Raw genomic sequence first — 144,179 nt, forward strand, 5'->3', positions numbered from 1 at the left:
AGAACGAGAAAAAAGAGAAAGAGAAGGAAAAGGAGTGCGAGTGGGAAAAGCAGAAGCAGAAGGAATGAAAGAAGGAGAGAGAGTCCAAAGAGAAGGAGAAAGGGAAGCATGAAGATAGAAGAAAGAAGGAGGCTGAAGTGATCAAGCAGCTGAAGGCTGAGCTCAAGTAAGAGTTGCTGTTTCTCCCTTTTCTGTGTGAGCACTGCCCAGTCCTGGGGTGTTCATGTGTTCTTGCTTTTATGGGATCAGCATCACTGGAATTTGGAACCAAGAGAGTTTCTTGACACTCTCTGTGTCTGATTATGATGTGGTCAGTGCTGTAGCCTAAAGCATGAATTACCAAAGAAGATACTTCATGGTGTGGGTCAAGTAATGTTGATTTGTTGCTGTCATAACAATAGCATAGAAGTTCACAGCAGCAGGTTATTAATAGAGGACACAGCTGTGTTCCCACTCCTATATGGTTCCCAAAGCAGAGGTGGATAGTTTGTAGCTTATTGTTAGGGTACCTTTCTTCAGCCCACTTCTTGCATTTCAACCTATGTGCCTGAACATGTTTTATTTCCAGCCTGTATTCAGCTGCTGTTTTATGTTACCAGGATAAGATGACCCCAGGATGACTCCATATCCATGTGGGAGATGAGAGAATATTGCCAGGCTGTGGTGCTGGCTGTGTAACAGTGGCTTTGCTGCTGTGTTCTCACTGTGGTCTGTCTCCCTTTCTCCAGGAAGGCTCAGGAGAGTCAGAAGGAGATGAAACTCTTGCTAGATATATACTGCTCTGTCCCCAAAGAGCAGAGAAACAAAGTGCAGCTGATGGCAGCTGAGAAGGCAAAAGCTGAGGTATTCCTAATTTCTCTTCCTCTTTTCTTTTTAACGTGTTACTTAAACTTCTTTTCAGATACTCTGCAGCAGAACTGTGTTGTTTCTCTCCTCAGAACTGAGGATTGTTTGTCTTCTCGGCTTGGTCACTTAGAGATTGGAATGGTCTGGACATAAACGGGGACTAGTTGCTAGTGCAGGCACACACACACACACCAATCTCTAGGTTCATAAGCACAGACCCATTTGCAGATTCCTTCAGTTCCAGCATGTCCCTCTCTTTGGGACCCCTGTGGTTCCAAGCCCCTCTTGCCTTGCTCACAAGCAGGTCTCACCTATAGGCAGCACTTCCTCTGTGCAGCACACACATGTGGGGTAAAGAGTTAGATTACATGGCAATACTTAGTAAAAGATACAAGAAGCTAGGACAGGACAGGCTGTGATGACTGTGGGCAAGGCTGAGCCAGACAACTGTGTACTGACTGCCCATATTTCCCATGAGACTGGCTCCTTTTATACCCTTCTCTGTCTAACCCAAATTTGTTCATCCTTGGTCTCCATTTCCCTGCACATTCCTTCTGGATTTGAGCAGCTCTTGATTGCCACAGCTGTTCCAGTTCAGGAGCCATTCCTGCTTTACAGTGTCATCAAAGTCCCAGCTGATCTTCCTGGAGGTGGTTCCTGTTATTGTATTTGGATTCTTGTTATTGTAGAACAGAACTGCTCTACCTTGCCAAAGCTGAAGTGGCCAAAATGAGTTTAAGGAGCTTGGCAGCCTGTTAGTTGGAAGTGTCAAGCTGTCCACATGTAGAATTTTTGCCCTGGTGTATCTGACAGCTGTTCAGCTTCTGGGAATTGGGTGTTAGTTTCTGCCCAGCTCTGGGAACGACTGTGTCAAACCTGATTCTGCCGGACAAGTGACGGGTGACCATCCTTTCTTTGCACCTTCAAATACAGAGTATCTGCTGTGGTGCAGACTTGTAGGGAATGCATTTTTCTGGTTGTTGGGATAATGTGGAAGTTATCCCAGGGAGGCTGGGACTACAGGATCTTTAAGGTCCCTTCCAATCCAGGGGATGAAACTATGGGTGGTATGACTTAGCCGGCTGCATGTTCTCTTTGGTCCCTGAAGAAGCTGACAGGGAATGTGCTGCTCCTTCTCTTGGTCTCCTGTTTTTGTGCAGGAAGATATTTCTGGGTTGTGCAGGAAGCTGGAGACCACAAAGAAGCCTGACATGGTTCCCAACTGTGATGAGATCCTGATGGAGGAAATCAAGGATTGCAAGGTGAGTATCTGTGTCCCTCAGCTTCCCTTTTTACCTCAGTCAGAAGGTGTGCAGGCACACTTCCAGTATCTGACATCTCTCGTCTGTACTCTGGCACTGGAGAAACCACATTGTCCTTCTGAGGAATGGAAGGACCTTCATGTTGAGACATCTCTGAGCACAGAGGCTGGGCTGCAGCGCCCCTCAAGGCTGTGTGTGTGTGTGGGGGGGGTCTGTGTGTGTGTGTGTGTGTGTCTGTGTGTGTCTGTGTGTCTGCGTGTGTGTCTGTGTGTGTGGGGGGGGTGGTCTGTGTGTGTGTCTGTGTGTATGTGTGTCTGCGTGTGTGCTGTGTGTCTGTGTGTCTGCATATGTCTGTGTGTGTGTCTGTGTGTCTGCATGTGTCTGTGTGTCTGTCTGTGTGTCTGTGTCTGAGTGTTTCTCTGTGTCTGTGTGTGTGTCTGTCTGTGTCTATGTGTCTGTCTGTCTCTGTGTGTGTCTGTCTGTGTCTGTGTGTGTGTTGCAGGCCTGCCTGACGTGCCCGTGCTGCAGCACGCACAAGAAGGATGCGGTGCTCACCAAGTGCTTCCACGTTTTCTGCTTGGAGTACGTGCGGCCGTGCTATGGCCCCTGGCAGTGCAAGTGCCCCAAGTGCAGCGCGGCCTTCGGGGCCAGCGACTCCCACAGGATCGACATCGACTGAGGCGTCCCTCCCTCCGTCCCTCCGTCCCTCCGTCCCAGCTTCTGCTGCCTGGGCTGCAGTGTCTCCTGGGAGCGCCCTTCAGGGTCTGGAAAGAAGCACACTCTGGATCTTGCTTCCTTTCTTGGCCCTGTCCCTTTGGTCTTGCCCTCGCTTTTTGTGAGGAAATTTCCCATCCCTTGCTTCCACACTGCCAAGGTGGGAACGTGCTGCTGCCTTGGTGGGATGGAAGCTGAGCTGCAGCAGAGATCTGTGAGAGCTTCATTTGAGGGCTCTGCTAATTAAATCCCATCAAGGGATGGCACTGCTCCTGGGAGGGAAGAGTTTCCCAATTACCAGGCCCAATAGAGGCCAAGGAAATTAATCTGTGCACTCAGTGGAACAACTCCTTAGGTACCTGTGATCTTCCTGAGCCAGGGCAAGAGCCCCAGAGGGCTGGTGCACTAGGAAACCCTAGCCCCAAACAAACACATCGACATATCCAGAAGAGGAGAAAGGAGAGATCTTGGAGACCCTTAGAAATAGCATTCCACTGACAAGTCCTGATTGATGTGCTCACCTTCCCCTAGGCTGAGGCATTGCTGTCATTGTCCTTCTCAGAAAAGGGCTTTCAGCGTCCCTTTGCTGCAGCTTTACCACAAAGATTAACCTTGTTATGCACAAATTCTTATTAAAGCTGTTGTTTGGTTTATTTTCCTGGTACTCCTACCTCTGGTACTGTCTGTTCTCCCATCCTTCCTTTGTCCAGTTCTTGGAAACATTTCTCACAAGCTTTAAACTGCAGTAGAGATGTGATTTCTTCCTTCCTCTCCTTTCAAAATATGCTCAGCTAGAGCAACTTTTGTCCCTCTGGCTGTATCCCCAGTGGCTTATTCCTGACACAACAGGAGGACCAGGATGCTGCATTATTTCTGCAGTCATTTTGTCATGGCTGCTGGGAATTTTGGTACAGATGTTGTGTGGCTTAGAGTGTCAGTGCTCCCTGTACTTGGAGGCTGCATTTGAAGTCTGCTCCTAAACTCAAAATGGGAAGTTGTTGATTTGTGACATTTCTTCCTAGGGTGTAGTGTTTTCCCTGTAAGCCTAATTTGCATGGAAGGTGCACCTGTCTGAGGTTTGTCTCATGGGTGTCCCTTCCCTGAAGCAGGGAATCTCCTGCCTTCCTCCATCCCCTCCCTGCAGGAAATACCAGATACAAAGTGAAAGGAGTTCATCACAGGCTCTTACACTATTCATTATCTTACTGAAAACATTCAGAATGTATGAGTAAAGCTTGTAAATGATGAGGGATCCTGAAAAGTGAAAAGGAACACGGCATCCTGTCTTTCCAAGGGGAACCTGGGCTGCTGGGAGTTCCTGCCATGGTATAAGAGCTGTTAGAAGCAATGAGAGTAGAACCCACTCCCCTTTCCCTGGAAGTTGCTCCTGGGATTACAGGTTCTGGCAGCAAGTTGGCTAAAGAATGCGGTGGTAATGCTGCTGGTAGATTTTTGGGTACAAATGCTTCTTCAACCAGGACCTGGCTCATGAGCAAACTGTCTGCATCTTCAAACAGCTTTGCTATAGCAGCAAGAGTTCCTTTTACAGCTGAGAACAGCACCCTGAACTGAACAGCCCCAGCAGAGCTGCAAAGCCCCTCTGTCCGTCCCCAGTGTCTCTTGTATCACCTTCCTACTGAAATGAGCTGTGTGTGCACTCTGCCCAGGTTGGCATCCCTCTGCTCCTGGCAGGAAATGGATACTTCAAACAATCTGCATTAGTTTCACAGAGGAGTTTTGGAAACTCCTGTCCTCCTTTAGCAAGAAAAATGTGTTGGTTTTGTTCTAAAGTAATAGCTTATTTCAAGCTAATTTCTGAAATAACTGAGTTTTTCTCTGCTTTTAATTAAACCATTTCCATACATTCTGAGAAACAGAATATGTGGAAATAATTAAAATTTTTCAGGACGAGTAAGTATTGGGGTAAAAAAGAAGCTCCTCAGACAACCACCAGAAATAACACTTGCTTAACAGTAGTTATTAGGTGATTAACATTTTTCCATTTATATTTTTGCTTTTAAATGAAGTCAGATTTGTTGAAGGATTTGGTGTTTAGAGCTTTGAAGCAAAACATTTTTGTTTAAGATATGATTAACATTTTCAGTTGTTTTTTTTTTTTTTTTTTTAATCTGTTTCTGGGCTCATGTGTGTAGAGCTAAGGACATAAAAGCCTTGATAAAAATACTTACAAAATTGGACTGAAATACTTCTTTCCTAGTGTTTAATGAAAAGAACAATATTCATCTGTTCAAAAACCAGTGATGTTGGAGATTGTGAGCTACCAGGTGCTACACAACAAAAAAGCTCTTTCTAGACATCTGATTATCTAAAGGGGAGAGGGAGGGGAAGGGAAGGCAACAAAAGTAATCTGAGTGGGTAAGGATCCATCAAGTTTGTCAGGAATGTGGGGACATCCCAGATCTATTAGACCTACTGAGGTGCAGACCTGTGGATCCCACTTCTCTGTTTTATGTCCTAATTTCTCTTCCCCGTGTTACTGCATTAGAAGGAGCAGACACACAAAAGCAGAGAACAAGCCCTGAGCAGGGAACAGACAATCACCTCTTGAGGCTAATTAGTCTGGGTCTCACTGTGATCAGCTTTTAGTGCTGTTGCAGAGGTTTTCATGTACAAGGGCTCTTCAAAGGTTAGAGATGCAGATAGGTAGAATAATGCCTTCCTCAATCTGCCTGCAGCCTTTGAACTCCACCTAACAAGAACACCCCGGACAACCCCTGCAGGTGACTGGAGATAGAGGGAGAGTAAAAATTACTTTGGTGATTTATCTGGGAGACCGATAGTTAAGAGACATTATTATCAACTCTTTTTCTCTGTAATATGGGATGTGCTGGGAAGTGGAAGTGGCTTTTAAAAATTGGTAGAAACCCTATTTAAAAAACACAATCAGTTGGGTTGATGCAGTGTTTATTCAGATGCTGAACAGCTTACCCTTCCTTCCCCTCATCACCCAGAAGGGAGAGAGCTCCATTCAGTACATTGCCTCTGAAACCACAATTCTCATTCTTCATTCACAGGGTGGTTTTGGTGACTCCTTTTGGTTTTTACTGGACCTTGGCATCTGAATAAATTATGGTCCAGAGCCCCTTTAGTCACCTCATCTGTGAGAAAGGACCTTATTGTCATATTAAGACAGAGAATATTAAGGGAGTAGTTTCACACTGGCAAATATTTCACTTTTTGAGGTAAATACTGATTTACAGTAGTGCCCCCTCTCCCTTCTCATTGTTGTCCTGTGCCACTGTGAATCCATCCCTTCACCTGTCAGTGCAGTGTTTGCACGGCTTCTCCCTGGGAGGGAGTGGAAGCCCAGCCTAGGCTCACAGACAGACAGAAGTGGTGGTTTGGTTTTTGCCAAGTTATTTCAAGCTAGGTGAGTTCCCTCACCACAGCTTCAGAGCAGCCACACCTCCATTTGTGCTGACAGAGCTGAGGGAATGGTGTGTGGTGGGTTTGCCACCAGGAATTTGTCTTGTGAGCCTGTGCCAGGAGGGAAGGGACTGCCAACACAGAACAGCACCTGCCATAAAGAGGCATCCATGAGGAGCCTTCACATGAACAGAGACTAGACCCACACAGAACACAACAAAAATGTACCAACAAAGGGACATACTGCCAATGAACAGTTTAAACCTTTTTTTGGTTTCTTTTTCTTTTTTTTTCCCCTTAATTAATGCACAGAAAGGGCTAAAAAAGTGAAACCTCACTGTACTGTCAAGTGGAGAAACGAGGAACTCTCATTGAGATGCTCCTTGTCTCTCCAGTCCCTTGGGAATGGCTGGTGTTTTCCAGGAGAATAAGAAACTTGCTGTGAAAGGAGAACTCAGGAGGGTGGCAGTGGCTGTGGGCTGCTGCAATTCTGCTCTCCTGAAGAGCTTATTGCCTGGTTTATTTTTGCACCCCTTTCTGGCATTACAAAAGTGTGTTACAAATTTTACAGACGAAGGGGAGAAAGGAAGAAAAGGGGAAGGGCACAGATAAGCTGGCCTAGGGCTCTGCAGTTCTATTTGTCCGTGCATACTCTTCCAGCTCTGATTTCCTGTCCATGGCAAGTTGCAGCTCCTGCTTGATGATTTCGATCTGCTTCTCCAGCTCTGTCAGCTCTTGCAGCACCGAGGTCCTCGCAATGTTGAGGGACTCTGCTTTCCCGTTGGTGGTTAAGGAAGGCGGGGTCTCTCTCCTCCCCTGTGGCAGGGGGATGTCCTGGTGCTGATGGATTGTCACTTCGTTTTGCCCCTCATCAGTGCAGATGTATTTTTTTCGGTGGCAGTTGCCCAGGTTGGCTGTGTTCCACACTGCATGCTGGCTGTTCCCCACATGGGCCCTGAACAGAGAGAAGAGAGTTAACACCACATCAGGGCCTGCTCTTGTCTGTGTGCAGACCTCCACTGTGGGCCATCCTACTGGAAAAATATAAGGCTCCTGTTGCATGTTACATAGAAATATTATTCCTTTATCCCTGAAATTATGTTTTCTTGCAAAGCACAAATCATGAATTTAAATGACCAAATTTTTGTGATTTAACCATAGCAGAGGCTAGAACCCTGAATGTAATCTTCCCAAAACTTTTTTTCAGTTATGAAATTACTCAGCTGCAGCTCAAGAAAATCTGAGTCCTTCAAAGCCTCTGAAAGCTTTTGTGGTTGCAGTGTGCAAGTTTATTACAGTGTTAGTCCTTTGTGTGTTACTAGTCAGTTCTGACTTGGGCATTTGCTCTTATGGAGAAGGAAAGAGACTCCCCAGAGCTGCTGTGGAGAGGTGAAGGGAGAAGCTTTGTCCTTTAGTCTTGAAGTCTTGTTGGGGAGCTGCTTGTGCTCTGGGGGATGATGTTTAAACCAATGATGTTTATCCAAGCCTTGCCAGTTAATTCCTGAGCTTCCTGACACACTACAGAGACTTAAAGGCTGTCAAATTGGAGCACAAATTTCAGTCTGGGAACTTTCTGAAATGCTTCAATTTTTTTTCCTGCAGAAATACTTCCAAAATATTTTGATTCTAGAGAACTTTTTCCTAGTTTTTGGGGAATTCCTTTTGCTGCCCTCCCAGATCAGGCCAATTTCCAGCGCTCCTTCCCAAAGTGAGGTGTAGCCCACGACCTCCACTCTCCAGCTGGAACAGAAGGAAGCACAGAGCTTGCTGTTGTGGGAGAGGAGCTTCTCTTTCCTGCCTGCTTTCCCTTTGGGACAGGCTGGTGTGTGCTCATTTGATAAAGGCAGGTTTAAACTCTGAAGCAGCTGTATTTCAAACTGCTCCCTTCTCAAGCTCTTCTGTGGGTATCCTTGGACAAAAGGCCTCTTGGTGTGAGCTCTATGTGGCAGGTTAAGGAAGGAGATTGATGTTTCAGGGTTGTGACTGCTGAAAGCAGTTGGTTTAAGGGATGGATACTTTTCTCATCTGACTGCAGTAAAGGGACTTGGAAAGTGAAAATTTTGTTCAAGGAGGTGGTGACTGGGGGTGTTTTCCAAGAGATGGGCTGGCAGAGAGAAGAGACTGGAGGGAAGGTGTCAGGCAGGAGCAGCAACCCCTGCCTGGATCATGCTCCAGAGAGCTCAGGGAATCCCAGCAGGGATGTGTATGTAGAGTTGCTTATTTTTGTGCAGATCAGCTATATTCTTATATTTCAAAATAAAAGATGGGAAGACTCCAAGACCGGGCAGTTGATTTTAACAAATGCCAGTCCACAGTTAGCACTCCAGTTTCACCAAGTCAATAAAACCATTTAAAAATTGGTACCGATGCTGAGCAGCTTTTGTAGTTTTGGTGACCTTAAGAAACCCAACAGATTTTCCTCCAGGAGGATACCTGCAGTAGCATGATGCCAATTTTTTTCCACCTCTTTTCTGTATCTTTGGTGCTTTTAAGAGTTCTTCAGGGCCCAGCAGGAATGAAAGCACGTGTGATAATGTCAGTGATTTGAGAGCTCTGTGTTGTGCTGATGGCTCAGGTTTTAGCTTTCATATTTTTCAGATTCTATTCTGCTTTATTGTGTAGTGTTGAGCCTCTTATTAGGGGATTGTAAGCTCTCTTCACAGAATAGGTAGACAAAACAATTCTTTCTCTAGCTGGGGACCAAAGACAGCCAATCCAGATCTCCCGCCCCCGAGCATGAACACTGCTGGACTGAAGAGAGAAAACAAGAAGGATGGGACTTCATGGGCTAAAGCTGTAATTGGACAATTAGCTCCAATATGCTAACGGACCAAAACTTATAAAAGTATGAGACCCCATGACCTGTCGTCCATTTTTCTGGCCATTTTGGGTTGTGCTGCCCAAGGTGGATCTATTTGAGGCCTCTTAATAAATACCTACTTTATTCTTAACTCTGTCTAGTCTCTGATCTAGGTCAGCTTTCACAAGGCATCAGTGCCTTGCCACATGAGTGTTCATGACAATCTGGACATCCCACTCGTGGCTCTAAATTCATCCCAGTTCTGTGCAAACAGCAGCCCTGAGATGCTGAGAAGAGCAAGCACAGTGGGTGGGTGTACATGCACACACCTGAGGGATGACTGCTGTGTGGGCAGAAGGTTTTGGACTGCTGTACATCTTCACTCTCCCAAGTTGGAAGATTATTTGCATGGATCTTTTTCTAAGCTGTTGCCTGGGGGGCTTATGCACCATCTCCTCCTGTTCCACCAAACAAGGAGGGTGCAGCAGAAGGAAACATTTTGCAGCACTCATGGCCTCTCCTGCTGCTCACAGATCAAAAGCCAGGAGTGGCTGTGTGAAAGCAGGTTCCATACATGGTGTTCTTTGATAAGATGAAGGAATGAACAAAGGAGATCAATTGCAGGCATTTTTAGACCCTTGTGTGTATAAAGGCAGGTTAGGAGCTTAGAGATGCTTACTCATTTATATTTGCTGCCTTTAGCAGAGGATTATTAAAGAAACACAACATACATTGACATCTGTAGGTTTCAGTCAGGCCAAACATCCAGTAACATTCTGAAAGACCTTTTGTATTCTATACTCTGTGCATGAACTTCTCTGTAGAAAAGCAGTGCTGCTGTCTGTGTCCTTACAAAGTGCACCAGTAGAGTTGAGTTGCTGAGCACATGCACAGTTCCATGCAATGCCTTGTGTTCCTGGAAGCTGTACATCCCATTGTCTCCTCTGCAGAAGACACAGGCTATGAAAACAAGGCCAAGCTGTTACCTACGTTTTTCTCCAACAACACTTGTTGGATGCAATAATTTTCAAAGGACTGCATTTGCCTCTCCTCAGCTTTCTTATTTAAAGAAGAGAACTGAAGGAGTTTCAGGCAATGAGTGCCTGATCTCTCTTTGCCTCTAAAGGCTCTGCCTCTCGGAGCCCCGGTTACCTGCCGGTGCTTTGGCGTGGGAGTCATTCATTCCCTAAACTCCATTCCCTAAACACAAGTGGACTTCAACTGCAAAGCCTCTCTTTGCAGTGGGAGGTTTTTTATTAGCTGCATTTAAAATCATGAAAGAACAAGATTTCTAGATTTAATACTAGAAAAAATAATTAATTTCTGCCTTCTTCATTTGTCACTTCTATCTTGTTTCCTTTTTTTTTAATGCTATTACCTTTGGGGCATAACTGTATATCCAAACAGAAGGCATTTAATTTCAAAGTAATTTTTATAGTTTGTGTTTTAAGGCATGGATAGCTTCCTACCTCTTTTCTACTCGTTTTTTCTTAGGCTGATGTTTTTCCTCAATAAATGAACTGTTTAGAGCACGATGTAATCTCTAGAGGAACAAGAGGAACATAAATTAGTAGAAGTAAGATTAAAAATGGCTCCACAAATAGGTAAACAATTTGGGCTTTGTATGATGGACCTGAGCATAAATTATTTAGCACATTGAAAGATACAAGCAATTGTCTGTGCTTTGTCATTACAACAGATTTATTTTCCTGTACTTTCCCAAAGAAAGGCAAGCTGAAAAGTTGATTAATAGTTTGGGAACAATCCTTGGTGTTAAATTAGTTTTAAAAGATTTCTTCCTCTGTGCTGCTTTAAAGCAATGGAAGTTCTTCCCTTTTCTGCCTTTTGCTCTAAAGTAACTTCTTTCTTTACAGCAAACACCCAGAACAATTCTGTCCCATTAGTTTCTCTAGAATAATGAGGGAGGTTACCCAGCATTTCCTGCATGCCTCACAGGTTTGGGAACCAATAACAGTGAGGTGGAATGTTCTGGTTTGCCAGTTCAGGATAACAACACTGTTGCTTCCATCATCCAAAAGAGCTGAGCTGTGAGGCTACAAGTGCAAATGGAGGTGTCCCTCCATAAGCTTTGCAACGGAATATTTAAATAATATTTAAATTTCCTCTGTGTTTCCCATTCCATCCTTAGGTCAGCCTCTTCAAACTCCAGAAGCTGCTGACACCATTCAAATTCCAACTGTCAGTGCTCTTACAACATTACATAACTAGTTCTTGTCCAGGCTTTCTTGGTCAGCCACACAACTTCCACAGGGTCCCTTCAGAACACCTGAAGAACATACCTGACTGGTATGGAGCCAGTATTTCATCTTGGATTTTTTCTTGATTCGTGGCAGGACCAGTCTGTACACGATGTGCTCCCCAATGGTGGTGAGAATGGACAAACCAAAGCCAACGCACAACATCACGAAGAGCCCTGAGAAATGCTTTATCCCCATCTGCAGTGTCTGTGAATAAAATCAAAAGGAAAAGTTAAGGCAGGAGGTTGTTAGTGTGCTGGAGCAGATGCTTTGTTTTCTCATGTGGAAATGTGCTCTGACTGAATACAGAGTGGTGAAATAATGCAGAAAAGTATGGATAGAGTTCACAGCAAAGCCTTTCTGTGCTGCTTGGTGTTCAGCCAGAGCAAAGGCTCTGTCATGGGAAGAGAATCAGCCAAACACCAGGGAAACTGAGCCATTCCCCTAATGAGGTGGAGTGTTAAATGCACAAGAATATGATGTTTGCAGTGTCTTTGCATTTGTAAAAGCAAGAGTACTGCTTGATAGAATGTAGTCAATGAGCTGTAAAGCAAGTCCTTCATCAGCAGTGAGCTACTGCTCTATAAGTGTTCATATTTTCAGGGAATTGATTGTGAACTTTCCCTTTTTGTGCTTTGCCCTTGATGGAGGGTCATGGAGAAAATGTGAAGTAAGTAGCACAAACATGGCACCTCTCCACTCCCTACATTAACAGGACTGAAACTGTGTTAGGAACTCTGACTACAGCTATGGAAAACAGGAACACATACACCTTTTTCTGCCAACCCACCCTTTTCATGTAGGATAGAAAGCCTTTAATTAATTTGTCTTATTGGCATTAATCATGTTTGAACACCAAGAAACTGTGTAGAGCAGAAATCTGTACCACAGATACCTGTACTGCAATGTGTGGGTGAGGTATGCATGTCGTACCTCTGTTCTCAGGCCTCCATAACTAAGTTTATAAATAACTAAAATCCCTTGCAAAAAATTACTGCTCACAGATTATTATGGAAATATTTCCAGGAACACAAAGTCCAGTTGTGTCTTTCTATTAAACAATGTTACTCACCAAGTAAATGAATGAAAAAAAAAAAAAAAAAAGAGGAGCACAGTTTGGGAAGGGTTGTGTGTCATCTGTGATGCTGCTACCCTGGACCTGTTGTGTTCCTTGTGTTCATTTGCTCCATGGGTGGGGATTGTGCTTTATTATGAGTATTTCCCTAAGTTAGAAAAAGAAACTGGAATTAGTGAGAAGATGCATCACAGAATATTTGTGAAGTCTTGTTCTAAGGTCATTTTAAGCCACAGAGTTCGTAACTGATGAATCCACTGAAGCTGAGGGCTCGGAAGTCCTTCTGTGTACTTTGGTTGGGTGACTGTGAGCTGTATTTCTCTCTTCTGGTTTGCATTTTGATTTCTGCTCTTTAGAACACAATGGTATGAGATAGCATATCGCAGGTTTTTTACAAGAACAGAGCTTCTGCAATCCAGCAGAGTGAGAACTTTCCCATACTGGGACTGGCAATGGATTCTTGTTTTGGGGATCCCCTGCCAAAATCAGCCTCCTTGTCCCGAAGCACACTGAGCAGAACTTTCGAGATGAGAATTTTTGTACTAGTGAATAAACACTTCTAGGGTGTTGAAGGGTCTAATGGAGGTGTAAAAGCAATTTCTGAAGAAGCTGGAAACCATATGAAAGACATAGCAAAATGGCTCTGGGGTAGAAGCGTGTCAAAATTTTGGCACAAGGGTTTTTTTGTTATGGAAACTGCATCAATTCAACCTCAAGGCAAAACTTGCCTCTCCACATCACAATTTCTTATGACCTGCTGTATAACAGTTTGTCCTTTCAGTTGGGGGCATAGGAGGGTGACACAGAGATTACAGGTGGTAATGCTTTACACTGCTCAAGCACCAAAGTGTTTGACTGTAGGTCTGGCAGTGAAGCCCAACTTTTAGCCCAGGTAGAATAAAATAAGAATGAGGTCCCATGTCTGACCTTTTTCTCAGAAGTCTCAGAGCTAAGGCCTCAGTATGGCTCACCTTTGAATTTGACACATCTCTAAGTATCTGTAAGAAGCAAAAAACCTGCTATCCCAAATAGCGGAACATGCTGGTTAAAGCTGCTTTTGCCAGTTCTCCAGGAAGCTCTAATGCAAATCACTCCCATCCCAGAAAGGGTGTTCAAAAGCAAGTATGCAACAACTTAAGAGATGCAGAGCTAACAGTAAACATGAGAACAAACAGAACAATAATGAAAAGGTTATGTGTTTGCTCAGTCATCTGATGAATACACTTATCTACCAGTGCTCCCAGGCTCCAGCTGTTGGATGTCACAGAGAGTAACAGCCTGTGGGTGGTTCTTGCCATGGGAACTGGGTTTAATGTAACATCATAAAACCCTAGCCATTCAAAACAATAATAAAAAGCCCTATTGCAGTGGGGGTTCCTGAATGCCTGGGGCCGGTGTTTGATGCCACTCCAGCACTGCTACAGAAAGCACACTTGGCTAGCTCCTTATGTGAAAAATAACTCCCTCGTCTTCAGCAAAGCCTCTCGGATTTACGCTGATGAGGGTCTGGCTCCCTGTCCTGTCAGCTCTGCAGAATTGTTTTCTACCTTCCCTGGAAGCAGGTGAAAGAAATTCCAGCACTGTCATCCCAGATGAGTTTTTCACCTGTAATGGATGGCTTTTGAAATTGTCCCAAACAAGACATCTTTTCCTAGCAAAGGAAGTGCCAAAACAAAGCATCAATAATATTTCATCTAGCAATGAAGAAGGTAATACATTGGAAGAGCTGCATGATAAAGGCTGCAGAGTAGAAGGAAATTTTTGAGACTAAATTAAGGGGGAAAACAAGGTAGGGTAGAAATAAGTAATGCAGTGTGGAGTGATTATACATAGCAGTATCAGCATATTCACAAACCATTGTAAATTGGCTGTTTATCAGCTGTCTGTAATTACTGTAGAGACACACGTTAAATAGTAAAGGAAACCATCTAATAGAGGCAGCTCTCATTTTCAGCCTCTAATAGAGGCTTCTCTCATTAGAGGAGCAAGCTCAAATACTTATTTTGTTGCTCTTTTATGTATTTTTAGGTGCATACATAGAATATACATGGAAAGAGCAGGAAAAAAACGGTTTCTCTGCATTACTGCATTCCTCTCTGCTCAAAGGTTAGGGGCCAGGGGAGTGGGTATGTGGGTTGGGGGTGGCAACAGAAAATAAACTGGTGGATTTCTCTACTGCAGTATATTATTTTTATTTCCTTTTATTTTATTTTATTTTTTCCTAAGGAATAAAAGCCCACCATGTGGTGTATTCTGTATCAAGCCAGGATAAAAATGCAGTCCTTGCTCCAAGTTTGTAATCATAAATCCAGGAGGTAGCTTCCTGCATTTTAGGAGAATGAACTCAGTTATGGTCATGTAATTCTTCTGTAGCAATAGGCAGTGTAGTCAATCCTGTGATAATTACTGCTAATGGGTGCTAACCACGACAGTTGCAACAGCCTCCAGGTTGTTTCCCACTGGCAAATTGGGAAATTGGCATTTTCTAGACACCAACAAATACAACAGAAGATATGTGCTTTTTCGTTACAATACATCCTTGAAGACACTTTTCCAATTTATCAACCCATATATGCAGTTGCTATCTGAATACTTCCTGTTTTTTCCACTCTAGTTGTGTGCCTTTTTTTCTTTTTTTAACCCTGAAGAGAAGTAAAGGGATGCAGAGAAGCCAGTCTGACATTTGTGTTCATTTTGGAGCAGGCAGTAGAGACAAAAACGGCACTTAGTGATTTCAGCATTTGTTTTCATGGGAAGAACTCCTGTTTTACTCCCTACTACAGGAGACTGTAAGTGCTTTACTCTCCCTGGCTGCACTGAATAAGTCATCAAATACTCCTGTGGTCCAACTTTGACTAATTAGAAGCTTGTAAAGATTCTTGTGGATAATCTGCAAGTTGGCAGTGCAGAACAGATATTAGTGCTACACACTGCTGAACCCAAATACTAAATATGGGTATCATGTGTGTGTTAAGTATAATAATAAACTGTATTTTCTTGATTGCATTTTCCCTTAAAAAGGTTTGCTGATCTTTGGAAGTTCAGTTTGCAGCACCTGTGCTGATAAGGAATTAGGAGGGATAAATGGATATGAAGGGTAGAATTCTAAACTCATTTACACATCTCAGTAGGCTTGCAAAATCCTACTGATGCTGATACTTTTATTTAGTCAGTTAAGTGTTATTAAAACGTGTCCCCCTCAACATGTTGTGGCATTTTTTGTAGCTGCAGAGAGACTTATTTTTAGACTTGATTTTCATTCTTATGGCTTTCTGTGCTCTCAAAGAAGTAGCAGCTTAAAAATAATACATATTTAATCTCTTCAGGGAGATTATCCCCCCCAAAGACTGATGACCATGGCTTTCGAGTTTCGAGTGACAAATTTTAAGATACTGTAAATACTGTCTCATATTGGCAAGACAAGTTCCTTTCCCTGCTTGTTGTGAGGGTTTTGCACAGAGCTGGAAAAACACTGTTTTGTAATAAATGTTTTATTTTCTACTCATCAATTTTCCAAGCCCTGTCAGCACCTCTTCAGACAGTCACCTTTTTCTTTTGTTTGTTTTCAGTTTCAGTGGATGAATCTAAATCTTTTACTCATTTTCAGGACACATCTTCTCCTGACTCTGTTGACAGAGTCAATACTCATTCACTCCCTTCTGCAGGACTGTTGTGCAAAGTATTTTTTTCCACAGTGCAAGTCCAGAATCCACTGTTTCTTCCCACACTGAGATGACCCCTTTTCAATGCAACATCTGTCACTTTGTGAGACCCTTTCTGGAAACATTTCCAGTTCCTCCTGTGGGCAGGGGCCACCTCTCCCCCCCTAGACGGCATACGTGCAGACTGAGAAAAGTGTGTTGGTACAGCAGAACCTTTTTTCCCTGTTCTTTGTGTTTGTTTTTCATGCTCTCACGACAAGGTGCTGTGAAAGATGACTGATGGGCAGCTGCTATTTATGAGCACATTGCAGTTTGTTTCCTTTTTGGAAGTGTCTGCATGGCCTTTCCTTGACACCTGCAGTGCACCAGGGACAAACATAAACCAGAACTTCAAGGTTGGAAAAGTCACTGTTGAGTTGTCAGGCGATGGGTGTAACAAAAAAGGAAACTATTGGTTGACCTTTAAGGGGACTAGGAAGAAGACAGAGCAGAAAGGCACAATTTTCTGGATGACAACTGGGTGAAATCATGGCAAGATGAATGAGGCACTGTCTGATTGTGCCTCTTGAGTGATGCTGAGGCCAAAGATCATAAATTCAGGCAAAAGACCAGTGAGTTTGAGCAAGTTCCTTCAGAAACTTGAGAGCTAACAACCATCAACGGATCTCACCACTGATGGGAGATGAAAAGAGGATAAGTTACCATTCCTGAAGGGATTTAAAAGACCTACAGATGTAGCACTTAGGGACACAATTTAGTGGTGGACTTGGCAGTGCTGCATTAATGGCTGGATTAATTGATCGTAGAGGTCTTTGCCTACCTAAATTATTCCATGATTCAAAGATGTAAGGATTTTTTTTTTTTTCTGTGTGGCTTCCATCTGGATCAGATGGAAGGCTGTGGTCAAGGACCAATCCCCACTGCTAGCATGGACCTGTCCCTCAGGCACTGGGAGGAGGTTCACAGCACTTTGCCTTCCCCAGCATCACCACTGTCAGGGTCAGTTTGGGCTGCAAGGTCTGTGTGCTTTCACACATTGTTATTTTAAATGTCAGGTTAGATACCATTTGTGTGAGGCATCAGCAAGTTCTTGATATTAATAGCTGGGATAATGGCATGCAGCAATATATAATTTTTTATTCCATGTGTTGGTTGTTATCTGACTGAACTGCCAGTCAACATGGAAATCAGTCTAAGTTCTAGAGTTCTAGCTGTCCTGTGATCATTATGAATATAAAGGAGAAATACAAACCTTTCAAGTGAAAGAGAAGATACAGTTTCAACAGTAACATTTTTAAAAACATAGCTAAAAAGCTGTGAAAGATTGTATACACTTAATTAGCTTCTCCCAAAGCATGGACCAGGTAGGGCTCTTCTTTTTTGAACTGTCTTGATAAACCCTGCCCTGGTCATCACTGCCTGGCCTGAGCAGCCAAACCCACTGGCTGCAGGCACTTTGCCTTTCAGGGATACCCCTGCCCGCTGCCCTGCTGGCTGAGTTCCAGAGCTGCTTTGCTGCCAGCAGAAAATTGCAAAATTTTTGGTTCCCCAAAATCACAGAATCATAGGCTGGTTTGAGTTGAAAGGGATCTTTCAAGGCTACCTTGTCCAACTGCCCCACAGTAAGCAGGGCCATATTCAATTAGAACAGCTTGCCTGGAGCCTTGGATGCCTCCAGGGATGGTTGAACACTTTCACGGAGGGGGCATCCACCACCCCTCTGGGAAACATTCTGCTCACTTTCTGATTTTGCACTTTTTTTGTTAAAACCTTCTCTCTGTAGTCTATTCTGAGCTTGGGTGGAGCTAATGGGATAGAAAGGCAAGTCCCAAGAGCCTGGCTCCTTCTGAAGAGGCATCAGTGAGAATAACAGTAGGGCAGAGGCAGAGCTGAGTGTACTCTATGCAAAAATAAAAACAAATTACATTGATTATGCCCAGATATGATGTGCAAATATAACTCTGTCAATCCCTTATCCCTCCTGCACCATGTTTCACCCTAAGTAGGGGACTCAGCAATTTGGCCACATAGGCATTCCTTCAAAACTAAAACATTACAATTTTAAACCAGGAGTACTCAGGCAATATTGCTAGAGGCTAGCACTCACCAAGAACAGCCACTGCCATGCACAATTACCTGCAGTGGAGAGGGTAAAGTGCAATTCACTGCAGTGTCCTTTCCAAGCCTGAGTTAGCTGCATGCCCCATAAATGATCCAGTGGGTGCTGGTCAGGGTCAGATACCTTGGGTGTTTTTGCTGAAGAGGTTGATACAAAACAGCACAGTCAAGCACTTCTGACCTCTGCAATATCAGAAAATAAACCATCTTTATTGGTTTCCCAGCTTGAAGAGCTGCAAGGTTTTCACTGCAAATCTTCCAGCCCCAGACTGAATAATTTCTTTCCAGGACAACTTTGTTTTGAAATGCAGTTTAGAATAAGCAAAGTGCTCATCCACTGCCAGAGAGAGAGAGAGATGGGAAGAGCTAGCATTGAGTTCTGCCACAGGAAATATAATTTCCCAGTGTAAGATTACTAAAAAATGGTGAGTAGGAAGATGGATCTCAAAACAAATCTATAGAAAAATTAACTTCAGTGGGCAGGAGTGGCAGGTGGATATGAATCAGGCACAGCTAAAGAGGTAATGACCAAAATGGATGATGGATATCCCACCAATTTAAAGGCTATACTGATCAGTATTTCACCTACATATATTCCCATTTTGGCATCATTACTCTTGGTGAACAGGTGCAGCATGTCACAGACCAAATTTATCAAATTGGCATAGAAGAATACAAAGCCTTACTCTTGCTGTCAAAAGGCAATTGCTGGGTCTCACTTTGGTAAATAATCCATGTGAATGACTACCCACTGAGAAGTTGAGACTTTTTCAAAAAATGAATAATCTGCTTCTCTGTTGAACGCTGTCTGCTCTTCAGTGAATCTGCAGAATACTACTGTGACTGAGTGCAGGGAGTAAAGTTACAGAGAGTTTTGGGCTGTACAGGAGTAAATGATACAAACCAACATACAGGTAAGTCCAAGACTAATTCCCATGCTTCTTGCTGTAACAATGGGGAACCTGTACTTTGGAGAGTGTTTGCTGCTTGGCTGTTAAGTTTAATAAATTTCTCCCAACTAAGAAATCACACATTCTAAAATCTGCAAGTTCTTGGCAAAAGGAATGGATGAAGAAGAGGGGATGCATGTGGGAAATACATTAAAAGTGAGGCAACTCAGGAAAATGAAGATCTGGACTTAGCAGAGATTACCCACAAATGGCACAGACTTGCAAGTGGTATTCTGCTTCTGCTCACTTTCTGATTGCATAAGGGTCTTTCAGTGACTTTTTAGATTCACAGAATCCTAGAACACTGTGGTTTTGAAGAGACTTTACAGACCATCTAGTTTGAACCCCCTGCCCTGGGCAGGGATACCAACAACCAGACCAGGTTCTTCCAAGCCCAGTCCCACTTAGTCTTGGACACTTTCAGGGGTGGGGTATCCACAGCTTCTCTAGGCAACTTCTGTCAGGGCCTCACCACCTAAATGTTTCAATTCTTCCTTTTATCTCCTCTCAACCTACCTCTTTCAGTCTAAACCCTTATCTGTTACTCCATCTCTTGTCCAAGTCCCTCTTCAGCTCTCTTGGCCAAAGTTAGGCACTGGAAGGGGCTCTAAGGTCTCCCTGGAGCCTTCTCTTCTCCAGGTGAACACCCCCAGCTCTCCCAGCCTGGGTCCAGAGCAGAGGCCCTCTGATCACCTTTGTGGTCTCCTCTGGATTTCCTCCAACAGTGCCACATCCTTCTTATGCTGAGGATCCAGGAGCTGGATGCAGCTCTGCAGGTGGGGTCTCACCAGATGGAACAGAGGTGCACAATCACCTCCCTTGACCTTCTGCCACACTTTTAGTGATGCAGCCCAGGACATCTTTGGCTTTCTAGGCTGCCAGAGCACATTGCCAGGGCATCCTGAGCTTCTAATCCACCAACGCCCCAAGTCCTTTTCCCCAGGGCTGCTCTCGATCCATTCTGTATTTGTGCCCTGCCTGTATCTGTGCTTGGCATTGCCCCAGCACAGGTGCAGGACCTTGCACTTGGCCTTGTTGGACTCCATGTACTGAGTCCTTAATTTCAGACAACCGAACCAACTTGTTGGACTTTAGTTTCTGAACAAAAAACTCAGTTGTGGATGTTGAATTAGTGCAACTGAAGATGGAATAACGACTATGGTCAGACAACCAGCCTGGGAGCAGCTACACCTGCCCTTCTTTCTTCACAGGGACGTTATACTAAAAGAATTAATTATGTTAAAGCACAACATGTCCTCCATCTGTCATGCCATGCTTAAGGCCTCCCATAAATCCTGTGGTTAAAACCTATTCAATAGTGAAAAAAAAACCCCAAAGGAATTCTATGGGACTATTCACAGGGCAAAATCTGAGCTTTATTTTCAGACTGGAGCAGATTTTTGCCCCACCTCCTCTCCCTTTGTTGGTAGGCCTTGAGGAATCTTGTGTTGATCATGCACCTCTCTTAGTAACATTTTGAGCAAGGACCCCCATATATGTACACCTATTTACAATTTTTATAGGCAGGTATTACTCAGGTTCTAATACTTCTGCAGCCCAGTGTATCATCTCATGCCCCTCCCAGGGGATCTAAGCACCTCGGTCCACAGGCTTCAGAAGGAACCGCATGTTCTGAGAGTAAACTAGTACTAGATAAAATTGTACTTTTGACTGGAATTTATTCTATGATTAAGAATAGAGAGCATACAGCCCCAGATGAATGCTGTGGGGTAAGACATGATCAGAGGAAGCTCCTTTTGTCACATCACTAGGGATTTATTAGGAAGGTAAGTTTTCTCTGCTGAAAGAGTTTTCAGTTTTAAGCAATGTTGAGGTAATTTATAGCATTACCACCTTGAAATTTCCTGAGATTTAATTCAAAAGACTTGTTAAAAAGTAGAGGAACAAGAAGTCATTGAAGGAACTGCTATTTTAAGAAGACAATTTCCTTTTTAGATGATAATACAATCTTCAGATAAGCTAAATCAGAAAGAGAAGCGAATATACACTTCTATTTAAGTTTGCTTTCTTGTGTTGAATTAATCACATAAAAAAAAGAAAGAAAAATGAGTAAGTTGGATAAAAATAAATTGAATTTTCTTCTATGAATGTCTGATGTTAAAATATAATTTATTTCCTATTGACACAACTGTAATGAAAAAGTAAAGAATGTAGTAAGACCTGCAGAAATCCCCCAACAAATTATATATTAAAAATGCCAAATAAAGATTTGCTTTGTCGTATCTCAAAAAAATGCTACCTTTGTAGTGATTTAGTTAGCTGCCAGAGGTTGGCAGCTGATCATTGAAAAGTGGGAGTCAAGGTCCAGGAAACTGAGGTTCTCTTTGATAGGAGGATGCTGCCACTTCCTCAGGGAACACCATGTGTGTGTTTGGCATTTGGCTGCACGGTCTGAGAAGGAGACAGCAGAGTTCTAACTGTTCTGTACCTGTGAGAAGACATAACCTATCCCTCCTGGAAGACCTTCATCTAAAAGAGTATGCTATAAGCTTCACATATTGCTGGTGCTTTTGATTCTTCAATACTTTATCTTTTTTTTTCACTTGACAGTCTAGGGAACTTGAGGAAAAACTGCTGTTCAGGTAAGAGTTATCTTTTCCTCATAAAGAATGGTGTAATTCCTGTGATGTGGTACATCCATGAAGATTTACTTCCATTTCTCATAGAACTACATGAAGTGAGACCTACTTCCCCTCTCTTCTTGGCATGGTGTCTTAGCAGACCATTTCTAGCCTGAAATCCTATCTTTGGTACAGGTAGCTGCCATCCATGTTTGGAAGTGGTCAGGATGTATTAAAAATTCGGGATGTCCTGAGCTCCCCCTCTCTCTGTGGATGGTGGTACACACACAGTTGAGTGGAATCAGAATTAGACAGGTTTGCTACGAAATATACCAGATCACGATTTTTACTGCCCTCCTCATGCCCTGCTTGTGTCCAGAGGAGCTCCCTAGTGCCTCACTCAGCAGCACAATCTCACTGACGCGCTCCTCCCGCTCTGCCCTGACTGCTGCCTGGGTCAGCAGCTCTTGCCTTTGATGCCTCCTCCTTCCCTTCAGCTGCCATCCACCCCTGCCAAGTGGGCATGCCATTCGGAAAGAGGGGAGATAATTGTCAGCTTGCACAAAGCCTCACTTAGGTGACCCGAGTTCATTGCTTACCTCCGTGACGGCGAAGCTTCGTTTTCCACAGGGAACAACCTTGTACCACTTGTCGTGCAGAACATCCATGAAGCCGTGGGATTTGTACTGGCTAATCAGGTCAGAGATGTTTGAGGTGAGCGGAGAGTTGGGGGGAAGACCAATGCCATATCCTAGAAGGGAAAACAGTGCAATCATCTCTCTCTTTCTTGTTTGGTTTTTGCTGATGTGTGTTCATTTCAGCATGGAAGAGCGAGCTGGCACTCTCTTTCAGCCAGCCAGCTCAAACCTGGCTTACTGTGGTCCGAGAATGCTGAGACAAGATCTTTTTTTGGTGCAAAATAAAGTCACCCAATATAAACAGAATAAGCAAATTCAACATTATTATGGCCACACAAGAAATATCTAAAACTGGAGATTCAAAAACTTAAAATGGATTAATAAATATTTTCTCTAGAAACACAGACCTTTTCATGCCCTTGTCATGGATTCTTTCAGCAATGCAAAAGGGCCTCAATGTTACATAAATCATTCTGTGATCCCCTTGGATTGTTAGAGCAGTGGATGTGACTGTGGTGTCAGATGTGACATTTTCTTTCTATGCATTTTCTGATGAGGAGCTGTACGCACATCAATATATACAGGAGCCATCTTCATTTTTATCAAACAGCAATTTAAAGCCCCGGGGCTATGTTTTCAGTTCGTGCACTTCTGCTGTTGCAGTGACGGGGATTTTCAGACACTAATAAATGCAGTTTTTAGCCACTGTGCTATCTTTCACCATGTTAAAGTGTGGGTAAAGTACTTAGTGTAAGTGAAAATGAATTCAGTAACTCTGAATGTGGTACTTTTACCAGAATTTGGGGTTTGATTTGAGAAATTCTAAACAAATACAATTGATCCCTCGAAAACATGCAGTTGCATGCCAATTGCCTGCAGAGATTAATTTCTAGTCCACTGCAGATTTTTGTTTTTCAGTTCAGAATTCAGAATTTCAGATTGTCTCCTTAAAGAAACCCACAACAACACAGGAAGAAAGAAAAAGCCCTCACAAACAGACAGGTGCTGAATTTTCCAGTGGCTCACTTTTTTATGAGTGGTGAGGTGATAACTGTTCCTACAATGCTTCTCCCTTGCTGCTGAGTTTTTTGCCTTGTGCCTGTAATTCCACCTGAATAAACTTGCTCACATCAAAGGATTTGTTTCAGAGTTAGCACAGCTAGAACTTATAAATATCACATTTTCAGCATACTTTTTTTTGTAATTGGGTGAAATGAAGGAAGTCCACTCATCCAAAATCATACAGTTCAGTGTCTATTTGTTTGTTTCTTTTTCTATATTGAAATCTAGTCTACTTGAATTGAAATTGTGGAAGCTTCTGGTTTTATTTCAGCAGAATTGACCTTTTTGAAATGGATTTATCAGGTTTCTGAAGGAGGTTGTTTTACATTGTGATGGGAGCAGCTGGAGCTATTGCCCTTGGAGGGGAGGAAAGTGGAAGCACCAGTCCTTTGCACTGTCCATTTATCACAAAAGTGGTTTCTAAAGTCTGCTGCCCATGTGCTCATCCATGCTGGAAGCAGCTTCACACCAACCTTGCTTCCAGGCTGCCTTCTGAGATGTCCTTGCTAATTTCTCAAGGCTGCAGGAGGCCAAGCACCAGGGGAGGCTGCCTTCTCAATTAACTATAGATTCAGTGGGAATCTTGAGCTCACCTTTAAAATGAGAACAGCACTTGCCTGTTGCAGATGAGAGTGAAACTGCAGAACCACATTGTGAACATGTTAGAACTGGGTTTTGAACACATGTCAACAAAGAGGACTGGCAGAAAAGAAGCCTCATTTCAGGGGCCTCTTTTTTCATGGTGAGCAGGGAAATGGACTCTGCCTCCTACTTGTCTGGAGACACACTGCCTGAGCACTTGGAATAATTTCTGTATAGAGCATGGCAACAGATCATAGAATCCCAGTATGGTTTGGGTTGGAAGGGACCTTAAAGAACATCTCATTCCAATGCCTGCCATGGGGGATCTCCCATTAGGCCAAATTGCTCAAAGTTCCACCCAACCCGGCCTGGAAACAGGTGGTAAAAGTGATACGAGATCTCAAAAAAAAAAAAAACCACCAGAAGAAAAGGCTGGAGCTTTTGTTCTGCTCAGTCACTGAGGATTTTGTCATAATCCTCAAGGGGTCCTCAGTTTCACCTCCATATTTTCACTGAGAATACCACAGCACAACAACGCAACTTCAGCACATGAGGAACAGAGTGGTGTGTTATATAACAGGTTATTACCTTCAATGGCAAAGGGTTTTCCCACAGTTAGGAGCTTGCAGTCAGCATCTATTGACACTTCATAATCTAAGAGTGCTTTATCCATGATGAAGGCATCAAGTTTTTCTGGATCATGCCTGTATTCAACACCAAAGTCAGAAATACAATCACTTCACTGTCTAAGTGACACAGAACATTTTCTATGCAGTTTTCTGGAAAATTACTGTATGAAAACAGGGACTAATATTAGCACATCTGCACTTAAATTGAAAACTGATTTGTATTTTGAAGGACAGAATTGTTTGAAATGCAAACTTTGTGCATTAAAAGGAGTCAGTGTGTTTAGGACTTGTTTTGCTCCCACAAAATACTATTGTTCTGAAAGACAAAAATCACTACAAAACGTTGGACTTTGACTCAATTGAAAGTGGCACAAGGCTTTAGTGGAGAAGATCAAAAATTGCTAAAAAGTACTGTTGCTATATTATTTTCTTTGTGATGTTAAACTTGGGGGATATTATAGCAAAACCCCAGAGGGATAACTTATTCAAAGGTATTTCTCCTCCTTTCTCCTTGAATATGAAGTAAATTATTTCCTTCACCCAAGGAGGGAAATCTATATTTTCCTTGTGTTTTCTTCATGAACACAATGACTGAATTTTGCTAAAATAATAATATCTGAACAGCAGGTTTGGATAAAAATAACAGCTGCAATGTCTGATCTCATCTGACCCCAGGACTGCACCCTCCCTTCCTGTCCCCTTAAAAGTCTGGGTGTTCTCTTGATGTGATTACTTCATTGATTTCAATCCATTTACTCAACTTTGACCCAAAGAACTGCCATGGGTCTTGATTATCAACAGGGTGGATCTGGGGAAAAATATATGAACAGGAAACAACAGGAAAAAACTTCTGGTGAAAAGTTCTCAGGCCATCTGCCAGGCAACTTTTAAGATAAAATGAATGAATGATTTCAGGCTTATTACCACCTCCCATATTTCCTGGAAGAGTTGTGTGACTCCCAGACTGTTAAGCACAAATGTCTCTGAGGCACACTGACACCATAGTGCTCTAATTACTTCATTAGTAATTACTTTATTATTACTTTTATTACTTTTTACCAGTCTAGTGCTTCTTCTATTCATTTAATGATAAATTAAGGTTCCTCCCTGAGAACCTCCTTTCCTCCTACCACACTGAGGAACCTCATTGGCAGCTTTTGCTTGGACTGGATGTCTTTTTCTGAATGTTTCTCACTGCCTGATGAAGGGCTCCCAAGCTCAGGAACTTGCCAGGAGTTTATACACTGCCCTGGCGTGATGGCACTCCCACACCCAGGAGGTCATTCCTCCACATCACCATTCAAGGTGATGGTCTACGCTGCGTTTTTCCTCAGTTCTCCTTGTATACAAAAACAAAGGCTACAAGAAGCAGCTGGGATACACTTTTGTCTTTTCAAGCAGAGCACAGATCATCAATACTTTGCTTCATGCCAGACAAAGCAGTATCATGGCACAAGCAATACTACAGAGTACCACCAACAGAAGCAAAGCTGATGATTTTTACCCTCTATGGACAAATGCAGAAATAAGAACAAGACCTGCCATACAGGTTGACTAAAGAGGTGGTGAGGGTTTTAATACCATAAATGGATATTAATCCATTGAACGCCCATGTTTTGTGGGACCCTCAACACTGGGAAGGAGAAGATCAGTGGGACATGGCATCCACGGAGTGGTGATATTTTCTACACCTGTCTCTCTGTCACTGTCTCTCTCACTCTCTCCCTCTTGCACACATTTACTGTTAAATAAAATCTCTACTATTGACTTCGGCCTCATTTTCCCTTACTCCAAGCATCTCCTTTTACAATTTTAATAACCAGATCATAGCAAGCAGCCAGTGGGGTAGGTGTGGTGATGTTTGCAGGGTCTCACTTCAGGTAGGCCACGCCGTCGGTGGTGGCAGGGACGTTGTAGCGCCGCATGTACTCGTGCATCTCGGGGAAGCTCTGCCTCACGTAGTCCTCCGCGCTGCTCTCCCGCACCGTGCCAAACCGGAACCCTTGGGACGGGTGGTGGAGCTGAGGGGAGCACAGGAGAAGGTTAGCAGAGCCATTTGCCTCCCATCACATGTGGTGTCTCGGCCCTAGTGTGCCAATAGTTCCTCAGAAATCTTCGGCGCTCGTGGGCCTGCCCCTCTGGGTGTTTTCCTGCAGGCAGCTTCCCACCCCCCAGGAAAAGCCTGGAAAGACTTACCAGGTGACTAAATAACCTGTCTCTCCACACTCAGGTTTTCTTCAAATACTGAAAATAATCTCCATGAAACACCCTGAACACCCACGTGTAGGTGTTTATTGGGATTGTCTCTAGAACAGACAATGTTTCAGGAACTGAAACTTTATGAAAAGCCTCTGGGCTAGCTACAATCCACCTTCTGGGCTCTGGGTACCCAGCAAAGGACACACAGCCTAGATTCGTTTTTTCAGAATGTTTTACTTTGTCGTTAGGGGTGAAATTTAGCCTTCTGCAGAAGGGTAGAACCCCCTGTTCATTTCTAGAAGTCTACCCACCATATCACAGTTTTAGCTGCCAATGATCACAGACAAACTGAGGACTGAAAGGTCACCAAAAAGTCTCCCCTGGCAGTGAGGAGGGAGAATTCCCCTTTGCATGGCTCAGGCTGCAACCATGGATATACACACAAACACAGTCTTTTGCAGTTCTGTGCCCTTCTCTGAACCAACTCCATAGTCTGCAGCCACAAGGAGGCCAGTTTGGGTTTCACAGACCCGTCTTCCTGAAGTTCCTGTTTGCCTTTGGAGCATTTAGTGACTGCTAGGGGAAGTCCCAAGCTGCCATGGAGAAATTAGGCAGCATTTTCCACTATGCCAAGCACTTCCTTGAGCTGGCCAAGTGCTGCCAAGGCACACTAATTAAAAAGCCTTCAACAATCCACCAGCCTCTAACAGGCCAAGCTTTCAGAGCACAGGAAGCCAAACAGAGCTAAGGCTGAAGCAGTCATGCTGTATTTGCTTCCCAGGAAGCTCATGGACATCACAGCAGCTTGCAAAGATGATCTCACCACAGCCATGCTCTGCTTGGCAAAGACCAAGCAAAGAAGCACTCTGCCAGTCCATCTGGCCTCTGCATTACCATCTAAGCAGAGTGCAGGGCAGCACAAAGCCATAAAAAGACCTTTCCCAGTCTTCTCTTCAATGACCCCATGGATAAGAGTGTCTGTAGTTTTTTTTAGAATGGCAGAGGTAGGATGCAAACTCACTGTCACCCAGTTTAGTCTGAAAAGGAACAGAAAAAGTTCTTTTGGATGGTGTTTCTGCTGTCATGGAAGCTATGAACATTCTGTATTTCTGGTAATTTTTACCTGAAATTGAAAATTAAAGTGGGCAGGTGTTTACCATCTTGTGGTCTGCTGATCTGGTCCCTGTGTTGCAACCCAGGAATGAGACTGGCCACTAATTCCAAGTCTGTGAGTATGGCCAAGAGTCCTGGTTTTTTTGGTGGGTTTGCTTTTAGTCTGGGTTGGTTGTTTTGTTGTTTTTTTTTTTTTTGGTTTTTTTTTTTAATGTTTTCTGGTGTAGATGGCTGTGGGACAAGCAATGCAGGGTGTGCCTCCATCTGGAGCTGGCCATAGTGCTGTGCCAGAAGGACTGTGGGCACAGAGGGAAATGTTCTTGCCTGGGAGTGTGGGAGCAGCATTCAGGTGCCAGAAGACATAAATAACAGGAGCTGGGCTGTGACAATACATCATGGAGACTTCCAGCACAATGCTGCCAGCTCCAGTCTTGAGACATTGAAGATGACCTGCTTAAAGAAGGAACTTGGAGTGAGGTTCATGCACTCTCTGTCCCAAGAAGATCATCTCCACAGTCAGGACTATTTTTGTAGGTTTCATTTCTTTTCAGTTTCAGTGAAGAGACTGAAAACCCCATTAAGACCCAACACTGAACCACACTGTCATTTTCCACGTCAACTTAGGTGCTTGTTGTGAAGTCAGTGGCCCACCTAGTGATGCCAACTGCAGTGCAACATCTGATCTGCAGATAAAGTCTTCACTGGAACACATCTCTCACTCGGACTGTCACCAATGTCTGCATTTGGCTAAACTTTTAAGCCTGAATGAGAAAGGCTGGTACAAAAACAGTAAACTGCACCTCCATGCAATTTTCTATCCTAAACCCTTTACTGAGGACTGCCCATGCTTTACTTTGTGTTGGGCACGCAGTCAAATTTCACCCCAAATGATGACAACACCAGAATGTTCATTAGATCAGAAGTCCATTTGGCTTAATATCTTGTCTCTAGCAACACCATATGCCTGGTGGGAAGTCTTGGGAAGTCTGTACAAGGGAATTGTTCAGCCATCCCTTGTATCCAAGGCTCTACCTGCTTCTGGTAATCTCTGCTTTTTCGTAAGAATCATTATCTGTCTGCAGCTTTGAATTTGATCAACGCCTTCTATGAAGGATAAATGTTAACACTTATTTTAACCCTCTATGTCTTTCAAGGACTTCTCTTTTCTTCTTATTGCTGCTCACCCACAGGAGGAAAAGGTCTGCTTGCAGCTCTGTGGATTGACAGTGCAAAATGCTGCCAAAAGCACTTCACTGATGATTTGTTAAGAGTGCTAAGGGTTACTTGCTTCAACAGAAGATAAAAACTTTAGGATGGAAACAAGACTCATCACTTGTCATTGCTGCTTTCTTACCTTCTGTAGCCCTCTCCTGGGAAGATTATGTGACAAGATGGAAACCACAAATATCTGTGTCCTGACAGGATAGGTAAATACCATAGTATTGCTCTGAATATTGCCTTATTAGTTGTCTCTTTTTCCTGATCTTTTCTGTTTCTCATGCTCTCTATCTTTCGTCTTATGTTTTGAAAGCCCTACACTGAAAGAGTCTTTCTGTTTTCTATAAACCAGCAATGGAATGTTAATGCCTAGGGCTTCAGAGAAATCATAAAGTCTGAAAAATCAGCATTTGAAGAATCAAGAATGGATTCTATGTACTTTTTTTTTTAATTCATAATTCAGGGGAGACAGTTACTTGCATTTATACCAGTAATTACAAATATAAAGACCAGCTTACTGGAAGAAATAGCTGTTGAAATCAGAGTAATTTCTGCTATGTGGATTCTCTATTTCTGTGTATATACTGTGTTTTTCAATTCAGCATTCAGTGTCAGAGGTGAATAACCACCACAAAGCAGGTAAAGAGCACTAGGAAATGCTGACACTTTTGTATCCAGAGCGCCTGGAGGTTTGCTGGTGACTCAAGCACAATTAAAAATAAATCAATGCAATAGCTGCAGATCCATCTGCAGACATGAGTTTTCTTGGCATTTGGCTTAGACAGCCTTACAAAGTCCCTCTAAATTCGGACATCTGTGGCTGTAAGAAATGGAAAGAACAAGGTTTGTTCAGACCTGGATGAGGCTCTGAGGTAACAGTGAAGTGGGGTTTATGCACCTTCTCTCCCGAGAAAATCATCACCACAATTGTCCTGGCTTGACAATTCATTGAACAAGATGTGAGGATTGTTATGGGTACAGATATTACAAAATAACAGTATGTCAAATAAGGATATCTAAATTTCTTTGACTATCAGATCATTGAATCACAGAATCATTAAGGCTTAAAAGATCCTAAAGATCAGACCCCCAAACACTAAGCCAACACTGCTTAGCCCATCATTAAAACACATCCCCAAGAGCCACATCTACAGGTCTTTTAAATTCCTGTACAGATCATGACTTCACCACTTCCCTGATCAGCCTGTTCCAATGCCTGACAACCCTTTTGGTGAAAAAATTTTCCCTGGATCTCTCTTCTGAAGACCCATTAGCATTTATCAAGCAACTTTGAGTATTATCTGGCAAGGCCACTGCAGCCAACTGCAGCTGGCTGTAAGCCTCAGCAGGGAAACACCAACAGCCTGGGCAGTCCACCAGCATGGGGTAAGATTATGTCAATTGAGTAGCTAAGATAAAAGCTATTAACTGCTAATGTATTTTAATACTTTATTTGTTAGAAGCTAAAAGGGGTTAAAAACTTATTTAGTGCTGCTGGTTAGTGGCTCTCCAAAAAAGGGGTGACAGCCCCAGCAGCCAACAGTATAGTTTTTGCATCTCAAATACTAGAGCTCATGGATTTCCTGTCAGTGAGCCGTTTATACCTGAAGCAATGGTGTATACCATGAGGGGCCATTCTTTTAGAAAGAAATTTTAGAACCAAATTTTAGAACCAGCTCCACACTCTACTGTAAGGGAGCTGTTGCACATGAAGTTGTGATGACGCATGTGGTGATATCCCATTTGGACCTGGTTTAGTATTTGGGGCAGACTCAAGAGATGAGTGAGACATGCAGCCAGAGGGGCCTGAGCACTTGAGCACTGAGTGCTTGGATTTTGCAGGTTCAGAGCTGTGGAATGCCAAGACCAGAGGATATTGCTATACAGGACAGGGACGGATGGCTCAGGAAGATGTTCCATCTTCTGTGAAGGCAGCAATCTTGAGAGGAAGGACTAGGACATGCTGCTGGGAAGTAGAGGATGAAGATGCAAGAGAAAGGCTAAAGAGCTGTGATTTCTGGAACTGGTGTCCCTGTGAACACTGCTGTCCCTGTGACTTCTCAGGACAGTATCTATTGTAGGACACATGGATTGTGCCCAGCATTTCTAAGAAGGAGTCTCACTGCTGAAGAAAATGTATCATGGGTAAGGAAACAAACAAGAGGCACTGTGTAAGAAAAAAAAGGTGAATGCTGCCAAGCACTGAAGAGGTGAAACGGCTGTTGGGTCCCTTGAGACAGGGAGGCCATGAGGTATTTAAGAAAACACCAGAGCTTTACAGTACATCCAACTTCTCTGACAGTGCCAGGACAAGCTTTGCGACTTCTCAGAGTCTTCTGTGCCTTGCATAACATGGTGCTCCCAGACAAATGATATTTGTGCTTCTTGCTGCTGAAAGCAAACACTGCAGTTACCAGTTCCCTCAGCTTGGCCCCTTACATCCAGATCTCCTTGGTTTCTGTCTGCTGTTGTTAAAACATCTGCTGTGTGGGAAGTGGAGAACTTGTTTTATTTGGGGAGATTTTGAGATGAATTGGGCATCTGCATACATCTGTGGCTTGGGGTGCCAATTATGCATGAAAACACCAACATGATAAACATCAATGTGATGAAACCACAGCAGCAGAAACAGGAAAACACAATCCTGAATGACAGGGGTTTTGCATAACTTGGCACATTCCATTTTATGCAATGTATTGCCATTGCACTCAATGCTGTCAGCTGGGGAGAACACCTAGATGCCAACTTGAAAGGAAACAGGCCCAGAAATCTCCAGTGCAGCTTGGAATTTAAAACTGAAAATGCAGCAGTTAACCTTGGCACACTCAAGGCTGTGGAACTGTGGAGTTTTGAGATCGTTCTAGCAGGTTCTGGCTTTTCTATGACTTTTCAGTGCTGCAAAACCATATTATTTAACTCAAGCACATTTCCCCCCTTGGTGCCCTGGTTTAGTTTAGTATCATTTTGAGGTTTACATCCCATTCAGTTGCCATTTATTTTTGCATTAAGAGGTCAGGTACAGAAAATTATGGTCTCAGGTTCACAAAAGTAGGCAGTACAATATTGCCTGCTGATCCCATGGAGGTTGAGCTTGCTGGGACCTGCGAGGAGATAAGGAACATCTAAACAGAGCAGCTATTGGGAAGGGAAATTGTGGCTATTTTCTACAGCATCTATGTAACGGAAACCTAGAAAATTGATTGATGGGGTGCTGCCTTACTGAGTCTGGCTGAGAAGAGTTCTGTGAAATGGGACTGGAGGAAAAATGCTTTGGGAACTCCATTTCTAATCATGATCTCAACTCACGAGAAGCATTTCATCATTCATTCTGTTGGCCTCTTCAATGCCCAAATTCAACTCCATGAACTATTTTTTTGCTGGAAATGAGAAAAAGGCAACTCAGTATGCAGCTGAGGGCAGTGCCAGCGACCACTCACTTCAGTGACAGAGCTAATGTGAATTTAGCTTTTACCACTACTCATAAAGGTGCTTTTTAATTTAAATAGGGTATAGAAATGAGAAACATGGCTGAAAGCACTTTCTTAACTTTTATAACAACTTCTGAGGAAAAACTATGGTGCCAAAGGTTTTAGTAGTTCACTTCCACAACAGTGCTGGTTACCTGTTATAACACCAAGTGCAGTGTTTAATGGGCACCTTGTGTATCAGAATTGCCAGCATGATCTCTGCCAGGCAACTGCTCCAGAATCTTAAAAATCTGCTCAGTTTCAGTTCCTAATCACTAGAGAAAGATAACATTAGTTAAAGGACTGATGTGGTTTTAGAAATCTGCTGTTTCACAACGATATTTCTGTCTCTCACACATAAAGCAATCGTATTTTACTTCATCTTATGTAACCCACACATTTAGGCGGTTTCCCAGCCACCAACAGATTTCCCATAGCCCAGTGAGAAAATATAAGCAATTGGAAGTGATAAGCAAAATTTCAGGGGAAAGTGAACAAAACAAATGAAATATTAGTAATAAAAAAATCCCAACCACAAACCAATATAAAACTATTCGTGGGCTTTCCCTTCGTATCTGCGGGAGTTTTTGAAAACCATCTACTGAAACTAACTAGTGAATATTTATGGGGTGCAGAGGGAGATGAAAGAAAATTATTCACAGTGAAGCACATGAATTTCAGATTATAGCAGATGAAAATTCACAGCTCAACTTCTGGAAGTGGAGGTTTTGATCAGGAACTGTCCTACGTGTTTGGGCTTCGGAAGCTGGGAGGTTCCCAGGCCCTCCAGGAGAGGGTGTTTGCAGAATACATTTGAATCAACGCTTTCGCTTCTCTGCTGTGAAAAGTATTGGTGGAGCTGATTCTTTCCTTGTCAGGATGATGACAGATTTCCTTAAAATTCTGTCACTTTGAATCCAGTTCAGAGAGGTCATTAGTTGCCATAAAACCTGACAGCTGCACTGAAGTCAATGAGCAGCTTCAATCTGGACACAAGTGCAGAGTCCACTGCTGACAGTTTATTCTTTTCATTGCAACAAGGGAATTTGTGAAAGGAAACTGTGGCTTAGGTCTCTGCTCAAAAATGTGAATCTTTGTGTTCATGGTCCCTGTGTGAGCACTGATAATTAAATGTAAGATCTGCTCTGCTCCTTTGTGTGTTGGAAAAGCTGTTCAGCTAAGGGATGAGACTGGGGACTCAGGTCTGTGGTTAATTTCTGAGGGCTGCCCTGATGATTCAGGTGCTGGGCAGTCCAAAAAGCTCTGTAAGAAGAGCACTCTGGAGAATATGAGCTTGCAGGTGTGTTTATCCCTGTTTCTTAATAGCATTCTAAGAGTTTTCTGGACAGAGGGATCTCTAAGCTGTGATTTATTCAGTGAGAGCTGAGTGCTATAAGGCAGAAAGTGTAAAACATTATAAGAAAAGTGAGTAGACTGAGGGAAAAGAAGGGATGTAGCTCCCAAAAGGCTTCCAATCACTGCTCCCAATTCCACTTCATCAGAAAGCAACTGTAAAGATGTTCCAGATGCAGTCACTTCATCCAGCATGTTCTCCTGCTTGCTCCCTGTAAAACGTGGCTAATGCACTGTCAGGCAGGTGAAATCCTTTTCAAATCACAAGCAAGTGAAGAAGAGCTGTGTGGCTGAGAATGTGTTGAAGCTACCAAAGAGATACCAAAGAAGATTTCTGGTTGGAGAATTCCTCTTGTCCTTTCATCCTGAGTCTCCAGCCTCTGGATGAAAAGCTCTCAGAGATTTCTACAAACATCCGAGGGCGGAAGGAGGAAATCTAATGTGGCAGCAACTTTAAGTAGGTAGTTTACCATCTTCAAAACCATTGTCTTTAAAATCTTTTTCCTTACAAATTTCTTCTGCTCCAGCTGTTGCTGTTTGAAGGTCAGTCCTCCCACCCCCTGGCCATGTGGCAACTGTCCCCTGGGTGCCAGGGCTGGAAAGAGTCCTCTGCCTAAACCTGTAAGGCAGGAATAGTGCTCTGTGCTTTCCAGGAAAGGAACAAACAATGGGTTTGTGTTGTAAAGGGGTTGTGAGTAACCAGGATGCAGAGGTTTCCAATTGTAGGTGGTAGAAGTACCTGCACTGCCCTCATTTCTACAACACACACTATCTGCTCTTTGCTTTGGATTCAAGAGCATCAAATAAAGGTTTATCAGAGGGAGTCCTGTGTTATGGACAGATCCAACATGGGAACAGAAAGGGATTTTTCCCTTCTTGGAATCAGTGAGGAATGTGTTGAGCATGAAGGATAAATGAAAAATTATGGCCATACTTGGATACCCTGGCTTCTTGCACAGTGAAATATAGACATTAGTATTTGACTTTACCTGGTGTTCAATCAAATCTTAATGCACTCAATGAAAACCACTATTTCTTCCAGAGGACTTGGACTGTTGTCATCCCTGAAATCCAGTGGACCAGGCAGAACTTCTGCTCCAGGAGGGTGATCCAGACTAGCACTCTGGTCTCTGTAGATCACCATGGCCGTGACTTTTGTGAACAGAAATAAACATTCTCCATGCTGCTAAGTCAGCTACGCAATGACCTTCCACCTCTCAGGTGACAGGATCAGCTTGTGCACCTTCACTGCTCTCTGCTACTTTTTGCCAGTAACTTCACTAACTTCTTGTAATTCTCCACTTGCATTATTTCTTGCAAAGGTCTATGATGCAGGTGCTATTTCTGGTGGTGGGCTCACTTTCCTCTTTTCAAAATATATTATGACATTTAGGTATTTAAGTATTTAGCTTCAGAATGAGAAACTGACCCCCACACAGATGGGAAAATGCTAAAACATATTAATTCCTCCTGGTGCTCGAAGAACAACCTCCATGACCTGCACCACACGGAATGAAGACAGCAGGACCTCCTCTCTTCCACACCTACCCTTAAATTCTTTGTCTGAAACAATGAGGGGAGGTGAGGAGTGGCCAGGGCAGCCGGTGATAGTGAGGCAATGTGTGTAGGTAAAGACCTCAAGCAGTAAGGGTTAATATGCAAAGATAACAAAAAGATAATTGTTGGCAAGAAGGCATAAAAAAACGTGTTTAGTTGGGAAAGGAGACTTCATTTGCAGAACACTGCAGGCATTGTCTGATAAAATGGGGATCAGAACAAAGCAGATATGAGCTGGACAGATTCTGAACCTCCAAAGCTGTAACTTTAACAAGAAATCTTTAATGAGGTGATGGGGAAGTTAAACAAGTCAAGTGTTCACCACCATAAATTGCATGGGGAAGCTAAAGAAGTCAAGATTGCACATCCATAAATTGTAGGTGCCTTTCATTCCTGTACGAGACAGCTTTGCAATTCTTTATTCTGGCTGGAGCTTGATACTCAATTTTGCCTTTGTCTGAGAGTTTTTCACTTTCCTCTCTGTGACACTGAAAGTCTCTTTGAGTTCAAATCCTTCACTGACTCATTAATACTCAGAAAAGTACCATGTATTAATTAGCAGGCTGTGATGCTGTGAATCATGACCTTCCTGTGCCCAGTAATTCCTTCACAGAAACACATGCTCTGTAGTTCTTTTAGTTGTAAAAAGAACCCTGCAGTCCTGTACAAATACTAAACCCCATGGCAGCAATAAGATTTTTTAAATTCCACTGAGTTTGTAACTTGATTTTTTGCTATACAATTTAATGCATTTAATGCATATTTAAATAAATGCTACTTTATTATCTATTTAACACTTAGCAGTTCAAGTGGTGCCCCTTATAATGATTCATCTCAGGCTGCTGCAGTGAAAGACCACAGCAGTAATTTCCATTAGTTCAATTCCTACAAAAAGTCCTTCTTCAGGAAGAAAATTTACTGATAAACACATAACAGTTCTGGCCTCACTGTAAAATTGCTGAACTCGATGGAAAATATCATTAAAAGAAGGAGTATTTGAATCATGCCTCTAATGAGGGACCACATATAGAGTGGCTTGACCTTTCTTTTCCTGTGATTTGGTGTTGCTAAAGCTCATCTGCAGTTGCTTGCCAGTTTTGTTTCTGGACAGTTTTAATACAAATAACACAAAGTATTCAACTGATATAATAAGGGCCATAGGGCCTCTAAATTAACTGAGATGTTCATAAATCAGAAATGAGAGCTTGCACCCTCATATTTTGTATATCTAGATACAAATATCTGGGTGGTTGCACATACTGAATTCCTGATTAACAAAACCTCAGAAATACCTTGCCTGGATCACTCAGAGTACTTAGTTTTGTAATAAAAATGTGGCCACCTCATAAGAGCAAGTCTTCAGGCACTGAACTAGGAGAAGTTCAGAGATTTCTGGAGGCTAATCCCAATGCACACCAAGGCTGTTTGAAGGACTTGCTGGGTGGAGCTTGCCAGAATGACTGTAGGTGTCTGCAGAATATTTATTGGGGCACTTTGCATTTTTTTGTGAGTTTTGGAAATACCATCATTCATGGCAGAGAGAAGGAGGCACTTCCAGGGAAAGGTTTAGGTGATGTTGTCCTGAAGCCAGATCCTTAAGAGGAGCCCACCTGTACAAAATATAACTGTAAAGGTATAGTAGACTGACTAATAATATCTTATCTCTTCTTTGTGGGCATGTAAAGTTAGAAGACACAATGCAGTGAAATTGCTGGTGATGGACCCAAAGAAGTAGCCTTTTTTTTTTTTTTAAATGAAGCTAAATACGTTCAATATTTTATGTCAAAATATAATAGAGAAAAGAACTTTGCCACTGCCAAGACGTGTTTTCGAAGGTAAAGTGATGCAGAGTAGTAAAAACATAACCAGAGTAAATGGCTACTTAAGTGTGTAGTAAAGATGGAAAGAAAAACTGTCAGCTGTCACAAAAGTCACAACAGGTGGATAGCACCCAAAACCCTCATTAAATTGTAGAAAGAACACTTTTTGCAGAAAGGAAGCCTAGGTGTTGGACTACCTTATGGAAAATCTGCCCAGCTCCTCTCCCTTCTGCTGCTGTTTGCTTCCGTTGTGGCATGTTTGAAATATTTCTTCTGCACTATGGGCCTCCAGAATTCTTTCGCCTCGAATAACGTGAACTATCCAGCACACTCAGGACATCAAGGTGCATCTCCACTCTGTGTTCTTGCATGAAAAACCCAAAAGCCATTCAGGTCCCTTTGCCACCAAAAGAACTCCACTCTCTGGGGGATCCTGCAGAATCACCTGCCATGAGCTGCCCAGCAGAGTAAAATATCTTCTTTCTAGGGCTTACACATGGCTGTACCAAGGAGTATAATATATATAAATGAACAGCTTGGTAGAGGGTATCCCTCCCCATGGCAGCAGGGGGGAACCAGGTGGTTTTTAATGCCTCTTCCAACACAAACCATTCCGTAATTCTGTGATCAGACCATCCCCAAGGCAGGCTCCTGGTCTGCAAGCCTGGAGGAGGAATATCTGAACCTTGGAAAGAACTCAGCTCTGGTTGACTACCTGGCTGCCAGGCACTCTGACAAAGAATAATGGTATAATGTTTTTGTGCAACCTAAGAGGTGACATTAGGAGAAAAAGTGAAATGAGCCTGTGTGATTCAGATGAGAGAAGAGATAAAAGTAGAGGAAATAATACAAATACAATGCTTTTTCTCTATGTCCTCTGTCTGTAGACAAGCTTTCAAACTTCCTTGCCATATACTGTAGAAAGTTTCTTAAGAGGTATTCAGGACATGGATGCATATTCCATCTGGGCAGCCAGCACATTTATCCTGTGGCTATCCTGTCTCCTTGTCCTCAAACAGGAGGCTGAACATGTTCCAGTGGACACAAAAGCTGTTTTTGCCAGTTTCCACTGGCAAGAGATGATGTCGAAAACCTGTACAGTTAGAAAATGAGGGGGGAGGGGGCAGCACTGGCCCCAAGCCACCCATTTTCTTAGAAGAATTAGATTTTAAGGTGTGAGGACATTGCTTCAAGATCTCAACAACCAATGGGCTCCTGTTGTACCTCCTAGGAAAGGGGGTAGCCACCTTTGATGGACACTGTAGGAGTGTGGCTTTAGTGACCTGCCCTGGTTAAGACTCTTACACAGAAAATACATGGCAAGTTCCCCAAATTCAAGACACATTCCAGTAAATTAATTCTCATTCCTCACACTGCTTTCCTTCTGCTCTGGTTCCTGTCTCACTGGCTGTTCCTCCTTTCAGCAGCTTGATGATATTTCTATATTCTCTTCTATATCATTAGTGCATTTAAAGGTCCAACTGAGATAGCTCTAATTCTGTCCTTCCTGACTGTTCACAACCTTAGATGGGATTTGCCATTTATGGCTGACAGCCTGAAGAAATTACATGTCTTACATCACCTCCAGAAAGCTGCTCCTCTATTTTGGGCTTTGTTTCTTAAATAAATTTCAAAAGCACAGTACAAAGGGCACATGCATACTGAAAGCAGCAGAAGGATGTTTAGAAGTATATTTAAATTAAAAAGGTTATTTCTCTCTCCTGCTGCCTTCTTTTTGAAATGAGTCTCCACCAGTAAAGAGGTAAATATATCTGGGAAGAAAAACCCAAGCATAACATCTTTTAGTCACATAAAAAATGCTTTAAGTAACCAACTAAAGTGATGCCTGTAAATGTGTGACTGCTGTGGCCCAAATATTTCCTAAACCTAAGCTTTAATTCTTAGAGAGAACTTTGAGTAGCCATAGCTCAGGCTCTCATGTGAGCAAGGTTAAACCAGTGCACTTTCCATTACAACTACTCTTTCAGACTAAGACTTTGGAGGCAAATGCATGAATGACACACACAAAACTACTCTGCAGCTCATGCAATGGCAGGCAATCTTCTTCTTTCCTAAAATCTGTGTAGTCTTATTCCTACGATGGGAGGTGGTAACTACTCAGAGGCTTAGATTTATTCCATAAAGCAGGGAAGTGCTTTTCTAGGAAAGGCTAGTAATCCCACTGAGGTAATGGAATCACTGAGGCTACTAACCAGGAGTCATCAGTGTTTCTGTTCTGGACTAAGATCTGTGTCTGCAGCACCTGACATGCTTTAATGTTCTGCACTAAGCTTCAACAGCACAGATTTAGAATAATTTGATTTTCTTGGGGCTGCAGGAATTTCCCAACACCTGTTTTAAAAACACTGCATGTGGTCACAGGAGTGATGCTGAAAAATAGGATGTAATCTGATACAATTTGATGGATGAGGAGATGCCCATGCAAAGAGTAGAAGACTAAACTCATTTTCAAACCAACATTGTGGCTTCACACAACGGTGTAACAGAGATATCCCTGGAGCTGGGGAAATTCAGCTGAAAGCTCTCATCTGCTTCTTCAGAATGCTTCGAGGAAATCATATATAATGGACTTCTATGCCTTGTATTGATGAAGATATTAATACAATATTTATGATATTTTTTGTTGGGAGGGGAATGGCAGATTATTAGAAGCAATTTGCTTTAAGCCATAAATCAATTTTAAAGCACCTTCTGTGAGCCACAAAACTGCTGTTCTTTGTTTATAACATTTTTTGGTAGAAACCATCTAGCTAACACAGCAGGGAGTGAGTCAGTCACTGCACTTGCACAGTTAAAACTGTCTGGTCATCAGCCTGACTGTGAGGTTCCACTAATGGAACAGATGGGGCCTGGCCTTTGCTGTCTGGAGGGGCATATGTACCATTTATCCACACAGTTAACAAAAGCAAGATGTATGCCCTGTTCTTGTGTTATTAAAGTTACTTTTTTATAGTGGAACAATCTGTCAGCTCAGTCCCTTGAGACAAACACATGGTGGATGGTTTCTGTACCAGCAGTTATGTCATGAGTATAAAACTGGGTAATACAATCACACCTTCACTGCAGAAAGTGCCACATGAGCAAGGGAAATCTGCTGCTGCCCTGGAGGGAAATCGTGTCCCCTGGAGTGACTGCTGGGTGCAGAGGATACTCAGGTGTCACCTGCAGCCATCTCTCTAAAAGCCATTCTGCCTCTTGCTTTCCTGATCACTACTTAGTGACAAATAAATTAAGAGTAGTCTTAGAAAAGGACTGGACTAAAATTCCAACTGAAGCCCTCTTGGGAAGGGGGAGAGAGCAGGCGGAGGAAGTTCTGGGAAGTCTGAGCTCTTTGCAGATGGGTTGTCTACAGCATGCTCATCTCCTCCCATGATGGCTCCCCAGCAGAAACTGCACTGCAAATCAAATGCCTGACTACTTGTAAAGTGAATTCCTCTGTTTTGAAGAATAAGGTAGGATTTTTCAAAATATTTCAGTTCTGCTATGTTTCATTTAGCATTCATGGGGAATTTTGCCAGCACTGCCTTTGCCAGCAGCATTATGACCAGTGAAATACTTGAAAAATCCTACCTAGAGAGTATCAATGGTTTCGTCTCATTCTGTGCAGTTGTTTTGTTTGAATAGATTTTAGGATGGCCTGAGTCATCCAATTGATTTAAACAAGTCCCATCAAAGGGAACTTGGAACTGAACTCAAATCCTTAATCTTCATGTAGAACCAACTATTCTTCTCTGCAGTGGACAGTACCAGAATACTTCATCTTTCTCCTCACCTTCAATCTTTTAAATCCTTCCCCCTACATTCTTATGAGTGTTGCAAGGTCCTATCTCACTGAACTTCCCTCCTGAAATGCCACCAGGTTGTAAGTAATTGCAACCACAGTTTTCCACAAAGATTACTTTCTGATTTTGTTAGAAACCATAAATTATGCAGCAGTGAATTTTGAATGGAGAAAAGAAAAGGCTGAGTTAATAACAACAGACATGCTTTACCTTTGGGTCATGTATTCCAGAAAGTTCTTCATAGATCTTCTCTCCCACCATGACAGCAGCTAGGTTGGCTGTGTATGTCGACAGGCAAAACAAGCAGAAAATAGCCCAGAGATTCATTAAAAACCTTCCAGTCCAGCACTTTGGGGGTTTGATGGCAGCTGTTCTTCCAAACAGGATTGCGTAGCAGACATTGAGGGCAGAGGAGAAGGAGAACACTTTGTTCCTGTTCCTTCCCCTAGGGGTCATTCCAAAAGGACTTTTCCACTCATACAAGGTGAGGAATACAGCTGTGATGTGAAGAGCAACAAATATCCCCAGCCACATAGTCCAGTGAAGTGGCCACATAAAGGCTCCAATAGGAGCTGCAGTGTCTTTGGTCCTCACCAAAATCCCCAAGCTGGTTGAAAAGAATGGGCTGGTGAAATCAATCACTTGGCTTCGGGCAGTGTTGATGCTGAATGAAGTCACTGCCATGTGAGCTGTACCAGCAAGAAGGTCTCCCACCAGCCCAGTCCAGTGGCCATTCTTCCAGGCACCGTACTTTCCATCCCCAACAATGTACAAGTCAAAATCAAAATTCATATCCTCAGCCAGCTTCTCCAGCAGGTCAATACAGTAGCCATAGCAGCACTTCTTCAGCTCATTGGGCACGGTGTCATTGCCCCCTTGGAGGGTTTCAAACAGGTTGTCCAGCACACCTGAATCATTGGTCAGCGGGTCCAGGCACAGCTGCCCTGCTGGGCAGAGACCTTCATCATCTACATCCCTTGTGAAGACAAAGGGATGCTCAATCAGAGTCACCACCCTCAGGTGCAGCCGGGCGGGGTGCTGCATGTGACTTTTGTGTCTCTGTGCCTGTTCTGGCCATATCCCATAGTCCATGATGATCTTCCCTTCCTGCCAGCTCCCCAGGCGTGTCCACATCGGGTTTCCAACGGGGTCATGCTGCAGATTCCAGATGAAGAAATTATTTTCTGAGCTGACAATGGATGAGCCCTTCACCTTAATGTGGCCACTGAGACCATCAAAAGTTGTGTTGGCTAAAAACCTGTTGGAGAGAGAAAGCAGAGGAGTCAGAAGCAGACGGGTGAATTGTGAATTTATGTTGAAGAGAGTAGACAAGGATGTTGCTGAACACCTGGACCATTAATAGCACATAGATCCTGTGGTACAACGAACCAGCCACATAATTTATGACTAAATTATATGGGGATGCTCCCCTACTATCTAATGCAAATGAAAACTCCTCAGGAAAGATGTATTTTTTTACTTACTAGAAAAAATGAATACAAGAACAGTAATTTTTTCAGTTACCTTTGCCTCACAAACTGATGAAACACAGGTTAGTTCTAAGCTGAACTCACCAGATCTGCTGTCACTTTCCTAGATAAAAATACATATGAAAATGGAAGAGTGGAAATTATGTATGAAATGTCCTTCCAAGAAAAATGCTATAATCTCAGTAAGATCTAGCTTACATAAGAGGGGCTACTGAAGTGCTGTCAACAGCTTTCAAGCACTCTCAAGTGAACCAATCTGGATTCAAAAATGCAAATTTGGCATTGGTAAATCACTGTTAGACACTTCAGAATAAAAGAAGGGAAGAAAGTGAAAGATGGTTGCTCTAGGACAGTTAGTTTTAATTCTTACAAAAAAAAAAAAACCAAGTGAAAAAGCAGTTTTTAAAAAAAATGTGCAAAAGTAATGTTCTTAAATGTGCAGTGCTGCCACTGAAGCAGAACTCATGAAGTGTGCCAGTTTTGCACTGCACATTTTGCATTGAGAATTCTGGGAATTTTACTATTCCAGATACTGACAATTAAGTTGTGTATTTCCTTTGTATTGCAAGTCAGTGTTTGCTAGTAGTTGTCCTCTGTGCCTGTTGAATTCAGCTTCTGGCAAGCCATCATCAAAGAGGCTAAAAACGACATGGATAAAGGAGCTGGGAACTCAGTAGGAATTGAGTGTTTGAAGTAGAAAATCCTTTTCAGTGTGAGCACTATGCCTAGCTGAACTGCAGGCTGCTAACAGCAGAGCTGCTATGCATTTGGCAGGGGCTGCACAAGCCTTAAAACACTGGTTCCATTAAAAACAACCAAGTTAAATTGTTGCTAATATGGTGCACGGCAAGTCGTGTGCATTTTTTTTTCAGTAAGAGGCATTTAGAAGACAGACTACTCAGCTGTCGTAGCAGAATATAGCACTTCACATTAATCCTGAGAAGTGGATGAAAGTAAGTGTTGGGAGAAGTATAAAGGCTGTCATTCCAGCCTCAATAAGGAAGACATAAACTTTTAAGTAGAGTTAACTGTTTATCAATTGTTACAGAGGAAAAAAATAACCTTCAATTGATTTGAAAACAATAAATCAGTTGCAAGTGTGTGTACATCCATACTTCTGTCCGGTCTCTACACTTTGTTTTGATGACTTTTGATGATTTTTGATGGGGTTTCAGCAGTTAAAACTCTGCACTGTTTAAGTCTCAAAGTCATATAAATTTTAGCCCTTTGCAAAGGCAAATTTTTGAAAGTAAATGTTTTAGTTTTGAGTGTAGTTGTGTCTGTGATAGCCTTCTCTAAGGCAGCTTCACAGTTCTTGCTCAGCCTCCTTTGAGTAGGTTGAGTTTGGAGAAAGATAACACAGACAATACTCTCAAAAGCAGATGATCTGTACATGTGCTAGCTTGGGTCTGGAAATCACGCCTAAAAATGCAGACAGGTGTTTATAAATATAAACGTATATAAACTATAAATGCAGTTTTCATGTTTTAAATCCTTTACCATTCAGTCCACTGTTAAAGGACACCATAGCTCCTGTAATCAGTGGTATCTGCAACTGTTTGCCCACTCCTTCCCTCCTAATCCATGCTTCCTACTTGATGGTGTAACTTCCCTCTGTGTATGTAAACACTATCAAGACAAAGTTTATGGGAGCAGGCAATCTTTAGCACTAAAGGAAGGTTTATGCGCCCATAAACTTGTTTGGGTTTTGTCTCTCTCTTACTTTTATCTCCCTCAGTCTCTGTAAAAAATTGTGCAACTTCTTTACAAGCCTTGCTGGGCATACAGGCAGAAGCCATCACTGTGACAGTTAACAGTAAAACCATTCCATGTGTGTAGATGGACCTGCGTGAAAATTTTTTTAGGAGATGCACTCAAAAGACTTAGCAGTTCACAAAAATGCCAAAAGCAGGGGGACACAAGTCCTCAAGTGGAATAAGCTTGCAAAGTTCTCATGAATTTGGCTCCATGTTGCTAATACAGCATGACCTGGGCATGAGAATGCTGCAAAGCAGGTGCTCTGGGCATGACTGAAGCCATGGAACAACGCATTACATTAATTTTCTGAAGCTGGAAGGAGACCACTGGAATTAATGTGTGCTGTTCCCTGACTTGTACAGTAGAAGTGAGCATCCCCAGGAGGGCAGAACGAGCCCTCTGAACCTGTCCTGTGGTTCTGTTAGGAGCGGGTACCTGAGAGAGATTTAGCAGCATTTCAATGTACAACTTCACCACCTCATCAAGTTGGTGGCTTATCTTTGCAGCTGATTTGCATGTTCTGTATTTTTTTGTAGTGACAGAACATGAATCAAAATAAATGATGGGAACCATGCTGGAGAAGCATTTTAACAGCACTTTGTTTTATACGCAAGCAGCTGCGGCTGCTGAGCATTTGCATGCACTGTGAGCAGCACCAGTGAAACTCATGCCAGCAACTTCAAGTGAAAACTCCTTTACTCAATAACTTTAGGAAACAGATAAGAGGCTCTGACTACACTTTTTAAGCTAGAAATCTCCAGTGTGAATCTTTGGGAATTACAAGTGCTGGGTACTGCACAGACACGCTGGCAGTATCTGAGCAGTGCTATTTCAGAAGGGCTACTGACAGATCTGTATAGAAAGACAGCCTGCACAAATTTTAGAAGGTGAAGGGCCAGATCCTCAAGTCTGACAGCTGAATGAATTTTCTTGATGCTGTGTCAATATATGGGAACTGACGTTCACACTGACAGTCTACGATAACTGCATCAAGGCTTTATCAGAGTCACTTCAGTTTGAACAATGAGTCCAAAGTGTGTCATTTGCTCATTTCAGCTTTGTTTCTCATGTGCTTTGTTACAAGAACTGCTCCTTAGACCTTTAGCAGCACTATCACTCTCCAGTAGCAGTATCTTTGTTGTATATTTAAGAATGATTTAATGAAATTATTTTCTCTCAAGCTTGATGGTTGGGTCATTCCACCTCTCTTTTTGGGAAGCTCACTGGAGGCAAGAACCAGAACTGGCATGGAAAAAGAGGAGGTTCTGGGGCGAACTTGCAGTCCCTAAAGGGACTTTAACAGAGCCGGAGAGACTTCTTACTGATAGGACAAGAGGAAATGGCTACAAACTGCCAGAGGGCAGGGTTAGATGGGATACTGGGAATAAAAGTTCTTCCCTGTGAGGGTGGGGAGGCCCTGGCACTGGCTGCCCAAAGCAACTGTGGCTGCCCCATTCCTGGAAGAGCTCAAGACCAGGTTGGCAGCAACCTGGGATAGTGGAAGGTGTCCCTCCCCATCCGAGGAGGTGGAATGATGTCATGCTTAAGGTCCCTTCCAACCCAAACCATTCTGTGATTTTATGGACTTATGAAATAGCAGGTTGATGAAATTACCCAAGAAGCTGAGTTAAAGCTGTAAGACTAATTAAAGCTATAAGACAAGATGGGGCTTTGAAATTTTAATGCCTTGTTCCATCAACAAGGATGCTCCTGTGAGCAGGCAAGAATAGATGAGGGAATCAATCTCATTGTAAGAGGAATAATGGACAGTGACTTACAACAGTAAAATCTTCAGGGGGTTGTACATCTATACCCGTATCCATGCAGATACAAGCATGCTTTGCCATGCACTAGCTCATTATTCTGCTCCTGGGTTCACTTAAATGTCTGCACAGCCAAGGTATGAGATCAGTGCTGGCAGAAGAAGCTCTGGCTGTGCGAGAGAGTGTGGCTGCTGTTCATCCACCCATTGCAGAGAGGCGAGGTGAAGGCATTGCTTCTTCTCCCTCATCCCCTTCTCCATCCCCATGCATGACAGCTCCCGGCTTCCCACCAAGACAATTGGGTTCATTAAGACAGAAAAATGCACTCATTACTAAAAAGCAGTTAAGCACCAGACAAAAATTTTACCCTTTGGGGGCTAAAAACACCTAAACCCCCTGGTGAGATGGGCCAGGTTGGTCACAGTGAAGCCACTCATCAGCATGCCACACCTGAGAAATTAATGGCACCACTCAGAGTTAACAGTTGTGCTGCTGACACAAACACAGTTCTGGCCGTCAGTACCTGTCTCGCTCAAACTCTGCAGAAACAGCTGCACTGATTTAGCACAAGGGTTTCTCTAACCTGTTATTTTCTCTTTAATAGCGTTCACAAGCAAATGTATAGGGAAAAAAACAAGGCTAAGCACACAGTTCTTTCTTTCACTTCCACAATACCTTTACCAATATGAAGGAAAAAGGAAATTTCACAGATGTGAAATTGCATATTGTCTCCCAAAACACTTCAAAAGCTAATGGTTCTCTGTAGAGAGCATCAATGATGAATTATTTTTCACGAATACATTTAAGAGTTTTATTTTTGTTTTCCTTTTTTTAAATCTCTTCTTCAAACCTCAAAAAGCCTATTCATAAAACTGCTGTCCTCTTGTTACTCTAAGAAGGCTCCTGCTTTTACTTTTCAGATAAAATATCCAGAATAATCTGGCAAAATAAACATCACAAGTCACTGGGTTATTGTGAGTCGGTCCAGTGTTTATTTCCCAAGCCCTCTTCCACTCTTTGGAAACAGAGAGTTTTTGACTCTGAATGGACAAGTGGACTAAGGAAATGTTGGGGTCTCAAATGGTTGTGTTTTGAGCAGTGCTGTTAATAATGTATTCATGATTGAGCAGACATATCCAAGAAAAAATTATGTTTCTCAAAAAAAGCCTCAAGAACTTTTATCCCCTGTCCAACAAAATCTTTAAGTTGAAAACCAGATGTAAAGGGGGGAAAACATGCAACAGTTGCTGGATGTAGATTAAGTGATGAATTAATGTAGTTACCCAAGATATTTTTGCTTGTTTTCAAAAAGAACCATGTAAGTTTTCCACTCGTATGTTAAAAACTGAATATTTCTAAACGGGAACACACAAGTAGTTTTGGGAATAGCTTCTACATAGTGACATGAAGCAGAGACAGCACTTTGCACTTTTGAGTGCTCTCACCAGAAGAAACCCTCTGAGGAGATGAAGGTGCATCTTTTTCCTCTCTTTTCCATGGAAGCATACTATCAAGGGCTACTACACATCTTTGTATTGTCTGAGGGCTTAGACAGTGCAAATATTCTGTGTTTTGTACACTCAAAATCTCAGAGAATTTGACAGTAGCCCACCTTATATAAATAAACATAAATGCATGATTCAGAGCACAGTCTGTAACCTAGCCTATGCTGACTACGTGATTTCTACTTCTGTGGAACATTGTCTTCTTCTACCAGAATCTCAAAGTTCTGGCTTCTCTCCCACTGTGGCAAAGTTAAAATTTCATTATCTGCCCATAAGTAAAGAAGCAGGAGAAAATACTGAAAAAAACGTGTTTGTGAGGGAGGGTAAGCAGCATGATAGCTAACCCACAGAGAATGGTGGGAGGGAGAAGAAAATTATTTTTCTTGCAATACAGCAAATATTACCTAAGGGGGAAAAAAAAGGCAAAACTTACTTTGACAAATACTGGCCTGAAGTGATATTCCTCTCTTCCGTGTCCATGCAGTTCATCGTACTTGGAATGAGAGCCAGCTCAGGCTGGATCATGGTGGCTGCTGCCACAGCCCTGGCCACCAGCTCCATGGCATCCTGCACGTAGTGCTCGAAGACCGACTGAGTTGTCTTGCCGTGAGCGATGAGACCGAGGGGCAAACCTTCTGTCCTCAGCTCTTCCACGTTCTGTGAATCCCCAATAATCCAGTGCAGCTCTGGAGGCATCACACCAAACTGCGTGGTTATCTCAAAAATCCTCCGCGTTTTCTCCATGTCACACCCAAACATCACCATGGTCGACGTCGTGTCTTTGATGCTCTCCAGGTAAAACTGCAAGTAGTTCAGAAGGTCACTGGTTGAAGTGAGGTTTGCTGTGATGTTTATAATGGACCCCAGGTGGAACTTGGAGCTCTGTTGTGTGAGGAAGAGAAAATCTGTGATGTTCCACTCCTCCTGGCACAGCATCAGGCTGAAATTGTACCAGTTGTTCATCGCGAGGATCGAGAAAGTGACATCAGCATCAGAACTCAGTGAGTTTTCTAAGCTCATCTGCAGGTGAAGGGGGTTCTGTGGTTATAAAAATGAAAGACAATGATCAGAAATATACTGGACACAAGCTAATGAGTCTGATTAATTTTTATACTCTCCTTTAGTTCAAAGTGACCACCTGCCAATCAACAGAACTGTGTGAGCAACAGGAAAATTTACACCCACCCAGCCTAAATGGACGATTCATGGGCTTCCTCTGCTAGTTTGACTCAACTGCAGCAGTCATTAATGAGCCTGTTTCTGAGAATATGTTCTTCTTTCTACCCACTTGTCCTTTTGGATTTCAAAGCATTCTCAAGCAAATATTTCCCTGCACCCCTAACAGGGATATGAAAAGGTATTTCCTTACTGCTGAAGTTCAGCCCATTTACTGACCCATTTACAAATGGATACTGAAAGGTTCATTGGTAAAAAATTAAAAAAAAAACCAAAGAAACCCCCTCAGTTCTTTTTATTATAGCTCTTTTTTTTTTTATGTGTGTAGTGGGGGAATTTTTTACAGACATATGAGTAACCTAATAAAATGGATCACAGTCTACCACCAAGGCACATCACGTCCTGCCAACAACACAGGACAAGTTACTCAATGCACAAGAGGCTAAGATATGCAGACTCTGATTTCTGAGCTGGAAAACTTTTGATAAATAAGCATTTCATACTCATTTTTTACCATGTCATTGATGCTATTACAGAACTAGACCCATTATGTTTCCCAGCACCATTGCCCTTGGCTTTATCTTTTCCAGAAAACGAAGGGGGATTTGAGGCTAACTCCTCTGTTCTCTTAAGGTGAGTAGTTATTATTTGATCATTCTTTTCCTTTACTCTCATTCCTCTCTTTTCCCTGGTCTTAAAAATAATTTTTTATTTACAGTTTTAGTAAGAAAGAAAAGAAGTTAAAGAATCCAAGCAATTTCTGGCATTTGCTATGAAAAAATTCTATGACCTACAAAAATGTTTCTACCAGGCTTTCAGCTAGCATATTATATATTACTCCAACTTTTGCTTTTCAGTTGAGAACCTGACAATCTTTCCTGTAGCTTTCCCAAAGAAGTTGTACCACTTTACACTGGCATTCAATTCCAGCCATGAGGCTGTCCAAAAAATGTCATGTCTGTTCCAGTGCACCTTTTGGTCTGTGAGATCTTCGTTGTGACTTTATGTCAGCATCTGTCTGTATTCATGTCCACTCAAACTGTATATTACCCTACACAGGTACCTGGATTTTATCTTTTTATCCATTATGTTACTAAACACTTTAGATCAGTTCATCCTTCTCTTATGTTCTCAGTAGTTAATGTGTATTATGTGAGGGATCGAACCTTTTCAAATTCAATAAAAAATGTCATTTTGGTTTTTAAAAGTACTTTACTGATAATAACAGGCTTCAGTGTGTATGGATCTTAGAAATGTCATTCTGAATTGAGAATAATATGATAACGGGTCAATTTACACTAGTTTTATTAAATAAAACCCTGGGCACTCCAACACAGATGTAAGGGGTGAAATCACAAAAAAACCCCCAAACCCTGAAGAGCTATGTACTGGCAATAAGCAGCAGGCCCATTGTGTTAATTTGCAGCTACATGAACTCATAATCTGTTTTCCAGACAGTTTAAATTCAGAGCTTGATAAAAAGAATGCTGTAATTGAAGATGTTCTCAGTTCTTTTTGTTATCTCTTGGGTTTAGTACCTGTGGCCCTTTTTTTTTTTTACCGAGATGCAAGAACAAGCTAATTAAACAGAACACTGTCCACAATCGATGCACATCATGTACTGCCAGCAAGACACAAGAGGGATGACTCTTTGATAAAGGACAAGTTACTCAGTGCACAAGGAGCTCACCTGTGTAGAATTTCTGAGTTCTGAGCTGGAAAGCATTGCCTACTAATTAAAACACATGACAAGTTTAGGAGGGAAATAAAGCACTGCATAGAGGGTTTGGGAAGATGGCTTGAATAAGCTAGTCCCTGCAAAGTGAATCACAGCAAACTTCTTTTCTGAGGTTATGAGATATTCATGTAAATTTACTCCAGTTAGTTTCTCACTGGAAATAGATGGGAGTAGAAAGGATTTGCCTTGTCCTCTTTGTCCAAGATTAGGGAGAAGTAGAAATATTTTGTACACAATGATTCACCTCCCATCGGCCAAACTCTGCAAGCTTCAGTTAATTGGAGTGTTAATGCCAGTGAGAAGAAATGTTTTTCAGTATACACAGAACAGCCTCTGTGCACATACAAAGGACAGCACACAATCTGATCATTCCTCTGCAGGGAGCAGCAAACACCTTCAGTATTTCAGAAGGATAACATCTCAAGCACAGTACTACGGCATCTACCAGATGCAGAAAAACAACCAGAGAGTGACAGATGTTTGCAGTAACAGCTGTGTCCATACTGCTGCATCAAACAACCCAGAAAACAAAAAACAAACTGGAGCTTTTGTACAGCTCACCCTATCCTGGGTCTAGTTTTGGCACCTGTCATACCCAGACCATTTGGGGAGTAAGAGTATCCAGAATATCCCAGTAGGGATAAGACTGTGTGAGCACTGTCTCTCCCCCTCCCCCAGCAGGTTTAGCTCTTTGAAGATCTCTATGTCCTCATGCCAAAGTCAGCGCACATGCGCAATTTCACAAATGCAAGACTGCTTCTGCTCCTCTACTGAACCATTCTTCCTGTATTAGAACACTCTGAACTGATGAAAACCCACACCCAAAGATCACTGGGCATTATCCTGGGCCCCCTAAGCACACACAGTCCAGAGAATGTGGAACTCTGCCTCAGGGCCAGAAAAATGGAAGCAATTTTACCCAGCAATGCAGGTGAAGGCAGCTTCCACCTGACTGGGAGTTCTCAGGTTCTTGCACGGCTGGACTCTCCCACAGAACCACATCCACAGCATTAGTGCTCAGGAGCTCCAGCACTGTGATTCCTGCCCTATGTTCAGCACACCTGGATGTGTCAGCATGGCCCAACAGCCCATTCCCATGCTGAGACACTCCTCCTCCCTGAACAGAGGTGTTATTTGGGAAAACCTGGCTTGGACTGAGCCTGCGTGTAGAAGGGCTCATCGGAGTGAGACCATCTGTGCTTCAGCCATCACATCACCTTCAGGAGCCCACAGATGCACTGGCAAAAGCACTTATCATCACTGTGATTTATTAGCTGCTAAATTCCCTGCTAAGATGCTTGAAAGATAAACATTCAGCCCTGAAAAAGCAGCAGAGTCTCTCTTCTCTACTAAGAGTATTGGACTGCAAACCTGTCTTCAGAATTTTTCTAATACAATAGCATACATAAAATTTAGTCACCAGGCATTACTTCTGCTAAGGTTTCAGCTCATTGTCTCCGCACACCATAAGAACATCCCTGTAGGTGTTGGGGAGGAAAAGTAATCAATGGTTTCCTTTGTACTGGGACTGAGGGAAGGGAATGCTTCTTTGGAGATATTTGGATTTTAAGCCTTCCTAATTATATTTTGAAAGGTTTATTTGCCATTTGTATGGAGGTTGCAGTTGAAGAAAAATACACAGAAGTCACATTTCAGTAGAGAGCCTTTGATATTATAGTGTTCTTAATGCTTTTACATATCTCTTGTTGATTTGTCTCTCTTCAAAGTCAACAATTACTGCTTTTTAATGAAGAACTTCCACAAATTATTTATTAAATCATTCAGTGATAATTGCTGAGACAGTGTAATTTCACAGAGAAGGTTCCTGACAACTGAAATGATAATTTAGATGTGTACAACTTCATGGTAATAACAGAGAACAGAGATTTATGAGATTTCATCTGTATATTGAACTCTCCTCCACCCTTATTAAAGTTCTCAGGCAAACTCCTTCTTTACTTCCCTTTGAAATTAGCAGAGCTTGACTATTTCAGTTAAAATGACAATTAAAACTCACATGAAAATTCAGTTTAAATGTCTTTGACTTTAAGCTGCTATTGAAGACTGGTGATCTACCCCAGTTTTTCTTCAAACTACACAATTTAACCTTATTTGAATAATGCTAATTGCTGTCTGTTTTTTAATGATGTGTTTACACAGCGCCATTAGCAGAAACATCTTCTATGTCCACGAGTGCTTAATTTTTTATTGGATGTCACTAACTCCTCTTTTATAAACCAGCCACGACCACCTGACTTCACTGTTTACTCGGCAAAGAACAGACCTCGAATCCCTAATTTCTGACTAACTGCCTTTGGATCAGATGCTGACAGTCTTTCCACTGCCTTTCAGTGGGCTCTGGACCAAGCCATTCATGGAACATTAAGCTGTACACGGTCTGATGTGTCTCTTCTCCTGCCTATCAACAGAGACCTTAACTACTGATTTGCTTTCTGTATCCCAACCAGAGCAGTTTTGACAGGTTTTTCCCTTTGCCTGAGACACCTGAGAGAGCAGGTTCATTTAGCAGCTGAAACATGGTTTGCATTTCATTAATGCAGCAATTTCCAGGCCTCCATTTCATCAGTCTGCAGACCTATCCTTGTAAATCTTGTGAGCACAAGCGCCTGGAGCTGGGCTGACTTGCACCCTGAAGGATCTGGTCATTTATCCCTTCAACCGAATTTGTAATGCTAATTAGGCATAGTCACGGTGACATTTTATTTGACATTATAATAGCTTCATTAGCAGAGTTAAAAGCATAGATGTGAACATTGTTTTGCTAACTGTGTAAAAGTAAACAACACACAGAAAATATTATTCCCCTCTGACTCTTGGGGAAAAGGCAGTGCTTACACACACACACACACACACACACATATATATAACACACACACACACACACACATATATATATATATAAGTATATACATTTTTGATAAGAAACACAAAGGAGAAAACAGGCTATATAGTCAGATCAGAGAAAGCTCCACTGAAGGAAAAAACCCTCCTGGCTTGCAGTGCTGCTGTGGGGACTCACAGCTCTAAAACAGAGCTCAACAGCAGCTGTGAGCAAACTGACGCCACAGATTCAATCCAGGAGGACTGATTTTTTTCCATGGTTGAAATTAGAAAAATTTAAGCCTAAAGCCCAATTCCTTAAAGTCTATGGGCACTTCCTCATTTCATGCTATGAGAAAAGGTGCTAGGAAATGCTATTTTATTTTTTTAATGTGTGCTGCCTCTGCTGGAATGGCAATACTTGAAGAAGGAGTTTGTGCTGGCAGCTGACAGACTGTGGGAAGTCCTGCCCCCCTTCCTGACCAGCTGCGAAGTGCCCCCTCTGCACCACATCCCAGCCCCTGCCCAGCCCACAGGGCTGCTCCGGAGGGAAGGTGAGCTCCTGTTATAGCAAAAAACCTGCTCTGCCCTCAGCACTTTGCTGCTTCTGCTATGCAGACTTCTGGTTCTCTGGGGAAGAAAATCCCAGACCTGCTTTGGACCAAAAACCTGTGAGATGATGTCAGAAATTTCTGTTTCTTTCTCTTGTCCATCTGTCTCCTTATACACCCTTGTTTGACCAAGACCATAATTTCAAAAAGGGTTGGTCCCCACACTAAAGACCATTTTTTGCAGAGGGTTTAAATGCTCTGAAAGAAAAGCTTTCTTAGACTAGCCAGAGCTATCCTGATTCCTGCAGTAAAAGAAGCCTGGCATCCATCCAGGCAATGCTTACATGCAAATCCTAAAAATGCACTGACTTGATTTTAAAAATCACTATACCACAAGAGTTAGCTTAATTTAAATTTTGACTTAGTTTGTCTTGAAAATTATTTCTTTTATTAGACCAGACAGACATGACTTGAGGTTGCTTTCTCTAATGCTACACAAAAATATTCCAGACTAATCTGAATATGTGCAGCTCTCTCTACAAGGTCATAGAGGCAATGTAAAATATGAACTTTCAGCTGCTCTTGGAAAGTAGGGTCCATTATTTATCTGAATAGTCACTTATAAATTATCCTAAGTAATACTACTTCAAAAACTTCAAGGTGTTCTTTGCTTCAGCAAAAAAAAAAAAAAAAAAAAGAAAAATTCCAACATTTAAAGTTCAGTGAAGAACATTTCATACAGATCCAAGGGAGAGAACAGTTTTCCCTTCCCTAAAATTTCCCTTTATAGTTTAAAAAAGGGGCATGTACAGACAGACCAGGGAGAGCTGTGCTAATTCTCCATGACGTTTCTTTAAAATGGCAGCACAATTCGGGTGGGAGTAAGTGGTGGGTCCATGTCTGTGGTGTTCAATCCTAGCTGCCACAGCATTGCCATCAGAGTCCAAAAAGCCCTTGCAAATATTTGAGCAAAAGCTGCCAGGAGCTTCTGTGTGTGGAGGTCAGAATGGACTACGGAGGGGGGTGAGGACTTGCCAGAAGGAGCTGCCCCACTACAAGTCTTCCCACACCTGTAAAGAATACAAACCACAGTGGCTGTTCCACTAAGAGCATCTTTTGGGGCTCCTTCTGATTGCCACTATGGGACTGGATAGCTGTAATATGGTGTTAAGCAAAATTTAATCCTACCCATAAGAAGAAACAGCATTCTTCTGAATCAAAGGCCTTCAGCAGACTGTTTAGGGATGTCTGAGTGCTCTTCTGTAGAGAAGCACCTCACAAGCACTGGTGCTTTGCACATCCTGACTTTCAGTCCAAATGGATCCATTTCAAAAGAGTTCTGAAGCAGGCAGTCTTGAATTTTCCCACTTGTTATTCATGCAATGCACGGGGGGGGGGGGGGGGGAGGCTTTTTCCCCCAAATTTTTGGTTCAAGGAATTCAGCTTTTGACAGCAGCAGAGCCAAACCAGCAGAGCAGCAGCATGTTGAAGAAGACACTACCGTAACTAAAGTTCTTTGGGCTTGCTGGAATTTGTCTCCTTGCTCCTCACATCTGAGGCATGATAGAGGAAGACTCTGTTGTTGTAAAGAAATTTTGGTAACACACTAATGCTGCTGGTTTAACTTCAAGAAAACAACTTAGGCAGATACAAGGTTGCTCTCTCTGTGTGTGTGTGTGGTGTGTGTGTGTGCGTGTGTCTGCTAATGGAAGAACTCTCCTTAGCCTTTTAGAGTGATTCCCTACAACCCCAGATCAAAGACATTATAGGGTTGCTGCAGGAATAAAATGTGAGTTGGATTATGGAGAAATAACAGTTTGAAGACTGATGAAATAAAAACCAAACAGGGTTATATTGAAGGTCCCCAGAAGTGACATCACAAGGTAACACCATTGCCTGCACAGAATGGCACCATGAGGTGCCAGGGCTAAAAATCACCACTCACCAGTGGTCAGCTACTGGTCACTAGCAGACTGCAGCCTTGAGAACTGAGTAGAACAGGATTTACACAGAACAAAGGACAACTATGCAGTATATGAAAGGTACCACATGCCACAAATGGACATAAGGTAGAACTGCCAATAAATGAGGAATGGACAAGTAAATACAGTAGGCATGCAGACAGCGTATAGAAGAGAAATCCTGGAACACAGATTACTTGCCAGTCACAACCCCCAGCCCCCAAAACCACACAGGCACATGTGCTCTGTCTCGTTAAAGACCTGGGAACCCAGAGAATGATCCTAGAGATGCAGGGATTCTAACTACAACATTTTGAACTGAGTTGTTACTGAGAATGAGCTGTGGCACTTGCATAATTCCCCTGCATCATTGAGACAAACAATATCACTTTGCTAACAGTGCTGAGACCTTGATTAGGCTAACAATGAATCCCTGGCATTGCACATAGGAAGGGTTTCTAAAGCTCACATTAGCTGAGAGCAATATTTGCTCGCATGCCTTGCTCTTGAGGACCCCTGCTAACACAGCACAAGAGCTGACAGGGAATTTGGCAACCAGGGCTGTAATTATGATGCATATTGCCAAGCACTGCTCCACAGTGGGCTTCTCAGCATCAAGGGCTCTTGAAGCAGCACTCCCCCCATCTTTGCCCTGTTTCAGCAGCTTCCACCTTCCCATCAGTAAGATGGACATCCTGCAGCATATTGCTGGAAGGTGCTGCTTTTTCAGAGGCTTGACAGGCTGTGAGTACTCCTTCTGTATGATTTAACTTTTCTGGCATAAGCAAAACAGTGACTGAACAAGAAGAAATTAATTCTGGAAGGAAATGGAGAATAAAAAAGAGGGTATGGAGAAGACTGATGCTGTGTTAGTAAAAGAAGTCTGGTCCCATCTTACAAAAGCAGTATTGCCCTTTCTGAGATATACTTGGTGTACGCACACAGCATTTAATCCAATTAGATTATATTCACCATTAACACCTGCAGCAAGGAACAAAATCTGATGGAGCACCATTTTCACTCACCAGTGCAATAACAGCATGGCTTGAAAGTGATTTCAACCCTTCCTGAGCATTTGCATTCCCCATACCCTCAGCAGCTGTGTCCCTGAGAAGAAGTTTCCTTCTTCTCTATAGTTTCCTCCTCCTTCTGCCTGTCAAAGAAATACCAAGCAGTGATCCACAGGGCACCCCTGGAATGATAGCTGAATATGGCAATATACAGCAGGGGAAATTGATGCTGACCCATGTCCCATTCCTCAGAAAGCCAGCACCAGCTCATCACTGCATCCTCTTCTGCTGGGCCTTGCTCCAGGCATGTTTCACAGGATTAATTTTAGCTACAAGGGCATTTTGTACTATATTGATTTTTTTGTATGAAAGAAAGCTGAGAATTAAGCTTGCAAAGCCTGATCTCTTAACTCTATTAAATGAGGCCAGGGTAGATTAAGTTAGTAGTTCATCTTTCTGAGGCTAGGCATTAAAAACATGGCTCTGAGGTGAATTCTTGGGTATACGTGGCTTGGCTTAAAACTAGGATCAGAATTTAAGCAGCTTCACTTGAGGTTTCTTATTTAATACACCAAGGATTTAATTAGAAAGATGGGAAATTAGAAAAAAAAAGAGTTAAAATTGGCTCTCAGGGCACAGGACGAGCAGGGAAAAATAAAATCAAACATCTCTTTTAGAAACAAATAGTTTCCATGTGATGGGATGCAGGCAGCTGACAAAGGGGATGGGCCACTGTAATGTGCTGTCCTGAGTGGACTTGAAATGCCTCTTGCTGCTGACCTGAGGCCCACAATGCTGGCCAGGGTCAGAGGGTCTCACCCTACACGGGCATCCTCAGCTCGCTGGTTACCTTTCACTAATCAGGCAGTGAATGTTCCTTCCTCAGCAGGGGGCAAACCCAAATAAACTGGGAGCTGTGGTGTTTTAAGGTCCTCAGCTGCAGACTTACTACCTTTCAACACAAGACAGAAATCTGAACTTTTGAAAATGCACCAAAGCCTAGTGGCTTCTACCCACTACAAATGCTTTAACCACTGCTCCCTACTTTAAATTCCCAATACTGACTTAAAACACTGTCATAAGCAAACAAACAAAATCCTGAAAGACAAGCCAGTGTGTAGAAGTTTTGTGGATGTGTTTTGGAATTGCTTTTTCTGAGCATGCAAACCACAAAATCAGGCAAGATCCCGTAATCAAGAGGCGCCCACCGCCCGCCCCCAAAGGCAGAAGCATTTGAGTTTCCAATAAAGTGTTATAGCAACGACCCACTAAAGTGTGTGACTGCACAGAGCCCGTTACCAGGCACAGAGGAGAGGAGGAGGAGGAGGAGGAGGAGGAGGAAGAAGAGGCACCGTCTGGCTGTTGAATATAGAACCTGAGCAATCCAGTTTGAGATCCCTGCCTAATCTCAGTGAGCAAACCCTGCTGTAACGCGGGGATAGCCCCCTACACAGGGCCCCAGGGGGACACATCACCACCAGGCTTCTCACCCATCCTAAGGCTTGCAGCAAGATAAATACTTCACAGACTTTTACACAGCCACAGATCAGCGGGAAAAAGGGGAAAAAACCAGATTAAGTAATACACCAAGCCTTTGCCAGAAGCAAACCCTAAGGCCAAAATCTTAACTTCTTTGCTGTGCTAGACACAACTGCCTCAATATATAAAAACTATGGGAAGTAACAGCCATTTGTTTTATGTGTTGTTAAATAATTTGGGTACTTGCACCATTATACTGCTCTGGTGCATTGGTGTGTCCTTCCAGCATCCCACTGAAAATCCCCTCATCAGGACCCCATGTCTATGGGTACTTTGGTACTGTGATTTCCTCATTAGTTTAAGGGGAAGTTACTAATGGTCCACAGTATTCCAAAAGAGTCTTGGATACAGCCATGAAACAAGATCTTGCTGTAGTAGGTGCCTCAGAGGACAGAAAGTGGTTTACAGCCAGTATTATGGGAAGGTTTGGGAGAATGTGTCAAAAATCATCAGCCATCCCTGTCTCACTCTTGGATTTATAATGTGCTAGATCATCAAGTGAGCATTTACAGCTCCTACTTGTGACTCAATCTTCTGGGCTCATCTAAATGCCTGACAGAAAATACACAACACCTTCATGTCCCTACTACACACAAATACTTGCATGACTACTGCTACCAGTTTGGTCTCTCTGCACCTATCGTAGTCATTTGGACCGAAAATGAAGTGACTGCACAAGATTTGTAAGTAACAACGGAATATGAATCATACATATTAATCCCTCCTTTGAATCATGTTTAGATTCAGTGGAGCAGTGGTAACTGAGGCTTTAAGCAATGTGTCCATCCATAAATAACTCAGCATACTGCTCTTACCAGGCAAGGCCTTTCATGGCAGGGAAGTTCAATACACTTGTAGGAAAAAGACAGTCAGAAGAATGTGGACAAATTGTTGAGACATAATTAAATACCAATTTAACTTCTCTGTAAACAAAGGTTTTTAACCTACCTATTTATGTAAAAACTTACGTGTACTGATACCTTACATTGTTTGAGGGGAAAGGTTGTGGCAGGTTAACAGGGGTTGGCTTTGATTATGAGAAAGTAATGAAAGTAACAGCAACAATTTAATAGCCTGGATGTTAGGGATGGGAAGAATGCTTTGCAGCATGGAAATTATGAAAAAGGCCTACGAAATCTAGCTTTGATACTGGTTTTATCTTCTCTGTTGCAATTCCTTAAAATTTCCACTGCTTCCATTTCCTATTATGAAATAATATCTTATAATCGCCCTTAAAAATTAATGTACCTCCTCCTTAGAATTACGTAGGGTTTGAAAAACCCTGCAACAGCTGAAAAGCCACTACACTCATTGCAAAGCACCAATTACCCAAGAACATTGGGCATTTAGTTACCTTATTAAGAGCTTTAGCATCTGCTTGGGCTGCACATTTCTGAGAGTCAAAAGGCTCCCAAACATTCTGAACCAAATGGATCAACAAACTCTTGTCTGTGCTTGAGACTCCTACAGAGGTACAAGATCATTCTTCCTCATGGCTCAGCTCTCTCTGCCCTGATCCATGGATGCTACGCTCTCTACAAGTCAGCTTTTTGACCCTGAAGACAGCTAATAAACTATTCCAGCTGGCAAAGAGGCTCTCAGCTCTCAGAAATGAACTCTGAGAGTGTTTTGATGCACTTGGGCAGCCAGTGTTCGGGCTTGTGGGTCTTCCAGGTGTAGCTGGGGCAAACAGCATCTTTATTTGTGTCACTGAGAATCTGAGAGCATCAGATCAGTAATGCCAGCATAGCCTGCCCTCCTCTGCACTTAAAAACTTGTAAGTTAACTTGCAAGCGACTTAGAAACTCTAGAAACACAGCAGCTGTTACTCCTCTTAAACAACTCCTCAGTCATCAGAGCCACCATCGCTCCGACAGCTTCGCCAGTCCGGTGTTACCAAGACTAATAAACACAGTCAAGTCTAACACTACAAGTTCTACGGGCTCGAAGAATTAATGACATTCATGAATTTAGCAAACGAGACAGAAGTTATGAATTTAATGATCTGGGAGCCAGTCTTGAGTTATGCAAAACACACTGAGTTAGGTATTCACAAAATTGCTCCAGCGTAATTGTCAGCACGTGGATTGTTTGCAAACAGCTTGCACAAACTACTTAGTGTTAATCATTTGTTCCGTGACATAGTTAGTCATGCACTATTTCTGCTCCTTGAGTGGGTGATTGTATCCTCCTGAAGGAGAGGGTAAGAACCAGAGAAAATGAGGCACACCCTGGGAGTTTAACACGGATAAGCGCCCCCGACAAAATACGGGAGCGTCACGTCTCACTAATCTCTGCAAGATGCTTGCATCTCTCCATCCCCATGCAAAAAATCCATGATGACTCGGCAGAGTCTGGTGAACCAAAGCCTGGGGACAAGGAATTCGCAGCGACTATTTGTGGCACCGCGATTCTTTTTAACGCTCTGAACAAGGGGGAGTGTTGCAGAGGAGTATCTAATTCCCCCAGACAACCTGAGAGGAAGGGATGACAGATCACCACTCCTAAGAGTTTGGCAAGAGCTTGCAAACTGCTGTCGCTCTCTCTGCAGGAAACGGCACTGCTTCAGGGAGAGAGAACCTCCAGCAAAAACTGCCACAAAAAGAAAGTATGTTCCCTGAAGCCACAGGAATGTCAGGATTTTATTTCTTTCCACATTTCAGCTTTCGTTGTTTACATGATGTTAGCACTTGAGTGCAAGTCTTGGTCAGCATAAGATACAGAACCGTAGAATGGTTTGGATTGGAAGTCCCAAGGGCAGGGACTTCTCCCACTAGATCAGCTTGCTACAAGCCCTGTCCAGCCTGTCCTTGAACACTTCCAGGGATGGGGAATGTACTACAGTTACTGGAGCAATGTGCAGAATTACACACTTCAGTCACCTGGGATGGAACTAAAGAAAGTGAAAAACTATAACCTGAATTGAATGTTGTTGCAATAAAGCTTTGACACCCCAGAAGTGCTCTGTGAGGTATGTGGCAAACTGGAGTGAAACAGACAGCCAGCAGTGAGAATAAAAGCAACAAAGGGAGACTCAAGAAACAAGGATCTTCTATTAAAGGATGCCACAGCACCACAAAACATTTTCAGTGGCAGCCACATCAGTGTCACACTGGGCAGTCATTGTTTATAGACAGGCAACATGTCATGGGTAATTCCCTGGCAACTTTTAATCTTCCAGAGGAGACTTCTGACAAAGCACAGGAATACATCTGGACTTCTTCATGCCTGGACTGGTAGACCAGCAGCTATTCCAGTACTCAGTCCAGTGTACTTTCCTGTGATTTTAACTGTATTGAAGAGGAATGAATTTCCCATTTGAGTCCCCTGTTCAGTGGTCAGACTGCAGACTCATTTCTCCTCATCTTACTGACAATAATAAGCCATTTTGCTGCTTATTATTCTCCAATAAAATTGTAATAATTTTGTATGACTCTCGGAAGACATGCATTTGCTCTCACAGTGCTGGCATAATATGGATCCACGAAAAGATGGATTGTCTGAATTACTCTTGATCATAGTTAGTGGATTGCCTTCTATAGGATTTTAGGCAAAGTGGGAGCTCTCTGGTGAAAATAAGACAAATTCAGGTAAAATTAAAGGTTAGAGTTGACAGAAGTCTGAAGCTTGCTTATGAATATATTTTTATTATCACAGCAACAATTAACACAGATCCTATTGGACTAGTTCCTCATTCAAAGCAAAACAATACCACACTTAAATGAAGTCTGAATACTTTTTTTAAAAATCATGCCAATTGCATCAGAAACAGCATGCAGGCACTCAAACAACTGAAAATATTCACTTCAGCTGTTTTTGTTCTCCTCAACAAGAACGTTTTCCCCTTTTCATGAACACTTCAGTAATCAAATTACACTAGGACAAATGCTTATAGAAAATGCACAGCAAAACCAAACACTTGACATATTTGCAATTTCCAGATTCCATGTATATCACCAATTCCTGTGTTTATTGGACTGGGAAAAAAAAATCATGGGCTTAGTTAGACAACCAAAACTATATTTCAAACTGGTCCTTACTCAAAGCTAGTGAAGTGAAATGAAGTACTCCCATAGATGTTTTGTAAGGCTCTGGGATACTGCCATTCCTTTGTTCTGGCTTGTTCCAGAAATTTCAGGTGGTTTTCAGACAGAGAAATAAAATGTCTGTGATTATATCAGATGTATTATTCACTGTGAATTCTCACTTCATTTTCCTCTTAAAGTACAGTTCTGGGCAGGAATACAAGGGCAGTATGAGCTGGTCAACAAGCTCCTATTCCCTGTCAAACAGAACATCTTTCTTCTGCTAATCATGTGGCACTGCTGCATCCCACCATGGGTCTAAATTTGCCACTTATAAACCTGTAAGGGTTGTGAACACCCCAGGACGACATCGTGGCACAGCTCACTTCCACATAACTGCATGTTACATATTTATATGCACTGTCAAAATGGTGGGAAGATACAAAACTGTGTTTCACTGGAATCCAGCAGGCTGAGCTATTTATAAATAAGTGCCTTATTTTTGGTGCTCTTCAGTGCAGATGAACAGTGAGTGATGAGCAATTTATGTTGCTGATCACTTGTATCACAATAGAGCCTTGCAGTCTTTTCCTGCAGTTCACAGACTCTGTAAGTTCAGGATCTGTAGTATCCTACAGAGGAAAACAGGACCTCAGAACAAAGACCAGTGGGCAAGATAAAGAGAGGATGAAATGAGCATGCCACACTGAAAATGGAAGAGTAGACAGATAACAGAGCACCTGAAAAAAATATTTGAGCATTCCTGGGGATTCTGGGCATCAATATCCAAAACAGACCCACCACCCATCTATCTCTCAAAAAACAAACTCTCATTGTGAAGGAATCCTTTCCCAAGAGTACTCCACACTAAGGGATTTTCAGTTTAGATAATGGAAGAAAACATTAAACAAAATATGGCTTAATGAACATGAAATAAAAGTCTTTAGAAGAATGACATGCTTGGAAGAAATCTTAGGGGTATAACTGAAGTGAAAAAGGAGGTTTTAATTAACAAGCTTGTAAGCACCCTGTACTCTGTAAATAATTCATGTATATAAAAAGATGATCATAAGGATGACTGAATAATCATCATTTTGCCTTCCTTGTGTTGACTGCTGATGTAAGATTCCTAATCAGATGCCACAGGAGTATTGTTAACCATACCAGCTACCCAGGATATTTCTGTACTGCCACATTGAGATAGGAACTTTTATAGAGGTGATTAATAGGTGTTTTTTCTCTCCCCATTATCTCTGAGGAAGAAACATTTATGCTATGTTTTACCATTTCCCTGGTCATGAACTCTGCAGCAGACACTTTCACAGACCACAGAATAATTTGGGTTGGGAGTGACCTTGAACAGCATTCCATTCCAATCCTCTGCCATGGGCAGGGACACATTCCACCAGGCCAGGTTGCTCAGAGCTCCATCCAACCTGGCCTTCAACACTTCTAGGGACAGAGGATGAGACATCTGAAATTGTCATGCCTCGACACTTCAACAAAAAATACCACTGCTTTCTGCTGTAAGTATTTACCTCTGTTTGCCTCAAGGCTGTCAGTGGGCATCCATTTGTTGCTTCTGTAGTTCATCACCTATCACACACAAAACTTAAGCAGAAGAAACGCAGCCACATAAACCTTTCATCTTGCTGCCCATCTAAGGCAGGGTAAAATCAGCTCTATAGTATTAGCACACTAAAACAATGTAAATCACAGCTAAAACACTTTCAGTGTATTCTCAAAGGAGGGCAGCTCCAAATAGAGGTCAGATTTGTTTTTTTCTCTTCTGACACTTACACTGAGTGCAGAAAATTCTTAAAAACAACTGCTGCCTTACAGAAAGCAGTTATGTATGAGTGAGCCTTACACGCTCAGAAAGTGATAAATAATTATGCTTTCACCTAAAATAGCACCGGAAAATTATCAAACTGTGAACTCTATGATACCAACTTTTCATCTGATTTGCAAAATAAAAAGATCTTTTTAAGCCAGATTGAGTGAGTATGCCATTAAAATCAGTGTAATGCAACTGCTTTATCAGTATCATCACTGAGAGAGGCTGGTGCATAATTCAGCTGCTCTTTCTGGTTATTATTTGCTATGTCTAATAGCTCTTTCTTTGCAAAAAATACAAAACGTCATTTTAAAATCTCAGTTGATGCTTGAAGATCTGTCTTGGCTTTTGACTCTGTCTTGAGTTAGAAAGTCTTGTAAAATGTCGTATAGACAGCATGGGCAATAATTTCCTTCACAGTCTTAAAGAAGCTGGAAGTGGGATAGCATGCCTTCAGGGAAATACTAAGAGTTTAAAATATGCCTGTGCAGCACATTCATAGATTTTTATAATCCACTTCAAATACTTTCCACATTGTAAAACAGGCTCCGGAAATGATCATCATAGATGAAAGTGAGTGAAAAAAGAGTAATAAAAATACCGTAGAAAGAAAAGGAAAAAATGGTGGCTGCTTCTTCTGAGCTCCCCAATGTTTGATTTTTCCTGTATAATAATAAGAACTGAATGATCACAGTGATTTCCCCATTTCCTCTGATTCAGTGTCAGCTGAGGGTGCACCTGTGCCCACCTATGCCCTCCTCCTCCATCCCCTCATCTGCAGCCTGCAGCCACCCAGGACGAAACATTTCAGATAAAAGTTAATTATCCAGCACTAAACTGCACACCAGACCTTTCCAAACTGCTGCCAACTGGAAACCTTCCCATCAGCTTCTGAGGGCTCTCCCACCTCACCATTCTTGCAGCAGGGAGCATCTGAGAGGTTCAGCATCATCTCCCCACTCACTGACAAGGCACTCAGAGCTTGCAGAGGCACAGGATGGCAGCCTGGCACGGGGGATGGCACCTGCTTTCTGCTTGTAGCAGCAGGGCATTCCTGTGCTCCAGGGATGCAAGATGCTCATCAGTGCCTGCATGGACCCACACTGCAGGGAAATGACACACAGAGCTCAGGTCTGAGGGGTGAACATCAAGCCTGAACAGAGAGATGCTCTGGAACTCTGTCTGCAGCCCAGTCCAAGTCTCAAGGCCAACTGCACACAAACTTTTGGTTGCAATGCCCCACAAGTACAGCATGCAACGTTACAATGGCTGTGGTATGTCTGTCTCAGTTCTTCATGAAGAATATTACCAAGAGCAGTGTTATCAGCTTGCTGTGACAGCTCTGAAGCACTTGGGGCCAGGCTGTGAACTTCTGAGTCACACTGATGAGGAGCCCCTTGAACAAGCAGCTTTGCTTGAGTGTGACTCCCTTAATAAATGAATCATCCATCAGCGCTGCCTACTCAAGCTTAAATCCTTCTCCCAGTTCTCCTGCTACTTCCACCATCTGCACATCCTTTCCCTGTGGTGGTGAGAACCAATTTGGCTGACTGACAGGGTTTTGGGGAAAATGTGGAGTCTTTCAGGGCCAGAGCAGAAGTAAAGTACAGTCACTAATGTCCAGAGCTCCAGTCCTTAAGTCCCTGTGCCTGAACCTGCTCCCATTTATTAGGAAATCCCTGTTGGGTACCTAGTGGTATGATGCTGCATGCATCCCAGTAACCTGGTGCTCTGAAATCCTAACCGGTCTGACCCTGGGTCCCAGACCATAATGAGGGACTCTAATCATAACTCTCAGCATGAAGTTTGCAAAAAGGCTTCCATTAATCACACCCAAATACACCAAGGCCTCACACCTTTTGCAAGACATCCCTCTGGCAACAGCAATAAACCATTATCTGCATTTGACATTAATTCCTGTTCCCATCACTGCATCCTAGATGCCGGCTTAATCAGTTTCCTGAGAAATCTGCAAGAGAGACAATGCATTTTGGGGGGATGGGGAATGCTTTTTTGGGCAAGCATTACTCACTGGAAGTAACTATTCTTAGCCAGGGATCAAGCCAGCCCTGTGAATTCAACTCTGATTTGGGCAAGCCATTCTTCTCTGTGCTTGGTGATTCCAGCTTTTTGTCCAGTGCTTTCCTACAAAATTCAGTTCCCTTGTTTTTTGCTGCTAGAACCACAAAATGTAAAGACATAGGGAAGGGCACCTCTTCTTTCTCTCCTCAGTTCAGCTTATTTTCTCCTTCTCTTCCCCTGCGTCACTGACATGTGACATTTCCAGTTTTCTTGCTTCCTTTTCTTGTTTTCTTCCTCCTCTTTTCTCTGGGTGTTTTCAGCTCTTCAGAACAAACTCTGCAATGCACAGCTATTTGTATTGGAGTGAGATCTGATGCACTCTCATTTCATCAAATTGAGAAGACAACCCTTCCACTCTTTAAAAGCCTTTCAGTGAAAGGCTACAGAAACATGCCTTTATAGTCTGAGTCTTTGTTGGAAGGTAAATTTAGGTTTTTTTAAAGGAAACTGCTTTTTCTAGTTTTCTGCTGATTACAATAAATACGTAAATTCCTGATGTGTTATGCCTGGTTTTCTTTCACATTTAAAAGTTGATTGGGAATCCAGAGAGGAAAATAATACAACACAATATAAACACTTTATTTGAGGGTTTAAAACTGTAACTAGATCCAGCACAGTCTTAAGTCCTAAAATTATGTATTTTCAATACTTCATGGGTTTAAATAGTAAACAATTTCTTAAATATACCCTAAAGGAGAACTTTTTAAGGTAGTGTGTGAATTTAATCACAATAAATAAATTTAATAACACATCACAAGATCTTTTATTGATTTCTAGTTTCTGGAGCTCTACTTTCACTGGCTTTCATGAACAAATACTTGGGGGAAATTATATTAAATACTCCAACTTACTTTTCTTTGTTAACAATCTGTTCAGTACAGTAATTTATGTACTCATATAGAATCTGACAACAGGTTGTCTTTAAATTTGTCTATTCTAGGCAAAATTATAATTTTTACTTAGTGGATTAAGCCAAGTATTCTTTGATGTTTCTTCTGATAATGCCTGTCCTTCAGCAAAGTAACAATCAATGATTTAACGCTGTCACAATTTAGTCACTCATCACTGACAGGAGTTTGTGCAGTGTGTTATGAAAGACCTAGCAGCAAGGAAGACATTGTTTTGTGAACACCGAGAATAGAAAAAAAGAGCCAAACCCAAAATAAGTATCATGTATGGCACTGAATTTGATGTTAACTCAGCTTTTCTGCATCAAAGAATCAGCATGAGATAAGGAATGAGAAAATCTTGTTACTGGCCAGCTCTGAATGAGTGCTATCCCAGCAGACTTCTGGCTCTTTCTGTCGCCAAGGGCTTTAAAATTAAGAAACCTCAGGAGAACTGAAGTTAAACATTCTCACCACTTCCCTGCATTCTGAAAAGGGATTTTTTTCTACAGGTTTGATTAACTGGATCTTCCTTAAACTCTTTAACTCCAATAAAGAGACTAGTTTGTGTTTTTTCTCCCTTTCTTTGTTCCATGCAAAGATTTTTGATAGAGGAAATATCACTGGGGTCTCTGGCTGAAAGAGAAGCAACTGGGCATTTGTTTGCACATCCTCTCAATTTCTGTCCTCGATTCCTCTCAAGACCCCTCTCATAAACCCTCCTGAAGTACACAAAAGGCAAATGACACACACTATTTACTCAGTGTCGGGTCAGGAGGGTCCCTGGCCACAGAGAAAGACTGAACACATATTCTTCATCTACACAGAAACTAGCACAAGCTCCCAATATCTGGACTAAGACAGATTAGCTGTGGCAGTTTGAATGACCAGAGCCTGCAGCCAAATGTGTGTGTTGCATTCTCTCCCTTGAAAATGGAATTATTAAAACTTTCTCCAAAATCAAATCCACTTTTCTGCAAAAACGAAATTCTGTCTCTGAGAAGGAAACAAAAAAAGTGTCTCTGGGCATTTAGTTGGGCAGAAGCTTTCCCACATCTCTGTCCCTTTGCTGTAATTTCTGCTTGCCCTCACTGCAATGCATAGTCTGTGTCTTGCAGTCAGTATGACTTCTGAGGACACTGTATTCACAGTTTCCAAAAAGACCTGCAATTCCTCATCCAGGCTGGTCTGATATATCTATAAATAAGGAAGCTGTTAAAAAACCCCACTTACTTCTTTTAAAAACAAAAAATTAAATATTATAGGCAGTTTCTTTTGACAGCATCTGTTCTGAGGCTGAGCTTGCTTTTTACTGGAAAATTCAGTTTAATCTGGAACTTTGATTTGGTTTATTTATTCTTTTGGCCTCTTTTGAAGTCATAGCAGAAATCACTAGCACTGCAGTTTCAGTTCCTTTAAGAAACTAGGTAAAGCACAGTCTGGCAGGGACTGATGACTTGCAATTACTCTATTCAGTTTAGTTACTCTGAGAAGATTCCTTTTCATGTTAACAGACATCAGAAGTCCTGATTTATCTGAAACCCACTAAAAATGCTCCTTTGAATTCAGAGAACACTGCTGCAAACATGACCTCCCCTGTGTTTCTGATACTATCACCAACAAAATGGATATTACAGGCTATTCTTCCCAGACTCAGCTCTGAGCTGTACTACTAGAAGCAATATCACTGTATTTATTTATGCTTCATGTTCTCTGGATCTCTTCCCTGTTCCATTCATGGGAAAATTATTAATGACATTGGCAATCTTGGAAACAAAAGATAAAGTGCTTCTCTTGATACAAACATACATAAGGTGACAAGCCTTGCCTCAGTGGCATCAGTGCTTGTGAAGATGCCTTCTCCAAAATAATGAGCTGTCAAAGTTTCATTGCAATTTGCATCTGTGTTAGTAGTGAAGAAATCCAGTGCTATTTTTTTTCCCTTGCTGAATGACAGTGTTAAATTGTTACTTTTGCTCACTGAGTGTGAAAATTTACTGAAATGACAGTAAAGTCGGAAAAGTAAACAGCATTTTTTCAGGTCACAAAAGCACTTGGATATATTGTTAGTGTACATTAACAATTAAATCACAGATATAAAATGAAAAAAGTGTGTCACATTTTACTCTGTGTAGCCTCCCTTGAAACCAACACACTCCTGAACCTTTAGAATACGCTATTGCTTTGTGGGAGGAGTGCAGTACCACACCTTGTGGTGCCTGTTGTCTTGTGATCGTTCATGGCATGGAAAAAGACTTTGCTCTCTTTTTTTATCCTCAGGGTGGTAGAATTTAATGAGAAATTGATTTTTAAATATGTTTGAGCAACGACAGAACTTCTGAAAACACTGTCTAGGTATCTTAGGTGACTGTAGCTGCCCATCTGTGGTGCTCTGTATTCCCCTGATGTTACACGTCTGAAATATTACTGTCCTCAAACACCACAGAGACAAGAGGCAGTATTGTTGAAATGTATTTAATTTCTGGATCTTTACCTTCCCTTTTATTCTATTGCTTTTTTCCATGTTAGAGGAGATTTGCTCCAAGATCAACGTGCTTTTCAATTACAGTGAACATTTGCCTGTTATAAACTTCTGCATGAAATAATGACATTAACATTCAGCAGCAGTACAAGACATTGCATGTGTATGCTCCTGTCCCGTTGTAGTGTGGAAAATGAGACTTTGCTAGACATTACTACCTTTAGATCACCCTAATAAAGAATTTCAATATTAAGGAGAAGCAGTATGACACAGCATCTAGTGAATACTGGGTTTGTTATGTTTGCCATGGTCTTCACATGAACACAGTACAAAATGCCCTCCAAGGGCAAAACAAGTTTTGGGTCTGCTCCTGTGCCTTTGTGGAAGGAAGATATCTGCAGGCATTCCTAAGGGCATGCTGCAGTGATTTTGTGGGAGGGAAGATGCTCTGTCCAAGCATCAGCAGGAGGGGTGATCCCAGGGATGCCAAGTCAGAAGCAGGGTTAGAAATCAGTCTTCTTTTCTTCTCTGGATATCTGCATGTTGGGCCTATCAGTAAAATCTGCCCTGTCCACAACGATGTCATGTACAACTGCCTCCTCCAAGATGGCCTGTCAGTAGAAGAACCAATCTGCAACTCCAGCTCTACAGAGACAGGAAGGTGACAGGTCTGTGGCGTGTTCATCTCATGTCAGTGCTGGTGTGGGACTGTGAGCAACACAAAACCCCTGCCTGCCACAGAGACTGCCAACAACTCCAGGGACTTCTGGGTCCAAAATGCTCTTGGAAATCCTGTAACTCTAGAACTATGCAGGGCAAGGCTGCTGTAGCACTGCCTCCAGCATTAGCCTAAGAATGGTATGTAATAACTGAAAATATGAAAAAAACAGCGTTCAGAAAGATGTCAGCCCTTTCAAGACAACCATGATAGACCAGCACACTTGAATACAAGTGCCTGCTGGCCTTTGAGCAAGTCTGAGTTGTTTTTTTAAAGCCATAGATCCTTGAAAAGTAATTTTTTTAAAACTCAGCCCAAAAGAAAAACGGAGTCCGTGCAGCACAGGTGCAGTGCCAGGCATTGGTTTCACTGTCACTGAAGACGATGCCAGTTAAAGTCTGCTTAAGAACAAAGCCTTGATTTGGACAGACTGATCCTTTGGGCTCCACACTGAGAACAATCTGAAAGTTGAGCAGGAGCTTTGAAATCTGTGGAAAGCAGCAATGAAATCTAACCCTGTGCTGTATGTGTTGAACACATCCTGTGAACTCAGGCAGCTTTGGGTGAACTTAAGACCCTTCTCTGAGATGGAAGATAAAATAATGCTAACAGCCAGAGCAAATCCTGCGCTCAGGATTTGGCCCTCAGGGAGCTTTGGCTGTTGCCTCCAGCACCATTGTGCCTGCAGCTGCAAGGCTGGTAGATGTAACAGGAAACCTGGATGCTACTGGCACCATCAACAGCAGAATTCAGCAGCACTGATTATTACCCCCGAGTTTCTACTTAAACCTAGAGAGATCTGAGTTACATGGGTTTTGCTGAGGTAGAGAAGCCTAGCTGAATTAAAGGGCTGCAAAAGAGCTGGAGAGGGGATTTTGACAAGGACACAGAGTGACAGGAGAAGGGGCAGAAGCTTCAAAATACCAGAGGGCAGGGCTGGATGGGATACTGGGAGGAAATCCTTGACTGTGAGGGTGATGAAGCCCTGGCACAGGTTGCCCAGGGAGGCTGTGGCTGCTCCATCCCTGGAGATGCTCAAGGCCATGCTGGATGAGGCTTGGAGCAGCCTGGTCTGGTAGAAGGTGTGGAAGGGGATGGAATGAGATTCTCTTTAAGGTCCCTTCTGACTCCAGCCATTCTGATTCAGACCAGGATACAGCAGTCACATCTTCAGTTACAGACTAGGAACTACCTAAAGCCAACTTTTTCTACCTTTTCTGTCACAATTCAAACACACAAAAGCTGAAAAAAACCCCAAACCCATAGAAATTAGATCCAGACTGTGGTCTGTATTTGTTTTTGCAAAGCAAATTCACTTGTGTTTTCTAATTATATTTTGAAAGCAAAGTTCAGCTACCTCTTTTTACATCAAACAGCTATTTATCCTGTACTTAAAAGGCAGTTGTACCATTTTACTTATGACTTCCCTTGCACAGGCTTTACAGAATAGAGCATTTTCTTACAGCTCTTTTACCTGAAGATGATTCCTGACATCAAATGCAGTTCCAAAATACTGTATCTATCACCTTCCTCCAGAGTGTGTGACACTAAGTTACATGTCTTTGTATGATAGAAAGTTTAGCTCTTGATGCTACTTCTGCTTGTGCCTAAGAGTTTTGTCAAACACAAAGAATTCCAGTTATACTATTTGTGCTACAAAATCAAGCAAACAGGAGTGCAGTTTCCACTACTTTAGTTAGGCAACTCGAACTGGCAAAAATCTGATCTAGTACCAACGCATGAACTAGAGGTGAAACTGAACTACAGAAATTCCTGGCACTTTAGCTCAGCTCGATGCAAAGTCAAGTTACACTGAACAACTTCCCTGAGAAGTGTCACCTGGTGCCCAACCTGCAGTGCCCGTACACAGACCACAGCATTAAGACCCAAAACAAACACTCGGAAAGCCGTTCGGGGTTTTTTCGGTTTGCCTTTTTTTTTTTCTTTCCCCCTTAACAACCTTTTCTTGATATGCAAAGCATCTCCCGGACCCCCCTTCTGCTCTCGGCTCTGCAACTAATCGCAGTGTGTGGCTTCGGGCTAGCAACTTCGCTTGTGCCACCGAGCTCTTGCCTGCCTTTCCACGGAGAGGACGCTCCCGGCCACCCCGGGGCTAACGCGGAGCAGCGTGCGAAAGGAGGGAGGGACCGAAGAGCGATGCCGGGGGCCCCGGGGTCCGAGCACTTCTCCCTCGGTCAGAATCCTCCTGCCGAGACCCCTGCCCGGCCCCGACGCCCGTCCCCTTCCCCTGCCCCCGCTTTCTCCCCGTGCCCCCGGCGCCTTACCAGGCTCCGCCGGGGGAACTCGCCCAGCACGATGCTGACCACCGGGATGCGCAGCGCCGCCGAGATGAAGTCCAGCTCCAGCATCTCCCCACGGCTCTGCGGGAAGGCGAGGATGGCTGAGACCCCCTGCACCACCACGGTGTGGCAGAGACTCTGCAGGAAGGAGACGGGGTCGTTGCTCCAGGAGGCGCTGGCTGAAGAGAAGGGGAAGAGGGGCAGGTCGCCCAGCCCCGCCTCGATCGCCATCACCACCTCCAGGGACAGGTTGTAGGGCAGCAGCCCGGGCACGCCGTTCAGGTTGGCCACGGCCAGCAGCAGCGCGTCCCGCGGCGAGGGGGGCGTCCGCCGCTGTGCCCCGCCGCCCCCCGCCCGCCGGCCCCGCGGCCCCTCGGGGCGCCCGCCCGACGCCTCCCCGGGCCAGGCGGCGGCGGCGGGGGCGGCCCGGGGCTGCAGGTGGGTGGCCCCCACTCGCACCGTGTGCCCGATGCGCCGCAGGATCTGGCAGGGCTGCGGGTGGGACGCGGAGCCGGGCACCGCCGCCAGCACCAGGGCGCAGGGCGGCAGCAGCAGCAGGCACGCCCGGCCCAGGACCCCGCGCACCCCCGGCCGACACATGGCCGGGAGCCCCCCGCCGCCGCCGCCTCCCCCGGCCCCGCCGCCCGCATCAAGCGCCCCGCGGGCGGGCGACAGCGGCATCAGCCGCGGCGGGCGAGCCCCGCGCAGAGCCGCCCCCGCCGCCGCCCATGGGGCCGCCGCCGCCTCGCCCCCGCCCCGGGGCTGCGGGGAGGCTCAGCCCCCGGACCGCCCCCCTCGGTTCCGTGGGGCCGGCAGACACCCGACCCCCGCCCGGCTGCCCCGCCGGGAGCGGGATGCTGCCCTGCCCGGCTCCCCCCCTCCGCAGCCCGGGCGGGCTCTGCGCCGCTCCGTTCCGCGCTCCCCGCTCCGCGCCCCCCGGCGCGCCCCTGCCCGGCTCCCCGCGCTGCTCCGCGCTCCCGGCTCCGCTCCACGCCTCGCAGCGTCTCCGCCCCGTAATCCCAGCCCGGCTCCCTGCGCCAGCCCCCTGCCCTTGTCCCCCCGCAGCCCTCGGAGCGCTTCCCGCCGGCTCCGGAGCCGGGCAAAGTTGCCGGTGCGGCTGCGGGCGGTCGCTGGGCGGCGCTGCGCTCCCGCCGGGGGGGACGGCGAGCGCCGGCCCCGCTCGGCTCCTCCCCGGGCCGCCCAGGGGAGGAAGGGGCTTGGGGGGCCGCCCCTCTGCACGCCCGGGGGAGCGTCCGGGGACGGCCCCTCCGGAGCCCTCGGTGCTGCCGCGGGGCGCCCCCCTCTCCCCGCCGGAGCGGCGGAGCTGTTTTTCGTGTCCCAAGGGCTGCGAACCGAAGGTGCGGCTTCGGTCCCCCCTCGGATGGAGGGGGAGCCGTGTTTGCCGCTGCCGCTTGTTGTGGAAAGCAGCGCTGACAGTGCCCGGTGCCTTCCCGTGCGCTGCTGCTTCAAACGGAACCGATTTCCGACATGTGGGACCCGAGATCGTGATTCCGCAAACACGGGGCACTTCCTGACACGGCTTTTAGGACAGGACACCCTTGTCCTAAAGGAAAACAGGGCAGAGCTGAGATGGGCGTTTGTGTGCGTGTCTGAAAGGATCGGGGGAAGTCCCCGTCCTTGTTTCAGTTCTGGTAGATGGGTTTAATCCTGGGCTGTGGGAGCCGTGCAGACCCCAGGTCTGAGACTCTGATCCTGTGCTTGGGGCATTGACACGTTGCACTGGTGTGGTGGATCGCAGGGATCCCAGAGGAATCCCTCTCCTCAGCCACGCGGAGGAAATCATCTCACGGCTCTCCTCGGCAGCGAGGCGGAGGCTGCCAGCTTGAGTACACCTGGGTGTATTTTCTGCCCGTGGGACTGCTGTCTTCTCTCCCCGTCTGAGTCCTGGGTGCAGTGCAGCGTCCTGCATGGGAGAATGGCTTGAGACATTCACTCCTGGAGTGTTTAGACATCTTTCGGCGCCTCCTCCAGCAGTTTACCCTGACCCAGTGTTTTAATTTAAGACCTTCTTTGGATATTAACTTTCTTTCCCCTTTTTTTGAGGTGTATCTTCAGAGATATTTATGAAGAAAAAGAAAACAATAGAATCACAGAATGCTTGGGGTTGTAAAGGACCTTAAAAGGCCACTTACTCAAACCCTCCTGATATAAGGGGAGCATTTTCAAGTAGATGGGGTTGCTCAAAGCCCCATTCAGCCTGACCTTGACTGCTCCCAGGGATGGGGCAGTCACCACATCTCTGGACAAACTCTGAAAATGTTTTACTACCCTTGCTGAAAAAACTCTGTTGTCCCCCCTTGGTTTTTCTTCCATTGATATACACAAAATCTGCATAGAAATAAACACTTCCCATCATGCTACATGAAAGAGGAGGTCACTGCCTCCCAATAGGTCTGAACTGTGTGTTTCCTGATTTAAATTCATCTTTCTTGAGCAGGGGTCACCAGAGGTGTACAAAGTCTTCAAAGCAAGGTCTTACCCAGGTCTTGGGCAGTCGTGCTGCTGTTTCTCTGTCTCTAAGTCCTTTCCCCCTTCACGTCCTCATCCCCAGCACACTGACTTCACCCCTGCCTGTTGTTACCTTCCCAGCGCCCTGCAAGGCTCGTGCTTCTCTCACACTGCTCTCTCTAAATTGGTACAAGGTTTCACAATTGGTTCCCAGCATGGAAAAATACAGAGGAGAGCATGGTGGTCTGCAGGCCGAGAGTGCACCATGTTCCACCTGTAGGGGTGAGCTGATAGTTTGTCTGAGTTAGCAACAATTTCCTATTTCCCCTTTTCTTTTTCCTTTTTTCTTTTAGCCTTGTAATCACATTTTTGTTTCTTGTCTGGTCAGCCTGGCTTCTTCTTGTCACTTTTCCTCATTTTCTTTGAAGGAATGGATGGCTTGTGTTAACACAGGTGTTCCAAGTCTCCTCTGTTAGCAATAAGGAATTATTGGCTGGAAGAATTGGCTTTGGGTATAGTAAATCTCACACACAGTGTGTAGAAAACTTTTCCTTTTTCCTGAGCCGCAGGAGTTACCTTTAGGTAGTGAGAAAGAGATCATTTGAGATTTGTACAGCTCCAGAGGTCTTGTCTTTATCTGCATCCTGCTTGTCAGGTTGGAAAAAAAATAACTGGTAAGCACATAAATTTTCTGTTCTGTAGCTAGATAATTACTAGTTTTCATGTGGGAATTACTTTTATAAGAAATGGTGACTCTTCTATGTCCTAAATTGTCATTCATTTAAAGCTTCGTTGTATGAGAAAATCTTCCTTTGGCTTTTGGGCACAGGTGACACTAATTTAAAAAAGCACATGCTTCAGGAAAGCTAATCAGCCTTATTATTTGAAGAACTCTGAAAATTACACTAGAAACCAATTAGAAAAATGAAGTCATTCAGTATATTTTTTTTCTTCTTGTTTGCTTGCCATTTTTCTAGTCAGTTTTTAATTTGTTTGGGTTTTGTTTTGTTTATTGGGGTTTTTGTTTGCTTGTTTGTTTTTCATTTGTGGATAATTTATGACCAGATTGTGATATGATTTTTTTTGGTCATCAGTGCTACTCTGGGGATTATGGCTGTAAAGAATTTGTGCTCTGGATTCAGTTTTGAGCAAGTCATAGCAAGTTGTCACTGTTAGAAACCTGAACTGTACAGAGTGGTCAAACTTTTGTTGGTAATGCTTGTGACTCAAATGGCTCTTCATCTTGAAAGTATCTTTTCAGCTTCATTATTTATAGCAATAAATAAATTACGGATTTGTCTTCTCTGACATTTGTGTTTATTTTTACTCTTTGCTCAAATATTTCTGCTAATAAAATTCTCTGCAATGTCCCTGATATAAAAAATTGCTTGAACACAGGCTCTGTTTTTCAGAGCACATTAAGTACTCCTTGAGTAGTGCTCTGTGAGAGGCTGGAATATTTCCAGAAAGTGCCCTGAGAAAGGATATAAATGCCACCAAAGTTTATATATTTGGAAAATTGTGTCATTATTTTTTCTGCTTTTTTTTTCATAAATATTCATGTGCAGAAGAGCAGAATTGTTTTAGTCTAATAAAATACTTGGAGACTGCTATCAGTTGCACCATGCTTTTCAGAAGTACTGCAGTCCCTCTTCCAGAGCTGAATAAAATACAGAATATAATTTTTGACAGAGTTGTTGACTTTTCAACTTCACGCTGAGGACTGGCTGCCTTCAACACTCCTCCCTCATTTTCACCTTCTCACGGTGGTTGCTGCCATAGAAATGTCCATTCTGCTCTATTTTTTTTTGTGTGTGTGTGTGTGTGTGTTAGTTATTCAACTGAAACAAGACCAGGCAGACCCAGGCAAATGGATTTGCCTCCTCTGAGCTGGTTGTCACCCTGTGTAACCATGAGCAGAGCAGTGCTGGTGGCATTGATTGCTGGAGAGCTGTGGCCACAGAATTTATTCCTCCTTGATCTGTGTCAGAGCATCACAGCTAGAGTTGGTGAAAGCCCTTCAGCAACGAAAAATGCAGCAGGGAAATGTGATTAAAATCACCACTCGTATTTCTCTTGCTGCTCTTTCCGCTTGCTTGGCTCACTGTCATTTCTTTGAAGTAGGGTTGGTTTGTTTGCTTTCTGGGCTGCAGAACATTTGTCCTGTGTATATCACAGTGACCTTCTACAGAGCTTTTTTCCTCTGAGAAACTGGGCTTGTTTGGAAATAGGTTATCACAGTCCTTCTGTCCAGCTCTGTGTTCTTCTGCTCCCATTGCTGAGAAAAAACCCCAAGGCCTTGCAGAGTGTGATATTACTTAAATTCATGCTCATCTCCCTCCTTTTTGGCTGCTCACATCTTCTGAAAGGCCCAAGTCACGAGCTGAGCTGCAGGACTCCTCTCACTGTCTCTTTAGCCTTGGAGTGGGTGAGAGATTATTTTGGGTCAGCCTGGGATGATTCCCCCCTCCCCTCCCCCCACCATTTTCATAATCATAGCTAGAAAATGAGAAATGAGAGGGAAAAATAAACTGTTCAAATAAAGTTAAGCCTTTCATTTACTAGGAATGGACTATTTTGTTTCTATTAAGATGATCCAATTTATCTAAACACAGTTTCCAAGATTTCAAAATGCTGTGTTTTTCATTTGAATTGCCACTTGAAGGGAAAAAAAAATAGTCCTCTGGATGTTCCTTACTTTCTGTCCTCCACAGTCTTTCACCAGCCAGGAAAAATAAATTTGCAAAGACTTTCAGATATCTAAAATTGCATTAAGGATGTTGTGTGTTATGTTTGAAAACCTTCACGTTGCTGTGGTGGATCATCAGTGCACTGGCTGCTCCAGCCTTACTGTGGGATGGATGCTGATCCTGAAGGAGTCAGGGAAGGGCTGAGGCTTCCTGTGTGCAGCACATGCTGTGCTCGTTCTATGTTATCTTTGCAGATGGAGATCTGCATGGCTGACATCACGAAAGGCTGAGCTGGCTGTGGGGGGAGGTCCTGTGAAGATAAGATGTGAAGAACAGAACAAGGCTGTGTGACTGAAAATTTGAAGGACAGCACAGGCAAAAAATGAGTTTTGCCTGTCTTTAAAGTTCTCGTACCTGCATTCTCTAATAGTCTTCATGAGGTAAGTGCTACCACATATGTGACTGAAGTACTCAACTGTCCACCCTGATCCTGCTGTTTGAAGCTGGAGGAGGGGGTTAAGTTTGGGCTGTCTGTCAGGAGGGTAGAAATTTCACCTAGCTAGGAGGGACCCCCAAAACAAACCAGATGGAGACAGATGAGTGGATACTCTGTTCTCCCTTCTCTCAGGGGAGGACACCTTCTTGGTAAGCTTCTTTGTAGGATTACTATTACCCAGGTTAGTACAATATTATGGTTTTTATTAGAGTTCTCTCATAGCTGGTATGTTCATCCATGGCAGTTCTGAATCTGTTATTTTTGTTCTTTCAATAAACTGCACTGTTTGTGAATCTGTGATCATGACTGTTCCTACTGAACGTGACCAGGCTGATGGTGTGGAATTGCTTTTAACCAGAACTGAAGCCCAGGCACACCCAGCCCCTCTGATCTGCAAGAGGGTTTATTTTCTGCCAAAATTAATGTATTAACTCTTAATGCCTGCAAAAATCCTTTGGTGGGCAGGCCTGGTGTCAAATCCTAACAACTGCTTTGAAGCCAAATGGATTTTCACCAATGAGGGCTGTGTGCTACTTTACTGCCTTGCAGGAGAGGCAGAGGCAGTTTTTGTTACCTGAACAAAACTTCCACTTTGTTTCTTTTGGCAGTATAAATCCAGACAGGCTGATCCTGTCAGAGGGTGCTCAAGAAGTGGGTGAGGAAAACAGGCAGTCAACCATGCTGTCTCTGTGGTCCCTCTTGGCTACAAGAGCAGCAGGGAGCCTTGTAACATTGACAGGAAGGGTCACAGAGCTCACCACCCCCTCTGGCTTTGATAGTCTCCTCTCTAAATCTAATGCTACCATGGAAAGACCTCAGTACATTCCAAGTACCCATAAATAAAACAAAAAACAAACAATCAAAAAAACCCCCCCAAAAAACCCCAAAACAAAAAAAAACCCAAACCCCCGAATGTCACTAGTACTCAGTCACAGCTTCATTCTACCACTGGGACTGACTGAAGGTGCCTAAAGCAGAAACAAATACTCACAAATACTCTGTGAGCCCTGTTTCCACTGCCAGGATGTGGGAGGAAGTGTTCAGCTGCATGTGACAGCATCGCTCTCTCTGTCAGTGTGAGTGATCCAGTCGATTGTTTCTATTGCTCCCTCTCCGAGGTGGCAGTGTATATTTTTCTAAACAACTAGCTGTAAAACCTTCTTGAGATCCCCACTTGCCACATATTTTGTTCATGCTGTGTGCTTTGAGTTTGATGCTTAGTCATGTTTTCCTCCTTGCCCGTTGTTTTTAATAGTCCCTGTTGTTCTCATCTTGGAGATGAATTAATCCCAGGCAGAGGGACAACTGGAAGAGAAACCACTATAGTGACTTGGTTGATTAGTAAACATCTGGCTAGTACCTTGATCCTCTATGTGAAGTTTCTGTCAGTGCCTTTAGTTATTTTTACTTGTGAATCTATTCCATTCTGTCAAAATTTCTGTCTTGTTTATTCATGTGACAGTGATGGAAGCAGCTCCAGTGGACAGGATTGGTCACAGCACAGTTTGCAGTGTCGTGGTGGGTGGCACAGAGAGTTTTTAGAAGGTTCTGGTCTTAGGCAGGTGATGATCTGGGAACCAGGAGATGCTTGGATATAAAAGCTCTGTCTTGGGTCTTGAAGTCTTGCGGAACCAACTGTACAGGAAGAGCTGTCTGGATATTCCAGACCTGAAGGTAAAGCAAAGACCAGGCCAGAGCCCTGCCAAAGAAGAACCAGCTTTATGCCAGGAAGATGCTATCCCCAGTATCCACAGTGAGTTGTTGAAGATGAAAAGTCATCTCCACTGCTCATTCCCTGAGCTGGCACGCCCTGGCCCAGGGCATGAGGCTGGTTCTGGAGTGGTGTGCTCATGTGCTTGTGTCTTTGCTGCGAGCACATCAGGTTTTTACCTGAATTTTTTCAGCAGACAGGCTCACAAAATAAAGGTTGCTCCCCCAATTTTTGTTCTAGTAAGAGATCCCCTATCGTGGCTCTGCTCAGGACATCCCTCATGTAAACAGGATGCCATTCCACGGACTTTTGTAGGACCAGACTGGATTTAATGCAACTTTCCCTGTATGTTTTACTTCTTTATTTCAAGATGACACTTTTAGTGCTTGTGAAGATTCAGGGAGGTGGGAAGAGAAAAATAAAAAATCTTTTTGAAGTCAGTGTCAAAATTGTTACTGGCATCAATGTCATTTGAGTAGTGAGGTCAGACAAACACCTCACAGAGCAAACACAGAATTTTGAAAAAAATATCAATACTGCTTTGCTGGCACCATGATACCTCTGCATTATATCTCCCCCCTGCTCTGAATTCTGCAGCAAATATAAAATTATTACAGGCTGTGTGCAGCCCTTGCACTGCTCTGGTTGGCTTCAAAAGGCCACTTGGTGTAAACACTCAATAAAGATGAATAAAGACTGTTTAACTTTCAGGGGAAGGCTTCAATTTCCACAAGGTTGGGAGGGCACCCCACTGCTGCATCACTCTGGCAGGATCACAGGCTTTTTACTGTTTGTCCCCTTCTGCTCCCTTTGGCTTAGAGGTGGGGTAAACGAGGCGGGGAATAGTAAGAAATCACAAGGGCTTATCAAAGTTGAATTATAAGAGTGGTGAAAAAAACCCCAGGAAAAGACAGAACAAGCAAGCTAAGGGAAAGGCCACAACAGCATGTATTTAAGAAATAATTTACCCAATTTGTCCAGCTAAACAATTCTGTCAAGTTTACTGAGGGCTGCAAAATCGGCAAATTGCCTGTCTCCTCGGAGAAGCGTAGAGGCAAGGTGGGTTTAACCCTTTTGTTTGCTGCTTTAGAAACTGGCTTTGTAAACCCTTCCTTAAATCAGCTGGGATGCCTTTACCTAAATTACTGGCTTTAATGAGGATATCTGGTACAAGCAAAAGTGGATTTGGGCAGGAGTCAGCCACATTCTTGGAAGTCTGTGGGCTCGCTCGTGCCTCTGGGCGCTGTCTGGAGCTGCGCAGCAGAAAATGCAGCTTGCCAGGAGTGCCACCTTGAAACAAATTTGAGTCCCTGTGAGGATACAGACCTCGTGCAGAGCTCCCTCCCAGCCTCCCAACAGCAGAAGATACCTCCTTGAATCCAATGTGTCCATTCTAGCCTCCAGCCAAACGTGGTACCCACACCTGTGGACTGAGTCTTGTATTGGTTGTGGTATTGAGGAGCAGGCTGCTGATCACTTCAATAATTTGTTTTGTCTGCTGTGGTCTAGATTACAATTAAATCCCCTTCAAGGTGGTATCAGAAAAACATACGTGACAAAGAAAATGTCTAAGAAGGGCAAATAATTCTGAAGTTTGGCAGGATTAGGCTCACACAGGAGATTATGCTGGCAGAAGGAAAGTGTCTGTAAAATGCTGACACATGAGATAAAGTACAAGTGAGAATGGCACTCACCCAAGGTTGTGGGTTTAGGAGGAAATAAATGAACTGGATATGTGGCTTTTGTTCCAAGGAGCCTTTAAATAATGTGAGGCTGGATGCTCTCCTGGTAAGGTGGTGCAGGAGAAGCAACCAGACATGTAAATATGACAAATGGTTTTTGTCATACTCCAGAAGCAACCTAAGAACTGAAGAATTTACACAGGCTGCCTGATGAAAACAGAGCCTGATCTTTATAAAGTCTGTTTTGGAAAACACAAGTCCCCTTTAACAACACACTCACAGAATTTCCAAGCACAAATGCTGGTGTCAAATTATTCCTGTTGTGCAAGTGTGCGCTCTCAGAGCAAGCTCAGGTATTTTTAAAGTGGTGCTGGATAGCAGAGGATAGATATATCATGTGAAAAGAAAGAATAGAGACAGCTTAGGCTTTATGATGTAATCCTGGGCTTTTCAGCTCTCTCTTATACACTCTGTGAGTCTTTTATGAGTTTCCATTTCTTGCTCTCAAACACAGAGCTCAGCACTCCTCTGGCTCATCACATGGTGACCCTGGGAATCAAACACCTCTGAGAAAAAGCGCACCACTTTTGCAGCACCGGAGAATCTTGAATCCAACATCCTCTTGGCAATTTGCTTTAAGCACCTGAGAGCTCTTTGATGAAGAGGAAGGAAGTCAAGGTTTTCCTCTCTTGTTTGCAAACCTGGAGAAAAGCTAAATGTCAGTTGTAACTCTTATAGATGGAGATGCTAATGTGTGAACCTCCAGAGAAACCCCCAAAGCATCAGAAATGAAGGCGTAATCATAACATATTGAACTTACGGTTTTGTGTGTGTTTATCAGAAGCTTAGGTGTCCCTATCCCTTGACAAAGGACTGTGGAAAAAAACCCCTGCATTTTTGCTTTTCATTAAAGGTACTGAATAGGAAGATAAAGTAGTTCCTGCTCATTGCAGGGAGATTGAACCACATGACATTTAAAGGTCCTTTCCAACCCAAACTAATCCGTGGTTCTGTAATTATTAAAAAAGGCTCTTCAGTGAGCTCACTCTTTTGTCTTCTGTATTTAAAAAAGTTTTTTATGTGAGAAGTTGGTTAGGTTGATAAGACTGTGGAGAGTTTAGATGCCAGGCCTCCAGAAGAAAGAAGTTTTCCTGGTCATTTCCACAGCTTCTGTAACTGAGCTGAGAGTGAATCTGCTACATGCCTCCAGGAATAAAGAGATTGCAGGCTACTGATGATCCAGTACTCTGGATTAGTTTAGCTGCTTCTCTCACTTATAGAGAAGCAAAATTATGGTCTGTCCTTGCTGTGTTTTATCCCCAGCTGGCAGCCACAGCCACACAGCTCCTTGCTCACTCCCAGCCCTGTAGGATGGGAAGGAGAGTCAGGGGAGGGGAATCCCCCAACACCTCAGGGACTGAGATGAGACCTATTTCATAGTTGAAACCAGGACAATTCCCATCCCTTACGCACCACTTAGGTCACACCAGGTCTCACACTTCCTAATGCACCATTAACTTTCTGATCTTTTGACAGACTTTCTCACAACTATCTTTCCTTTAGTTTATGGACCATCTGTATAAAAGTCCACTGAGTTTCTTTTTAAAATGCCCAGAATATTTAATTCCTACTCAAATTTATTTAATCTACTGTAATTAAAATATTGCCATTCCTGCCTGAAAATCCAAGAGTAAGGTGCAGAGTTTGTACAGTAAGAGGATAATCAGAGGCTTCTTTTTTCTCTTAGTGGCATCAGTTTGGTGTTATTCCTGTGTAAACTTGTGTTTGTAGCACATTTAATGCTATTTTACACACAGCAAAATTCACACTTAGCACACTTATTTCGTATTAGGGGAAGTCTATCTATGGCAGACTGAATGCAATAACTTGTAATTTTCAGGCTGAAAACCAGTCCGAACCACAGTAAATCATGGGAAAAGTGACAAACATCAGGGTTTAAATATATGCAATATGATGAAATTTTTAGCTTTCCAGGCTGAGACAACACTTTCACAACTCTTATCAGCCACAGCAATGAAATTATACAGCTCTCCAATTATTTTTAAAATCCTCCTTTATGCCCAGAGCAGTGTGCAGTTTTAGCATGACAATGACATAGGCACAATAAATAAAGCACTGTAAAAACCCCCCTGTACTTTATTACTTCACTTGGTGTAGTTGTTAAATCCTTCTCATCTTCAATAACCCTCAAATCTATCAGTGCCCATTTCTGTGATATTCCCTGAACACAAAGGTTATAAGTGTATTGCTTATTTCGGTTTCAAAATCAAAAACCACAGGATTTTTGCTGCAGTACAGTGCCAAAAAAATTACAGGAGGCAAGGCTAGGCTGCTCCATGTTTTCCAATTTAAGTTGTACCATAGTTGGCATTTAATTTAATTTAAAGTTAATTTAAAAATGTGTGTACCTGCAGAGACACTCACAAAACACATTCAAAACCCCAGACCTGGGGTTCTCTTGGCCAGGTTGTGACCCAACAGGTGCCAGTGTGTGGGAGAAGGCTGATTTTGAGTAGTACTTGGGGGTCACAGGAAGAGTTGGAGGATGGAAAGGCAACCAGGACCTCGAGTGGGGAAGGTACATGCAAACATCCCATTAGTGCAGTTCTGAGCCACCTCCATCTCCACAATTATAGAAAAAAAATCTAGAAACTTCAAAATATGTCTGCAAAGGGCATTTAAAAACTGCCTCTGGGTCCCAATGTAACCAGCATTTAATTTCAGAGAAGGAAACATTTCACACAGTCAGCCCTCCCCCATGCACTTTTTAGGCTGTTGCTTCTGTCTGAGGCTGCTGTTAGAGCAAGAAATAAAAATTATTTTACTCAGGAAGGAAGGCAACGAGTTGAGATTGTCTCGTGCTGATAACACCAAGGTTTGATCCCTGTGTGAGGTGTTGGCCCCCCTGATCCCTGTGGGTCCCTTCCAACTCAGGACACTCTGTGATTTAGACCTTGCCCTTGGGAGGGTCCAGCAGTCTTTCAGGGCGGGAGAGGTGGTGTGTGGTGGTGGATTGTCACCTGCTGAAGCCAGCCCCAGTTCCACTGCTGCAGCACGTGTCCAGTTTGGCCACAGCTCATTCCTCATGGTGTGCTTTGGTAGCTCATTCCTGATCAGCGTGGTTGCGCTCAGGTCCCCAAATGTGGAGTGGCAGAGATGGGCACTGCCAGGTGCCAGGTCTGGAGACCTGGCAGGAGACAATTCTCACCCAGAATCAGCCCCACTGAGACAGACACCAGGATTCCCTGTCCTCCCCAGTTACCTGCCAAGTACAGCCAGGTCCTTGAGCAAAATCAGTCTCACAGATGGTTTGTCTTTGCCTGAGGCAGGAATCACCCAGGCTGCTTTCCCCAGCATATTTTTAATGTGTGCTGCAGGAACTTTATCCCTTTCTACCTTACATAAAAGTTTTGACTGGGCAGGAAACCAGAAGAGTCCTTTACTCAGTTTTCATAAAAAGATTCCCAACGAAGGCCAAATCCTGCTGAATTTGTGCACTGCTTGCCCCCAGCAAATTGACCTCAGTGGGAGCAGGCGTGGAGTGAGGCACCACTCAACAGGAGCAAGCAGTTTGTCAGTGACATTAACAGCAGGCCACCTGGGCATTGGCTCCTAAATTAATGGCAGAAGCATTTTTATAGCTGACAAAGGCTGAAGTGAAAGAAAAATTTTGGAGTCTGTTCAGAATGCAGATCATATTTAAGTGCTCAGGGTCTCCTACCTCAGACTTTTTCTGCAGGCAGCAGGAAACTCCTTAGGAACATCACTTGGGGAGATATTATTTTAGCTGCTGAATTTCAATATGAATGGGAAAGATGTTCTAGATTCTTAGAGGCATTTTTGCTGTGGAGGAGGCATCTTTAATTGCAGGCTGAATTATTTCCCACGTGCACACAAGTTGTTCATGAACTGAACCTGAATAAATATGTAAGGATGACAGCAGAGCTATAATATAGCCACACAGATTAGTTAAATGTCCCAAAGTCCCCAGCTGTTGGGGATAGCTCTTATGGATCTGTAAGCTGGGTGTACACAGCTGCTTGGTTTGGCTAGGAGTCAAAGTAAGGGAGAAGACAAATGCAGGAATTTACCCACTGAAGAAATAATAATTAAAAAAGAAGTATCTGATGTGACTTGGATCAAATATCTGTCTAATAAGGAATCATATGTATTTTGGGGTGGAGAAAAGTGAGCACAGGAAACCCAATATTCAACAGCCTCAAGACAAATTGACATGATCTGAATCTACCAAAAATAACAGGTGGTTTCTGCAGCTAGTATTTTGAGAAAGCATTTTTTTGTTTGTTGGGGCTTTTTTAAACTAAGCTAGTGGTTTGTTTACAAATGTGGATTCAGTTGTGTGTAACAGAGTTCTTGTACTCCAACCGAGTGAATCATGTGTATTTTGTCCCCTAAAATGACATACAAATGTAAGTGTATTTGTCTTGAGTTTGCTTTGTTCTGCAGATATCCTACCAAATTAAGAAGAGAAAGTTCCATAAGGACACTAGACTTCTTTGAATACATTTTTAAAAAGTAAGTATTTAATCACTTCAGATGTGATCAGAGTCCTAAACAATATTGATTAGTTGGAAACTGCACAATTGCATCCTGTGTTCTTAGAGTGGAAGAAGAAGCTAACATTCCCTTAGTCTCCCTGCTAAATCCCCCCCTGGTTAATTAAATGAATAAGTTCTAACTCAAATCCGTGTCTTCCAGTCACAGTTTTGCAATTAATAGAATAAGAAAGTTGTCCTGAGCCCTGTGTGCCTGATGAAACCTACCATGAATTTGAATTCTGTCCAGCAGCTACTTACAAGAAGCTCCTTTTGATAGATCTTCAATCTGAGACTGCATCTGACAATTTTTTTTGGGCAACAACAAATACTCCAGAAAGAAATATAAGCTGATTGCAGAAAATGAAAGAAACAAGATTCACTAAGGCTGCCATGAGTTATTCACTGATGACTAATAATAACTTAAAACTCTCAGAATTATTTGTCTGAATGTGCTGTCCCTGCCTTGGTAACAACCCACAGCTGATGGGGAGCACTGCAAGTTTGTCAAGGACCTAAACCTGTCTGCAGGAAGAAGTTGAATCTCTCTAGCCTAATACAGGAATTGTTAGTTAGGTACAGTGGTGCCAAACACCCACGGAAACAATCATAATCCAAAATAAGCACTATTCATACTAAAATATGAATGCTTTTATGCAATGCTCCAGACTGGCTTTAAAAAGTCCTTTAGGGGAAAAAACCCCACATTTTTGTTTAAAACAGTACTATTTGTTCCTTGTTCAATGCTTATATTCTTTTGTGAGCTAATCCACAAAATTTGAGGTTGTGATGAAAATGGTCACGTTGACAGCATTTTAAACAAAGACAGAAATACATTTTTAGGGCAAGTTATATATTGCATTTTCTGTGTGGAAAAAGGTCAAATTCTAGGCTGGTCATGAGCCAGAGATTGCTGTCCATGGTGTTACTCAAAGGAAACCAAGCAGAGAGTGTGATCATTGTGTCTTTGTGAACTGCAGGTTAAATTCTGAAGAGTCAAGGAAAGCAAAGAGTGTGACTGAGCTTATTCTGTGTATTTAAAGTTAGCTTGGATACAGATGAATCATATGTTAATGTAATACTCGACCTAAATGAGTTTTTGAATATAAAGCCAATAAGCATTCAGTAGAAACCAGGTTCCCTTTGACTATTCCAGCAAGAAGTCATCAGCTGTGGGAGGAATAAGCATATGAGTGTAGTAATGCTTTAATCACACTGAACACATTAAATTATCCCAGCTGAAGGCCTTGTCATCCAACCACATAACTTGTACTAGCAGCAGGGTCCTGGCAGAATTAGGCAAAGTGGGGAGAGTCCATGATGGTTTATTTGCTGCTCTCCTGTGGTCCATGTGGTCCACAGATTCATGGCATCTGCTGAGGACTGGGTAGTTTTAAATATTAGAACCCTCCAAATGGTATTCATACACTGAATTAAGAAGGAAGAGCAAACATTGAGTTCTGCTGGTACCATGCCAGGGAAGCATATAATGTCGAACATTCTGCAGAGGACTGCCATAAAATCAGTGAGCATTTGCTGCTAAAAAGTTGTCAAAATACTCTTGTAAAAATAGACTTACTGTGAATAATGAAAAATACAGGTGAAAAGTGTATTCAGCTAATGAATGAACATAAAGCCAAATGAATCATGAGTGATTTAAATGCCATTTTTCTTTTTGTTAGATAAGGGGCAGGTTTCTAACTCAATCAACAATTATAAATAAGGTGGAGATTTATTTTTATGTTCACGTGAGGATCAGGAGTTTAGAAAATATAATAGCCTTTTGTTAGGGATTCAGAAGATTCTCAAAAGCTTTGGAAGCAGCTTGCTTCCAAAAGACTGCAGGTTTTCCTGGGGCAGACATTACTGTTGTGGAAAACAGATGGCATTTTGGGGGGGAGGCTCTTTGACTCTGCTGGGGGCTGCTATTGCATTTGAAAACTCACAGTGATGGGGATAAAGATTAGAGGGCAAGAGTTTGCAAATGCTGCAAACCATGATGACCTTGAACCAAACCTATGATGGCAAACTAAAGGAAAATTTGCTCTTAGGTCAGCCCTTTTCTAATTGGAATGGCTTCCTTGAGGAAGGGCCATGCAGTACCTGGTAAATGCACAGCTTTCTGATTGATTCAGCCTGATGCTTTGGTATGTGCTCATGTGGCTCAGAGAAAGGTCACGTGAAAAATTCCACAAATATGAAAGAGTAAAAAGATTTACTCATCCCCTAATCTGTCTGTTTTTCTTCACACAGAAATAGAATAGATAGTTTTGCTCCCTGCTGGTGGTTGTGCCTTTGTCTCATACTGCTAAGTCCTACAGGAGAAGAGAAAGCTCCAGAGGGGCTTTATTGAGGCCATTTAATACCTTAAGAGGATCTATGAGAAAGATGGAGGCTGACTTTTTAGTAGGGCCTGTAGTGCTAGGACGAAGGCTAATGTTTTTGATCTAAGCCAGGCTAGATTGTTTCTGAAGAGAATGGAGAAACACTGGCACAAGCTGCCCAGAGAGCTGATTCCATGCCTGGAAACCTTCTGGTTTGTCAGGTTGGACGGGGGTCTGAGCAACCTGGTCTGCTTGTAGATGTGCTTACCCATGGCAGAGGGCTTGGGCTAGATGGCCATTAAAGGTCCCTTCCAGCATAATTCCTCTGTGTTGACAGTTTTTTGCATCTAGATATCTGAATGTGGCATGTAGATTTTGCAGTTCAGTGGTGGAAATAACAACAGTGATATGAGTGAGTCAATCAATCAATCAATCAATCAATCTCTGGTTTCAGAGGCATTTCAGAATATTGCCTTATTTTTACCCCAACTCAGATGAGCTCAGTAACTCCCTGGTGATGACCAATTATTTTCTCACGTAATAGAAAGTATGTCAAAGCACAGTAGAGGCTTGCTGCAGCTGAGCTTGCCAGACAGTTGTGTCCTTTCCTTGTTTCTTTCTCACTCTTGCCTTGTTCTGTCACTGTCTAAATCTCCACTGCCTGAGATCTTTCAGCGTTTTGCCTTAAAATTTTCTGCCCCCTCCAAGCACCATCAGCAGTCACCCCTCAGATAGTGATGTTTCTTTTTCTGTCCTTTCTGTAATTCATACATCCATTTTCTACCACTCCGCAAACCTTGAGCGAGCTAGTAATTCTACTCCAAGTGATATGAGAGTGAAGTTGCACAGATGAGTATGTGCACAGTGGATTTGTGCAGCTCTGTGAGGTATGCCTGAAAAGTTCTGGAGTATTGCTGTGTCTGAAATACACCACACAAATTATATTTGCAGTCTACTAACACATTGTGTTAGCCATAAAAGATATATGAGCAAAATCGATCCCAAGCTTATTGCTTCACAAAATGGCAAAAGATTGGATTCCTGATGTAAATATTATTTATTTTCTAGCCTATTCTGGGACCTGGTTAGGCTTATCTAAGCAATTTTCCCCATGCTGTCTCAGAGTCTTCTTTAAAACTCCAGTGCTTTTCCTTTGCCTCACTGCTTCTCTTTTTATTTAATGATCTTCACAACATAGAAACCAATGGGAAAATTGCATGCCTTGAATGTATTTCTCCCACTGGTTATTTTCAAGCAGAAACTGCTTGAGAGAGTATTCCTTGTGCTGGATTATTCAAGGGACTGAAGATCAAATTCCCAAAGGTGCCTCGAGTTACTTGTGCAGCTCTCATGTACCAAGAGACTGTCACCTATTCATGATTGCCAGGACTGAAATGACATTCTCAAAAACGCTTTTCTAATGTCCCCAGAACACATTTTCCCCCTCATTTTCATGACAACAACCAATGACTGATGTGTGTCAGTATTGGGGCGATGAAGATATTTTCCTTCATTATAGAGAAGCAATAGTGGATATTGGGTTATTTAATAGGAGCAGGCCTATTTAATAGGCAAATTAATTAGAGGAATGATGACTCTGCAGGAATATGATTTAGAAGGTTCATGCTTTGGTAGCAAGAAAAGAGCTGCAAATGTTAACATTAGGCATTGCTCTTACTTTATGAGTTTAGGGTTTATCATAAGAACAGAAAGCCTTGAGCCACAAGATTAGAATCAGAATTTACACGCCTGGGAGTGTGACGAGGCAACACTTTGAATTTACTGTTAAGTACATAAACCCTAAGAAAACTTCACATCTTTTCACAACAGCTTCTGAATTGGATAAAACCTCTTCCAAAAAGCTAAAAGATTTTTGCTTAAAAGTCAGCTTTCAGACACTCAGATGAAAAAATGTCAATATTAATGTCTGGAATTTCATAACAGATAAATGTTTTAAAACATCAGAACATCAGAGCTTCTTGATTTAGTACCTAGAAGAGTTAAGATTTTTAGTCTGGAAGGTTTTTTGTTGGCTTTTTTTTTGTTTTTTTTTTTTTATAAAAACTTTTCTATTTAATTTATGGCACTTTGTGGAAGGATTTCCCTCTTATGAAAGGTTTGTAGCAGATTCATATTATAATACTTTTTTCCTACTTTTTTATATTCCAGACCTGATGATTTCACTTTCCTCTCTTCAAGTTTAGTGTCAGTGTGGCTAAGGGATAACATTCAGCATCTAATCTAAAAAGGGGAATCCCCCCCGGAGTTCAAGAATCAAGGGGCAATACTGGGAAAACAGAAGTTTGTAATCAAAAAGGAAATGAAATACAAAAAAAATGAGTGTGAGAAAAAAAGGTATATATCCTCATATAACCAGTTAAGAAAGCTGCAATACTGATATTTTTTATCCTAAGCTTGAAGACAGCAAATACTTGTGGGCAACAGAAAACTGTGAAATGCAAAGCAATTTTATCTAGACCACCCTGATTCCTTTTTTTTTAGCTGAGATGTTTGGTTCTAGTGACAAGGAAAGTGCAGCAGATGCTGCATTTCTGACTTCAGGAATGAAACAAGTACTGGTGAAGGGCACAGTGACCGTGTGAAGACCAGAATTTTTAGCTCTTGGAGCTGGAGGAGTGAAAGGAGGGCAAAACTGTTCCTCTTCTGAGAAAAAAACCCAGAAAACTTGCAAATCCCCAAGACATGTTTTGGTTGGTTTGGGTTTTTTTTTGTGTCTTGTGTTCTCCTCCTGTCCAACCTGTATGCTTTAGTCCTTCTCTAGCCACCTGCACAGGCATTGCTGGCAGAATCAAAGTTTGATGGGTAGATTCGATTTGCTCAGCACTGGAGTCAGAAATCTTCTAAGTATACACCTTGTAAAAATTTAGGGCTTTTTGAGAATTAGGTTCTCCTTTGTTATTTGAGTAAATTTAGCTCTTACAGGGCCTGAAATAGAGAGGATTGTGTCTATTTCATAGGCAAGAAATACCATCAAAGCTGATTTGATCACAGCCAGGACCTGAAGCCTCAGCTCACTCAGGTGATTTTCCCTGTAACAAGTTGGAAAATGAATAGTCCTGTGGGCTTCAATCACCCTCTAATCCCACCCCAAGGGAGGAGGTGTTCAGAGGAAGCGTTTTCAAAACCTTGGGGTTTGAACCATGGCCTAATCCTCTGTATAGGGTATAGGGTTTTATCCCCTTATAAAATTGTTTCAGCTATTTTAATCATCATGATAATGAGTTATGAAGTGGGATTTCTTTTCCAGTCTGAGGGGAACTTTTAAAGAGACATTCATGTAATTTGTGTTGATTTTTATTTCTGTCTTTTTTTATAATATGTGAGGATTGCTGAATTCTTCTCTTCTAAACAACAAAACAAGGAAGTTTGGAAATTTATTATGTTGTAATTTGCATAGAGCTTTATCTGAACTCATTTCTCTTGGGAATAGTAAATAACCAGGATATGGACTCCTATTTCCTTTTGTCATCCCTGTTGTAGTAATTTCTTCCACCTGTGGGTGTGGAAATCGTCGTAATCCTCTAGCTTCTGCTAGTTCAATACTATAAACCATCAGATGATGAAAACTAATAAATTGTTTTATTTGTTTGTGACAGATACAAGAGATTCTGAACAGAACTTCCTTCTGAATAAAACTTTCTGAATAAGGGAAGCTGGTTCATGCTTCTTTGCATGGAGTCCTTTTAATCTGCTGACTGAAACACTTTTGTGGGAAGAACTGAACTTGTTTTAAAGCTGGAGTTTGCTGCTTAGAATGTTCATAGTGAAAAAAAGGTACTTAGCATGGTCTGTGGTAATTACCTGAAGATCTAATTTTATTTGGGTCTCCTGACACTAATTTCTTGTGGTGTTGCATCCATATAAATCATTGTAGATTGCTTTCATTCTAGTTTTTCTTTGTGCTCTCCATATATTTTAAGTAACAGAATGAACTTTGCCATCCAAGTTTTTTGTGCTTTTGCAAATTTTATTAAACCTACTATTGCTGATCCCTTGCTTGTCCTTCTTTAAGTCACCTGAGCCACTCACTTGCAACAGATGCAAACAAAACGTGAGGATCATTTAACTGTGCTTTAGTGGATTTCATAAACATGGAACTCTTTCAGAACACTTATAATTTGCCTTAACCTTTTGAAGAACTATGACAATGATTGTACCTGAGAGACCCCAGGGTCTTCAAAGAGAATCAGAAAGTGTTTTGAGAATATAATATTCACCATGAATTTTGGTCCATAAGCTGTTATAATGCCTTCAGAGGTAATCACTATAATTTTCCTTCTTCTTGAGAACTCTGAAGAAAGTTCATTCATTCCTTGTTCTTGCAACAGCTCCAGCTTGTAGGATAAACCCCAAATCTCTTTCACTTTTCTGTGTTTTCCATTTCCTCCATACCCTGCCCTGTTCTAAGGAAGTCTTATCTCAGATTCTTCTTCCCACCCTTCTTTCCTCCACATTGGGTCTGAATTTGGCACTGCAGGAGGAGTCTGCCTATTAATATTCAGATCAACTTCTTCAAACTCTGTCTGCATTCTACTGCTTCCTCTGGGGAGGATCTGCCAGGTGGTGATTTCCCAGGTCTGTTTTGGGGGAGGAAATCCTCACGGCTACTGCACAGAATTCTTCTAATATCCATGTGTCTCATGTAATCTGGTTTTTTCTCTGATATTTTGCCTCGTGGAACATTGGCAAATGGAGGGAAAGGATGCTGATCTCTGAGCATCAGCTCTTCCCTCAAGGTCGGACTCAGGCAGACACATTTGCTTTTTGTGATGGATCATGTTTCAGGATCTCTATCATACAGAGCCAGACATAAAACAGGATCTGAAAGGTTTTAGTTTTTGTTGGTTTTTTGGTTTTTTTTGTTTTTTTTTTTTTTTTATCATCTATGTTAGTTTAATTTGTCTAATGCAAAGCATTATTTAAAGATAACTTTAAGGAAATTTTTGAAGGTGAAAAAGGTGAAAGCATCCTGACATGCTGTTGTTAAGGACAGTTCAGTTCCTTTCATTAATCCACAGCAAGAGAAAGTAGGATCATCCTGCAAACACACAGCTAAAGTTGATGCATTACAACCCTATGACTCACCAACTTCCTTTTCCTTCTCAAAATTGAATTTTGGATTGAAATCCTTTTCGAAAAATTCCTGTAGGCAATAAATGAGGGTGTTCTTCATCAATCTGTGATGGGTTGGATTTAGTGGAGCCCTAACTCCAGACAGTCATTCCTTGCAGACTCAAGTCTGACTCATGGTTCATTGCTGCTTCTTGGTTTTTTCTTTCTCTTGTGTCTTGATTCACCACTTTTTTTCCTTTGATGGGTAAATGAATATGTCATTGAAGAAACAAATGCAGTCTCTCTCTCTCTCTCATCGAAAAAGAGATTTGTGGCCGAGGGGCTAGGGAGTAAAACAAGAACTGAGGATTAGTGACTGGTTAACCTGAAGGTCCAATTTTTCAAGTCTGAACACTGAGCTATTTCAGTAAATGAGGTAATATTGATATATCTGATGTTGGACACACTAAAATGGAGAGACTAAAATTACTAATTGATTTTGAAGAATTGGATCTTTGCTGAAAAGGCCGGTATCTTAGGACCTAAAAAAAACAACAAGAACCAACCAAACAAAAAAAACCACACCAAACAAACAAAACCAACCAACCACCAAAAAAAAAAAACCCCAAACAACCCACCAAAACCCCAAAAAAATCCCAAACCCAAAAAACCAAACTAAACCAAAATCAAACAAAAACAGCCATACACCAAAAAAGGCCTAAAACCACACAACCAAGCAAAAAGACTCCCAAACAAACAAACAAAACCATAAACAAACAAAACCCCACAAAGCCAAAAGCAAAGCAAAAGAAATAAATTAAAAAAAAAAAGAAAAGAAAAAAGAAAAATAAGATTTAAACTTTCCCATTATATAGCACACTGACAAATCTAGATAATTTTTTTTTTTTGCAAACAGACAAACACCAAAACAACTGCAATTAAAAATTCAGAATAAGCGTATGGAGTTGTTGTAGCCAGAGATGGGGTTGACTGCTTGGCTGTGCTAGCAGTGCAAAAGGGATGGACACCAGGGGAATGCTGTTCTCTGCAACTGGAGAGGCAGGGAGGGCACTCCTGCTTTTTTATTCCAAGTCTGTCGACTGAGAATTGCTCTGTCTGCTGTGATTAACTGAGTGAAATAAGTGGTTCTGTTGCAGAGGGGAAGCCCTCTGGGCAGTGCTGAGGTTTGCCCTGTGCCATAGGTGATCTTGAATGTGAGACAGCAGGTGAAAAACACCTCTCAGATAATTTAGAGGATGGTGACCTGTTGCATCCACCATGCTAAAAACTGTAAATAAAATTGCCCCCAGAGTAGATTTAATGGTCTGGCATCCTTGTTTTCATTCTGAGTATTTCGTCCTTTACTGTGTTGCCACAATTCATGGAATTATGTGAGAAAGGCATTGCAGACATCAGATCAGGTACTTCTTCCACAAGAAGCATGCTGCCTTGCCTACTAAAGTCTCCAGAAGTGGTACTGCCTGAGTGTGCTGAGCACAAGCCTGGTGGCAAAATGATGGAAATGGTGGAAAAGCACTGTAAATCTGTATTTTTCCATTATGAATTATTCATGGCTGTTACTCAAGTCACAAACAGGAAACTCGTGTATAAAGTCAGCTCGACACAGGCGTTCATTTATGAAGAGAGCTCAGTCATGTGAAGGTTTGCCATATGGTCCCCACCAGAAGAAGCAGATCCAGAGCCATATTTTCTCCTGGTGTACACAGGCCTGGATACACTGACTTTAATGAAGCTGAAGTTTACATGAGCTCAAGGTTTGCCCTCTTTCCTTTGAGAGGTTTTGTTGTTGTTTCTCTACTGACCCATTTATTCTTCCTTCAGTTGGTTAGAATGCGGTTATAAACTCAGGCTCATAATGTCTCCCCTACAATTGTTTTGGGTTTTTTTTTTTGTCTCTTCTAATCCATTACTGGGATATTTCATGAAGGATGCTGGGTATTTTGTGCTTGGCTGGATATTCAAGAGGAGTCAGATGTTTAAACAATGGTAAGACAAGGGGGCTTGAAAATATTACTAATATGATAGTAATGGCTACTATAATATGTTCAGATTAGGAAGGACTTGTTTCAGAGGACAAAACATCTTTTAAGTTAGCAGTTCCTGTACTAAAATTGAGCAGTAAGTTATCACAATGGGTTCTGTTTGCCTCCCTCCTAATCTTCCAGCACTGCCCGGTGCCATGAGTTTATTTTTTGGAAGATGCTCCACTTGTGTACTTTCTCCCTGGCACAGGTTTCCTGCTCTTTGTTACTTGAGAGCACTGTGAAGACAGGGTTTTGGCTTTTTGGGCCAAATGAAGGGTTTCTCTCATCACCTCACGAAGGTGGGCAGTGGGCAGCATGTTGAAAGCTGTGGCTGCAGGAGCCCTCTATGATCAGTCAGTGCTGCCTGCACCCGATTGTGCCTCCAAAAGCCAGAGTATTCAGAATGTGTGAAGATTAGTGAATTGTCGCAATTTATGGAAGGCCTCGCAGTTTGGAGATGGAGAGGCGATTAATAATAATTAAACTTTCCTAGAATATAATGGGACAATTCCATGCATTTTTATAGCAAAAGACTGAAATTCCTTAGTTAGTCCTTCGTTAAACAGGCAAGGACATTAAAGAATAAGATGCACCTAAATGCATTGACCTATGTGATGATGCACTACCATTTTTCCTGAGCTGCTGGTCAGATAAGACAGCCAATAGCCAGCCAAATACATTTTAAACCATATCAGGTACTCAAGGCTTAGTAACATTGCTACTAAATATTCCTGTCCTTGCCTAGGCACAATTGCCCAGGATGCTAATTTGCAAAGCAGACAAAAACTAGTACACATAAGAAAAATCTATGCTGTCACTGAGTGCAGTTTTTTAATGTCAAACATTTGTGTCTGTTCAGCTCTTAGCAAGCAGTAGGCTTTAAGAGTAAGGTTTTTAGAGTAAATAGAATGATTCTCACTCATAAGATACTTTCTCTGAAGCACACCCAGGAAGAATTTTTGAGATGAGAAAGGCAGAACCACATGCAAATGTGAGTCCTTGTTAGTGCTGCAGCCTTGTGCTATGCCAAGTGTAGAAAGAGGCTGCAGGTGAGAAGAATGAAGAGCTGAACTGCATAAACCCCGGCTCTGATGCTGGCACCTGGAGAAGGTGAGACCAAAATGAATCGAGTCCTGGGGAGGGCTTTAAGTGTCCTGGAGGGATTTAAAAGGCAGTTGGACGCGGCTCTTGGGGGCATGGTTTAGTGGCAGGCTGGGAGTTGCTGTGTTCATAGTTGGACTCAGTGATCTGAAAGGTCTTTTCCAACCTCCGTGATTGCAGGATTCCCTGAGTTCTCAGAGTCTATTCAAATTGCTCCTGCCATGCAGCACAGAAGAGCAGGAAGGGCTGCATGCTGGAAGTTCTCACAGGTGGTTGAGCTTCCCCAAGTCCCAGGTGATCAGTGAATCTGGGCTGGCCAAGTAAAAGAAATAAAAGGATCAAAACTGGCATTAGTGAGGAACTGTCTGAGACTATTCCTAGCAGATCCATACAGATCCTTAAATGGGAAAGCAAGGAGATATTTCCAGTCTTGTAACTGTGTCAACACCAGCAGCAGGCTAAGGAAAACATGGAATAACTGACCTGTAGGTAACTGCCACACTGCTCTGGTTTAGCTGATGCCTCATACAGCTGGCACACCATCCATGCCAGGAAAACCTGACTTCTCTTGTTATATGACACTTTGCAATACTAAAACAACAGCAGTTTTGACAATTTGCCTATAACTCCAGTTTTATTTTTCTTGTTTCTTTTTCATTCTTGAATAATGAAGCTAACCTAATAATTCCATTTTGTCTCCACGAAAAAGTATTTATCTGGGTGTGCAGTAATCCAATATTGTTTTTGCATCTTGCACAGATCCGGGGACAAACCAGCTTTACTATTAAAGTAAAAAGGTGCATTTCTTTTCCTCCTTGCTTGAATAGCATACCATTATCCTGATCAATTTTAGTAAAATCTAAATAAGTGGGGCATGAAATAACCAGTTACATATTTGTTCCTGATGTCTGAACTGGCTGAGAACATCATGGTTAGAAAAAAAGTGAATTCCTCACAATAAAGCAGTAAATCTACATGTGAAATATGCTTCCTATACAGTATTTTAGCCACATGGATGTGTCTTCTTTGACTACAAAAAAGATTGCCACGGTGCTGAGGTCTTGTTACTTCCTTTAGGCTCTTGATCTGACTTGGGTAGCTATAAGGATTTGGAAATGAGAGCTGTGCACTTCTGGTATGACAGGGAACCTCTTTTGTTTCCACGTGTTCCCTGTCATGATCCTGCTCCACCACCTGATCCAGGCTGGCAGGAAAGTGGGCTCTGCCACCCTGCTTGCCACTGCTAATCAAATATCTCCTTTTGTAGGGGCAGGTAAATCCAGGATCTGCTTGGAAAATATATTCTAATGCAAATTAAATATGACTTGTTTGAAGTTCCATGGCAGTCTCTAAACTGGTGGAAATGATGCACATCATGCCTGTGTGAGCAATTCTGGGTCCAACTTGCTATGAGCAATTGGAAGCATATGGTGACAGCTTTTGTGTCAGAATTTTACTTAGAAATCAGGAATCACAGCAAAAGTTAACGAGGAACCTCAATTCACATCCAGATTTGGACTTAAATTTTGTGTCTGCTGTTTCCCTGCCCTATTTTCTTCATAGTGAACCAAAGTAAAATGAAACTAAACAATAAATCCTGTTTCTTTGGGACATCTATTATTAGAATCAAATGCCTTTCTTACACTTTAAAATGCTTTCATATACCTAATATATTAAGTGTACCTGGGCTGAAGAAAACTCTTCTGTGTTCATAACAAATCAAATGGGAAAACAGCAATGCAGTATATACTCAGTCAGGATCAGGCAAAACAAAGTATGATGGCAGTACACGAAAGAATAAACCAGAAAACATTAAATTCTGACATTCAGAGAGAAAAAAGTGGAAATTATTTGTCACCTTTTCCATGTTGTGAAAGGTCAAATGCCAGACTGGGCTCAAGAGAGAGACTGGTTGTTATTTGAAGGAAACTAAGAGGAGAATGTGACCTTATGTTTTTATGACCTGCAAGTTGAAAACTCTGAAGAATCAAGGAAAGGAAAGATTGTGATTGAGCTGATATCCTGGTAAAGCTAACTAAGGCCATGGTGGTTTAGGGAGTTTTCTGGTGGTATTTATTGGAAGTTTTCCAAGGCAGATGCTTTGGTTCACCAACTTCTGACCACTGATGTGACACTTCATTGGGATTTCATGCTGAGGCAAAGACACAATAGAAGCATCTCCTTTCTTAGAGTATTTAAACAAACACCCTGCACATGCCAGACTTAAGTGGAAAAGCTGGACTGTGAATTTACAACACATTTTTGCATGCTAGATAGAACTTCCTGTATTTTTTCAGCCTGATCCTTAAGACAGGATTTTCATGCAAAATGAAAACTAAAAAATGTGATGCAGTTTGTTTCCTTTGTTTCAGAGCCCCTATCTCTTGAATGAGATTTTAAGTAAATACACAAATTTACTGCCTTTATTTCCTCACCCTTTTGGCTATAGACACAAAAAACATCATACTGTTCATTTCAGATATGCTTTTTGTAGATCTTGGCTAGATTTATCTTTAGGCTTTTTTCTGGACTAAAGTTGGAGGGTTGAAATACACCTTCCACATTAAAAACTTTCCTCCTTCAATTCCCATGATTTTCGTGAAGCTCCTGAACGAGATGTGGGATTGTTAACCACAAGAGTCAGGCAAAGATGTGTTTCTAGAAATGCACTAGGAATGGGAACATATATTCTCCTGTGGCTAATATGTCAGGAGCTGAGACAGCCAGAGGCCGCTGGCCTGAGCAAATGAGCAGTGACTCATGGATGTTCACTGACATTTGTCACAATGTGCACAGACTTCTTAGGAATCCTTATGGTAAAAAATAATCCAGTTTAAAGAAAATGAAGATGGAACTAACACCTGCTATAACCCATGCCATTGGCTAAATACAGTCCTATAAGGAAATTCTGCAGTGCTTTGACAGGGATAAAAAAAAGATATACACTCCCACGACAGACATAATATGTCTCTTTGTCTTACTGCTCATATCAACCAGGAACCAAAGATAACTTCTGAAATCACAGGAGAAAAGGAATTTTTCACCACTTCTGCTTCACCTGCAATATTTCAGAGTCTCATAATATTTCCTTGTCATAGTATTGGGATGTTGTAATGGTTGTAATGATCAGTTAAGGTTCATAAATACTCAGACCTCAGGATGAAAAGCACCCATAATCCTGAAGCCAAATAAACTCACCACCAGAACCGGGGTCCAGTTCTGGTTTTCTGTCCCTCTGATCCCTAGCAGGAATTTGTCTCATAAATGTAATTTTTATAACACAAGGTAGCTCTTGCTTTTGTTGCAGCTGCCATTTTGTTAAAGCCACATATTTTGGCTCAGCAAGCAGCCGAAGCTTTGCTGGAAAGCCTTTCTGAGGAGCTCTGCTCTCAAAACAGATACAGTGGCTGGCCTTTTAACTGCTTTAAAGAAAAACTGCAAGTTACCCATTCTCCAAGAATTTTTTTGGTGTTGGGGCTCCTTCCTTTCTTTGGGGCAGGAGATTGAGAGCTCTGAAAACCAAGATTTTTCTGAAGCTTACTCACCTTTTCTTTTGTTCAAATGAAAAGGATTTGAAAAGTAGCCTAATTTGTGAGCTTTCTAGCGTTGGGGTTTTCTGGTTCATTTGTTTATTTTTTGGGTTTTTTTTTGGTTTTTTGTTTGTTTGTTTGTTTGTTTGTTTGTTTTGGGTTTTTTGGCTTATTTAGAAGTTTAGCTGTGGATTTTGAGAACTTTTTGAGTTTGCTTTTTCAGAGAGGGTTTAGTCTTTTCAGTTTCTGCAGCATAAAAATGCAGACAGCATGAAAGATTCTCTCTTTTTCTCTTACGTTTCACCACGCCTAAATGTAGTTTCTGTTTGCTCTGAATTTCAAATATGGCTACCATGGAAAAAGTGTATCTTTTGTTTCTGTCTTTCAGAAATCAAATTTTCAGGAATAACTTCGCCTTGAACTGGCAGGTTCAGAAACCCACAGAAAACTTGAAGTGGCAGAAGTGATACCAGCAGGAAGCCATGATCCCTTCTTCTTTAATTTACATCCCTTCATTGTGCACCCGGGGATGTCACCTCCATGTCTTCTGTATGGTGACAGACAGATTAAAACAGAAGTGAAGCCTTGCTCTTTGTAAAGGTAAAATTTTACAAGACTGGAGATGGATGTCAGGAGACAAGGCATTTTTCTACTCACCTTGCACTCCTCTCTGCCTTCCCATGGTTTTTGCGGGTGCAGTGTTGAAGAGCTGAAGAGTTCACCGAGGGGCAGGCACCTGAGAGGCTGAGATGTGCTGAGCAACCTTATGTGTGGCTCCTCCTGACCTCCTGCAGCTGCCCCTCTGCTGCTTTCCCTGTATTTTGGCTCTGTGAGCAGTTTTAAAGGTTCTGCTTTGTTGCTCTCCTGTGAAATGCCCTGAAATGTTGAACTGCTGCCCCGTTCCCCAGGTCCAGGGGAAGGAAGTGCTGATGCTTCCTATCACCACACTGAACAGATAAACAGGAACAGTAAAAGCAAGAGGGGACACTGGCCACATTCACTTCAGGTAGGCTTTGTTCTGAGTACCATCAACTAGAGTGACTTATCCAGGGACAGCTTGTGCAGGCTCCTGCTGCTCCAAAGGCCTCTGGCACTGTTTGTAAATTTCTGGAGCTTGAAAATATCCCATCAGAACATGTCTTTTCCTCTCAGCTTTAGGACATGACCTTTTGGCTCGGTGTGGTCCCTGCATCAATCCTGCCACCCTCAAAACAGCTGTTTCGAGGTGCATAAATAAAAGCTGATCTCTTAGAATTGGTTATTTTGTCTGTGTACATGTTTTGTAAGGAGGACAATAAATAAATAAGTAGATAAATAAATAAATAAATAAATAAATAAATAATAAATCTGAACATACAACATCTGAATGTCTTGTACAGTGATTACATGATTAAAATTCTCAGAATATCTGTCTGCATTTCTGACTTGCACAATGCAGCTTTAATGACTTCTAAGTACTGAATTTTGTCACAGATGAAACGAACACAAGAAGCGCAGAGCTTGTTAACATGAGCCAAGCCTGCCATTTATCTGATATTTTCAGCACACTGAATGTGAATGGCAGTTTTCCTGCCATTATGGAACTTATTTTAGACATATCAAGTGCCAATTTTCTTTCAGATCATGAAGAAAGGCCACAGAACAGGAATTTAGTTGTTCTGTTGATAAAGCTCCTTTAGATCATCATAAAAAGGAGCTGCAACAAAGCAAAGCTGTTTACTGCACACAATGCAGTAAATAGCAGTTCTGTCACAAGTGACAGAATTAGAAACCAGTTCCTGCTGATGCTTCTTATCTATGCACCAAAGTGTAATTGGATCAAAGTGATGAGGGGAAAGGGATACACAATTTTGTGACAGATGCTGAGTCTGGGGTCTGTGTTAAGGTGACTGGAATGAGGAAGACCAGGAGAAGACAGGGATGAACAGAGAATTTTCAGGCAGAGACCAAGTGTCCTTCTGCTTCAGTAGCACAGGAGCATCACTGTGTAAAAAAATCACCAATTCCTGCTTGGTTTTGGATTGGACATTTATTTACCTTTTTGTCCTGCACTTTGTGCAGCACAGAGAGGCTGCAGGATGAGTGTTTGGCTACCTGTCTCTGAAAGTGACAGTATCAACCCACAAAATGTACTCCAGACACTTCTCATGCTGGTTTTGGTGGTGGAAGATCAGGACACCAGTACTCTAGTGCTGTGGCTTTTTAAATCCAGGTCCTAGGAGAATTTCTAGGAGAATTTAGAAGCCTGAGAGTGTTTCAGATGCAATGGTTGGAAGGTAATTTTTACTCTCAGTGGTACAACTCAGGAAGCTGGGCTGGTAAACGACATCTTTGATCATTTCCTTCCTCTCAAATTTGTCTTCGCTCTCTGGATCTGCTTGTGTGTCTGTGTGCACACTCTAATACAGGTGGCTGAGGTTTGCATTGCCATCCAGTGGGAAGGATGTGTGAGCAGAAGGTAGAAAAGTGGAGCTGAACTCAGCATAGCAACAACATGAACTACAGATGGGTATTGACAGCTTCAGTAGGATTTTGACGAGTGAGGAGGAAGAGAGATAAGGACTGAAATTCCTGCTCCTGGGGAACCTGCCTGAAGTTTTGTCTTGAGCTTTCCTTTTGAGTCTCAGCTGCAAAGAATGTTTCAGTTTTCTGAATTCAACTGCAGAAAAAAAATTGGAGTTGAGCATACAGGACCACAAAGAACCAAATAAACAAAAGCCATTCCAGAGACCAAGCCAATAACTTCAGACCCTGCCAGTGTGGTCACTCCAAAACTCTATGCAGCCTTCCATGGGCTGTGGCTGAAGCCCTAAATGTGCCCCATAAATGACAATACCAGGTCTAATCTAAAGCTTTTTCTTGACAGAGTATGCAGTTTGCTGTGTGCAAGAGAAACAGAAAATGTGATTTATTCCTGACACAGTGCTGTGGGGCATTCACATGAACTGCATAGTCGAGCATGATGCAAAATTAGGGCCTGCCAACCTATTTGCTGTCTTATTCTGGAAAGATGTTGCAAGTGATGTCATGAGGGTCAATTGTAGCAGGGAGATAATGTCTTGTTTAAAGACTTAAATGATAAAAGGGAAATGTTGTGCCTATCCAGATGGCGTGGGGCTGGGAAAGGCTGCAAGCATGATGGGTAATAGGTTTAAAATTAAATATGATTTTGATTAATTGCAGAAAGTGCATGGTATCAGCAAGATAAAATCTAGTAAGAGCAAATGCAGTGTACTTTTCTAAATTAAAAGAAAAAAAAAAGTGAACAAAGAAAAGTTGGGTGACAGAGGAGCAGAGATCACAGACTGAGTCTGCAGCAGCTGTGTTGTTGGGGAGAATGGAGGAGGGGACAGCACTTTTAATTAAAATTCCTCCTCAAAGGAAGATCAAACGTTGGATGTAGAAGGAAATAATGCCTGGGCACCAGTGAGGCCAGGGCCAGGCTCTGTGTCCCAGGGCAGGCACGGGAGTGCAGGGATGTTTTTTGTAAACTGAAGGAGGGAACTCAAGGAGTGAGGAGAGATTTATGGAAGAGGGCCTGTGAGGCAAGGTTGAATGAATTAGCTCTGTTCACCTTAGCAATATGAGGCTGAAGGGAGATGAAGAGTAGCTGTTTTTTAGAACTAAAATGCTCGCATGAGGGACAGCAATAAACCATTCCGCATGACCTCTGCTTGGGGAAAGTTAAAAGAAACTTCCAGTTTAAAAGAAAAAAAAGATCAGGTAAGAGGCTGGGTGAAACTTTTTATACTAAGGATGGGTGATCAATAAAAGGAGCTACCTAGGGAAGTTAAGAAATATATTTTTCTGGATGCTTTAAGGAGAAATAAGAGTAATATTTTGTAGATTAAATTTAGAGTCTAAAATTACCAGATTATACCTCAGGAGAGAGGGAGAAGGGACTACCTGGAAATAGTAATACTCTCCTGCAGAAATCTAGGGATCTGGGAAGTAGAAGCTGAGTGTACAGATCCATAGCCTCTGTCCTTCTGAAAGGACACCTGCTTTCAAGAAATCTAGCTTCTCTGGAGACAGAGTGTATCAGTTACATTCTAAGGAATATTTTCCTGTATTAAGTGTGTATTCAGGTAGCCAGAAACACGTAGTAGAGGTGTTCAGAAGTAATACAGTAATGAAAATGTAGACCGATAAACATGATAGATATAGCTTTAAAAGTCAATTATTTTCTTTTTCATTAGGAAATTGCTGATGTTTACAATGAGGGTAGTAGGCAAGACAGCCTGTAAACAGCAGTTTATATCCATCACATTTTTTTATATTCTTGCATTTCTTCACCAAAGACTTGTCAAAATAAGATGTATTCAATCTTTTGGCAGCTGTGTTCTTCTGTACTCTGCATTATCTGCAATATTTTCATGCAGAAAAAGCTTAACTTTTCCCTTTCGGCGGCTTAGAAGTCTGCTTTAATAGATCACAATTAATATATGGATTTTAAAACCCTGAAAGATGTTCTTGACTTGAGGCAAAGGGTTGCAGTTGGATAACTTCTCTGAAATCCCTTCCAGCCCTACTGTTTTACTGATTCTATGTTTATCTTTTCATGACTCCAATATAAGAAATTCAGAGAATATTCCTGAGCATGGGGAATGTATTGGTATTTTCATGTACAGCATGGTGGGATTTTAGGCTTAAATAGAGAAAAACATAGGGGAAATATTGCTTTTCTTCTGATTACAACTCCCTTGTGAAAGAAAAAAAAAAAGGTGACAGGAGAAAGAGAAAGTAAAGCAGCTCTATTAAGGTTCACACTATAGAGGAGAGGAAAATTACTTTTCCAACAGTACCTCAGGACACACAGGGGGCTGGAGAGACCCCTCTTTTCACTGAACCTTTTCATTTTTCTTTTTTAATTTTTCAAAAGAATATTAACTGTTAATCAGAAGGAGTAAACAACATGAACTCCTTGAGCACTGCTTCCTCTTTCAGTAGAAGAGTGTATGGTTCAACTATTTTAAAAAATCAGATTTTGGATCTCTTTAAATGCACAGTTGTTCAATTTTCTTATTTAACTTGGTAGTGACAGTGAAGAGACAAGGTGTCAGAAATGGTTTCTGCTCTACTTTTTTTGTAACCTGAATTTCCTCTGTGAACTTTCCAGGCAAAAGCTCTAATTTCAGAAGAACTCCAGATTTGTACGACACTGACAGAGGAAACATTTGATCTTCTATTAGTTAAATCAGACCTTTTCATCTTCTTCTAAAGGCAGATTTAAAAGATCATGTATTTTGTTAAATAGGAAAGAGCTGTGAAAAAGAGGAATTTTATCCCTTGGCAACCTCCTTGAAAACAATGACCTTTTTTGTTCCTTTCATGGAGTTAAGTAGCCTTTCCTACCCTTTCAGGCAGGGAAGAGCTCATGGACCTTTACACTTTCCTAGACAACAAGAAATTAGCATTGTGGTGGCAAATGTACGCCTTTCTGGGGGAGTACCTGGAATACAGATAGGAAAGTGGTAATTACATAAAGTGAAATTATCTCGCTGGTCTCTGCACCTTTTTCCTAACCAGAGATTTTCTGCAGACTCAGATAATTGTATAAAGTTTTTGGAAAGATATTTTTATATTGATGGTTCCCTTAGCATAGGGATTTATATGGAAAAAAGAGAATTTAATTTATTTACCATGAATAAAGCAGCTGAGAACAGAATTGTCTGGGGGGGATAATAAGAGGTTTTCACCTTTGTCTAAGGGTGTCTGTGCCCAGCAGTCACTCCTGCAGCCCATAACTCTGAGCTGACACAGAGAAGAATTTGGGGTTTTTTGTGCTCTCTGCTTTATTATGTGCCAAGACCCAGAGCACTTCCTTATCTTCCTGAGTTACTATCCTCAGTCCCAGCCAGGCCAAGGCAAATCTAATTACATAATTAAAATAACAAACCCCTCTGTTTGCAACAAGTTCAGACATAGCTGTGCATACGCGGCAGGCTCTTAGAAGGTAAAATGGAGCACAGGATCAGGATTTATTAATTCCAATCTTTGCTATTAGGGCTCAGACTGAGGAAGTGGGTTGCTGAGTAGCTGTGCAACTGAGAAACACACATTCATAAATTATTTTATTTGCAAGGTCGTGCAGATACATTTATTAATACAGCAAGGGACATTGTGGCAAGAGATGCAGGAATCTTAGAAGTTGTGTTTAAGGAGGATGGGAAAGACAAAAATAAATTAGTAACAAACGCATTCTTTTCTGTAGTTCACCTACAGATGGTCTGTAGTAGCTTTTTTTTATCTTTGATAATTTTTAGCCATTTCCCTCTGTTTTTGTTTGTTTGCTTGTTTGTTTTTTATACTTGCACGTCACAAAGCTTTAGTCAAAAGTCTGTTTTTTCTGGTTCATTGTCAAACAAAGCAAAAAAAAAAGTTTGCCTTATCCCATCAATCTCTTCATGTTTTTAAGAACACCAAGCACTTTCCTTGACAGTTTTAATAAAAGGTAAATGTTTCTTCAGTTGTTTAAATAGTGGGTATGTGGGGGGTGGTTGAGTAATTTAAGTGTGACATGCAGAAAGAAGCATCAGATAAAAATTCAGCAGTTAGACCTTGATCTGCCCCAAATATACTTTGGATGAAGAGAAGAATGGTGTTTAGTTGATACACTCTACCCTGAAAACCTAAAATTAAAAAAAATAAGTGAAAACATAAATCCAGAGATATAACTATGAGGACATTTTTTCTGATTGTGACTGTGAAAGAAATACAACAGAAAATTAAATTCAAAATGGTCTTTTAATAAAGGGAAATATTTTGCTTCTTTTGGTCTGATTTCTGATTTTTCTCCTAGCTAAACTTTACTACAGCAAGTGCTGGATATAAACTAGCAAAATGCCTGATAATAATAGGTACAGCAAAGCAGTATTCACACACTGACACTGCAGCGCACATTGGATGAGAAGGTTAAATCAGCAAAATTTGAAAGGTGCATTTAAAAGTGAAAATTCCTCTTTAGAGCTGTTGTTACAAAGGCGTCATATGAGGTGGAAAGTAGTAGGACAAAGTGAAGGTCTGGTCTGGCCATGGATCCATGCTTAAGAGAGAGAAAGGAGGTTGCTCTCATGAGTACACTACTGTGCTTGCTTTGGTATACACAGAAATAAATCTGGGTATTTTGTTATTCTCGTAAATCAGTGACTGAATTTCACATCCCTCTTTTTATGCTAGATATCCTTTTTGGAGAATCAGATGCCATAAATCTGTACCATAATAATGAAAGGAATCAGTCCCTTTATTGGCTTGTAAAGAACTTTAAAGATCCATGATCTACCTGTGTTCAGGAAATTATGAGTGAATTCTGCTGAGACAAGGATTATTAGACAAGTAGGCCACTGATCTGTCACAAAGAAAAAAAAAAAAAAAAGAAAAAAGCTGGGGCTTTCCCAAAAGATATGCTGGAGGGAACATAAAGGGTCTGCTGACAATATTAGCAAGATGCTAAAGAATTCCTGCAATTAATGGTGTTTCTTCCGCTCTCTTGGAGTGCAAGCAGCAGCTGCGGCTCTGCTGGCAGGAATTCTGGGCACTGCAGCAGTGAATTCCATGGCACGGCTGCCAGCCCAGTGTTTCACCCCAAAGGCAGCGCAAACACAAAGGGAGCTTTCCTGTCCCGTCCCAAGCAGCTCCCAAAGCAGCTGCGCCAGCGACACCAGCAGGTACAGCTGGAAGAACTTCAGCCCTGGCAGTGACCTTCAGAAGAGATTAAAGGCCTCTCAGGAGCTCAGATGCTCCTGCCCTGGCATCCAAACCCCTGTCAGGATAAAATCCGGCTGTATCTGACCTAATTAGAGGACTAAAATTTCGTCTTTTTGTTGGAAATAATATAACTTTAAAAATAAAAATTAAATTTCTCTAGTCAGGCTTGGTTTGCCTTTGCCTTGGGGAAAGGAATCTAAGTGTGTTTTTTAAAGGGATGTTGCACCACTCAATGGAGATGACCTTAACATCTCAACAGACTGGGAATGGCCCAAAAGATATCAGAAGAGATAACGACAATTAGCAAAACATCAACGACTATGAGAAAACATCAGTGAATATCTACCCCATCCACGCTGCCCCCTGGCATGGCTGGAGGCACCTGGTCTGGAAAAGGCTGATAAGGAAATCAAGTAGTGTGGACTAATTAATATCAGAGGTGAAGAAATCCGGGTCCAACAGGAAACCAAATACCAAAAACCCCTCATCTTGGGACCAATGAACATTAAACCAATGATTTTCTACGACTGAATAAATTTTGGGAAAAATCTAGTACAACTTTTGTGTGTATGGTATGTTTTCTGTGGCACATTCTGTCCAGAATAAATTAATGCCTGGCTTTCTAGCACTTCAAATACAGTGTTCCAGGGTTTTTTGTTTTCTTCCCGAGTTTCAGTGACACTTTGAGATACCAGATTTAGTAGTGGTTTATGATTTCATTCTGATTTCCTTTCTTTTGTAGAGTGAAGCACCCATGTGAAAGCAAGAAGATATGTGGCATGCCTGAAAGATGTAGTAACTGTTATCTCCCACATTTGGGACTGAAGCTGCACACACACAGTGCCCTGAAATCAGTTGGCTCTTGAATGCTGTACCTAATTGAGAGAAAATAAGGACACCTGCCCTGCCCGGGGCCTGATTTTTTAACAATAGCTACTGGCCTGAGATGTCCTTGGGACCAATTAGGAGACTAATCTTTCTGTGACCCCTTGAATTTACATGGGCAAACACATTTAAATCAATAGGTATTAAGATTCATGATGGACAAGGTACCTGCCTTCCTATCTTCCTGTTGTTTCCTTCACTTCACAGCTGCTGTTTTTTGAAACAAACAAACAAACAAACAAAACCCACTTGTTTTTTCAGTTTCAAAAGAAATACTCTTATATGTTGTAAGATTAGTTCTACCAGTCCATGTAGATAGGAGTTTTGTCACACGTGTAAGCCAGTGGGCCCCACCAACCTTGAGGGTACAAATTTAACACATTTATTTCCTTCTGTATGGGAAGCATAAAAAACCTAAAAAACAATCCATAATAATCATAAATGAACCTTCCCCAGGGCTCTAATGAGTAGAAACTGCTCTTTGTTTTATGCAGATGTCAAAAGAGCTAATATAGCAAATCACTAGAATAGGCATGTATAATAGAATTTTCATAGTCTGTTTACCTGTCTAATTGAATAAATGGAAAAATCCAGACTGAACACTTTGTAACTTGTCTTTGCCAGAACTGCTGCTGGGGATAATCATCCCTGCTTTATGTATTCAATGTGGTTTAGCCTCTTAAAATATGGTAAAAGACTTGAGGTCAGGGGCTGAAAATAAAGAAATAATATTACTTTTGTGATTTGAAAATTATGAGAAAACACAGCTGAATAAAAAAAAGGAATTAGCATTAATAGTTTGAATCTTCTAGGTAGATGGTGCTATTAATTCTGACATTGTAATTGATGCACTGTTTATAGAGTTTTCTTTGTTTATATTCTGATGGACTATATTTTGCAAGAGTAATCATCAAAAATTACTTTCTGTTTGTCTTTCTTTTTGCTGTTGTTGTTTTGGTGTCAGAGGCAGTGTGCTTAGATATTTGAGACTCTTTGTGTTTAATCTGAGTAAGCTGCATACTGTACTTGAGAGGCATGGCAAAACAGTGTGGTAATTCAAATTCAACTGCTTTTAAGGTAACAGCTCATTTTTCTGACCACTGTACCATGTTTAGACAAGAACAAAGAACAAAGCACTCTGTGAAAACACAATGTATGAGTGCCATATGTGTTTCTTCAGGACAGTGATTAAAGCAACAATTCTTTTTCTATCTAGGTCTCAAAAATAATATAAGCCAGAATGTTCTACGGAGGGCCACAGGTGAGGGGGAGCATCGGACCTCCAGATCAGTTCCTCTTGGAGAGATCTTCTGAATAATTCCACAAAGCAGTGCTTTAGAACTGGATTAAAATTCAGCGTGACTGGATACCAAAGGGCTCTGACTGTCCTGAATCTCACTGTCTTGTTTGTGCTGGACGAAGGCATGCAGTTGGTTTCCATGCTGGGCCACGCCTGTGAGGTGTGACCTGGTCAGAGCTTAAAATGGAACCTTTCTCCAGCCCTCTCCTTCCCTCACCAAAGGGTTTGCAGCTCCATACCCCAGCACTCTGGGGTGGCATCTGCTCCTCACCTGCTGATCTCCAGCTGGTTCCACCTTCTCAGCTGAGGGCTGGGGATGGATGGGTCCCCAAGGACACTATAATTTCATCCTAGTGTTCAACCTTTGCATTCATTACAAAAAAACCAGCCATATGGGGATTTATGGAAGACAGTGATCTCTCCAAAATTCCTTTGACTTGCACTGTAGGCTATTATCACGGCCATTAGTCTCATACCATCAAAAGGGTGAGATAACAGATGAGCTGGATTTTGTCTAATCTGCCTTCAAAGTAACGAAGAATAATGAACCTGAAAAGGAAATTCTGCAGAGAATCTGCAGAGCAGCCTCAGCTTGAAATTGCTTGAGAAACTCATGCCCCAGAGCCTAACTGGCTACAAGGATTTCCCCATCAAGCAGCCCCACTTTGTTCCAGGTAATTCTTAAGTTGTTTTTGGTCCAGTGGTTAAAATCAGATTTCCCTGGTGAAAAAAGGAGAGGGTTAAAAACTGCTGAGATATCTTTCTGTGTCATGGGGCAATAGGTCAGCTATGCCAGCATGTGGAGTCAACTCCTGGTGGGAGGGCATCTTCAGGAGCCTGTGTGACATGCAGGGTCACTTGGACCTGCAGCATCCTCTGACAGCAGGTGTCACAGCTCTGAAGTCTGCTCCACCTCTGCTTTGCTGAAACCTGCAGCAGGATGACTGGGATTCAGGAAAGTGAGGCTCCAATGTGTCATTTCTGCTGCAGTATTGAGATGGTGACAAATATGTTTTACAGAACCAGACTGGAGACTGAAGATTGTTTGAAAGTCACGAACAGAAGAACATTAAGCTGAGTAAATGATGAAGTTGCTCTCCTCCCTATACTAAACTGCAATCCTTTCAAGGTACACAGAATGACTTTTAACATTTATGTTTCTGGAGTTGTAGTTTCCAGATGTTAAGAATTAAAACACAAACAATTTTTCATTTGCTCTTGACCTTTCCAAAGTCTTATTAGACATCTGGTATGCTCTGCCTATCAAGTGTAGAAGAATAACTTTGTCCAGCTAACACAATTGCAAAATGCAATAACTGTTGAAATTTTTCTTTTATTTTCTATTTTTTTTTTCAGAGAATTGTTTGCAGTGCAAACATCATGTTTCTCTTGATTTGAAGCAGAAAGTTATCCAGCCCTCACCTACAGACTTCACAGGACAAAGACTCCCTCATGTTGTTTATTCTCACAGGCCACATCTGTTTTCACTTGCACAATTTATCTCACAGAATTTGTTGTTATATCTTTTTATTCTTCTTTTCAAGGGCATTTTTATATAATGCATTTTTCCTCTTTCACTTAGGTTTGAAGATGCCAATTTTATCTCTGTATAGGCCAAAGAGATCTCTTTTCTCAAAATAGAAAACTCTCCTCTTTTTGCAGAGGGAGAGGAACAGAGGATTTCTCAGGTATTTGATGATTTGCAAGATATCATTCAGTACCTGCAAGGCGCTAGTGACCTCAGATGTAGATGTAAGAACACACAAGATATTTTTACAAGTAATTAAGTAAATTGAGGGTGTAATTAAGTAAAAGTTTAAGCTATGACTTTATCGTGGGAACTTAACCCAGACATTTCAAAATCCTTTGTTGCTAACAACTTGCTTGTTTTTCCTGTAAGCGAAGCTTGTCTTTGTCCTTGGGACAATCAAGTCCTTGTTTTTATTCCCTTATACTCTTCTCCCATCCAAACGGATTTCTTTTGCTACTGTTTGTGGTGCATCTTAGAAATGCTCCTTGGTCTGACAGGGTGTAGCAGTTTCTTGCTGCTGCTGCTGCAATCTGCGCGAGAGAGGATTTTGCGGTGGTGTTGATGTTTTTGCAGCACCAGCAGATGGAAAGGAAGCTGCATTCACAAAACACTTTAAGCTACATAATGGCTCTTGAAAGCCGAAGGAGGGTGAGGAAGGGAGGGCACTCTGAGTGCTCTGGAGGGGCACATGATGTCTCTGCCAAGTGTCATGCTGTCGAGAGGTGCCAGCTGGGCAGGGGTCCAAGGAGTCAGTGCCTGTGGGACTCAGACTGCTGGTGCTGCCCTCCTCCTCACCTCACTGTGCTCCAGCTGTGGGACTGAGTCCATTGCACTACTCCGTGTGTCTGTCAGCCCAGCTCATCCTTCTGCTGGTGCTGCTGGTGCTGCTGGGAGGAGATCTGTACCCTTTCTCCCTCTGCTGGGGCAGAAATGGGAAGAAGAGATGAGACTGCTGTCTTTCCCTCTGCATGCAGGCAGTGAAATTGCTGTCTTGCTCTATACACTCATGGAAGAGAGCTATGACTCATTTCAAATCACAGTCCTTGAAGTGGAAGAAATAGAGTTTTTCCATGATGGCTTCTTTGTCTTAATTCTTTCCTTTTTACTTGAAGAGTCTGAGCATTATATGGACAGTCAGATGTTTCACCATCTGCATAATGAGAGGAGGGGAGAAGGATACAGGGCTTTTTTACCTGTGGGGCTGTTTCTCTGGTTTTTGTGTAGAAGCAGAGCTCTACTTAAGATTCTGTGCTTGCACAAGGTTTCCTCCCCACTGGAGGAAACTGGACCCAGAGTGGTATCCTTAGTGAGACAGACTTTCCCACACTATGTATGGATAGGTAAGCTTTCCCTCTTTTAGAGTTTTCAGGTATATTCTGAAACAACAGCCTTTCCTGCTTTCCTGATTAAGACCAGGAAACCAAACTTGCCGGTCATGAAAGTAAAACTGTGAGAAAATGTGTGATATCTTTGAACAGGGTTGGTTTTCCACCTCCACAAAGAGTGTTGGTTTTGCACATGTTAAAGTTAAGCTTTCCTTGTGTAGATACTCTGCTCTGGTTTGAGAAATGTCTTTGTTGGAAAGTGTTTTTGATTTGCAAAGGCTCTCATCTCTTTTGATGCTGGCTCTTTATTCCTTCCTTTTATTCCTACATCATTCTCCTCTTCCTGCCTCCCTCCCTCCTTGCCTCCTTTGCCACTGTTTCCCCTCCTCCCTTTCTTCCTTGCATTATCAGATATTTCAATAATCAATAGATCAAACCCAGGGGTTTTCTTGTAAGAACTGTGCTAGATTTTCTCTTAGGGAAACTAGTGCCTGTTTAAAAGCTGGAATTGAACTTTCTCCATTTTGTATTTTGGGAACAGTGGACAACAGTGGACAATCAGTGTAATGGGCACTTCATTTTCATGACACTTTTCTATTTCTTCATTATAACTGATTTCCCAGGTGAATTTTGAATCTCCCTATCCAAATGAAGCTTTTCTTTGAATCCATTTTGTTCTTTGAATCCAATCCACCATCAATGAATACCAGATTAATCATACAGAAATCAACAGGGCCATGGTGATTTGGAATAGATGGTGTCACGGTTCTGTCTGGGATAGAGTTAATTTTCTTATTAGTATCTGGTGCAATGCTGGTGTTGGATTTCATACAAGAATAATGTTGATAACACACTGATGTTTTGGTTGTTGATAAGAAGTGCTCACCTTAAATCACAATCATTTCAGTTTCCTACCCCTGCCAGTGAAGAAGTGCACAAAAAGCTGGGAGGGAATGTGGCCAGGAGAGCTGAACTGGCCATAGGGATATTGCACACCACAGAATGTCATGTTCAGGGTACAAACTGGAGGGAGTTGGCCAGGAACTGCTGATCACTGCTTGAAGATATTCTGGGCATTGGTTAGTGGGTGGTGAGCAATTGTATTGTGCAGCACTTTTTTCTCTTGGGTTTTGTCTCCATCTCTCTTTCCCTTTCTCTCCAGCTTTTATCTATTTATTTATTTATTTAATAGATCTTTAAAATTGTTGTTGTTATTATTATTGTGGTTGTTATTAGTTTTGGTTCTTTTTACCACCATATTCTTATTTTTTCCCCCAGTTATTAAGATATTGTTATCTCAATCCACAGATTGTGGACATGAGGTCCTTCTGTGGTTTCCCTGTAAAGTGATGTATTTATGCTTCTTGGGAGTCTTTTCCACTTCCTGCTCTTCATGCTCTAATCTCACTGTGCTCACATATATCTCACCTATGGGTCTTGTGTACAACACATTATCATTATTTGTGGTGCAGGGGCCTTATTTTAGCACCTTTGGCTTGGAAAAAGAGTACACGATTTGAACAATTGTCTTGCATTCATTCTCTAATCTTAATTTGGTTTTAACCTTTAAAATGCACAGGCAGTGGGCTCCATTTTGCTCATGAGTACAGGAGAAGCAGTTTTTATGTGTGCTACTCCTTTCTTCATTGTTTCATGGATGTGGTTGAGTGTCTCCATGACAGACTGGGCAAGAATATGAGAGGACTGCAGACCACCTAAATACTTGAGGAAGAGAGGCCTTCTTCCTGTTAATTACTGCCCATCATAGTGGTGTCTCTGCTGAGGTGCTGGTCTCTGCACTGATGCACCCTTTATGTTTGTGACTCTTCCAGGGCAGTGAGGAGTTTCTCCGTGGCTCTGTGTATTCTCTGCCTCACCCCAGTGCAGGTTCTCACTGGTTTGACAGTGGGTATTCCTGCAGTGACCTGGGAAGGGAGCAGCTGTGTGCACAGCAAGTCACCCCTGGTGCCAGCTGTATTGCCTTCTGGCCAGAGAAGGACTGGAAAAATGCCAAGCAATTTTAACTTTTAATAAGACAAACCTGTGGCTTGTGGGTTCAATACAGGGCTTAGAAGCTGCAGTGGTTTTTTGCCCTCAGGGCTCTGTCCTACTTGCTCAAACACACGTTTCTGATTTCTCACTTTAGCAGCTGTTTGTACCTGGCGGAGTGTTAACAAAGCCCTTGTTGCAGATGATATCTTGAAATGGCTGTTGAATTTCAGTGAACAATAGTAAATGGAGGTTACCTGTTTGGAAAATTTGTACATAGCCAAATCTTCACTGACTGAAATAAACACGTGTTTAGTAAAAGAGAGCCAGAATCTCACTTTAAGGCTGAAGAAAGTCACATTTTGTCTATATTTGTGATATACACAGTATTGATATGTTGCCTACCCCCACTCTGGTTTTTGTTTTAATATTTACCAGGAAAATTTACTTGTCCAGAATATTTCATTAAGAGTGTGACTCTGGTACTCTGCTGTGCCTCTGAGATTTACAAATACTGCAGAACTCCAGCTGGGTACCTCAGGCTGATCTTGCACTTCCCATTCACTTATTTGACATAACATCAATATCAGATAGCATTAGGATGTTCCCAGTAAATGTCTTGATTCTTAATTTTATTGAAACTAAGACAGGGAAAATATTCTGGTGAATGGCTTATACAGGATTTGGGCAAGCAATCATCTGTACAGTTATGAGCAACAACTGCATCACTGATCCAAATGAACACAGCTGCTTCAGTGACCTCCTTTAAAGCAGAGGCAGAAGTGTCACAGCATAACAGGTACACACTCCCCTGGGATGTGGGAGTCTTGGTACAAATCCTCTTTTGCCTGATTCAGCAGGGCTGGCTCCGAAGTGTCACACATCATTAGTGACTGCCTTAAGTGGCATGAGAAGAACTCTGGAGCAAAACCTTCCAAAGATCTCAGGGCAAGGCCGTTCCACAAGGATAGGTCAAACAGACATTAGAAGTATAATTGCAAACTAGTTTTTCAATTCTCATGGAAGAATCCTACTGGCTACTGAGTTATTTTTCAGTTTCAGGTCTAGCAGGTGTGTAACACTTCAGCAGGACAAACTGAAATGAGTTATTTGCAGAGAATTGTTAATTAGGTTTATAATCTTACTCTTCTAGGAGGCTGAAAAAATAATGCAAGGAAAGTTCTTTGCTTTTAGAGCAACTTGCAGGACTTGGTTTCTTTATTTTTCATATTAGTCCTAAGGTTCAGTGTTGCAGGGTTACTCCACCCTTCTCTGATTTTATAAATCTGGTCTTTTACTTCTAAAATATTAAAAACAGTTTTCTTTTTTACTTGAGTGTTTTTTATTTCTGAAAAAATTAATCAAATTTTAATTAACAAAATTTAAGTGTCTTTAGACAACTAATGCCTTCACACAATTAATTGAAGGCATGCACATTGATGTGTATCAGTGCATGATTTTTACCATATTTTTACTCATAGAAGTGCAGTAGATTTTGCATTGTGTATCTCCAAAAAATTTGTTTGCATTTGCTAAGCATTTTCCCTGTAAGCACCTTATGTGTTATCATAAACGGAACAATGTTAATGACTTAGAAATAAAGAATGCAATTGCTGCTGTACATCCATGTGAAAGATCAGAGAATATGAAAGATTAAAATGTAACATCTCAGCATCTTTGCTGTATGGCTGTCAGTTGAAGAATTTTAAACCTTGTTGTTGTACACAGAAAAGAGTGAAATCTTGCCAGTTTTGTTGCCTTTGCTGTATCTCCTTTTTTTTTTTCTGCCTGCAGATACCTGGGTGACAAGAATCTTCCCTGTCCCAGCACAGTATCTCTAGATCTCTAGATTTAAAGTATCTCTAAATTCGATAAAAATGCAAGGAGAACATAAATTCTTTAATCTTACATATGGTATCGCTTCATAGAAGTGAGAAAAAGCAAGTTAACCAATGAATCATTGCAGATTTCTACGGGGAAAAGGCATGTGAGGCAAAAGGGTATTTTCTAAAGACTTCTGTGAAAACTGTGTCTTGTAGGAAATACCTCTAATGAGCTAGGAAATTCAGTGAGACATGGTATGAGAATAATTGCAGGGAATTCTAGTGGACTTATTTGCTGCTATTTCATGCAACACTTTTTCTCAATTCAAACTTGGTCACTGGTTTCATATTTGCTTTTGAAACGATTGTCCTATATATGACTTATAAATTGGCATATGCAATGTGTCTAGATGCACTTCAAAACATTGGGATAATTTTGGTTTGCTAGAGAAAATGTTCCTGTATAAAGTGCTGAATTACCCCTAGTGATTTCTGAGTATCTCTTCCTCTTTTCTTCTTTTTGCCTTTCTCTTTTCTTTGCCACGAGCCTAGTCCATCTCTGATTTCAGAAGGTTTAATCAGTGGAGTTATTTAGCATGCTGTGCTGAATTGGTCCCTGATAAGCTTAGATCCTGCTGGTATCCAGCTCTTCATGGTTTTCCTGTGCTGTCCTTGTTAAGGTAATTGCCAGGCTTGACCACACGTGAAAAGGATGACTTGCCCTCAGATATGCCAGAACAGCAGTTCAGCACTGATTGAATTTGTCATGGTCTGGTGTTTGGTGTGTTCCTGGCTGCTCTCCTCAGAACTGAAGAGTAAAAAATTTATTGAGAAGAACAGTTAAAACTGACTGAAATATTACATCAGGTCAGGACAGGGCTGCCTGCTGTGAGGGGACCAAGTCCAGTTCAGTGTAGGTAGATTTTTGCTGATGTAGATTTGAAGTAAAGCATTTCTGAATATTACCAGGAAGTGAAACCTTCCCAGGGGAGAAAGAGCAGTCCTTTCTTTCAGGTTATGTTGATTCACTAGGTAAGTTCTCATCACAATGCAGAAGTCTTCAAGGACTCTAAGAAAAGACTTCCCACAGATTTGCAGCAGCAAATTGAGAGGTTTCTTCCTTCAGCTCTTTTCTCTGTCCTCTTCCAGAGACCATCACTTTCAGACCAAAACCAGTAAGGAATACTGTAACATCAGTAATCACAGATGGCTTGGCAAAGAGAAGACTCTGGATTTTAACCTAGGAAGTCTGTCGTGTAGCGAGGGTATAGCTGCAATTGTTTTCAGAGTGTGCAGGTGGAAATTTTTGTCGGGTTGGTGTGGGGTTTTTTTTTGTGAGATACAGTTTCACTCAGCTGAAAAGAGCAAAACAAAATATTTAGACATTGGCATCCTTATCTCTCACCATAGCTGCCTTTCTGGGAGCAGTTTCAGGAGGATATGTTGAGCCTGGGCACAAAGGGAGTTTCAGGGTCACTGATTTATGTGGGATGAGAGTGTATTTCCTCTCCTGTCACAGTGGAAAGCTCAGGATGTTTTCTTCTTGTCCAGTTTTACTCCACTTATTCCCTTGAAAACTGTGCTTGCAGATCTGACCTTAGGCTTAACCAGTGCCAGCAGAAATCTGTGTCCCCAGTCAGTGTCCAGGGTGATGGATGTGCTACAGATGGATTGGCTCGTGTGAGGGAGTGGTGTCCCCCTGCACACCAACATCTCTGCTACAGTGTAGCATGAGAATATTTACTTCCTTGAATATTTACTTGAATTTTTACTTCCCCTGTTTTTCTTACAGTTAGTTAATTTTAGGCTGAATGGCGAGTATTTTTAAGCCTTTTAATGCAGAGAAATTAACTGCCAATCATATAAGAAAATAATGCATCTAGGCTGAAATGAAATAATCCTAATCTAATCAAAGTCCTAGTGATGTGGAGATTATTCCTAGGATGTTTCACATTACCTAGTTGAATTGGTGAAAAGTATTTGTGCGCAGCAGAGCCCACCAAAAGGAACTCAAAAGTCCCTGTACCATTTTTTGTACCACTTCTAGGGGCTGTTATCCTGACCTAGTATCCTGAAAATGTTTTTATTAGAGACCTTGTGGAGTTCAAGCATCAGGTGTACCTAATCCATGGAGGACCTGCAGAGGGTGTGTAATGAGACACAGAATTCTTTGTGCCCTATTCACCATTAGCACATGGCCAACGGTGCTAATCAAATTTACACTTGCTGAAAAACACAGCTTCATTCTTCAGCATATATTTTTTGATTCCAGTACTCACCTACTTATAACAAGAGGAGCAAAGTTCTTTGTGCCATTAGAATTTAAAGTCTGGTAATAAGTAGGTAATTTCAGAAAAAAAAAGATTGCCTAGGCTGATGAGAAATGCACCTGGAGAGAAATGCGGCAGGTGAAACTGTATTTACCAGGGCCCATACTTACCTCTAATCCTTCTGCTGATTCCTCAAAAATCCAGTGAGGGTGGTGGATAGCAGGAGCCCCGCAGAGTGGGACCAGTCCTTCTGAGAACTCTGGAAGCCCCAGCAGGGCTGACAGAAATCCCCAGCATCCATCCGAGTCCACACGCCACTGTTACAAAGACTGCATCACATATGAGCTGTTGTTTCTTTCCTAAAATTTTCCCCAGTCTTCCCAAATCTTCTCTACACATATTCCATAAACCTGAATTCATGACAGTTTCATTCATTTGCCACCAAGGCTGCCCATGTAAGGGAATATCCCTATCCAGGATATGGATATGTTGGACTGAAGCCATTAGCTCTTGATCTGAGAGCAGGAATTTATAAATTTGCAGGTTTATGCTTGATTGAGTAATGCTCTGGGAAATGCAGGCATGAGTCACTCTGAACATGCCACTTATAAGAGAGAAAATATGAAACAAAGGATGTGTTGCACATTTCTAAAACTCAATGAAAGGTTGATTTGAATGGACCTTGTAACATTTGGTGGGTTATACTTTTTTTTAAATTTCTTTTTTCTTTTTATTTGCTGCCTCCAAAAAAGTCCTTTTATTTCACTACAAGTCTTGATTTCTCCAGGAGTGTATTTTGGTAAATCATGAACTATGGTGTTTGCTGTACTTCAGTTGTTTTTCCTAACGTTCCAAAAACATTCTGAATTGTTTGAGCACAGCTCTTGCAAACTGCAGCTATCTAAAGATTAGGTGTTTTCAGCAAATAATTCAGTAGCTGTTGGAGGCTTTGTGCTTTTGAAGGTCAGGCTCTTCCCTTTCCCAGTGCATTGTTTTAAGCAATTCTGCTGTCTTCTTACGTGCAGTATGAATTCTGGACTTTGACTACACTTGGAATAAAATTTTAACGTTATGAATATTACATACATGATGTGATGCTTTGAGATGCTGCTATCACAATCAAAATCCTGCTGTGTGTGGCCCTGTTTAGACACAGGGAAGCAGATCTAAACAAAGAACACATAAGGGATTTTTGATGTTATGTTTTAGAATTAACACAGCAGGTGCCACACAATGTGAACATTAAGCAGGTTCCATTTCTTTAGTAAAGACTGAAAACGATGTAAGTTTCCAGAAGCAGTTAGTATTTTGCTGAATGCTAGCAGGTATCTAAATTTTTGTGGCATTGAATGGCTTCTGAGAAGGTGATGGCCCAATTGAAAGTGTCAGAATGTGCAATTCTGCAAAGGTGCTCTGAACTTCAAGTCAGAGTATTCATGGACAGATATCAGACATAAAGAAGAATGGAGATGTCCACAAATATAATGATAAACCTTACTTATAGATTTCAGCAGCAAAAATATTGGATTTTTTGTTTCTCTTTTGAAAAAAATCAAATCTGTCCATTTCTCTCTGACTTTGGTCTTTCAATTCTTTTAGAGCCAGAATAATAATATCCTATGCTAGTAATCCCTGTACAGAAATCAGGAATACAACTTTTTCTTGGAAAAGTGTTTGAAGGAAGCTCACACTCCAGGTCTTTTATATTGATAGGCATTGATAAGTGATTTTGAGCAGCTGGTGGTTTTACTGAAATACACTGCTGCTTTCCTCTGCTTTACAGAGCAGAACAGGAGCTGTTGAAGGGATAGGAGTGGAGCTGCCCCCAACATTTTCACCCTTTCAGCTGCTTCCTGAATCCATGCTGTTACAGATGCAGGTTCTCTGCACTGGTTTTATCTGGAATCACGTTCGTTTTCTTCCCAGGGTCTGGTGTGGGCTGTGTTTTGGATTTGTGCTGCACACAGCACTGAAAACACAGGAATGTTTTTGTTATTGCCCAGCAGTGTTTACACAGTCCAGGGCCTCTCCTGTTCCTCATGTTTTCCCTTCAGACAGGAGGCTGGGGGTGGACATGGAGCTGGGGAGCACAGCTGGGACACCTGATCCCAGCTGAACAAGGAGATATTCCAGAAGGCATCATGCTCAGCATGGGGGGCTCTGGGGAGGAGAAGGAAGGGATTTATGTTCAGAGAGGCAGCATTTGTCTTCCCAAATCCTTGTTACCAGAGCCCTGCTTTCCTGGCGGTGACTGAGCACCTGCCTGTCCGTACAAAGTGGTGAATGAACCCCTTGCCCTGCTTTGCTTGTGCACACAGCTTTTGCTGTACTTATTTAACTGTTTTTATCTCAGACCATGATTTTTCTCACTTTCACCTTTCTAACCACCTCCACTGGCGTGGAGGGAGTGAGTGGGCTGAAGCTGAGTTGTCACATGGGGTGAAATCAGAATACCTCTGAACTTGCCCTACAGGCAATGCAAAGCTTCATAAATCTTTTCTGGGTCTCCCTCAGAACCTGAACAGATGCTCTGAAAGGCTCCAGGCCACAGTGGAAAAGATTTTTCTCAGGCATGCAAAAGGAATTGTAGAATTGTTTGAAGGAGTGGTGAGCACAAAGCTGCATCTGGAGGTCTCTGTTCTCATGAGGTCATGGACTGCAATGAGGAGCTTGAGGACTTGGAATTTATGGAAAACAATTCATTTCATTTTACATCTTTTATAAACTCTTTCTGAAAATAATCTTGATTCCCTTAGGCTGCTTTGTGATGCTGTGTCAGAGTAGTCTGTGTATCATGAAATACTAAAGTGTTTAGCTTCCATGCTGTTCAGCACATTCTAATTTTATTATCTTCATTTTAGAGGTGAGGCATAACAGGATCAAAACTGGAGAGTATTAAAAATAGATTCTTGGCCAGTCAAGGTTATGAGCCAAAATGTGAGGCAACATCCATCAGTTCACAAAACAAACAAACCAACCCATGAAAACCAAAAAAAAAACAAAAAAGAGAAAGCCCAATATAAATTTGAGAGTTTTTTTCCCATTGGATCCATTTGTCTCACAGTTTTGTGATAACCTGTAGTGCTGACCTCTGCAGTAAATGAAAGTGACTCTGCACTTATCTTTATGTAACACTGCTACTATTCCTAATTTTGGAAAGTCAGCTAGTGATTGCACAGAAGCTGACAGGGAAGAGTTTATACAAAAATGATGATCTTTTGATTAAAACCAGAATAACTTACATACATGGAGAGGGAATAAATTAACATTCTGACACTTCATAGCCATATCTGATAGTGCAAGCTTCACTGTTAATTAAAGAATGTGTGTCCCCCCTGAGCTGTACTATGTAATAATTCAAATCTGGGTAAAACACTAGATAGCAATATTGGAGCAAAGTTGTGTAGAAAACCAACCAACCTACCAACCTACCAACCAACCAACCAACCAACCAACCAACCAAAAACACCCAACAACCCAAACCCCAAAGAAACAACAATAAACAATTGCACAAACAACCCCCAAAACAACAACAAAAAAACAACTAACAAAAAATCAAAAGACCAGAACAAACTTTCAAGAAGAATCCCTAACAGACAAATTCCGATGTTTTCTATTACAGGACTAGATGCTCCCATGCAGTTATCAGGAGATAAGAATATTTCAAGGATACACCACACACACTGCACTTCAGGGAATCAGAAAAGGATGAATGCTAACTATTACCAAGATATTGTTGCAGTAAAAGAAAAAGCATTTTATGGGCAGCTTTCACAACAGTAATGTGCCTGTTTTGTCGGTGCTCTTTAGACATGCTCCAGCCACATATGAGCAGTGCCATAAACACAGAGGTTGCAAAACAGAAAGAGCCAAACTTGGGGAAGGGTTTTTGCGTTCAGTCAGGATCTGTCATAGCAAACAGATGTTAGAGACAGGCATGCAGGAGGGTATCACTGCCCTTTGTCCCATCACTTCTTTTTCTGTAGTAGTACAGTTTAGTCTTGGGGATATTTTATGTAGAAATGCAGATAGGAACAATAAAGGGCAAGCACAACTGACCCTTTTTGACAGCCAGTGATGGCACACAAGCTGATGAGAAGAGGTTCTGTTTAAGCAGTCAGCAGCCTCTTAAAACAGCAAAGTTGACATTTCTGTGCTGAGCTAGGATGACTCCTGTTATAAGCTGAAAGTGGAACATAACATAATCCATTATGGATGGATGTTTGAGAAAAGAGTGGTTCTCAGCATAGATATACTTTGTACCAAGCAATCTTTGGAGGCTCCTGCATCCAGAGGGATGACTGACTCTGCAGAAGACAGGCACTGAGCCTGTGGCAGCATAACAGAAGCATTAACTGAGAGGCATCACGTTAACCTTGTTTTGTGGAAGGGAATAAAAGATAAGGTCAAACAGCAAAAAAATGAAAATGAGAAGAAATCACAAATGACCAAAGGTTCAAACAATGGAATGAAAGTCCAGCTCAGTTTACAATTAAGTACTCTTTTTCAAAGAAAACCAAACTGAGACATTAGTTAGACCTGCCTGTCTTTCAACTCAGAACTTTGTTCCTGGAAAGGCATATTCCTTATGGAGGGGAGATGCAGACCCTCTCCCACCACGGGTTATAGGACCCCAGGTGTGCACTGTTCCTGCTGGAGCAGCCCCTCAGGTGGTTTTCTTTTCTCTCTCAAGCCCTTAATACACCGTACCACACAAAGACTTTACAGATTGCTCTGAGGAAAATAAATGAGGGGCAAAGGGAATTTTTTCAATTTTCCATACACATATTGCCAAGTCAGCTGCAATTGCAAGCAAGAGAGAAAGCAAAAGTAGAAATACCATTCTCTTTCCTGCCACAAGTTTTACTTTTTGTCTCCCCAGTCCTTAACCTGTTATTGGATGTGGGGCAGAGGAGAAGGTTGCTGTTCTTAGAAGTGGATGCTTCTGATCTCAAACAGGTAAGGTAACAGGAATAGCCCAAGGCTGTCATTTTATTGGACAATGGGCTGAGACAATGAGACACATTATGGGCTGTCTAGAGATGGTCATCCTGTTAATGCAGGAATGAGCAGAAACTTGGAAACTTTTTTGAAGGTCTACAGCCTTTCCTCAAGAAGAAAGGGAACTGTTGTTACAGGTAGACATTTGGGAATGCAATGGGTATTTATTCTGAATCAAGACTGTTATCCAGAACATTTCAAAATTAGCAGGTTTTAAGGCAAGTTATGGGATCTGTTCCAAAAGATCAATAAATAATTTGTAACAGAAAGGTTAGAGTAATCTCATTTTAGGTGCTTAGTGTTGTGTTTACTGACAGCACAGATTTAGCCTGTTTATCTAGGCAGTATATAAATAGGTGTTAGATCACAAACATAAATCTTTTTATAATGAAAAAATTTTAGAATAGAGGAAGAAAATCTAAAAACTGCAGATGTGATTTTCCTCAAACTGCAGGAACTCATGCACTCCATGCTGAAGCATGGAAGTCAAACTCTTCCCTCTTACCTTTTTATCTCTGTATCAATCTTGTCACAAAGGTATCTGCAGCTTAATGAGTGTCAGAGTTAAGGCCTCAGGCAAGGAAAACAGTCTTGCATAAAAATGTTGGTTTATCTCCTAGATAATTTCTAGGTGTGCTAAACTAGTCATGAGTCAGTCACTTCCACGTAAGCTAAGAAAAGAATTTATATTTGGCTCTTCTGACTATTCCTGATGCTCTACAGAGGAGGAGCATGATTCATATTTTGCATTATCAAGTCCAAATGCTGTTAGTTGATGGTATCTGACCACCACCTTCCTCCTCCTCCTCCTCCAAAGGTGTCAAAGGCATTGTAATCTGTTTACTTATGACAAATTTCTTTAATTGATCAAACTAGCCCTTGGTGGTGGGGATGGATGTGGTGGAACAGAAATTCTTTCTTATGCCAAATTTGGAAAAACTTTCATTAGCAAGCAGAGTGTTAGCCACTCAATTATCCAAGTACAATCCATATACAGGCAGATCTAGGAATTCCTGAAATTATTATCTGTTCTGGTTAAGCTGGAACCACAAGGCTTGAACTTCAAGAGTGTTTGAAAATCTTACATGGTTTCTTACTTGGGAAATTGGTGAAGCTGGGAGAAGGCTTCTCTTATGCTGTTCCCGACTCATTTAATTTTCATCGTGGAACTCTGGTGGGCTCCTGTGGAGAAATACTCAAAGAAAAACTCAGCAGGGACAAATGTCCGTGTGAGCAATAATTCACCAGAAACAAGAAGTCTGCAGCCCCAGGAGCAGGGAGCCTGGTGTGCTGCCCTGAGAGAGGCAGGACACAAAGGATGGAGTGGCATGGAGGTGTTGTGGCCATGCTCTGTTTAATACATGGGAACTAAGCCAAAGGAAGAACGCAGCTGGTGCTTGAAACCTGAACTTTGCTTTATTAACTTGAAAATTCGCATTGCTTTTCCAACCAGGTGGCATTTGCTGCCCTGTCATACATTAATGAAGGCAAACCTGTGCATGCTTCACAAATGTGACCAAAGTCACTCAAGCTCCACCTGATCATGGGCTAGCACTTGCTGGAACTTCATACTTTATGACTCTTTCCTATGATTTGTGCCTCTGACAGCATCAGAGCACACCCAGGTGAAACTAAGCTTAATGAAGGGTGAAGTTAAGCCGAGTGAACAGAGTTTAGTTAGTCATTGGCCTCAGCATGTTTAGTGCTAACAGAGTAAGTGCATTTAACAACAGCAATTCAGAACCTGCATAATCTGTTGCTCCAGTAAACCACACTACTCTTGAATCAGCAATTGTGCAAGTCCTTACTGAGAGAAATCAGACTTACAGTGCCAAATTGGTCATAATCAGAAATGCAGCCCAGCCGTACCCAGCCACTCTGATCTCTGAGTACCAGCTGGAATGCAATTGGGTTTATTTTCTGCCAATTTTCATCCTCTAGTGCAACAGAAAAAAAAAGTGTAGTCAGCAGGATTGCCATGAATGAACTATAGCAAAAATATAACAGTTATAATTCTGAGAGGGAATAGAATGGGCCCAAAATTTTTGGGAAAATGAGCATAAAGTGGTAGATAGAAAACTAGAAAAGTGCGTAAAAAGTTTAAAAAATATAATGACAAAAAATTATTTGCACAGTATTAGAGATTAAATTATTTTGTGCACAAAAGAAAACCTAAGTGTACTGTCTCCCCTCAAAAATTCCAGATTTAGAATATACTACTTTGAAATCCAAAAATGAGGTTCTGAAGACATTACTGACTTTTGAAAGAAAGCACTAAGAAAAGTACATGAGTAGAGCTCCTCACAAGTGAAACTCAAAACCTAAAAACAGGGAAAAAGGAACTTGAAAAAGTATTTTCTGCAGCTGAAAACTGAGAAAAATAGCTGCAGGAAAAATTAGGCCTCTCACTGAACCTGTTGCCATTCTTGGTTTAGCTAAAGAAAGCTAAAAAGTGGAAAACTGTGCAGACCCCAAAATATGGCACAGGGACATCTGGCATGGTGATGATAATGATGAGATGGAGGAAGGTTCTGATTGCCCCAGTACCCATCATTTCCATCCTTATGAGGCTGAAGTGAGCTTTTTTAAACTCCCTTGTTGACACAAGGGCACAGATGCAGTAATTACTATAAAGCAGCAGACAACCTAAATAAAAAGGCTGGTCACCAAAAAGTGAAAACTGCAAGAATTGACAGAATTTTAAAGAATGTCTCACTGCAAACACATCCTAATGGCTCCCTGGTGATAATAAATTAACCAGTGCTGAAATATTGGTTGGTGCCACTAAAACCTGTATTTTAGGGTATGATTTGTTGGATGACAAAACCTGGAAATTCCTCAGTGGTCAATTTGGAGTTTTGCTGGACAAGGTGGAGGAGACACAGGATCTTTCTATCTGGAAAGACTGAGGTAAGACATGGGACCTTACTTAATAATGATTCCACTAAATTTCATCAAACACGGGCCACATTCTAATGTGAATATTTAGTATGCCAGTTTGTTGTCAACAGCACATGCTTAGCAACAGCACCTTCACTACATTTGCAAAGCACTCCTTAACTTTTACAACCTTCTGACAATTTCCTGGTTGATCACAGTCAAGCATTTGGTCAAGAAAGAAGTAGAAATTTAGTTCTGCTTTATTCCAGCCAAGAGTTCCAGTCTCACTTACGCACACGAGGAAGAAGGACATTGGTGTTTTGCAGATGTTGCATAATCCCAAATCAAATGACTCACAGACCCAGGTACCATCAAACTGATTTATTTCAGGCCCTCAGTCATGTTTCCAGAAGAGTTAATACAAAATGCTTGCTCAGACTCCCATCAGCTCTTGGTGCTCCTCTGACGGTATTAGCAGGGTGTCAAAACTGACAACAGTTTTCTGGCCCATGTTTGCTTCTGGATCTGCACCAGATACCGTGGCAACTGATTTGGTGGTCTTTGCTTGTTCTCAACGCCCTCTCCAGAATTTCCATCATTTCAGTTACAGAAACCTTTGCTTCCATGCCTGGCAGAAGCTGTGATCTTCTCTGTGTCAAAGACAATAAGGATACAAAAAAGTGGAATATTAAAATATGTAATTGGTCAGAATGACTCACATTTCCATACATTTTCTAGGTCCATTACATCTTGTTCTTTGGGTAATATTTCAGAAGTGCATATTTCTACCCATCAGCTTTCCATCAGTACCTGGTGTGAAATGAATGTGATCTATTGCATTAGCTTTTCATTAAAATGCACTGCAAGAGATCACTTAATGGAGTATCAATATTTGCCCAAGGTAGTACATTTGGGCATGGGAAAATACCCAGACTTGGTGGAAGAACTGAAGCTGTAATCGACAAGGTAAATTTTCAATATTTGTGCATCCTACAATATTAATTGCTGTTTATTAGTGCAGGCTGTTCAGCACAGGGACTATTTTCTAAAGTTTGAGTTTCACTGAACTGCAGCTCCTGGTGGACTGCAGTTCCATGCTTCCATCAACCCAAGATTCAGTGTCTCAACAGGATTCTTGGAGTATTTGATGAAAAGTCTATGCAGCATGAGTCAGCCCTACCTTTTCTGATAACTATACCTCTTTCTTCTCATTCTGATTGTCTGTTGTGTGTCTCCATCTTCTCCCTAAAGTCAGAGAGTGGCTTAATGGAAGCAATAACTTCCAAGGAGAGACAGAAAATTTGTTTTCTGTTGCGGTGTGTCTTAAGCTTCTGGGTCCCTTTCCCAGGTGTGCCTATATGCCTCTCCCTTCCCCCTCGCCCCCTTGCTTAGTGTGTTGTGTCAATCAGGCTTAACATTCCAGCAAGGCATCGTGTGATTGGTCAAGTTCAAAAGATGCCCCTATGCCCAGGGGTCATTGGCCTATGTCTAGGTGTCCCTCGTCCCTTGAGACCCCGCCCCCTTCACCTGGTTGGTGCTCAACTGTCCCCCCCCTCCCCCTGCCCCGGGAGCTTAAAAGGTGATCAGGCCATGTGCTTTTTCATTCTGCTGGAGCAGCTGCTCCCATCCAGACCTCTGTAACCATGGAATAAACTTCTGGACATTAAACCTTCCAGCGGAATCCTCTCCTTTTTCTCTTCACCATCGCCAGAAGCTCTCTCTCCTGAGGTAAACGGAGTTCCTGACAAGCCTGGACTTGCTCAGTGCCCTGCTGCAATCTCCAGCAAGCCAAGGTATCTCTGGGGTGATTACACCACAGTTGCTGCCTTTGGCCCAGCAGCGAGGGTCAGACTGGCCCAGGCACCATCTAACTGATAATATTGGGATTCATATTCCAATAGTTTTCCTTTTGATAGCCTTGACACTTATTGTCAGCATGCTGTACAAAAACAGAAAAGGGGATTTTGTACCCTGATTTCTGCTCTTCTCTACGCAGACCCAAATTAATATTGAGACTACCCTCTCTGTTGTAAGAAGTTTGAGATAAATTAAATCAGGCCTTATGGATGATTGATTCAGGCTAGCTTAACAGAATTTATATTGCCCAGTAGAGATGCGTATCGATTGCTGCATGTTTCTCCATAAACTTATGGATAACAAGGAGAGGAGAGAAAGACTGTCTCCCATGATACTATTGTTCAAAGATACGTAGAACTTGAAAAATGTTGCTGAAAGATAAAACTGATGCAGCAGATCACTGATATATTCACCCTTTTTAAATCAGGAATGTCCACTTCAAAAAAAATCCCTCCTGCTCAGTAGAGAACAAGGTGAAGTCAGGGTAGGGGTAGAGAAAAAGAGATATGTTTCTAAACTTGTTGCCATTGGAAATTCACTTTATAAGCTATTTGTTTCTTTACCACAGAATCTTCAAAGTCATTGAAGGAGAGTGGAGTGAGCCAGTGAAGGCCCTCTCTGTGTTCCCACGTGGCCCTCGGCAAAGGAGCAGTACCTGCAAAATCTGTGGCAGAACATTTTGAGATGGATCTACAGCTTGTGTTGTTTCCAGAAGGAATCTGAATCTTGCAGCTGACAGGAAGAAATTAATGTGACACAAGCGAGGGGCTCTGCTGTTTGTAGTGTAAGGCATGATGGGGCCATGCCATGTAAGAATTTAGGAAAGAGACAGCCACATGCTTTCCAGATTATCCACAGATTAGTGGGCCCAGGGCTGACTAGACCTTGCCCTTTTTAGTCTGAATGTTGTCTGTCTTCCTAGTCCTTGCAAGACCCTTGTGATGCAGAGTCACAGATAATCTTACAGAGTAGTCAATTTGACACAATAAACCTGCTCATTTTCAAGATGAACTTTCACAACCACAGGTTCACAGTGTGCTTTAGACTAAATCTGAGAACACTGATGATCACAGACTCACAAATAGTACTGTTTATTGATTGCTATAACAGGACAGGATTCAGAAATTACTATTCATGAGCACACTGGTTACCACTGGAGTAAAGTTTACCTGTAGGCATCCTTATGGGGAGAGACGGGTGCAGCCTGTCAGCTGTCTGAGTGCAGAAGGGTGGCACACCTCCTCTCTGAAGTTACACTTATTTCCTTTGAGGGTGAGGGAAAGGTAAAGTTGATGCCATTTCATGATCAGGGTTTGAGTGACTTCAGTCATATGTGCAAAGTACTTACAGATTTTACTTCATTAGAGTATGCAGAGCATGAAAAGCAATATGTATTTTTGAGCTAATGAAGCAAAGTTAAGCTTTTTTTCTTGGTTGGACCCTTCCTTGTCTTAGCTCCCTTTGGCTGCATTGCTTTAAACAGAGCATGGCCACAACACCTCCATGCCACTCCATCCTTTGTTTCCTGCCTCTCTCAGGGCAGCACACCAGGCTCCCTCAGTGTCCCTGCTCCTGGGGCTGCAGACTTTTAGTTTCTGGTGAATTATTGCCCCCACAGACACTTCTCCTTGCAGTGCTTTGTCTTTCAGTGTTTCTCTACAGACTGAAGTGGCACATATAATTTTTCTGCCCCAAATTGCCAGCACTTAACAACAGCTACCCTTGAAATGGAGGTTTTTGACAGTTCTGGTTAGAAGCATCCTTCTGCCAGCTGAAGATCACAGCTTCTTTACTGTATGTGGGGCACAATTATATTGGTCAAAATGGGATTTTTGCTCTTGACATATTTAAAAAAACGAAAGGCTGAAGAAGAAAAAAGTGACAAGAACAATTGCCACTTCTATCTCTCCCAGTTATGGGGAAATACTGCACTTACAGCTATTACTGAATATGTCTCTTGCTATCTTAACTTTTACTGTTATTTACTGACTCTGGTACACTCACTATCTTCTAGTCATTCCTGAGATTTAATTCCTCTAAGATATTCTCATCCTGAGACAAAAAGTTACAGTTTTAACTAAAGTATTTTGTAGCTGCTTTCTCATACTTGGACCCCCCGTGTTTTATTTTCCCAACCAGATCAGTTAAGAACTAAGAGGCTCTAAAATTTTCAGTTTGCACATACATAAGTCTTTATGGCTCTGATATTACAGGTAATGATGGGTCTTATATATCTTTACGACATAGCAGTCATAAAACTAAAAGTCATGACAGTATTCAAGATGAGCTTTTAATTGTGCTCATAACTCACTGAAAATTCCTCACTAGCTAGCCAGCATGTTGTTCAGGTCAAACATAAAATTGTGTTTGCTAGCTAGGAGAACAGAGATAGCTTAGGACTAAAGTTGTGTTTTATTTTGTTTCTCCCAGCTAGATTAAAAATAAAATAAATCTAAAAGGTTTTATTTACAGGTTTATGAATTTACCTGTACAGGTAACATCCCAGGGGATAATACTGAAGTCCTATACATCCCAGTAACTTCTCTGCTTCTCTGTTACTGCCAAGTAACCCTTTTCATATTTCCTCTAGAGCACAGCAGGAAGACCACACCATATTCTTGGCAGGTTAGGACAAGCTTATGTCTTCAACCTGAGAATATTGTTTTTCAAAGTATTTTTTTTTAAACTCTAGCACTTACACCCTTCAGTGTGTTGCTCAACGTGGTTAAAATAGTCTCCTTCCAAGACCATTAATTTTTAAGCAGACCTAAGTTCCTACACCTCCCTAGAATACTTAGGTATTCATACAAATGTACACAAACCTATCCTTAAAATAGTCAGGAGAGTTTCTAATTATCTAGGACCAAATTATCTTCTTTTTCTCTTAATAGCTCCTTAAAGAATGATTTTCTGAATAGTGAGAGACCTTAGTCTTTCCGAGAGGCCATTAAAGACAAACTACAGAAAAAGACAGATGTTTGCAAAGCCTAAATATTCCTTCTGCTGTACTGCAGAGTTCCTGCATTATTTTGGGTTTTAAACTTTCCAGTACTATGGCTTAGCTTTTACAGTTCCTCATTTAGTGTGAAACTGAAGGACATTTCCAGGGTAACTGAGTCTAACATTACAAATTTCTCAGAGGCATTCGTGTGGATGTCGTTAACAGATGGTGATTCAAGACTGAAGCACTTGAGTAACCCAGCTGATCTTCAGAAAATAGGAGGAGGAGGGAGGGTGGAATGGTTTCTGGCCATCCCCATCCCAGGTGTCATCCTGTCACCTGCATCAGCTGTACTTGTAGCCATGGCTGATAGGAATCACCTTGTGTTCAGTCTCCAAGCATCTTCACCATGAGAAAAGTCAGTTGCCAGAAAGGTGGATGTGGGAAGTGGTCCCTGTGATGTGGGAGGTCAGTTCAGAAGGTGCCACTTTCCCAAAAGCACACAAAAACTTCACAGAAACACACACAAAAGCTATGGGGAACACTCATTAAGCAAGAATGCAACTGCTTTACTTCCAGAAAGTTATTGGGTTAAAATTTTTGCCAGCTCAGACTGAACATTTTTTGTCAATTTAAAAGAATTCTTTTCCTGTGGCAATTATTTAAATTCTTGTTGCATACAAGCCGAGCTGAAAACCAACAAACAAAAAGGTTATCACATCTTAGTGCACACAAACATACCTGAAACAGGACAGTAGGAAAGAACTTTGGCCACAATTATATACATTTACCACTATGAGAGCTTACTGTTTGTACAAACACTTTATTTCCTTCTTCTATCCTTTTAGTCTTTTCCTGTACTCTTGACTTTCCTTCACATAGCCTACCCAGTGTAAAGCAGGTCTGCTCATCTCATGCCTCAGACTATTGGAGTCTTTACAGGGAATTGCAATCAGGACAGGCAGCACACATAAAAACCTCAGAAAGTACCAGATGGTTGTAAAATACACTGTGTTTCACCACTGTTCTTCTCTCCTGAAACAAGGGGATTTGTTCATGAGCAGCTGCATCTATTTCAGAATCTCCTTCCCTTTCTGGTATATTCTTTCCTTTTCCTGTATCATAGAGTAATGGAGGTGGGAAGGCGGCACTGCAGGTCATCTGCTCAACCCTACAAACCTGAGAGAGGAGGAGCAGATTCCCCAGAGTCATGTCTGGCTGGGTTTTGATCATCTCCAAGGATGGAAACTCTACAAACCCTGTTTCACTGTGTGCCCACTCTCCTTGTAATAAAAGTGTAGGGTTTTTTCCCCTTAAAATTTAAAAATGGAATTTTCTGTATTTCAGTTCACATCTATGATGGAATAACACTGATGAAAGCAGAAATGGGTATATTCTAAATGCAAGAATTAGAATCCCTTTTGTTAAATTATTTAAAAGAAAGACACAAAACCTTTCTTCACATAAGTTTGATTGTCTTGCAGTTATTTATGCACAACGCTAGTTAGGAGACAGGCATTCCTCAGTTACCAGATAGTTAGAAGCATCTGGTAGAAAAAGCAAATACCCAGGTGGACTCTCAGGAATTTGAATTAAAACTATGATTTGTTCAGGGTGTAAGCACAAGCTTTTAGATAGGAAGATTTTTATTTTGTAATTTTAAAAATTTTTTATTGAACTTCTGTTATTCCCAAGTTTTTGGTTGTCCCCTTTTTTCCCCAGTATAAGGAATAGTCTTTTTAAATTTTTATTTTATTTTATCATTATGGCTTTTTTTCCCCTTTTCCATTTTCCTTCTTTTCCTCTTCTTCTCTCTTATGATTCTCTGGAAAAGTTTGAACAGCATATATTTTAAAGGCAGCTTTCATCAGGTAACAAAATTCAAGAGTTTGAGCTGTTTCATGGGAAAAGTATGGGGTTTTTTTCCCTTTCCACAGGATTAGGAAAGGAGTACCATGTTATTCTCCTTTGTCTAGAAAACAAGACCTGTCCTGCTGCATCTTCATGGGGAGCTGGAAACATCTGAGAGCAGATAGGGATTGTTTTCTGCAGCTGGTGTGCCTGCAGATAATCCATCCTTGACTTCCTCAGTCCTCCCTGTTTGTAGGAAAAGAAGAGGATATGAGCTGCTTTAGGAACAAACAGTGATGTTTTCTTCCTGAGGAGCAAGGCCACAGACGTGCACCTCTGTGAGGGCTCTGCAGTGTCCCACGGGGGTGTCTCCTCTGGTCCCCCCCTGCTCTCCTCATTAGAGGAGTCAGTCAGGTTCTCACTGCCCGTTGTAGAACACTTGCAAATTGCAGCATTTTTGGGACCTCTGTCTCTCTTTTTGGATGGGTTACAAGCGAGGCTGCAGAAAGGCAGTTGCATTTTCACACAGGAATCTTTCCTAGGACTAAGAATTACATTTGCATGCAGCTCACCTGCTTGAAAAGGATATAGGTTCTTGTTGTCATAACTATGTCCCTGCGTAGCCACAAGTCTTTCCTGCATAAGTATCTATTTTTTTCTGACTCCTCCTGTGCTGAGCTCACACAGGCACTGGGTGGGGTGCCAGTCTCCTCACAGGGCTCTGCAGAATGTCAAGTGGATGTCAGGCCTCCCTGACACCACACAGGTACCAATTTCAGTTCCTAAAATCTCGTTTTGTGCCCCATTTCATCCAGGAGTGTTTTTTTTTTTTTTCTTCTAACTGGGTATTCTTTTCTTACAGGAATTTAGTGATGAGAGTGGTGCAAAAAGTGCTTTCCTTCTTAAGTCTCAGTTGGGGATACTCTGCACCTCCTTTATTCATGTCCTGCATATTTCTAATCAAAGTCACATGTTTGAAAACCCTTTGCAAGAGAAAATTGGAAATGTGACTCTCTTTCCAGTCCGAGTATTTTGGATGTCTTGTGTTTTGACAATCTACCAAGATACTCTAGTTTGCATAGCTAGAAGGATGATAATCCTGTTTTTTATTGAATCCTAGAAAACAGTGACTGCTACATATCAACACATTATCTCACATTGATCTAAGCTGTCTGCCTTTTCTGAGGCATGAACAAAAATGTGTGCTTTAAAATCTGTTAGTTAAACATGTTCCTAAATTATTTTAGTAATATAAGTTTCATAACTTTCCTGTAGAACTGTTAATTTTTTATTGCATTTTCAAGTCACTGCTTTCTTTTAATGCATGGAGACTCCTTTGATATCTTTAGTCTAAAACCATAAAACTGTTTTATACTGTGCAAATTGTCCTTCCTTGGGGTAAATGCTGTATAAGTTTACCCCCACTTTGAGAAAGATTTATTTTAAGGGAAAATATTTTTAAGTAGGCTTGAATATAATCAAGTAATTAAGTAAAAAATTTACTTAATCAAGTAATCTTGAATGTCTGTGCTTCCTAATAGCTGGCAGATTGTGGTAAATTTTTGGATTTGCCCCAGAGTTGCCTTAAGTTGGTGAAGAATTGATGAAGAATAACATGAGCTGGGCCCTGTGCTTATCTTGCACCTGGCTTAGGCCTGAAGACTGAAACATATCTGGAGTGAAGCGAGTCCTCTCAGCTGATGTTGTTCGTTGTTTCAGTAAGGAGCAGGACAACATTTGCATCTCTGCACCAGCCACTGGCCTCACTCCCCCTTCCCTGTGAGAAACAAGCCTTGTTATAAATCTGGTTTGTTAAGGAGATAACGAAAAAAATCTCTGTTGAAGGTCAGACAGCCTCTGCTGCTGCCTCAGAGGGTGGAGGAGGACCCAAGTGTTTATTTTACCTTTGGTATCAACTATAAATTCTGACCAAAACCAATTGAGGCTCTTATTTACATATTAGTTTTCACTCCCCTAAGAACGCAAATGAAGAAAAAAAGAAAACATGCCTTACATGTATGACAATGGTCACCAACATCCCAACCTATAACAGGTGACTGTTCCACCCCTTTGGGAAGGGCAAAAAATATAGCATAAAAGAAGGGCAGTGTTGGTGGCACAGTGGGAGGGGGGGAAACATCTCTGCTTGCTTGGGATGGGTCTGTAGGTTCTGCCTCTTCTCCTTTTTTCCTGACGGACCACTTTGGGTAAGTTCTGCGCTTCCATACGTGCTGGGGCAGATGTGGGAATATTTATATATCTGTGTCTCTAGATAGATTATATTTTATATATATGTAATTTTTAAATATATGTATCTATAGATATGTATATATATGTATATATATTACATATATATATACAAAGACAGATAAATATATGCATGTATAAAATATGATATATATTTATCATATCATCTATACACCTCTAACAGATCTCCATTACTGCACCCTGATATTCTGTAGCTAGTGCACCTCTCACTGACAGTTCTGAATCAACCCTCTGTTGTTCCAACGAACTGATCCATGAATTTTTTACGAAACTCAGGTGAATTCACATGCAAGTTTGTGATTCTGGGTTGTGCAGGTTGCTCATGAACTCGGCCACGGCCTCAGGAGAGGGTGAACTGCACCGTCCGTGAGTCTGCGATCACAGAGTTCCCACTGAACGTGACCAGGCTGACGGTGCCAAATTGGCTGAAAAGAGAAAGGGAGCCCAGCTGCTCCCAGCCCCTCTGGTCTCTGAGAACCAGCTAGAACAGACGGCTGTTGGGTTCTTTCCCTGCCAAAGTTCTGTTCCCTTATCACAGCGCTGGTTTCAAAGAACAGGAGAAGCAAACATATCTTTTGGGTGATGCGGAGCGCAGAAGAAACCTTTTGTCCACTTTACTCCCCTACCTCTAACAATAACTTTAGTTAGTCTCCTGCTTGGAGAATTTTCTTCTGTTACAGAACATTTCATATGCAGAGATTTTGCCTAATACAGGGAAATATTAGTTATTAAAATTACAGTTTTTGTTGCAAAAACTTTGAGCAGACACCTTTTAGGCTCTGCTTAAATTTCCTTTGAAGCTGTGCAAGCCTGGCCTGCTTTGCATAATTTGAGCTTTACTGGAATCATGAATTTGTCTGTGTACAGCCAGGAATTCTGTCTCTTGAAGACAGCTGGCTCTTTGACAGAATTCCACATCCATTTTGATGTGAAGTTTTCAATGTCCTTAAGTTGCACATAGTACTAAATTTTCAAGGGAGTAGAATACACAGCTCACACTAAAATTTGATGTCCCTCTGCTCACAGGCAAAATCTCTTGGATAAATACTTGCCTAGTATGTAACATTTGCTGTCCAGTGACAACTAAGTTGCAGTTTCCTTAAAGAAACTGATTAATATCACATACACAAAAAATGAGAAGCTACTGAAAATAACTTTGTTCAGAGATTTGCAGAAAAGAGGACAAAAATGGGAGGAAAAAACCCCAAAATCTTCTTTCCCGTAAGAGGGGAGTGGTAATACTTTATTCCATGTTTGGGAGCTGCAGAATATTGGCAGTAGGGATTAAAGTGTTCTTTGTCAGCTGGGAGGGCTCACAGACAAGAAATATTGCTCAAAATTTATGCGGAAGATTGGTAGAGAGGTGCACGAAATTCTCCCTCTGCCCCTAAATATATGCTGTCTGAAGTGAAGAGCTATTATTCAAAGGAACCCTTGAAAAGCAAGGGTGTCAGTTAAAATTTGACTTTGAGGGCTTTTTATGATAATGGGAAAATGGTTACGCTTTGCCTAATTATGTAGAATTTTGTGATACCATGCTGTAAATTTCAGATGAGGGAATACCTACAATATCCAAAGATTACAAATACCTACATGTTATTAAAGAGAGTATTTTTACATTCCAAGTACTCCTCTTACCTATTACAGAAGGATAAAATAATGCTGCTTAGAAGAATCTGATTTCTATTAAGCTATTTCCCAATACACTGTGAGTTGGCACCATGACACGAGATAAAATGCCAGATTTTACTGCAATGCTGTTTATAGTTTAATTACATTCCAATAAATAGGGTAACTAGCAGTCACCCTCAGAAGTTAATTTTATCTGTAAGACAGCTTATTCTGATTGAAGAAAATAATAATATTAATTTACATATTTTAGCCAAGACTGTAGCCTCTGCATGCTATACCATGATGAAAATAACCAGGGCTGGATTTACTTACTCCATGGCAGGGATGGGGGGAAGTAAAAAAATCACAATGAATCACATTGCACTACAAAACTGTCAGAGTTTTCTGTACTGTCTGGTTCAGATGAGAGTGTCAGTCTCCAGTCACAGAGATAACTGGTGTCAAACCAGCAAAGGGTCCTTACTGGAGCACACAAGTTAAATGATAAAAGTGCAGCAGTTCCCTTGTTCTCCTGTGACTCGCAGGGGGTTTAAGATGAGGAAGGATTTCTCCCTAGGCATTAGCACAGGCACCCTTAGATGTCACTGTGCTGAAAGAACAGGCAGTGATGCCTAATGCAGGTACTTTCTGAGCACCTGACTGGTCTCAAAGGAAAATGTTCTTTGCTTCTCACACTCATCTGCCATTGTCCTTCTTCCTTGATTACTTCAGGGATCAGGTGTGTGGCTTTTTTTTCCTTGAGCTTAATTCCTAGGTTCTGCATGATGTTATAGACATGATCTGGTTTTGCTTTGCACTTTCTTTTTATTGCAAACAGGTGCTGTTTCTAAACTCCAGGCAGGCAGTTTCTTAAACTTCTGTCATGCCCATTCAACCAAGCACTCTTTTTAACCCCCTGTAGATTTGCCAAGAAAAGAGGAGTGTCCAAAATTATCTTGTGAAGTGCCTTCAACTCCAGTAAACTGGCTGAATGAGAAGTGAAAATTGTCTGTGTGGAGCTGGCAGCACTCAGCAGACCAGCTGTGCAAAAGCAGGTCTGGCCTGTTTCAGTTCTGTGGGAGTGCATGCAAGAGATCTGTGTTCTGAAAAACTCCCCAAACCAAAACAACAACAACAAAAACCAGACAACAAACAAACAAACAAAACTAAACGACACCCCCCCCCCAAAAAAAAGAAAAAAGAAAAAAACCAAAAAAACCCACAAAAATGCTGGAACATGGTGCAAGGAGAATCTGTGTTTATGAATCATCATTTTCTTCCAGTAGCACTTAATTCAGAGGTTAGGGTGCCCAGCTGTAACTCAAAAGACACAGAACGGAAGTAACTGTTAATTTCTATTAATTTCTCCCTTTTACGGTTCTTTTCCCCCCATATAATTGTTTATTGCTTGATTCAATGTAAACAATTTTCTTACCTTATGAAGGATTCCCAATCTTTTTATGCTTCTAGAATCTAAGTTTATTGCTGCAGAAATGGAAGTGTTTTGTGCTGGTATTTCCATCAGAAATTAACTGTGGAATTTTCATGTCACTGGAAATGAAAAAAAAAATTTTTATTTCAAACAGGATTGAAGTTCTAAGCCAGAAAAAAGAAAGTTCCTGTTGAAAGACATTTCTGAGATTTAGGAGTCCTCTCTCTTACAGAATTCAGGTGAGACAAAAGGTAAATTGAAACTATGTTAAATGATGATAAATTAAATCCTACTTTGGCTTAATGTTTTTTGGATGTGCAGAATGTTAAAAACAGGTTGGTATATTGAGCAAATGCATTGCTATAGTATTCCATGGGCAGATAAGAAGATGATGATGTAATGACAACTTCTGGAAATGATATTAGAATTTGAATAATAACAAGAACTCTACCCTTTTCCCTCCAGATGATTCTGTGCAGTACCTTAAAAACTTCTGATTAACTCATCCTCTGAATACTTTGGGACACTTGGTGTTTTGGACCATTAAAACATTTGGAAAATACATGTGAAAAACAAAACAATAAACAAACACCCACTCCCCCCCCCCCCCCCCCCGCCCCACCAAAACAAACCAAACCAAACCACCACCAAGAAACAATGACAAGAATCTGTGACATTAAATACATAAAGTTCAGCTACAGCTTTGATGATTATGCAACTTTAATATTATGGTGTCCTGAGTCACAAAAATACATTAACTTCATCCTTTTCCCTAGGATTGTAATGGAGGGTCGCTCCAGAGAGAGAGAAAAGTAATCCATGACTGATGCTTTCTTTCTGTTTTTCTCCCCCATGGCAAAACATTCAGTAGGATAAGGTCTAAGAAGAAGAAGAATCCTGTTACATAAGGTGTGTGCAAATAATCTCCCTCACAGAAAAATTGTGGCTCGTTGCTGACAGTCTGTGCTTTCAGGTTTCCAAGTTTCTTCAGAAAGACACTGTATGTTTAGATGGAATGTGGTATATATATAGAATTTGGGTTGAGATGTTGTGTTCTCCCCCCCTTATTTTCACTTTTGCTAGGTAAACCTTCTTCTTCTGCAAGACAACTTGAAAAGTATAATTTATTTAATCACTTGTTGCTTGGATACTGTTAGTCTTCTTTGACCTAGAGCAGCACTCCTAAATCAAGCTTACACAGGTTGAATGAAACTCTAAAGTAGCTTTAGATTAAAAACAACCATAGCATTTCAAAGGCATAATTTTTTTTCTGAAGAATTACATAAATCTGTTTTTGTGATGGGATTTTGTTCTCTGTTCTTCTTGTGGTACAGTTAACAGTCCTACCAGCTAGAATACAATACAGATTATTTTGTCAGAAATAGTTTTCACTTTCTTTATAAATAACCATTCTAATAACTATTTATTTTCTTTTGTGCTCTTGGAGAACACCACAGAGACACAATACCTTAAGAGTACTTGGGGAAGTACACACTTCCCCAAGACTAAAATTTGGAGAGCAAAGAAAAATTTCTATTTCATAACCAAGTAATCTGCAAACAGTTGAGAATCACTTCTTTTGCTAGAAATAATATTGAGCAGTTAAACCATATTTTGTTATATAAGAGTCTTTAAAAGACAAATTTCTCTTTGAGAGAAAAATACTAATTATTGGGAAGCCTAATATATGCTTGTCTATATCATGTAGGTAATTTTAACATTGAGTATTAGATGTGCCTAATAGCAGGTCAAATGGCATCAATGCTTTACATTCACCACTAACTGAGTCCTGCTGGACAGCTAGAAAATGAAAATCTAGAAATTACAGAAGAGGGACTATACATGCATCATCTAATTAAACAACCTCATTATTTCCTGGGTTACTTATTCAGTTCAGGGTTAAAACCTCACAGACTTACCAGCTGGTTGATGATTGATCCAAAGAAATGGAAGAGGCTCCCTTACAGAAAAGGAAAAAAATCCATCAAAACCTGCAGAATTTTTCCATGTCTTCCACTTTTTCCCCATTCAACAAGATTTTGAAAAACAACAGGAGAGGAAAAAGGCAATTATTTTCTTGGAAAACTGGGAGCTTTACTAACATAGGGCACATGAATGCATGTGATAACGTTACACCAGTAATTAAAAACCTCTCTCACATATAAAGGATGTATTTTACAGAAGAAGGGGAAGGTGTATGAAACAAACCATAAACTGGGATACAGCATAGTTTTGCTGAAAATTACTCACAGACTTTCAGTGCAGAGGAGTTTGGTGAGTTGGGGCTTTGCCAAACTCCTCAGGTTGTTGTGTGGCCAGGTCACCTCTGCCTAGCGTCTGGGATAACCTTCTTACCCTCCCAGCCTCAGCAAGGCCTGGATTTAGGGCGTTCCTTGAAGGGGACCTACGCCAGCCCACTGAAAAATTACTGGGTGAATGAGCATGAAATTTGGGTTCCCTGAAGCATTAACAGCAAGCTACATTCAGGATAACATGCCTGGCAGAATTGCCACCTAAGCAACTGTGAAATAATTGCACAAAGATTGAATTTGAAGCCCAGGTACTAATTCTTTCCTTTCAGGGACCATTGCTGACTGGCATGCCATCAATACATTCTTGTAAGCAGTTTTAACACCTTTCAGATGCCCTTGCCTCTGTCTGCAATCTTTCACAGCATGACCTGGAAGAAAAACCTTTGTTTTTTTAATAGGTTCTTCCCTGGATCACTGAATCAGCCATTTAGCTCTAGTTAAAACCAAATTCTGGCTTTGATAAGCATGACTCTAATCATCACAATAAAACAACTGGTGAGTGGTGAATCAAGATCACAGGAGATATATGTGGAAGGAGATGAAGTAAATCGTTGCAGTCAACCACAGCAGGGTTTTTTACCCCACTTCTCTCTCTTTTTTTTTTTTTTTTTTTTTTTTTTTTTTTTTTTTTTTTTTAATCTAACTGTGTGCCTCCTCCCTTGAGAGCCCATGGCAAGAATTAGTGACTCAGATTTAAAGTCTTTTCACCTGTACTATGCAAAATGAAAATGATGAAAAAGGTATTACTTTCATCTCTCAAAAAATGTGACTACAGGAAGCATGCAGATCATCTTAACTTTGCATTTTAGAAATGTTCTTTCCAGTATCACAAACAATAAAAGTATTCTTAGCTAAAAAGCTGGTGGAATAATTTTGAGTTTTTCAGTAATTCTAACTACAGATTTTTTTCCCTCTCATTCAGAATCTATAATTTTTTTTTCTGGAGAGGCCTTATGTTGTCTTCTCTTTTAAAGATTGACAGAAAAGCTGTCATGCCTTTGGCAGACTATCATTCATGAGATCAATATTAATCCAGTTTTTAGTAGAGCAATTAGAAAGTCAAATATCAGAGATAGTGTAGTTTCTATTAGCTTGAACTGAGCTGAATATAGAAGCCATGAAAATGAGGATCATTGTATTTTTAAATTTATTAGAATGACATAGCTGAACAAGTTCCTGCATTTGTGGCCCTCTGCATAAAGTATATAAATTGCATGTTAACTCAAAAGCCAGATAGTTTACAGAAAAGAAAGCAAATTGCTCTTGTTTGAATCTCTCATTGTGTTCTGACAATTTCAGACTAATGAATTTGCACTGTAAGTGACTTAAAGCAAATAAATAACATGGTATTTCTCACCTTTAGGGCATATTCTAAGGGAAGGTTTTAATTTTTCTGTCTGTTTTTTCTTGGCTATTTACAGCTCCTTTGAAGAAAATAAGGCAGCTTTTATCATGTTAGTGATAACAGGGACTTGAAGATGTAATTGCTCTTCTTCTTCCTCATCAGGAGATGTTTCCCAGAGTAAGGAAGGTACTAGAGTTTTATGTGCCTCCTGCCATGCAGGAATTGCTTTATTAATGGACTTAGATCAGCTTTACTAAGAAATGCTGGCATCTGGGATGCCTCTTCCTACCCAGCTCCCCAGCACAAGCCTCTACTCTAGTGATGGTTTCAGAACAGCCTTGAAAAAGAGAGATTTTTATGTGCAAGAGCCTGTAAAGTCTTCCCAGGACTACACCAGGCTGCAAAAATTTTGATCAATTGTGATCACGTGACAGGAAAGCTTTATAGATCTCTGATTAATGTTTTTACTGTGCTTTATTCAAAGCATTAAATCACTGTTGCCCATGCTTGGGAATACACATTACTGTTGTTTCAGGTCCCACTGACTACAGCATGCACCACTCAAACATGCTGCAGTTTTACTGAGTAAGGCTGGCTGTATCTCAGCTTTACCAAGCCAAGGGAAAAGGAACTGTTTGCTTAGAAACAGCACTGTGGTAGGATTTAGCTGAGGTGCAATTTTGGTTTTATAAGCTTTACAAATTAATTTGGATTAGGAGAAATTGAGACAGCCTTAAAAATTTTCATTTGATGCCACAACTACTTAGCTCATTTTATCTGTCATGATGTATAGGGCATGACATCTTTTTATGCTGTTCTTTAACAATAAACAGTTCTGACATAGTCATTTGTTAAATATATGTACAGCTGAGACAGGATAAAGTCTGATGGACTTGAAACAAAACAGGCAACGAAAATTGGTATCCACTATTTAAAATACATTTTCTCTCCTTATCCACTGTTTGCTTTGATAGGTGTTTGAAATTACAGGTTCTGTATTTCTGGTTCTGAACACAAGCACAAGATGAAGCTTGGTCTCACCAGAGGATTCTCCAGTTTGCATTCCCAGAACGGGGACAATGGGGAGGGTCAGCAACTCAGCAGCAGCACTGTTAAAATAAACAGTCACCACTTCCACAAAGGCTTGCAAAATGGGACACAAAATCCCTGGGAATAAATATGACACACAGTCAACAGTAATCGCCACTTTCCTGTATCTTTTGTTTACCTCAGTGTTGCCTCAGAGGTGAAAGTAGGAAGCTCTTGGGTGAAAAACTAGTAATTTGGGTGCTGAGGCTTTTTTGGTTTGTTTTTTGGGTTTTGTTTGTTTGTTTGGGTTTTTTTGTGTGTGTGTGTGTGTGTGTGTGTGTTTTTGACCATAGTGCTTGAAGGCAG

General features: G+C 41.9%; 1 protein-coding gene and 1 pseudogene across 1 annotated transcript; one reads left to right on the top strand and one right to left on the bottom strand.

Annotated features, from left to right (window-relative positions):
- LOC128945818 (E3 ubiquitin-protein ligase BRE1A-like) overlaps window positions 1–2,787 on the top strand; it is a 9,493-nt pseudogene extending 6,706 nt beyond the window's left edge.
- A 2,943-nt stretch (window positions 2,788–5,730) lies between these two features.
- On the bottom strand, window positions 5,731–73,439 carry GRIN3A (glutamate ionotropic receptor NMDA type subunit 3A). Its single transcript, XM_054282870.1, has 9 exons — window positions 72,744–73,439; window positions 48,045–48,649; window positions 41,306–42,353; window positions 26,441–26,586; window positions 24,525–24,640; window positions 22,254–22,405; window positions 11,310–11,474; window positions 10,479–10,552; window positions 5,731–7,164 (listed from the first exon to the last, which is right to left on the bottom strand). The coding sequence occupies exons 1-9, from the start codon at window positions 73,437–73,439 to the stop codon at window positions 6,828–6,830; spliced, it is 3,339 nt and encodes a 1,112-aa protein (XP_054138845.1). The 3' UTR covers window positions 5,731–6,827.
- Window positions 73,440–144,179: the final 70,740 nt, after the last annotated feature.

This window comes from Melozone crissalis, unplaced genomic scaffold (genome assembly GCF_028551555.1).
Source record: "Melozone crissalis strain CALT ecotype California unplaced genomic scaffold, PUWL_Pcris_2 ptg000005l_1, whole genome shotgun sequence".
In the NCBI taxonomy this organism is placed as follows: Eukaryota; Metazoa; Chordata; class Aves; order Passeriformes; family Passerellidae; genus Melozone; species Melozone crissalis.

Excerpts from the sequence above, each read along its gene's own strand:
- GRIN3A (XM_054282870.1), bottom strand. The coding sequence starts at position 73,439 with ATGCCGCTGTCGCCCGCCCGCGGGGCGCTTGATGCGGGCGGCGGGGCC. Across the intron at positions 22,406-24,524 it reads AAAACCCTTTGCCATTGAAG|GATATGGCATTGGTCTTCCC; the intron begins GTAATAACCTGT and ends TTTCCCTTCTAG. Across the intron at positions 7,165-10,478 it reads AAAAAACGAGTAGAAAAGAG|GGCCCATGTGGGGAACAGCC; the intron begins GTAGGAAGCTAT and ends CTCTCTGTTCAG.